The 144,179-nt window shown below is 40.0% G+C and overlaps 3 protein-coding genes across 3 annotated transcripts; 2 read left to right on the forward strand and 1 right to left on the reverse strand.

Moving 5' to 3' along the window:
• The first annotated feature begins 18,123 nt into the window (after window positions 1–18,123).
• celsr3 (cadherin, EGF LAG seven-pass G-type receptor 3) lies at window positions 18,124–107,126 on the forward strand. Its single transcript, XM_062999080.1, has 36 exons — window positions 18,124–21,342; window positions 33,613–33,950; window positions 35,969–36,257; window positions 49,141–49,363; window positions 52,345–52,460; window positions 55,061–55,149; window positions 55,315–55,472; window positions 56,358–56,521; window positions 56,649–56,774; window positions 60,242–60,411; window positions 62,854–63,039; window positions 63,734–63,844; window positions 64,588–64,756; window positions 71,323–71,464; window positions 71,580–71,700; window positions 76,296–76,479; window positions 80,001–80,102; window positions 81,633–81,727; window positions 81,849–82,058; window positions 83,498–83,681; window positions 86,762–86,911; window positions 87,043–87,202; window positions 87,313–87,480; window positions 89,181–89,307; window positions 89,439–89,645; window positions 92,586–92,760; window positions 96,220–96,332; window positions 97,498–97,577; window positions 97,845–97,971; window positions 98,102–98,221; window positions 101,095–101,192; window positions 102,622–102,713; window positions 102,838–103,011; window positions 103,332–103,526; window positions 104,036–104,870; window positions 106,682–107,126. Exons 1-36 carry the CDS (start codon window positions 18,207–18,209, stop codon window positions 106,707–106,709), a joined length of 9,162 nt encoding a protein of 3,053 aa, XP_062855150.1. The 5' UTR covers window positions 18,124–18,206; the 3' UTR covers window positions 106,710–107,126.
• An 8,708-nt stretch (window positions 107,127–115,834) lies between these two features.
• Window positions 115,835–119,404, reverse strand: LOC134318252 (fibrinogen silencer-binding protein). The gene is made up of 4 exons (XM_062999083.1): window positions 119,075–119,404; window positions 118,785–118,890; window positions 117,660–117,709; window positions 115,835–116,561 (listed from the first exon to the last, which is right to left on the reverse strand). The coding sequence occupies exons 1-4, from the start codon at window positions 119,387–119,389 to the stop codon at window positions 116,001–116,003; spliced, it is 1,032 nt and encodes a 343-aa protein (XP_062855153.1). The 5' UTR covers window positions 119,390–119,404; the 3' UTR covers window positions 115,835–116,000.
• A 2,621-nt stretch (window positions 119,405–122,025) lies between these two features.
• On the forward strand, window positions 122,026–132,684 carry wdr6 (WD repeat domain 6). The gene is made up of 7 exons (XM_062999081.1): window positions 122,026–122,077; window positions 123,292–123,402; window positions 124,595–127,250; window positions 129,680–129,757; window positions 129,885–130,001; window positions 130,088–130,179; window positions 132,069–132,684. Exons 2-7 carry the CDS (start codon window positions 123,306–123,308, stop codon window positions 132,614–132,616), a joined length of 3,588 nt encoding a protein of 1,195 aa, XP_062855151.1. The 5' UTR covers window positions 122,026–122,077; window positions 123,292–123,305; the 3' UTR covers window positions 132,617–132,684.
• Window positions 132,685–144,179: the final 11,495 nt, after the last annotated feature.

Below are 144,179 nucleotides of genomic sequence, written 5' to 3' on the forward strand. Positions count from 1 at the left end.
ATCACTTTGTGCCAAGCTTTAGAAGATAATTGACAGTCAGTTCGAAAAGAACATTTCTCAATGCGTGATTGCAAATAATTTAGTCTTTCACCATCTACTGTCCATGATATTGTGAAAAGATTCAGGGAATCCTAAGAGATCTCAGTCAGTGTAGGGCAAAGTCGGAAATCACTCTTGTATGTGTGTGACCTTTGATATATATAGCCACATGTGCTCAGGAGGACTTCAGAAAACCATTGTCAACTAACACAGTCTGACGCTGCATCAGGAAATGCAACCTGAAACAAAGAGAAATCCATACATCAATTATACACATAAATGTCTCTTGAGTTCTCTTGGCCTGAGATCCAAAAGACAGTGGATGTGGTCAGATGCGTCCACGGTTCAGCAAAAATGGACATCAATTTCTCTGTGCCAAAGATAAAAACATCATCTAGACTGAAAGGTGTGAAAGGTGCAAATACTAACATTTGTCATGCTATTCTGGTGCATCAGTGTCCATGGCATGGGTGACTTGCATATGTGTGAAGGTACCATTGACACAGAGATGTATATTGGGATTTAATTGAGATATATGCTGTTATTAAGGCGACGTCTTTTACCAAGAAGTCCATGATTATTTCAGCAGGATGATGCTAGGCACCATAGACACAGAATGTGTGCGCCTGACTGGCCTGCCTGCAGTCCAAATCTGTCTCCTACTCAAAATGTATGGTGCAGCATGTAGAGGAGACTCAGACGATGGTAACCACAGACTGTTGAGCAGCTGAAGTGAATGAACAAAAATTCCATTTGCAAAACTGCAACAATTAGTGTCCTCAGTTTCCAAACCATTAAAAGTCTCATTAATAGGACAGGTAATAGAACACAGGGCTAGACACGCCTCTGTTCCAAATGTTTTGAGTGTTTTGCAGGAATCAAATTTAAAATGTGTTCATATTTAGAAAATACAATAAGTTTATCAGTGAAAACAAATCTTTTCTTTCTGCTCATTAAAAAAAAAATTCAAGAGAATTAACAAACCACAGATTCTTCTTTTTAATGCACAACATCCCAACTTTTCTAGGTTTGTGGGTTTGTATAACTGTATGAAGACAAAGATGTGGGAGTGAGATAAATATTTTAGTCATCAAAAGAACAAAGAGCTTTTGTTGTCATGTACCCTTTAGGAATGGCATTTGAAATGCCACCAGATTTACAATACATTCAGTTTCTGTTGCTCAGGGGTCAGTGATTGACATTGAAGCGTGTGTAGTATAATGCACATGAGAGCAGCGATGGTAGTTTTTTTTTAATTTTATTTAATATCAAGATAAAAATAAAAATCATATTTCCACTGCACTTGCCTTAAATCTAGGTGGTCAGCCAAAACTTTTGTGTTAGATGTTTACTTAATAAGTTTCTCACTAGATCTGAAGACTATTAAAGCTAAAAGTGTCTAAATTCTCTATTAATATATGGCCATGTTAGTAACTTACACTAGATGGCCGAAAGTATGTTTACATGCAAGTTCATGCATTTTAGTCTCACCCATTGCTAGCAGTTCCATAAAACAAATAATATTAAATAAATTATAGGTGTTAATATGTGAGTGTACACTGATCAGGGCAAGAAGGTCCTGGGTTTGATCCCCAGGTGGGGCGGTCTGGGTCCTTTCTGTGTGGAGTTTGCATGTTCTCCCCGTGTCTGCGTGGGTTTCCCCCAGGTGCTCCGGTTTCCTCCCACAGTCCAAAGACATGCAAGTGAGGTGAATTGGAGATACAAAATTGTCCATGACTGTGTTCCATATAACCTTGAGAAGTGATGAACCTTGTGTAACAAGTAACTACCGTGTGTCTGTCATGAATGTAACCAAAGAGTGTAAAACATGACGTTAAAATCGAAATAAACAAACACTGATGAGGCATAACATTATGACCACTTTCCTAATATTGTGTTGGTCCCACTTTTGCTGCCAAAACAGCCCTGCAACTGTGATGCACTGTGTATTCTGACACCTTTCTATCAAAACCAACATTAACTTCTTCAGTAATTTGAGCTACAGTAGCTCATCTGTTGGATCGGACCACACGGGCCAGCCTTCGCTCCCCACGTGCATCAATGACCCATGACCCTGTCGCTGGTTTACCACTGTTCCTTCCTTGGATCACTTTTGATAGATACTGACCACTGCAGACTGGGAACACCCCACAAGAGCTGCAGTTTTGGAGATGCTCTGACCCAATCGTCTAGCCATAACAATTTGACCCTTGTCAGACTCAAATCCTAATGCTTGCCCATTTTTCCTGCTTCTAACACATCAACTTTAAGGATAAAATGTTCACTTGCTGCCTAATATATCCCTCCCACTAACAGGTGGCATGATGAAGAGATAATCAGTGTTATTTACTTTACCTGTCAATGGTCATAATGTTATGCCTGCTCAGTGTATGTTGCTTTGTGCTAAATTCATACCTTGTCTGTTTCCAGGTAGACTTTGAACCCACCACAACCCTGATCAGAATGAAAATGTTTACCGAAGATCAATAAATAAGTGAATTATTATTGTAAATTGGCTGCCCCTTTAATTTAATTTATGTTATGCTGTGTTGTATTTTACACATAATAGCTCTTAAAATCAATGCAAAATTCACATTTTAAAAATTATTCAACCTTATTACTATGATGTCTGCTTTCAATTGATATGTTCCTCACAATAACTTTACAAGTCTGCTTAGATACAACCAGTTACTCTCCAGATCTCACACCAGGCAAACTGGCCTTCACATGACTTTTAATTACACCAGAATTGCAACTACTAGTGTTTCTTCAGGATTCCCCTACTAATTGTGTATGTTGGCGCTAAGAATTCACCGTGGTTGGAAGGTGCTTCCAAAAGTGCTATGGGATTAATTTGTGAAAAAACACAGGTCAGGTAATGAATACAAAAAGATTCCAGAGGCTTTATTCATCCCTCTGAGTATCATTCAGAGCATTATTAACAAAATATTGTTGGCCTGTTATTCCAAAGAGCATGACCAAGACAGGAGGATATTGATCAGGGAAGGTATCAATAGGCCAACTTGAGTTGCCACATTGAGTCTTGTTTGCATTTTGCAAAAAGGGTTTTTGAAACAGATGAGACCAAGAACGTTTTGGACAAAACTTCAGTTGCTATTTTTAACAAAAACAAACCACCCATAATACACCATACGTACTGTAAAATATAGTGGTGGCAACATTTTGGTAGGTGTGTTTAATTTAATTGGAACTGGGCAATTGGTTAGTAGTAGGGGGAAATAGATCCCAAGTACATCCAACATTCAGCATGCAGTTCTCTTCTAAACGGGTAAGGATAGAAAGGTGAATGTTTTTAATATTCAGTCCTGTCCCAAGTCCAGAACCTTAACTAATGAGCTACCACTGCCTACAAATCCAAACAGACCTATATACGGCTATAATTAAAGCAAAAGCTTGCTCTCTGATCAAATCAGGGGGCTGATCACATTCTTTACCATTATTCTGCCTTGCTCTCAGGTGGCGCAGCGGTAAAACACGTTAGCACACCAGAGTTGACATTTCGAACTTGTCGGTTCAAAACTCGGCTCTGCCATCCGGCAGTGATTGGCTGTTGTTCATACAGAGTGGGAGCCAGACCAGGGTTCCTCATAACTGATGCAATTACGACCTCTGCTGGCTGATTGATGGTGCCTGCACAGAGTTGAGGAATAATGGGATCAGGGTGTGGCTCGCAAAAGCTGATCCTCGTATGAAATCGCCTCATGCAGGTGAAAAGATGCAGTCGGCTACTGCACACGTGTCGGAGGGGGCGTGTCTCAGTCTCGCTTTTCTCAATCAGGCCGGGGATTGGCATCAGTAAAGAGGAAGCATAATGCAATTGGGTAATTGGATACGCAAAATTTCAGTAGAAAAAGGGAGAAAATGCATAGAATTTTAATTAATTTGCCCATGTGGCTGTAAGACAAAAATGTTTCTATTTCAAAGGTGTTTGTACAAATGGTCATAGCTTTCTGAAGCTTGAAATTGTCCTTCACATAATGCTATGATTGAAAGAGTAAATGGATTGTAAACTGTGAGCGTGGGTGTGCATTTGTGGAGGTTGGTGATTCTAAGTAGTGGCTTACAAATGTATTCAAATCAGTGTCTCATTCAACAGCTGTCACTTTCTCACATTGTCACTTTGTCCCTATCTACTCTTTAGGTTCATTATTTTCTTTTACTTCATTTACTAATCTTGGCAATAATACCTAAAGAAAATGTACCAACAAAATGATATACTGCAAGGTATGTTCTTTGTGTGTCAGCAATGTTTTGAAGGTACGCCAATTTCCATCTTCCACAAAAACTATTTAAAGTGAATGTGTGCGTTCCCGATGCAGGTGAAAAGATGCAGTTAAGGTGAATCTTGGATGCACTGCTGTCTGACGCCAATTGTTTCCACCGTGACTAACCAGAATAAAGCGTAGGGTGAAAATAAAATGAATGATCCCTTAACTGAATCCAGTCGTGATGGTATTAGATTCTGCTTAATAGCTGATGATGATATCGTACTGGTGCATTACACTGACTGTGGCTGCCTCAGCATGTGTGATTGTCATTTGTTCCCATCTCAGTGGGTGAGACAGATGTGTTATTATAATAATGTATGATGCATTAAAATGCACTTAAGGCTAATCAAGTATGTGGGTGTGTATATATGCATATTCATGCATGCATACATTGCCCTTTATTATTAAAAAAGTTAAAGAAACGGTACTCTTGTATGTTAATTGATCTCCATGCACTGCTTTTGAAGCCTGTAAATGATAACAGAAAAAAGAAATATTTTGTCAATATATAACAAAGATTTAAGCCTACATATGTTATACTTAGAGCTAGATATACAAATATAGAAAGTGTACAAGGTGCACTTTCACTGTGTCTGACATTATTGTTCAATTTATTACCAGATACAGTGGTACCTTGAAACTCAACGTCAATTGGTTCTGGGAGTGGCGTTGAGTTTAAAAGGCGTTGACTTTCAAGGTATTTTTCCCCATATGGATGTATGGGACACCTGTTAATGTGTTCCATGGTCCTGTGGAACTGCATATATTTTAGGCTAATGTAAAATAATGGGGTTGTTTTGGACACTTATACACTGAAAATAACACAAATATACTATAAACAAACTGAAATACAATTGCAAAGCAGTTAAAAATCAATAACAAATACAATAAAACCTGCAGTTTCACATGTCGAGTTTAAGGGTACAAATGTCTCCATGAAGTGCATCGAGTTTCAAAGTGTACGTCGAGTTACAAGGTACTACTGTAATTTGTTTCTGGTACCTGCCTAGTAATTGCGCTTTGATGAATTCATGCTTCATCTTAAGTCCGCAATGTTTTTTTCCAGCTTTATGGTTGTCCATTGTACACCTGGTTTTGGCATGTAAAGGATTTTAGGTGCAAATCTGTAGCAAATTGAATGAAAAATATAATTATCAGCACTTCCAATATCTCACTTATTTGCATAAACATGATGAAAATCTGCAAATTATGCAAATTATGCAGACGTCTGACCATCAGCTTGTTGAAATTTCATTACAATACCATGGAACTTGATTTAGAGCCACCGCCCCGTTTTGCTGCTATAATTGCCTCTTTTGAGATGGCTTTGCACAAAATTTTGGATTGTGTATATGGGAACTTGTGCCAACTCAATCAAAAGAGATCTGCCACTGATGTTGGACATCACATTCGAGGTCAGGCACTGATGTTGGACGTTGAGGTTGGGTCAGGCGCTGATGTTGGACATTGAGGTTAGGTCAGGCGCTGATGTTGGACATTGAGGTTGGGTCAGGCACTGATGTTGGACATTGAGGTTGGGTCAGGCGCTGATGTTGGACATTGAGGTTAGGTCAGGCGCTGATGTTGGACATTGAGGTTGGGTCAGGCACTGATGTTGGACGTTGAGCTTGGGTCAGGCACTGATGTTGGACATTGAGGTTGGGTCAGGCACTGATGATGGACATTGGGGTTGGGTCAGGCACTGATATTGGACATTGAGGTTGGGTCAGGCACTGATGTTGGACGTTGAGGTTGGGTCAGGCACTGATGTTGGACATTGGGGTTAGGTCAGGCACTGATGTTGGACATTTTCGTTAGGTCTGGCACTGATGTTGGACATTGAGGTTAGGTCTAGCACTGATGTTGGACATCTCTTTGTGTTTCCCAAACTGCAAGCAATTGGTGTGGCTGAAACACTTAAACTTAATCAATAAGAGGAATGTCCACATACTTTTGGCCATGTAATGTAAGCCTTTTTTTATATAAATTCCACCCCAAAATACTGTAAGCAATGCTGCATTTCACTTAGATTGGTGCTGAAAGTGTTTGTATTAGGATCTGGATCTGTAACTGGAATGAATGGTCTGGAACTAGTTGGAATGAGTTCAGTACATAAATCTGTCAGACAGATAAAACAAATGTTGTGTATCTGGTGGGAACAGAAACCACATATGTGGTGCTATTCTGTGTGTATGATTGTAATTGTGTTAGTTAGAACCCAAGGCTTGATGTGTTAATATAATGAGAGATTTAGTTTGAGCTGAAGGAGAAAGAACAAGGCTTGATATTTTTATCTGCATCATGAATTCATTTCTTTCCTATTCAGTAAATGTCATCTTATCCTGGTGCTTTTCCTTTCTTTCTTTCCCCCTCTCCATGTCTCTCATCTTTTCTTTTTCTTTGATTTGGGTCACTGGCTGACTAAGAGACAACAGAGTTGTCCTATAAACAGCCTCCCCCTTCTATACTGAAACACACACAGAGTACAACACACAACTTCCAAACTAACACACACACATACACACAAAAATACAACACACTGTTCCCACTCGTACACACACTCTGGTTTACCTATTAGAGCGGCCTAATGAAGTTCACTCACTTTCCTTTCCTCTCTAGTGATTTTGTGGGGTAGATAAAAGCATCTGGCCTAGATAAAAGACATACTGTATTTAAACATTATGGCCAAGGGATTTATATCAACAGCTGACCATGTACTTTTGGACATTCTAACTTAAATGCAAAAATTGCAATAAGTAGGATGGGTGTCCACAAATCTTTGGCCACACTGTGGATTTACACACTTCTTTTAAACAAAGCATGTAATCAAGCATCTGTGAAACTGTAAATTAAAACAGTAAAATTATCAAAATTATGTCCAACTACTTACACCGATCAGCCATAACATTAAAACCATCTCCTGGTTTCTACACTTACTGTACATTTTATCAGCTCCACTTACCATATAGAAGCTCCACAATATAGAAGCGCCTTGTAGTTCTACAATTACTGACTGTAGTCCATTTATTTCTTTACATACCTTTTTAGCCTGCTTTCACCCTGTTCTTTAATGGTCAGGACCACCACAGAGCAGGTATTATTTAGGTGGTGGATTATTCTCAGCACTGCAGTGACAATGACATGGTGGTGGTGTGTTTTCTCTGTGCTTAATTTTTGAAAGTTCGAGTGCTTAGTTAAGCACCAGCACTGATCCTCATTGTTCATTTTACTGTTCATCATATGTGCATGTTTAGCACTTTTCTTGACCTTAGTGCTGTGTTTTCGCACCCCCTGGAAAACAAACCTCGCTGTTTCGGACAATTGAGTTTTAAAGACCAGCGCAACCCCCATTTTAGTCTGTTAAATCGAGGTTCCGCAATCGAGGTACGACATTTGTTAGATTGTACCATTAGGATTAACCAACAGAAGTGCTTAAAATAAACCTTGCATATTCATCTCAAACTGCATACTACTGGATTAAATACAATAACAACATGCTGCACTGCTAATGATTTTGTCTTTTTCAGACAGAATATGTTTTTAGTTTTTAGTCCAGTCTGGAACCACATTTATATTTATGACAGCCAAGTTAACAGGCTTGTTAACTGATAGCAAACTAGCTCACATTTGTCACTGTTGTATATGTGTAGGGTTTGAGTTCATAGTGTTGATCTAGCTAACTATTGTAGCGCAAAGCTAGCCAGCTACCTAACTGGTAATAAACGTGATTGTGTGGGTTAAACTCAAAGTCTTAATTTTCTTCTTTGAATATACAGTTTTGCCATTCATTAAAAGTAGCCAGTAATGTCCAAATGCTATATAATAGCTGTGTTTTTTTTGTAGGCAACTAATCTGCCTGTTAGCAATGAGACCCAGCTAGTCAAAAGTGGAATTTTACTATTACCTTCCTGATTAAGATATTGTATAGTAGCCATAAGTGGGATTTCAGTATTTTCATCAACTTAGTTGACATGTCAAAACGAACCACAAAATTTACTTCATGTATAGATAATGTTAGCACATAGCTAACAATCCAGCTTGCTAGCAGCCAGTAAAGTACTCTGCAATTTTTTAGGCGCCTCAGCACAAGTATTGCTTACAATCAGGTCTCAAGTTGTGCATCTAATTTACTGATTAATTTCTACATTCTTCATAATTACGTGCACATGAATAAGACAGGAAAAGCTGTTTCTTTAGCAAACTGCTCAACATATGTGTAATTATTATCCATATCCAGCTCAGTGAGTGCAGCAGCTGTGTGTTATTATAATGTTTTTGATGGGTCAGAAATGCACTGGAGGCATGATGTATGCGGGTGGGTTGATATACATTTATACATGCACTATATGGCCAAAAGCATGTGGACATGTAACCATGAGGTTGTTGGACATCATATCCCAACACCACAAGCATAAGTATAGTGTTGGTCCCCTGATTTATTCTGGACATGCTTTAGGTAAAAGCATCTGTGAGGTCAGGCATTGAAGCTGAACAAAAAAAGGTTTGACCTGCAAATGAGAATCTGATTTCATCACAGGGTGTTTAATTTCATTGAGGTCAGGGCTTTATGCAAACCACCAAAGTTCCTTTACAGCAAATTCAATAAACCATGTCTTTATTTACCTCGCTTCATGCTCAGGGGCACAGTCAAACTGGAGCAGGAAAGGTCGCCACAATGCCTTAATGTGAATTGTCTGTAAATATATTTACATTTTTAAGCAAGGAGTGTGGCTATTTAATATCAGTTCCTGACCTCACAAGTGCTTTCTTGACTGAAAAAGAGCATACAGACACACTCCAAAATATAATTTCCTGAGTCTTTTCAGAAGAGTGGAGCTTGGTACAGTTGCAAAAAACCTTAAAGTAATGCTCACAGTTTTGCAACAGGATGTTCAAAAACTTAGTCAGATGCCCACATACTTTTGGCCTTATAGTGTATTTGTGGTGTTTTGAGTGAATGAGTGACAGTAGAAATGTGTGTGAGTGTGTGTGCTCCTCACTAACAGTCAGTCAGCAGTCACACTGAGCGAGCTTCATGTCAAAATGCAATAAGCACCAGATAACGAGCCCACAGACCTCGTAATCTTATAATCCCCAAAAATTACTAATGAATAATCAGGGCGTGCACACACACACACACACAGAGAGACACACAGACTTATTAACATTTTTATTTAGTGTTCTGATTTAGTGAATTCTGCATTCAGTGTTATGTATTGTATTGTTGATTACATTTATTAGTTGTAGTTTGGAATTTGGAAGTGGAATTTCTGCCCATTCTTGCTTGCAGGCAGGCAGGCCAGTCAAGCACATGTGTTTTCAGTCTATGCAGCCAATCTGAAGTTTGTACCAAGCCAATGTGGCTATATTTATCACAGTAGCATGACATTTTTTCATGCAATGCTGTCTGTGGGCTTAAAGGTCACCCACAATCAACAGATCTCTCTAGATTCCCTAAATCTTTTCACAATATTATGAACAGTAGATGGTGAAAGACTTTTTTTTTTCTTTTTTTTTTCTATTTTATTTATGAATTTTCTCCCATTTTCTCCCAATTTAGCATAGTCAATTTGTCTTCCACTGCTGGGGGATCCCCGATTGCAGTCAAGGTGGGTATATTGCTGCTCACGCCTCCTCCAACCCGCGCGCAGCCTTTAGCGGAACCCTTTTTCACCCAATCAGGCCAATCAGGGTCCTTACACAGCATTTGAGGACCCCACCCACATAGTCCGGTCATCCCGCCCTAGCAGAACCGTGTCTGCTCCAGGCACTGCCAATATGCCCGCTAGATGGCGGCCAGCTGACCAGTGGAAACACAGAGTTTTGAACTGAGCGCTGTTCTTTTTGAACTGAGATTGGCGATTCTGTTCTCAAGTCTGGTACAAAGTAATGACTGCTTATAAAGACTTCATCACAGACTTCATGATTTCCTCACCTATTATTAAACATGTGGAATGAAACCTGCTCTGATTTATTCCTGCAGTCCAATAATGTGTAAGTTATGTGAACTGGAGGTACAAAATTGTCCGTGATGTGTTTGACGGTAAACTTGAATTGATGAATCATGCATAACTTGTAACTACCTGTCCTGTCATTAATGTAACCAAAGTGTAAAACATGATGTTAAAATCCTGAAAAATAAATATCACACATTCACCAATTTGCATACACCTAAGGGGCAATTAAGAGTATCCAATGCACGTTCTGGCATATGTTTAACCACCTCGGTTTACTTCCAAAAGATGCTTCAAACTGAAGTCTAATAGATCATTGCTTCTTTTTTAACCTTCGGTACCTATACAGTATGATTCGGTAAGTGCATGTGTGCTTAAGTGAAAGTAGGATGTCACCCAACGGAATATAAACGCCCTTGCTTGCCTCTTTCATAAAGGCCATAGTCATAGTCACATGGGCATCCCTACAGTTGTTATGTTAAAAAAAATAAAGTTATTGTGTTGATAGCACAGCTCAGTTAGCTCAGTCATGGGGAAGTAATTCTTAGAAAATCATTTTTCTTCTGCATGTGCAGCTCTGCTTAATTACATCCTGAGTGATACCAGTGCCTAAATGATGCAAGGCGCAGCGGCCGGCTGCTTCCGTATGTTTTTTCCTACTGGGTGATGGAGGGATGGCCTGGGGACATAGCACTGTCTGTGTGGAGTAAAACAAGAGGAGGAAGTGATACTGTCTGAGTGCTCTGGGAAAGTGTTAGTACCAGGACTCTGACCTTAGGGGACTTAAATGACATTGTACTTGACCCCCCCCCCCCCCCCCCCCCCGTTCTTGAGTGTCCCTCCTCTTCTGGAGAAAATGTAGAATTTGGAGGAAACCCACAAAGACATGGGAAGATTTCACCAGAGGCAGAGATTGAACCCAGATCCCAAGGACCCATGTTGTTGTGCAGCACTTACTCTTCCAGCTACGACACTGTGTTGTCAAGACTCATCTTATTATATAGAAATATTATGATGACTGTTAATGCTTACAGCAAGAAATTGACCTAGTTAGTGCCTTCTTCAGAAAAGGATTTGTAACAGAGGGCACTCTATTGGCAGTGGACACAATAATTTATCAATCGCGTCCAACTTTCCACAGAGCACGTATAAATATGTATTATCCAATACCAGTGACAGCAGATACGCTCCAGTACACGGCCACCTGCCGCCCCTTTTTCTGGGCAGGGCTCGAGGGTGTGGGGGAGTATGAGGGGAAGGGCGTTGAAGGGTGGTGTCACTTATAAGGCTGAGCTGGCTGTACTTCACCACAGGGAGCCAAAAACACATCATTATTATGTGCAACAGAGGCGGGAGGTGCAACACAAAAAAGACCTGTGAGCCTCCCACTCCGTTTGCCACACCACCCCCCTCCACCTGCACACACACACACACACACACACACGCACAAACACAAATGAACATCATAGGGAACGGCTGCTTCTTTCACGTTCCCATGGTAACCTGAGCTCTGGAGTAGCAGTGGCCTTGTAGATGACGTGTGCGTCTGATACGTTGGTTGGCTGTTCCGGGGTTACCACACAGCCCATTAGGCTGGCTTACCCTCACCCCTCCTTTCTCAGCCCTTTGCTTCCAGCCACCTTTTACCAGCTATTTGCCATCACTATTGGAATAGCATTTTAACCAATGTAATCAACATGTGATGGAAGCTTGAGATATCTAGTACACTCTATTCAATTATGGTGTATAAAGGGCATTGAAAATTACATCTGATGGTTGAAATTAGCATTACTAATGTATTATTTATTTACTCATTTCACTATCTGGTACTATACTGGTCAGGGTCTCAGGTGGTTCAGGGATCTCTGAAAACACCCTGTCAGTACATTGCATGGCAGCACACCTTCATAAATTATCTTGCATTGTTTGTGATGCTGTAATAATTGGTGCCTTTGTAACTGCCCAAGTAAGTTTAATGCATTGTTCACACTACACGATTTTTGCACTGATTTTCACTCGCCAACAGGTCACCGCTAGATGTGCCAGCTCTGAGGCAAATCTTGGGACTCGAAAATAGGCTCTAGATCGCTATATGTGAACTGTTCAATGACTTGATCCGAGCGGCTCGCTGATCGATCATAGACTCGAGAAAAATATCTAGCATGCTAAATATCTAGACCTGTTGCCAACTCAAAATCATGTAGTGTGAAAGGTGTTGTGATCAGGTTATGACTGGCAGTCAGTGTGGCGTCAATGAGACTACATCCAATGAGAACGCAAGAAACGGGGTGAAGGAAAACCCGGGGGAGGAGTTATAAATGTGTGGAGCAGGGGCATAATATAGTAGATATAACATACAGTATGTCTCTGCAAAACAGACAATCCCTGCTGGCCGCATAGCTCAATCCACTCCTTCAACCAGATTTTTTTTTCTTTTATACTGCTTTTAAGTACACAAACAACTTTTTTTGCTCAATTTTTGCTAATGTGCATTTTTGGACATGGTATAATTATACCCTGTTTTAATTCTCGTGTGTTTTCATGATAAAACGTTGTTTGGGAGACCAGACAGACAGATTCCTCATAGTGATAAATCGTGTAGTGTGTGACCCCCTATCGCCGATCAGTCGTGTAGTGCAAAAACCACAATGACTTAAAAGACTCCAGATTACATAAGATCAAGTTATGTAGTGTGAACTGTACAGCGATCTGAACAACTCATAAGCCGTGTAGTGTGAACTTAGCATAAAGCAGTGTCTTTGAACAGAGAAATCACCAGATCAGAAATCAGCTGCTGTGCAAAGTGAACTGAAAGTCTTGTTAAACACTATGCACTTGGGCCCTTTTCCACCACTGCCAATATCTGTGGTACCCCAAAACAGAAAGATATAATGTATTCATGTATTATTTATTTTCATCTTCATCATCCTGATCAGGGTCACATTGGGGCCAACTCCACCTGGAAATGCACCTTGGACAGGGTGCTATTTAACTGCAGGTTGTCCACACTCGCTGGGCAGCACAGTGACATGGTGGGTAGCACTGTAGCCTTACAGAACAGCCATAGTGCACTCTTTTTTTTGGCAACAGTTGCTTGAATTTAAAACTATTATTATTTTGTCACTGTTTGTTTTGTCATGTTTATCTGCATGTTTGAGATTTCAGTGGAAAAGCTTAGCCCATAGCTTTTAGAGACATTGGAGACATAATGGACCTTCCTAAGGGGAAATTTTTGTTACTGCTTGATTTTGTACACACCACTTCGTATGAGTATAGTACTTCAACCTTCATATACAATAGCATTTGGCTAAGATGAATTTAAACAAAAACACCAGTCATTATTTGGGTCTTTGCTATCTGTATCTAACAGTCTAAACAGTGAGTTTCTTGCTGGTTTTATTTTCTTGTATCATGGTGATATCAGAGATTGCATGGTGAATTTATTTATACAATGATGTTATTGCTGCAAATTTAAAGTCCAATTAATAACAATTTCCTTTCTAACTGGCTCACTGCAGACAGTACAGATACACAGTAACATAATATAAGCTTAGGAGATTCTCCATAGCATCCAGCTGTTTATGAGTAAAAGAGTGTTTAATAAATAAATAAATAAATTACTAAACTGTACACATCAATAGTCAATGTTTTATTCATTTTTATACTACCAGGGATAGCTAATATTAACTGTAAGTGTTAAAAATTAAGACCTAAACCCATGTAGTGACAAATGGAAAAAGGTTGGCTGCCTAATGTTATCTGGCTACTTAATTCAGCCCGGTGTAGACATCCTGGACCTTTGTACATAAACATGAGGAATTGTATGGAGAAATGTAAATGTAAGTGATTACACTCTACATGTTGAATGGTAGGTGGATTAAGGCTGGACTTTTTGGTGGAGCCAAGTAGATCAGCTTTGTCAGTCCATAGAACAGACAAGCACATTTATAGGATTTTCTCTTCTTCTCACTTAATATGATTTGCTCTGCCGTGACTGTATGATATAATTCTCTCAAGGCAACAAGAGAGTAGTCTACACACACACACACACACACAGTCAAACGATAGCTAGCCACAATGCTTTGTTGCTTAATGGGAATTTTTACTTAGACATGACTGTAGATACACTAAGACACCATGCTCAGTCAGTTCAGCTCAGCTCAGACGAGACAGCATGAGAACCGTGGGCTCGGGGTCAGCTTATCTGGGCCGTGTGTGTATGTGTGTGTAGGTGTGTGTGTGCTGTATAATTGAGCAGTGCATGGATCTGTTCCAGCTGTATCAGTGCAGCCAGACTGTGCCGAGCACAGATTGTTTTTATAGCAGGGAGATTTCTTTTTTATTGACTTTCTTAGCAGGATTGTAATTTATTACTCAAAATCATTTTCATATAACGTAAGGTAAATAAAAAAACAAACAAACAAAAAACAATGAACAACTTCTGAATAAACAGTAGCATCTGGCCTTTTTAAGACACTAAAAAAATTGTGTGTGTGTAAATGTGTGATTTAACAGACAATGAATGAATATTTGGTGTTCATTTATTCATTAAATGCTCCTCTGTTTTTACTTTGCCTGGTCAGGATTGTGCTTTCTATATTGATGTAAAGTATTTTGATATAGTATTTAAAAAATTGGAATAAGGAATGTATGCTGTATGGGATTATTATTTGTGTTTATTTTTAGGGGTAACACAGTAGTGTAGGTAGTGCTGTTGCTCTACAGCTCCAGGGTACCAAGTTTGATCTTCTTTGATTAATTGTGTTATAATAATCATAATAGTAATTATTATTAGTAGTAGTAGTGGCAATAGTAGTAGTTGTGGTGGTGGTGGTATTAATTGTGGGACACTTTATAAAATAAGGCCATTTGTATACAAATGTAATACTACTAAGGCTAGTAATCAGAACGTTGCGGGTTTAAGCTTGACCAATACTTTTGGGCCTTTAACTCTCACATGCTTGGAATTACTCAGCCATTGTTGTAAATAAAATCATCTGCTAAATGATGATTGGAATTTTATTTAATGTGTGTCTATATGCTAGTTGATATTATTATAGGCTAAAAGAAGTGGAGTGCACTAGCAGCACAGTATGTGTGAGAGTCTTAATGAAAAAAATTAATTATCCCCAATGTGTAATGTGTCCAAGGGATGACGTCACATGTGAACGGCTGATTGTGTCCTAGAAACAGGCACAAAGACATCATCTCCAGACCCTAATGTACATCATACAGAATGCAAATGCAGCCAAATGCAATTGATATTTTATGTCAATATTAATGCAATCTGAATCCACAGCAGCCCTGATCATGACAAAGCAGTTCCTGGAGATAAATATATATACAAATAAATGCTATTTTCTGTTGCTTTTTGGACCTTGGTTTTTTTCCAGTTATGCTTTAAATGTAAATGGTGGCACAATGGCACAGCAGCAGGGATTTAGTGGGCTTTGTTTGAGCCTCACCTTCGGTCTCTCTCTGTAATATGCTTGGTATGTTCTCCCCATGTCTGTGTGGGCTCTTCAAAAATATGCAAAAGGTACATTGGCAGCTTTTTATTACCCCTAGATGTGAGTGAGCGAGTAAATGGATAGGTGTGTTGTGGCCTGCTATGGGTCATCCCTGTTTAGAGTGTATTTCTGGACCCACTGCAATCCTGATCATGATAAAGAAGTCATTATGTGAATGTTATTCAGTTCTTCAAGATAAATATATGAATAAATGTTAGGTTGCTTTTGGGACCTTGGTATTTGTCCAGTTATGCTTTAGATTTAAATGGTGGCACAGCAGCAAGTGTGGATGTCACACAGCATCAGGGTTTTGGTAGGCTTTGTTTGAACCTCACCTCTGGTCTCTCTCTGTAATATACTTGGTATGTTCTCCCCATGTCTGTGTGGGTTTTCTCTCACTCTCCAAAATATGCAGAATGTTCATTGGCTGCTATTTATTACCCCTAGGTGTGAGTAAACAAGTAAATAGATGGGTGTGTTGTGGATAGACTGTATTTCTGGACCCACTGCAATCCTGATCATGATGAAGTAATTAAAGGTGAATGTTATTCTGTTCTGTAACGTGTGTGCTGCACAGCACAAGGGTCCTGGGTTCGAGTATTGTCTCCAGTTACTGTATGTGAGTGAGTGAGTGAGTGAGTGGAGTGAGTGGAGTGAGTGAGTGAGTGAGAGAGAGAGAGAGATGAGTATGAGCGAGTAAAGAGGGTGAGAGAGGGAGGACTGGAGGACTGATAGTAGCACCGGCTTCTGTGTGTGTGAGCCATGTTGGATGCGCGTGAGGAGGGCAAATGCTGCGCCCGCACCGCTGCTAGCGCGAGCTGCACCGATCACCGCGAGTAGATGCGAGCTTCCCGGCGGCGACGAGCGAGCAGACCGGGGAGCACGGCGAGAGGAGTCGGGCGGTGCCGGAGGAGCCAGAGAGGGAGACGGAGAAGGAGCGGGAGACATAGACACAGAGAAGGGAGAGAGGGAGGAAGGGGAAGAGAAAGGATCTGGCCACACTAATGGCTGCACTGCTGCTGGGCTTCAGCTCGCCGTCGTCATTCCAGCTGCACGTCCTGCTGCACGTCCTGCTCTGCTCTTTGTTCGCTGTCGTCCCGGGGAGGACAGCCGAGCCGCGCCGATATCACCCGGCCCCCGGAGACTCACCGGGATCCGAGGTTCTGTCTCAGATCCGACCTGGATGGGCATCAGCGTGGCTCGGATCTGGACTTTTCATCTCGAGATCCTGGACAGCAGGAACCCCAGCGGGTCTGGGTAATAATGCATCATCTTCTACATCACTACTTGCATCAGCACCAGAACAGCGGACTGTATTTCACCAGCGGCTACACTGTGTGCACAAGGGCGTTGTTTCATCCTTTCACTTGGCTGGTAAAAAGAGATCAGTGCAAAGGACTAGCTTTCCACTCCAGATCTGTGCTGAATACAGTCAGGTACCTGTACGATGCCGGTACAGAGGACAGAATGAAACACGAACCGGGTCCAAACGCAGCCGGTGGCTCTCAGAAACGGAATTTACCTTTACTAAGACGTGGACACGATCGCTATCAAAACGCTGTTTCTATTCTAATGAGAATGAAAGGGTTTTGGACACCAATAAACAGGACAAAAGAGAAACGGACAGCTCCTCAGTCCTCAGTGTTATCGATCCAAACACAGAGGGCTGTGGATCTTTTCATGGAGCTGTTGGGAATATCGGTAGGTCCTGCACAAACAGCTGTCAGGAGTCGCACCAGGTCAGTATAGCCCATAGAAGATGCTCATATCTAGTCTGCCACAGGTATAGATCCTATTTGATGCGCACTGATTACAGGACCAAACATCACAACTCTACAGCATGTACTTTATTATGCAAAAACACCACACGTTCAACCGATTTGATTGCAAAGATCCAACAGAAGCAGGAAAAATATGATCCGCTGAACTGCTCATGTAGTGTTGGTGCAAACACTTTACTCACTGACAGAGAGTTTACTGAAACCCCTTCCAGCTTGGATGAGAAAGACACTAATGATTCACCAACTTTCAAACTCTTTTCCTCAGGGTTCAGAAACATCACTGACTCATACCCTAACCGTACGGATGCTGTTAGTCATATTATGCCTCACTGTTTGGTTGAACTGAACTTCACCCTGCCATCTCATGACTTACAGGCTAACAATTGGAAAGACACCTCTTTGAACGTTTACCCACAGGGAATGTCCACACCTCCTGCACCTGGAACTGATAATCAATTAAACTTCTCCTGGACTTTGATTCTGTCTAATTCAAATAACAACAACAACAACTGGAATTACTATGAAAATACAGTCAACAATGAAGAAACTATAAATCAAACACCAACTAATTTAACTAAGGACAGTGATGTGTCAACAGTGCCATGTGCAAGTGAGCACCCTGATTCTGTCCCCATGGACGAGCAAAATTCAGCTTGTGGCAGTAATGGAGCTCAAATACAATTAAAACCCAGTAAAGAATTGGCATCGCAGGCTGAGTCTGTCAGTCAGAGCCAGGAGCAGGTGGGGGTCTCAGAGGGAGAGGTGGTGGCAGAGGTGAGGGAGGAGGAGGAAAGCAGGGGGAAGGGTAGTAGCCATGTGGAAATAGAAGAGTGGGTGATTGAAGATAACACAATGGCAGAGGTGAATGAAGGAGCCACACATTTACTAAGAGAGGTAGAACCAGGACAAGAAAATGAATACAATGATGGGTACTTTAAAGATCAGATAGATGTCCCTTATGCTGTACGTTCTCGCCGAGCAGCTAACAGACACCCTCATTTCCCCCAGTACAACTATCAGGTACAGGTAGCAGAGAATCAACCTCCTGGCACCTCAGTTATATTAATGCTGGCAGAAGATCCAGATCCTGGTGAGGCTGGCAGACGTAGCTATAGCATGTCCCCTTTGATGAACAGCAGATCTATGGACTATTTCCTTATCGATCCTATAACTGGACTTATCACCACCACACACGTGCTAGATAGAGAACACATGGATCTCCATTACTTCAGAGTTACAGCAACAGATCACGGCTCACCACGTCTGTCCGGAACAACAATGGTGTCAATTACAGTTTCCGACCGGAATGATCACTCTCCAATTTTTGAGCAAACTGAATATCGGGAAACAATCCGAGAGAACGTCGAGGAAGGGTATCCAATACTGCAGCTGCGTGCTACCGATCTTGACTCCCAAGCTAATGCTAACATTCGATACCGGTTCATCGGGGAAATTGCTGCCAATGCTCGTTCCGCGTTTGAAATTGATCCCCGATCAGGACTTATCTCTACACGAGGTATAGTTGACAGAGAGGTAAATGAACGCTATACGCTGCAAGTAGAGGCGACTGATCAAGGTCGCGAGCCAGGTCCACGGTCTGCTACAGTTAATGTATACATAACGGTTCTAGATGAAAACGACAACGTTCCACAGTTCAGCCAGAAACGTTATGTGGTGGCGGTCCGAGAAGACGTGCGGCCACATTCTGAAATCCTGCGAGTCAGCGCTTCTGATGAGGATAAAGACGTAAATGCAGCTGTCCACTACAACATCATTAGTGGGAACAGCAGGGGACAGTTTGCTATTGATAGCGTGACGGGGGAAATACAAGTTGTGGCACCACTGGACTTTGAGACAGAACGAGAGTATACGTTACGACTCCGTGCTCAGGATAACGGTCGTCCACCTTTGTCAAATAACACTGGAATAGTGAGTGTCCAAGTCACTGACGTTAACGACAATCCACCGATTTTTGTATCCACCCCATTTCAAGCCACAGTGCTGGAAAGTGCCCCTGTTGGCCACTCTGTCTTGCACATACAAGCCATCGACACTGATAATGGTGATAACGCCCGTCTTGAGTACAGGCTAACAGGAACTGGCTCAGACACACCTTTTGTCATTAATGCTGCAACTGGATGGGTCACAGTAAGTTCAGGACTGGACAGGGAAACAGTGGAACACTATTTTTTTGGTGTCGAGGCCAGGGATTATGGTGTGCCACCTCTGTCTGCGACAGCTAGTGTTACAATAACAGTGATGGATGTCAATGATAATCGTCCAGAGTTCCTGCAGAAGGAGTACTATGTCAGACTGAATGAGGACGCTGCAGTCGGCACGAGCGTCGTTACTGTAACAGCGGTTGACCGGGATATCAACAGTGCCGTAACCTATCAGATCACAGGTGGAAACACACGCAACCGTTTTGCTATTAGCACAGCTGGAGGGGCTGGACTTCTTTCCCTGGCACTGCCACTTGACTACAAACAGGAGCGGCGCTACGTCCTAACAATAACTGCTTCTGATAGAACTCTGCACGATACCTGTCAGGTACACGTGAACATCACAGATGCCAATACACACCGACCAGTGTTCCAGAGCGCTCACTATTCTGTGAGCGTAAATGAGGACAAACCTCCTGGTAGCACCGTCGTGGTGATAAGTGCCACTGATGACGATGTAGGTGAGAATGCTCGCATCACATACTTCCTGGAGGACAACATTCCACAGTTTCGAATCGATCCTGCAACCGGCGCTATTACCCTCCAGGCTGAGCTGGATTACGAGGACCAAATGACGTACACCCTTGCCATCACAGCCCGCGACAACGGGATTCCACAGAAATCAGACACAACCTATGTTGAAGTCAACGTGAACGATGTCAATGACAATGCACCACAATTCCTCAGCCAACACTACCAGGGTGGGGTCAGTGAAGATGCCCCACCTTTCACAAGCGTCCTACAGATCTCTGCAACTGATCGGGATGCTCATGCTAACAGCCGTGTCCAATATACTTTCCAAAATGGTGAAGACGGCGATGGTGACTTTACCATCGAACCCACTTCTGGAATAGTCCGCACTGTACGCCGATTGGACCGTGAAAGTGTTCCATTCTATGAACTGACTGCATATGCAGTGGATCGTGGAGTTCCACCACAGCGCACACCTGTACGCATCCAGGTCAGTGTCATGGACGTTAACGATAATGCTCCTGTGTTTCCCGCCGATGACTTTGCAGTTCGGGTTAAAGAGAATAGTGCAGTCGGGTCTGTCGTAGCACAGATCACTGCAACGGATCCAGACGAAGGTCCAAATGCCCAGATCATGTACCAGATTGTAGAAGGTAACATTCCAGAGATCTTTCAAATGGACATCTTTTCAGGAGAGCTAACATCTCTGATTGATCTGGATTATGAGACCAAAAACGAGTACATCATTGTGGTCCAAGCCACCTCAGCACCTCTGGTGAGCCGAGCCACGGTGCGAGTCTGCCTCGTCGACCAAAACGACAACAGCCCAGAATTAAAAAACTTTCAGATCATATTCAATAACTTTGTGTCAAATCGTTCCAACACCTTTCCAAATGGAGTTATTGGTCGTGTTCCGGCTCATGATCCTGACGTCACAGATCGCCTTCACTACACCATTGATCATGGCAACGAGCTCCACCTGCTGCTACTCAACCACACAAGTGGAGAAATCCGACTTAGCGGCGAACTGGACAACAACCGCCCACTGGTCGCCCACATGCTCATCACAGTCACTGGTAAGTCACTGAGCGGGAAAGGGGGGGCTGGTGATATGTCTTGAAATAGATGACAGATGAAGAAAAATGACAAGGCTAGTGAGGTTGTAAAGAGTCAAATCAGGTCAGGTTTGGCTATCACTTTGCTGTTGTGCAATAACTTGTAGCTGTACTTTAATGGACTTTGATTTAAACTTTACCCCAATGACTCCTTGGTAGCATTTAAATGGGAAGGAACAAAGAAATGACCAGAAGAAAAGAATCTAGAGAAATCTGACTCTTGATTGACATCGGATTTCCAGCTTTTTCAGATCGTTGTGAATTGAATTAGGCTCTAATGGTGGCTTCTAGTGTTAGCAGGCAACAATAGACAGTAATGGTGCATAAGTGCTAGGAACAGAAGCTGTGAGAAGATGACATTGGACTCACCATAACTCAATTAACAGGGGATCTAATGGTTATGATCTCATCCTGGCTATATATGTACTCCATCATGAAATTATAATGGGAAGGTCTGATGTATTTAAATTTTTTGAACTAGTGTTTGAATAATGGAATATATATATATATATATATATATATATATATATATATATATATATATATATATATATATACGTATATATAGTGGTTTATATTTATTCTGTGATATTTTGGGAAATGTTGGAATCTTACTGGCTAATTCAGTTCATGGTGTTTTTAAGGCAACTGAACAGTGAAAAAAATGATTTTCTGATTTTTGAAACATCAATTTTCTGTAGCTCCTTATTAGACCAGCACAACATTACAGAATTTTGGAGCACTCTGGGACATTTTTACTTAAAAAGCCCTCTTCGTGTCATGCCACAGCATCTTAATTGAATTGTTCACAGTTGGGATGAGGTTTTGGTGTTGGTGTGCAGTGTTGAACATTTCTGCTTTTGTCTCAGCTATCCACAGAACATTGTTAAAGAAACTCTGTAAACATCCTTTGCAAATTTCAGACTTGTCCCTGTTTTATGGAGAGCATTGGTTTTCTTATTACTTCAATTTTAGAATTTTTTGTGTATAGTGTTTTTGAGGTGGACACATTGATGGAAAAATCAGAAAGTTAAATATTTCAGCATGTGTTTTACTATTACCATTAGGTTCCTTTATGTCCTTTAAAGTTGTGCGCTTTGTTTAATCTTTGCATGTATTGGTATCAATATAGCTTTTTCCCCACTGTGCATGATGAACAACAAGGTATTTAGAAATGCTTTCAATGCCTTCAAGCTTTGTACATAATTAAAGTTTTACTTTGAAGCTGCTCAAATTTTTTTTTATTTGGTTTACATGAACAGATCTTGAGAAAATTGACTTTGTAAAAGACTCATAAATGCGCTCAGGTGGTGCAGCAGTAAAACACGCTAGCACACCAGAGCTGAGATTTCGAACGTGACGTTTCGAATCTCAGCTCTGCCATCCGGATGGGCTGGGCGCCTACATGAACAACGATTGGCTGTTGTTCATACAGGGTGGGAAGCCGGACCAGGGACTCCTCATAACTGATGCAATTACGGCCTCTACTGACTGATTGATGGTGCCTGCACAGTGTCGAGGAATATTGCGTTGATCAGGGTGTGGCTCCCTGTACACAAAGCTGATCCATATATGAACTCACCATGTGCAGGCGAAAAGATGCTGTCGGTACTGCACACGTGTCGGAGGGGGCATGTGTCAGTTGCGGCGCTCCTCAGTCAGCAGTGGAGGGTAGTATCAGTATAGGGGAAGCGTAATGAATTTAGGGTGATTGGATACGACTAGATTAGGGAGAAAAATTGGGGGGGGAAATTGCAAAAAAAAAAAAAAAAAAGTCTCATAAAAAGGCACACAAGGTCTATTTTCAATTTAAAAAAGCCTTTTTTACCATTACTTTTTAAAAATTTACATTGACATTTTCAGCATTTAGCAGACGCCTTTATCCAAAGCGACTTACAGTACAGTTACAGTATACAATCTGAGCAATTGACGGTTAAGGGCCTTGCTCAAGGCCTTGCATGGCAGTGGTGAGGCTTGAACCAGCAACCTTTTGATTACTAGTCCAGTACCCTAACCACTAGGCTACGGCTTATTACTACATAACATTAAAACAAAACTTTTAGATATAGTTCTAGCTTGGTCTAGAAAGAATACTCAGTTTGGTTAATAATGACATGGAAACTGCAGTTGTTTGGTTGTTATTATTTCAGGCAGAATGTGTTTGTTAAGGATAAAGGTCAGAACGGGATCTGGGTGTGATCCTCGCCTTGTCAGTGTCTGTGAGAATTTAACATGTCTGCTCACTCTTTTTCTCTCACTTTTGTACACATATTTTTCTTATGTTTCCTTGTTAGCATTTAATAATGGCATTCATTAAGTCTTAGAATTATATCTCGACAGGGATTGCCACATACAATCCCAAATCAGAGAAAGTTGGAACAGTATGGAAATCGCAAAAACCTTAAGTGTGACAAAATGGGACAAAGTAACACCTGAAACACTAAATCGCTTGGTATCCTTGGTGCCAAAATGTCTTGTAAGTGTTGTGAGAAGGAATGTCAACATTACAAAGTGATAAATGCTTTTCCATCTCAACTTTTTTGGAATGTGTTGCAGGCCTGAAAAGCAGGAATGAATGTTTATTAACAAATGAAATGAAGTGTAGCAGACAAACATTACATATCTTGAGTTCATACTGTCTGCAATGTAATAAAAGCTAAACTAAATGTAAGAAACACTGCATTATTTTTTAACTGATTTTCTGTACTGTCCCAACTTTTTTGATTTGGGGTTGTTAAATGCATTTGTGCTGAGATGCATTTTGACTGCATAACATCCAAATAATAAAACATTTGTCACATTTGGCAAACCAAACCCTTTACTGTCACATTACTCATAAGCTATAAATTCTGAGCCTGGCGCTTTTAAGGAAATTAAAAACACAATGCAAAGTCACCACTCATGATTTGGCACCCTTTGCGTACAGCAGTAATAAAATTGTACAACACAATGAGCTGGATGTCAGATGTTATGAGCTGATTTGCATTTTGGCTTGGCGTGTGGTTAAGATTAGCGTGCTTGATGTGTAGGAGACATATATATATAATGTGTGTAGTTTGTGTATGTCTAAAACATCTGGAAATCGGTTAGGAATGATTTTGCCCTGTTACACTAAACATTTCTTGAATTTGTAGTATAAGGATTACATCCAGCAAGAGATTAACCACAGGCAAATGCAGCTATGACTTCATCCTCGTGTGCCTTGTGTCTGCATTGTAACATGATTTATTTTTAACCACATACACTGATATATACTGTTGTTTGTGGCAGATGTATTCTGCTTGAAGTTACAGTACCTGTGGTCATAGACCAGATTTCTTAAAACATAATGTCTGGACAGGGGTTTGGTTGTTGAAAACATCTTGGAAAGATGCATATACTTAAAAGCATATCATTTGGCTAAAATGTGTCCCAAGCCACCATTTGAATTTGGTCTACATGGGTTTATTTAGTCTACCTTCAGTTTAATATTATAATTTAATCAGGGTATAATCCTTGTACATAATGCACAAAACGACCAGGTGTAGACCATCAAGGTGCTCAAGTGGTACAGTGGTAAATTGCTCTAGCTCTAGCCCTGGAATCCAGGGTTTGAATCCACAGCAGTTCTATTGGCCACAACAGATTGGCACTTTGTCCTGATGTGTGTTACTGCATTGTGCCTAGTCATTCAGGGGTAAACTAGACTCGCCACAACATTGACCAAAACATAAAATTATGTTGTCTGCAATAAAATAAATGTGAACGTAAGTAACACTGCATTATTTTTTAATTGGTTTTCCATAATGTCCCAACTTTTTCTGATTTGGGGCTGTAAATGCAGTTTGACTAAATGGTATCCAAATAACAAACATTTACCACAAACAAAACTCTTTACTGAGTTTAATTTCATAATTTAATCAGGATATAATCCTTGTACATGATGCACAAAATGACTAGGTGTAGACCATCAAGGTGCTCAAGTGGTACAGCCCTGGATCCAGGGTTTGAATCACCAGCAGTTACATCGGCCATGACAGATTGGCATGCTGTCCTGAAGTGTGTAACTGCATTGTGCCCAGTGATTCAGGGTAAACTGGACTCGCCACAAGCTTGACCAGAATAAATCAGTGGTAAAACTCAGGGTGTAATTACTGCCAGTGCCCAAGGGCAATTACACTGCAGCACACAGCATATGGAAGCCATAGAAATAAGACCACTAGCATTTTCACTGGGCTCCTTATGTGGGTACTTCACTATGCTATGTGGGCAAATTTATACAAATGATTTGAAATTGTATTCGTTTAAAATGGGTTATCAGGATCCCTAATGCTTTAGCACCCCTTCTGTCTTTGTAGGTAACTTGATTTTTTTTTTTTAATTCATGACAGTGATTTTTATAAAGGGGATTCTACTTGCATCACTGGTAAGCGATATAACACAAAATGTCAAAATAAAGTGATCAGTTTCACCAGGGATCTATCTGATAAGTGTTAATGCATGTATTTCAGATTCTAAAAAATGCATAGGCGACCAGGTATAAATTTAATCAGAAGGCTGTAAAGCTTCATTGGTTTTTATGGCCTGCAGGATTAATTTATCTGTTTATGGGGTTGAAACACTTTAAACCACCTCAATTAACCCTTGCCAGATATTCTTTATTTTTCTTCTCATTTTTTCTTACCTCGTCTATTTAAATCTTATATTCACCCCCCTTTCCTCCGCTTTGGTACACTTATCTCTCTCTTTGTGTCTCGGCTGCTGGCCCTCTCACTTCCTGTAGACGAAAGATGGATTTGGGTGTAATATTGTTCAGGAGCTGAGCTATCACTCTTCAAAGATGTGTGTGTGTGTGTGTGTGTGTGTGTGTGCGTGCACGCAAAAACTGCTATTACTGTTATTAAAAGAGTCAATCAATGTGTATTAATATGCTTGTACAGATACTGTCCTTTGTGAATTCTGGCATGTATGAGAGAACAATGAGTAAGAGGTTTGGATACCAGAAGGAAAATAAATGACGCTGTTATAAGCATTTATAATTCAATTTATTTAAAACACAATACGTTACATTAATATTTTCATTATAATAAATTATTTTAAAATATCTGAACACATTTATTCATTTAGTTTCTGTTTTACCACCGTTTTATCCATTCAGGGTAGCAGTAGGAACAAACACACACACACACACATACACATGCACACACACACACAAACACACACACACTTTTTGTAGCTCTATTTAACCTGACTGCATGTCTTTGGACTGCGGGAGGAAGCCCACGCAGACACAGGGAGAACATGCAAACTCCACACAAAAATGACTCAGACCTCTCCATCTGGGAACCAAACCCAGGACCTTTTTGCAAATTTTGAGGCAATGTCAACAAAGCAAGTTTAAAAACAAAACAGCACATTAAAACGACATAGTTATGCTGGTTGGGCGGCACAGTGGCTCGGTGGGTAGCGCTGTCGCCTCACAGCAAGGAAGGGGGGTGGTCCGGGTCCTTTCTGTGCGGAGTTTGCATGTTCTCCCTGTGTCTGCATGGGTTTCCTCTGGGAGCACCGGTTTCCTCCCACAGTCCAAAAAACATGCAGTCAGGTTCATTGGAGACACTGAATTGCCTTGTAGGTGAATGGGTGTGTGTATGAGTGTATGTGTGTCTGCCCTGCAATGGACTGGTGCCCTGTCCAGGGTGTTACTGTGTGCCTTGCGCCCATTGAAAAGCTGGGCTAAGCTCCAGCACCCCCCCGCGACCCTAATTGGATAAGTGGTTAAGAAAGTGAGTGAGTGAGTTATGCTGGTTTGTTTATATTATATATGTATGTATTATATTGTACTGTATATTATATAATATATTATGTACAATACTGCTCACAAAACAAACATGTCTGACTTCCTTAATAAATAACTAACATCGCTACTGTAGTTCACAGTGCGATCACTACTGCCAGGAGAAAGTTTGAAGTCTTTTTAAAACAACTAATCTCCAGGCGCCCCGGTGGCGCAGTGGGATATTCCGCTTGCACACCAGCACCGAGTTTCTGAACTCCTCAGTTCGAAACTTGGTGTTGCCACCGGTCGGCTGGGCGCCACCTAGCAGCATAATTGGCAGTGCCTGCAGCAGATACTGATTGGCCACCGTATCTGCAGGATGGGGGCCGGACCATGTGTGGGTGAGTGGGACTTCATACGCTGTGTAAGGACCCTGATTGGCGGAAGAGACGCCTGTGCAGAATGCAGGGGCGAGAAGAGGAGGGCTGTACACGTGTGGGAAGAGGCGTGTGCTCTCCTCGGATGTAATCAGCAATGGAAGACAAAATTGAGTGCGCTAAATCGGGCGGAAAATGGGGAGAAAATGCATTTAATAAAAAAACCAAACAACTAATCTCCTTATCCATTCAAAATGAGCAAACCTAGCTGCCTAGCCAATTAATCCTCATTTCTGCCACTCTGCCTGTGATCTTACTGTTTCATTCATTAATAACAATTAAACATACCGTGTTTCCCCGAAAATAAGACATCCCCTGAAAATAAGACCTAGTAGAGGTTTTGCTGAATTGCTAAATATAAGGCCTCCCCCGAAAGTAAGACCTAGCAAAGTGTACGCCACTCAGCACCGTGTACTTGTGTGTGTTTGTGTGTACAGTAAATGTAGTTTAATAAAGGCTTACTTCTAGTTGAATGATCCGACATGTTTCTCTCTCTCTGTTCTACTTTACTGAGAGTAAAATAAGAGCTCAGATCTCAGGGGGAAATCTGACATTACAAATAAACAGTGCATAGTAATCAGCTGTCATCAGAATCCAGAGACTGTGTGTGTGTCTGTGAGTGTGTGTTAATGCAAGATTGGCGTCTGTATCTGGTTTAAAAGTGAATTACTATAATTGTACATGTGGGTGTTTATGTGTGCATATGTATGGGAGAACATAAAGCAGTTAGCTAATTACATCTAGCTGTGAAGGCAAGCCCACACATCACTTCATTTGTGAGTGTAAAGATTATATATAAGGGACCTCTATATTGTTTTTTTTTTTTCCCGAATATATTTTAATTCTATACCAGATTGCATGACTTCATTGGTTTAAGGAGGACAATCTACTATTCAACAGCAGTGTATACGGCATATTTCACAATGGGATATAATTTTTAATACTTATACATGCTGCAGTTCCTTCCATCAAGTTTTTACCTTTTGTTAGCAAACTTAACTTTTCTAGACAGGTGGCTCAAATGGCGCAGAGGTCTACATTACACTAGCCAGATTTGAACCTCAGTGGTGCTTTCGACCAGCCGGGCATCTACACAGACATGATTGGTAATGCCTAGGGGATGCGCCCAAGTGGTGCAGCGGAATACTCTCAGTTCGAAACTTGGTGTTGCCTCCGCTGACTCGGCTGGGTGCCATCTAGCGGGCATAATTGGCAGTGCCTGCAGCAGATACTAATTGGCCACCGTATCTGCAAGGTGGGGGCCAGACTATGTGTGGGTGGGTGGGACTTCATACACTGTGTAAGGGCCCTAATTGGCGGAAGAGACGCCTGTGCAGAAAGCAGGGGCGAGAAGAGGAGGGCTGTGCACGTGTCGGAAGAGGCATGTACAGCGACGTGCTCTCCTCGGATGCAATCTGGTATCTCTGGTAGCAGCGGAAGACAAAATTGAGTGTGCTAAATCGGGAGGAAAATGGGGAGAAAAATGCAGAAAAAAAGGTAATGCCTAGGGGGAAGGGTGGTGGCCAAAGCCCTGCAATAGATTGCCGTCCTGTCCAGGTTGTTACTGCCTTGCGCCAGATTTGTTGTGACCCTGACCAAGATAAAGCAGTTAATAAAAATGAAATCTCAGTGAAATGTTAATGAAACTTTATTTCGTCTGACCCCTGTTGACCCACACACAATTGCATCATGGCACCTTGTGGCTGGTAACTTTTTAAAAAAGAGGGCACTTGAAAGTTAAATATTTGCTCAGTCCATTCACAATTGTGTGAGGAGCTTGAAAGTACAGTTGCATGTCTACTGCTGTGTGGAATTTATCCAAGGTTGCCAAAGTTTTTCTAAGTGGAGCTCTTTGGTCCTGCTTAGTATAAATTCAGAAAAATATAGGTTAATTTTTGTTGGAAATAGTGATGGCGGGAGTAGTAGTAATTGGTCGTGTCTGAGAGCCTGAGAGAGAGCTTATAGTCCGGATTTAGCGCCATCTATTTACCACCTTTTTACATTCAACGAAGCTTGAATGTAATTCTTAATTTGTTGGCTTGCTCTTGCTCACTGAATTGAGCTCACTACATATGGTACATAAGGTCTACCTTAGTTTAGCTTTTCTGACTGTGTGTGTGTGCCACTGTGTTTTTAGGTTATATATATTCTCTTGTCAGATTTGTTTTATTGTTTTCCCTTATATTGGGACTGTGTAGAATGTATGTTTTAATGTGTGTGTGTTCTTCACACCCTGACCCAACACTTCAGATGTTTTTCTGTTTCAGCATGGTAAACATTCTAGCAACCTCCAGAAATAGAACAAACATAATACAATCCCTCACATATAAATGTACAATCTCCCAGCGGAAGAACAGAGTCTTAAATAAACTAGAGCAAAGGAGTGAGCTGGGAAGTAAAAGATTAAAAATGTCCTAGATGGAACAGGCAAGGAGAGAGAGAATGTAATATTGAAGTAAGGAAAGTAGTAAGAAAAATAAAGGAAATAGATGTTTGTTTGTTTATTAGGATTTTAGCGTCATGTTTTACACTTTTTGGCTACATTCATGACAGGAATGGTAGTTACTGGTTACACACAAGGTTCATCAGTTCACACAAGGTTATATCGAACACAGTCGTGGACAATTTAGTGTTTCCGAATCACCTCACTTGCATGTCTTTGGACTGTGGGAGGAAACCGGAGCACCCGGAGGATGCAAACTCCACACAGAAAGGACCCGGACCGCCCCACCTGGGGATCGAACCCAGGACCTTCTTGCTGTGCTACCCACTTAGCCACCATGCCACCCAAGGAAATAGAAAAAGAACTAGAAGGTGGACTCATGACAAATGTTTAGAGATGCCATTATGTACAATTAAGTATGTAGAATAAAGCCAGACTCCCATTTAGATTTGATTATTGTTAACATGTGCATTAATGTAGTAAACAGATTACATTTGTAAAAAACATAATAAAAAAATGCTTTCATTGTCATATACACCGACTAGGCATAACATTGTGACCACTGACAGGTGAAGTGAATAACACTGATTATCTCTTCATCACGGCACCTGTTAGTGGGTGGGATATATTAGGCAGCAGGTGAACATTTATTTTCTAAGTTGATGTGTTAGAAGCAGGAAAAATGCGAGTTTGACAAGGGCCAAATTGTGATAGCTAGACGGCTCAGTCACAGCATCTCCAAAACTGCAGCTCTTGTGGGGTGTTCCCGGTCTGCAGTGGTCAGTATCTATCAAAAGTGGTCCGAGGAAGGAACAGTGGTAAACCAGTGACAGGGTCATGGGTGGCCAAGGCTCACTGATGTATGTGGGAAGCGAAGGCTGGCCTGTGTGGTCCGATCCAACAGACGAGCTACTGTAGCTCAAATCGCTGAAGAAGTTAATGCTGGTTCTGATAGAAAGGTGTCAGAATACACAGTGCATCACAGTTGCAGGGCTGTTTTGGCAGCAATAGGGGGATCAACACAATAGTAGGAAGGTGGGCATAATGTTATGCCTGATCGGTGTATACTGTACACATTGTAATGTGTGATGTACAAAGCACAAGCCTGGATGTAGAATAAACTGTCAAATAGGAAACATGTCAGTATGGTCAGCTGTCATCCTACAATCACAAATCACAGGTCTGTCATAAATAAAAAGCAGCAGAAACACCATTCAGTCAAGCAAGCATTACCGGTATATTGTAATGAGGTTAGAAGCTGGTGTGCAGGAAAGAAACCTCTGCTACTGCTTTTAGTTTGTCCATGTAAACAGCAAGCTTTAAGGTGTGGATATTGGAGAAGGGCTTTTTGTTTTGCTTTGAAAAGCAGTCTCAAACCTTAGTTTAAAGTGGACTAGGTCCATTATACCAACCACTTGAATCTTGGATCTGGGACTACTAAACATTCTTAGTAGTGCTATCTGCTGGTTTGGGTGTCTACATACAGAAATAATTGGTTATTTCTGAGGGGGAAGATGGCCAAGACTTGAGATGGATTGCCATCCTGTCTGTTGTGTTACTGCATTGCGCCCGGTGATTCCAGAAAAGCCGAACTCACCGAACCACTGACCATGACCAGGATGAATCAGTAGAAACCATGAAATGGAATTAAATATATTTTTAATTTTTATTATCACATTATTAATTATTTCTTAACAAATGTTTGTGTATGCCCATAAAAAACATACATAAATGCATAAAATATTGTATTTAAACCTAAAGTTGACATGTGCATTAATAAGCAAAAAGAGGTTAAAAGCTTGTCCCCTCAGTAACTGCATATACACTACAGATGTGTCAAATAGAGATGATGTGGGAGTACCCATTTAATCACCATGTCTAATACATATATGCTTTTATAGGATTAGTAGAATTAAACGTTGAAATTAGACATGCTACTGTTTTTATACAAAGCACAAATGAAGCCAGAAAAAAATATTTTCCTTTGCCAAGATCGGAAGTGGTTGTTTAAAATCTTTTGTGGGTAAAAGACAGCACAAGAGCTGTATAATCTTGAAAGACCTTTTTAATAAGTGTTTGTTTGAGATCAATACTTGACCGTTAGATGTGCATGTGTGAAAGCAAGAGGTCAATAGGGAGTCAGCTTCCATAATCTAGTAATAAAACCTGCTGCCACTTCTACCCTCCCCCATCACTCCAAGAGTCTCCATCCCTGTTTTTCTTCCTATTCTGCTTCCTATTTTCTTTACCCTCTGTGTTCTATTTTTCAATCTATTTTCCCTCTTGGTTTTATTATACCTTTTATTTTCCTGCCCTTGTCTGTCATATATTTATCTCTTAATTGCATAATTCTATTAAAACTAAAAGTAATTATAGTCTAGAAATGTATCAGCTTGTGACAAAAAATTAAATACACATTTATTTTTTATTTTTTTGCAAATCCTATCTGACATTTTGCTTGCATGTGGCAGTCTGGGTTAAAATGTTATTATCTCAAAGACATTACTGATGTGTAAAGCTGTGTGGTATGAAAAAAATAAAGAGTAGAGATTACATGTTATTTTAAACCTCTCTTATCATGTTGGTGTGTATTAATTGAGGATTGTTTATTAGGATTTCAGGAGTATATAGCTGCAGCTTTGCAAACCGACTGATATACTGTAAAGCCTCAGGCTGGGTGAAAGCTCCTATTCAGCCAGGGTAATGTGTGACATTACTGTGCAATTCAAACCTAATATATAACTTACAGTTAGCCAGTGCTAAGTGTTTGGTGAGCACTAGCTGATTAAGATGGTTAATCATCTATAATACCAGCTTGTTGTTATTTTGATAGTTTTGCTGGTCTGCATTTATGGTTTAGATAACCAACCAGAATTACCAGTTTTACCTATGTGGTCACCCAGAATAAGACCAGCATGAACGATTCTAAAAGAGAGTTTAAAACCAGGTTGGACCTGTGACCATCATAAGCTTGTCTTAGCTGAATTTAACAGGTTACATAACTTGCTACAAGGTGCCTAGCATGCTTGTAGCAGTTAATTAGCTACAATTGGGTGTTTAGTTAGCTTGGTCACAGAGCTTTTATTAGCTAAGCAACTAACATTAACTGTTAGCAAACTTAGCTCGCATTATTTATACTTAACAATTACTTCTAGCTGAGGTTTGGTAAATTAGCTAAAATTTGCTGCATAACATTTAACAAAAGCTTAAGTAAATTAATCAAAATACCAACTTGTAGTTAACCTAATACTAACTGCATATGTTTTAAATAATTATTAAAACCCTACTCCTAATGAAATAAATATAATTTTATAGCATTTTAACAAAAGTTAGCATTAATCAAAAAAAAAAAAATCACTTTAAATGAATCATGTCCATTGTTGCCCCACCTAAAGACTGTAAACTCAGGGTCTACGAGAGTCTATCAGTTAATAAAATTGGTTTTATTTAAGTATTGTTACTATAATTGTTAACATATTACTTGATCATATTTTTCAGTAGAGAGGAAGCAGTCGTGACTTTTTTAACGAACTAGCTTATAAACATTAATAATGAGCACTAATTGAGAATTTCTTTCCTTCTTTTTTTGTCCTCAGATGGAATACACAGCGTCAGTGCACAGTGTGAGTTGAGAGTCCTGATCATCACAGAGGACATGCTCAGCAGCAGTGTGACCGTCCGACTTCAAAACATGTCCCAGGAGCAGTTCCTGTCACCACTGCTGACTCACTTCCTGGAGGGCGTGTCGTCGTTGCTGTCCGTGGCTTCTGCAGATGTGTTTGTTTTCAATGTGCAGCCAGATGCTGAGGCGGAGCGCGTGCTGAATGTTAGCTTTTCAGCAGCGCTGCTGGGTGGACAGTTCTTTCCTTCAGAAGCGCTGGAGGAGCAGCTTTACCTCAACAGACCCAGACTCAATATGCTAACACAAATGCAGGTAACTCATGCTCACACTGCATTACGGTACCTGTGGCCAGGGCTGGCTTGTTTACAAAGGTTTATGAGCAACCATCTCATAACCATCTGGTAAAGTCTGTTGATGCATGCTCAATAATCCAGGTACACAAATCCACAAAGTTGAATCAGTTCATCTGGACTTCAGTCTGGACTGAAGAAGTCATTCGGATTGAGTGACGAAACGTATCTCTACAACAAACTTGTGTCCAGATGAACTGATTCAACTTTGTGCATCTGGTAAAGGTTCCCCTGTGTAGAGCTTTTTATCTTTGTTAACCCCCAAATATTTCCCCAAACTATACATGCATTTGGGAAAAATATGAATTAATTTAGGCATTTTCAGTCTGGCACAAGGAATTTATTGTCAATGAGACGCTCCAAGCAAAATCACTTTGGTTTTACTAAAATTACTGTTATGAATGGTGAATGAATTTTGAAAAATTGGGAAATATATCTCAAAATCTTTATTGTTCGCCAAGTACCAGATGTACAAGTAATTTTTCTTGGTGCAGGTGTCAACATATATACATCTAATTAAATAACAGAAAAAGGAACAGGATATATAAACATAGAATAAACAATACAGCAGAGAAATTCTTTGTACATCTGGTACTTGGCAAATAATGAAGATTCTGAGATATATAATTTAAGCAATAAGGAGTCTCTGCAGAACATTACTAGGCATTTTGACCACAAAAAATGCTGAAGCTACTGTGGAAGTGGGTTGTTCACGGTTGTCCAATAAGCATTGTCTTGTTTTTTTGTGGCTATTTTGTTCTAAGAATAAAGGGGTTGCAGGTAATGTTAGGGTAAGTTTTGATTATAGGGTTAAGCCTATAATCAAGTCTTGGGTTTTCAAATGTTGAACCCTACTATATTCACAGTGTTTAAATGTTCACTTTCATTCTACAGAGTGAAATGCAGGTATTTAAATAATCTGTAAGACTTCCTGATCTGACCATAAACTGTTTAATTAAACAGATATCATGCTCTGTAGTCAGTCTGGTAGCTTCATAAAGTCATATCTGTTTACTCTTTGAGTTTTTCATGGTTCATGGTTGGTACGTTAGCTAGCTTGCTCGCTAAACATTTAATATACAAAACATCTCATGCAATACATAAAACTAGTTTTTGTGATCTCGCATTGATTAAGAAAAAGTTGAGCTGCATGTTTGAAAGGTGGTAAAACCAAAGTAAAATGAGAAAATTAAGGAAATCTTTCTGTTTAACTGGCCGCTTTTCCTGAGGTAATTTTACTTAATACATGCCTCTTAATGGGACAGTGCATAGTACTTAATATGGGAGCTATACTACAGGAAGACCCAACCTTTAATTAATCAAAATTAACCTTTAATTAAATATCAAGCAGTCTCTTGAGTTTAATAAAAAGCCATACACTTTGACTCATCTTATTCTCCTGAACGAAAAATCATATTGTATGATGTAAATAAACTGTAAAAGGCAAAATCACATAAACATGGAGTATTAGTCAGCACTATATGGTTTCTTCTCACCTCACAAAATCATGCCAAAGTTGGAATGGCTGCTCAAATTGGCTCTAGGTAATGGTACATAAATGAATAGGTAAGTGATGCCCTGCAATGAACTGGTGTCTTGCCAGGGTGCATTTCTACCTTGTGCCCAGTGTTTCTGAGAGGTGCCAGATTCACCACATCCACTTGAATACTGAATATACAATTAGTTTCAAGCAAATACTGGCCAATATGCTAGCTAACCACTGCCAAGATCTGAGTCTTGAGTTAAGGTCTAAGCAGTGCCAACTACCTGGATGATCACTCGGCAGACTCTCTTAGGAATGGAAGGCTGGATGGAAAAAGCATGTGCTAGCCTTTGGATCTTTATTGGCCAGCAGGGTGTAGTTCAGCTGGCAGGATTTGACAGAATGCACAGAATAATTGAGTTCATTCATGTTGGAATAAGGGGAAAATGGAAATAAATAAAAAAAGTAAAAAAGGGAATTTTGTGTTGTGTTTGCAGGTGCTGCCATTCGACGATAACGTGTGTTTACGGGAGCCATGCCAGAACTACATGAAATGCATCAGTGTGTTACGCTTCAATAGCTCTGCCCCCTTCATCTCATCCCCATCCATGCTGTTCCGGCCCATCCACCCGATCGCAGGCCTGCGCTGCCGCTGTCCTACTGGCTTTACAGGAGATTACTGTGAGATTGAGATTAATATGTGCTACTCAAACCCCTGCCTAAATGGAGGAGTGTGTGCGCGTAGAGAGGGAGGATACACATGCATCTGCAGAGAGAACTATACAGGTAAGTGTGATTTCTGTGTATATGGCGATGTTGTGTATGTGAGTGTTTGTGTTTGTATGTGTGTGTGTAGCGTTTAGGCTAAAGGATTTTTATTTCCTTAGCATTGAGACAGGAGAAAAGCTTTGAAAAGAGAAAGCCCTAGGGCAAGATAAATATGTCTATAGCATAGTCCCTATTGGATTATGTCAATAGGGGCAAATAATCTGATTATGAGCATCAGAGTTTACAAGTGTAATCTGATTACTCAGTGTGATGACCTGTAGTAAAGCTGTTTTACTTTCCACTAAGGTTACTAAATCTAGTACTGTTTACTTAAAAGTTATTTAATAAAAAAGTGGTAGTCTGATTGTTACTCTAGACACGTGTACATTTGATTTTAAATATTTGAATGTCTTAAATATGTGCATGTTAAAAAATGTTTGATTTCACTGGCTAGTGATACTGGAGCTACAACCAGATGGAAATGCTTTGTTTTTATTTAGAAATATGTCTCTTCTCATTTAGCTCTATCAAATAGAGTTATTGATTTATGGGTGTTCATGGTTAACTGTAAGCTTAATCATCTAATACATGCACAGTGTAATGCTGGAAAACTGGCTCTACATAATTCACAGTCATCAATCATCAGTCATCCTTCAGTGGCGGACCTGGATGTAGAGAAACTGTTGATTGATAATGCTTTTTAAAATGAGACTATTGCTCTTGTATAGCTAAAGTTTTACTTGATCCAGTTATTATTAGTTAAACTTATTTAAATGAACAATAGCACAGTCATGCTGATACACCCTCACATTGTTTTAATTTGGTAATTAGTATTAAATATTCTATGATCTATCCTAGTTTACTTCCAATTTTGTATTTGTGAAACCAGTGCATGCCAGTTTATTTAGCTGTTTTCGCTGCTTTGCTAAGACAGCATTTTAAAAACCAGAGCAGGTCACTATGTGGTGTATCAGTGTAAGAACTTCATATAACTTTCTAAGAATGTGTCCTGGTTCAAGCATTATTTCATTACAAATTAATTATTATTATAAATTCTTTATTGTATAAAGATAATTAAAGTCTGATAAAAAAATCTGATTATTAGTTTACATGTAAATGCACTCACTGTGTGTCAAGAGGAGTTGGTGTTAATCTCTCAAGCATCACCGCAGGGTGCATGATTTATGCGAGTTCAATATCACCCCAAACACATGCCGGTAGGTTGATTGGGATTAGGTTTTCTCCTAGCTTCCAAAGACATGTCAGTAGGTGGACTGGTCCTTTTAAATGGCCCCTAGGTGTTAATGGATGAGCCCTGTCTAAGATGTTTTCCTAACCTGTAGCCTGTGGGTAGACCCAGATCAAGGTGAATTCCTGAAGTTGAAGTATCTGCCTATCTATGTTGTTTTTATTCTTTGTACCTAGTGTTTTTAAGATTGACTTCTGACCCACCAGGTGACAGGTTTCAGTTTAATGATTTGGAGATTGATGATTTGATTAGGGCAACACAAAGATTCAGTGTTAAAGTGGGAGCTTCACAGAAGCATGGGTCCTATACACCCATGTTTGATTTTTGCCCTAAATGACTACGAATTTAAAATCCTTCCTATCCCAATTTACACAACATGGCTATCACTTTGTGCACACCTGACCATAAATTTGTTAAACATCTCATTCCAAAACAATTCTCATCAATACTGAGTGTGTGAAATTATGTCCATTTATATAAAAAAGCATGTGAGGTCAGGCCCTGATGTTAAACAAGAAGGCCTTGTTCTTGGGCATTCTAATTCATTGTATTTTGTTATTGGTGTTAAAATTTTCATAGACAAATAGGGTCAGATGATAAGTGAAAACAAAGGTTACAGTTGACTGGATTGCAGAATTTATTGGCACAATCGTGGGTTCTTACAGTAGTGGAATAGCTGAAGAACAAGAAACAGAACTCTGACCATCCCTTTATACTGCTCTAGTCACATGACATGAGGTGTTGGACTTTGGAATCTCTATTCTGTGCTAACTGTTGTTTCTTATCTGCTTACAACAGATACAACTTTAGACTCCCAGCCACATCTCAAGCACAGTATAACTAAGAATTTAATGCACAAAACTAATATTCAGGCGATATCAAACATAATATCTAATTTTTCCATAACAGAATCCCTGTGTCATTGGCTTTCCTGAAACTTTATAGGATATATTTAATATTATTGATTATTTACATTTGTTGTTAGCAATGTGTGTGTTTAAAACACCTGACCCCAATAATTAGAAGAGGTGTCTACATCATTTAGCTATATAATGTATTATAAATATAGTCAGACATCAGGGGTGCAATTGATTGCTTGTACACAATTCTGTGTTACTGACGACTTTGATGATGACTTGCACTGTACTGGCAGAACATGTGGTGCTTATAAATAAGGGTGATGGAGGGGGTAGTGTGGCATGTGGCACCAGAGTTTAGTGTGTTTTAATGGAGCAGAACAGTGGGTGAACAGACACGCCTCACAATTTCAAGATCATCATATAGTGCACAATGTGCTGGTGTTGCCCTTGGCGAGGTTCCACCATGGCAAATTGCTTATGCTGTCTATGCCAGAGGCCTAATACTGCTACCATATATTAATATTCAAATCATGCTGAATGTTGCCTGATATTCATCTTGTACTCTACTATTTCTCTCTCACATTTTTTCCTCTGCACAGCCACATGTTGAGCTTGGTTTGGAACAGATTTATAATGTCTGTAGTATACTGAAGATCACATTAAATTAAATTTATATGCAAAATCTCTTAGCCAATTGTGATAATAAAATCACAAAATTAAATGTGCACGTTATGTGAAAAATATATACAGTACAGTAAATACAGAATACCAATATCCATATACATACATACAGTACTATAAATTCACCCATTATATGGCACCCATCGAGCAGTGAGGATTAAAGGCCTTGCTAAAGGGCCCACAGAGTGGATGCTTAGCAAAGCCAGGCTGTGTACCCACAACCTTTCAACTGATAGCCCACAACTCTAGTGCAAGTCTTCTCTGTGATTTTTCTTTGTGATCTTGATCATTCACACATTTAGAAAATGTTTTATTTAAACATTCATCAGTGGTAGCTGGGTACCCAAGGCCATGGTATCCCTGGAAAAACCTCAAAAGAAACCTGCAAAATTTCAGGCTGAAATGTTAAAATTAAACATTGAACTACAAATCGAGCTTGTGACCAATAATCTCCTGTTATTTAATAGAAATAACGCAGCATGGCTCACAAATAGTCAATAGGTTATATTAGATGGATTCGAATAAGGAGATATTGGGAGCCCTGGTAGCGCAGCAGTCTAATGCGGTAGCCCACCACTATTAAAATCTCAAGCTCTCAGGTTCAAATCTCAGCATGTCTATCATCCTAATTAGGAGTCAAACAGGCACAATTGACTGTGCATGATGGACCAAGGTTAAATGGTTCCCAATTACTCCTGCTGGCTGATAGAGGTACCTGCACGAGGGATGGGTGATTCATGGATGGCAGTGTGTGACTCTCCGTACATAATACGGCTCTCTGTGAGGAGCAACTGGCGACTTTGCATGAGTCAGAGGGGGTGCACCATAGTCTGCAGCTTTCCTTGGTCAGTGCAGGAGTCTGGAGCCTGCTAAGGAAGTTACAGTTGGAGAACTGGACATGACTAGGTAAGGCAAAAAGGAAGCAAACTTGTGCTTTTATCATTTATGAGGTTTGCATAGCTTGTTAACAGTGACTTAGACAGGTTTTTCAAGATTCAAGATTTCTATTAGTTAGATACACAGTTATATACAGTATACAACCTGCAGTGAATGTAAAATCTGGCTTTTTAGACTGTGTAAGATGAGGTAAATTGGCAAACAAGTGTTAACAAGTATTTAACTTGGGAAAAAATACAATAAAAATAATAAACAGAATAAGAATATAGAATAATAAAGAGCCATGGAGAGGAGCTAAGCTATGTCTGAATATGTACATATGTAAATGAGATTATTTATACATATGCATATCTGAGTAAAAATATAGTATAAAACTATTCTATACAGAATATTACATAATTATATGACTATAGCAACAAATTAACTTCTGTACAGAGGTTTGATGGTTAATTAAAGTTTAAAAAACAAGGTGTCCACTGTGGTTAATGAGTGCAACAGCTCTGGGAAAAAGCTGTTAGCGAGTCTTGTTGTGCTGGTTTTGATGGTCCTGAACCTTCTGCCAGAGGGAAAGGTCTCAAAGAGGAGATGTCCAGGATGAAAGAGGTCGGCTGTAATTTTGCCAGCATGCTTCATCACTCTGCTAATGTAGATGTCCTGAAGCGTTGGCAGACTACATCCAATGATCCTCTCTGCTCGCCTGATTATGCGCCGGAGTTTGGCTCGCTCTTGTGAGGTGAAGAAACCAAACCAGATGGTTACGGATGATGTGAGGATGGACTTGATGACACTGTGTAGAACTGGATCAACAGACTCTTTAGCAGTCTCAGGAAGAACATTCTCTGCAGAGCTTTCTTGGAGATGTAGAGTATGTTTCTGTACCGCTTTAGGTCCCTGGATATGGTGGTACCCAGGAACTTGAGTGACTCCACAGTGGAAACCACAGAGCCGTTGATGTTAAGGGGGGGGGGGGGGGGGGGGGGGGGGTTTGAAGGGCTTGCGCCTGAAGTCCACCACCATCTCTACAGTCTTTCTCGTGTTGAGCAGCAGGTGGTTGCGGCTAACCCGGGAGACCAACTTCTTGACTGGTGTCATCAGCAAACTTAAGGATCTTTACAGCTGGTTCCTTAGAGACACAGTCATTGGTGTAGAGACTGAAGTGAAGGGATAAGAGCACACAGCCTTGTGGTAAAAACTGATTTGCTATAGTGGGTTATAGTGGACTTGGTTATCTGTGTTTAGATTTTGTTTTTTACCTCCCAAAACATACAGAAGGTGGATTTGCTCCTCTAAAATACCTCTAGGTATTAGTAAGTGAGTAAAAAGCTAAGTATGTGGTGCCCGAAATTTAACTGGGGCCCTTTTAATGGTGTATTTTCTGCCCTGTGTCTAGTGTCTTCAGGTGGGCATCAGACCCACAACAACACTAATCAGAATAAAACAATTAGTAAAACTGAATACATACCTTAACATGTATTGAATGGGACGTTAGAGTAGTGGGCCTCCAGGACCTGGGTTCAAACCTCTTCAGGCCACGTTCTGTCAGGGTTTTGGCATGTTGTCCCTAAACCCCACTTCAAAAAACAGGCAGAGGCTGCACTGGTGACTCAAAATTCCGCCTAGTAATGAGCAAAGTAATAAGTGAGTTTGTGGTGCTCTGTGGCAGATAGTGCGATAGCGAGACAGAAACGATACGCTGAGGACAGCAGAGCCGTTGAGGGAGAGGCAATGAGTGTGGACTGAAAATAGAAAGTGGAGAAGGAAGGAGTGAGGTAAAGGCAGATGGGGTTCCCCCGAGGGTCGTAACAAGTGTGAGCGAACACGTGGGAGGCTGCCTGTGCCCGTTAGGGGAGCAGAAGCTTTGATGAATTAAACATCACTTGAGGAACAAAGAAAGAATAAATTACAAAATACACACTCTATTACAACAAAGTATACATGAAAGAGAGAGAGAGTGCGAGAGAGAGGGTATAAAAGGGGGATAAAGAAAGATTTGATTAAAAAAGATTTCTAAGAAAGACAAGAACTAATTTGCTGCCAAAATTGACTAAGCTCTGTGTAAGTGTTGGGGTACGGTTCTACTTTAAAGGTTCAAATACAGTCTATCAATGCGCAAAAACCAGTTATTATCAAGATAAAAAATGCAGGTATGTACATATGTGGGCGTTTATTTATTTATCATTTATTTTCACTAACTGCATTGTCCTGGTTGGGCTACCACATGACAATACACCTTGGCCGTGGCTCCAATTCATCTGAGTAAGACGCCCACTCTCTCATTCACTCATTTACTTACTCATTCACTCATTTGAGCATATAGGGGCAGTTTAAAACAGCCACGTTGACCGATTTTGCAGTGCAGTGCCCACTTTACCAGCTACACAATCTTGCCTTTGATTTCAATATTTATTATTACATACATTTTGACACCGTTTTAATGTGTAGGTGAATTCAGTTAATTCATTTTAACGAACATTTCTGCATCTTTTTTCAAAATCTGTTAGTGTGAGGTTGTGTGAGGTTGTGTGTGGTTATGTGGCGTGAGTTTCTGACAACGAGGCTTGGATTTACAGTAGCTTCTTCAAATAAAACCTCTTTACAATAGGTTTTTGATTGATTGCCGTTTCCTTCAGAGACCACATGCCAGCCCAAAGCACTTCTATATTCTGTGTGTATTTTAGTACATGCCAATGTCTGTGTGTGTGTCTGTGTATGTGTGTGTGCGCTCTGTGTGGAAGGAGAGGTGTGTGTCTCTAAGTGCTTTGTGAGCAGTAGCCGTCAGAGTAAAACGTTTTATCGTAATTGCTTTGTGAAGCTGTCAGGGACTCTGTCTTTGTCTTTCTCTCTGTATGTCTGTCTTGTCTTTTTCTGTTTCAGAATCCCTTTATTCTTCTGTCTGAATCTGTTATCTCGATATATCTGAGAGCTTTCTCAGATTCTGTGTGCGTTTGTGGGTTATAAGTGTTCATCTGCTACCCTGCTTCCTCTACTAGACATTAGTCAGGAAGGGCTTTCCTACTGTACTGACTGTATGGGACCTGCAAAGTCATTTTTCCTTCATTTTCACTAATGGCCTTGCCATTGTTGTGGGTTGTGGTGGGTCCCGTACTTTCTGCAAACATTAGGGTTCAGGGCAGGAATACATTCATACATATATGGTGACAATTTATGACAATTTACTAATTCACATTTAAAAGTGATTTAGAGTATCTTATTGATCTGCATGTTTTGGGAGGTGGCAGAATAGTAAACTGTGCCAAGGATCAACCCACATTTTGCTGTGTGGCACCCACACCACCAGCTACACCATAATGCTAAGTGACCTGGTTAGTGTAGCTGGTAATAAAGGTAGATAGAGGCTTATTATTTGTGCTATAGACAGTGATATTCAGTTCATGTTTGTGGCTCCATGTAAGATCTTGCATTACATTGTCAATCTAGCAATTTTACTAATTTTACTACATCCACAAATCTAAATTTCATAATTTTTGGGACAGTATGTGAAATGCAGTTAAAACAGAAAGCAATAAATTGTTTATTTACTCTAACCTGGATGTATACATAAACCTTACACACACTTTAAATGTCAAACATTTAACTTAACTCTATTTTTCTTGTAAATACACACATATTGTTGATTTTATGCCTCTGACATGTTCGACGAACATTAACATGTTGAGTATGAGCATCCAGAAAAGCCCTAATCCTTAATGGGCACAAAAGGTTTAAATTTACATTTTCGGCATTTAGCAGACTCTTTTTTCCAAAGCGCCCTACAGTACTGTGACAGTATATTGTCTCTGCAATGAAAGGTAAAGGGCCTTGCTCAGGGTCCAACAGTGGCAACCTGGCAATGGTAGGGCTTGAACCAGCGACCTTAACCGCTAGGCTACAACAGCCCTTGTAAGATTTACAACTTAACCAAACATTGCATTAACAAAAAATGCATATTAAGAAAGTATTTTAATATCAACAGATTCAGGGAATGAGATCCCCCCGAAGATATTAACAAAAAACTTCCATAGGAATTTAATCTTTTCACACTCTACAGTTCATAATATCATCAACATATTCAGGGAATGGGATTCACCCAAACTATTATAATAGTCAAAGGAACTTGAGTTCAACAGCGACACCTACTGATTGATTAAAATGCCCCCATGAGCGGCAAAGAAACTTTATATGTTTTGAGGGTGTCATGTGCTAGCCAGTGGCCCTGCTCAATTAACAAGGGTGTCATACAAGCATCAAGAGTTGCCAGATTGCATAGGGGGCACTGGGTATACACTAATTGTCATGGTGATCCTTGGAAAGCATCTGACCATCTGGACAAACTTTCCTTCAGCAGAAGATGAGAGTTTTAATCCTAACCTTGGCAGGGAATCACTGTTCCGTGTACTTTTTATTGGGATTTTAAAAAAAATGCAAGCAAATAGCTGTATAGTATCTAGTATTTAATCCACTTGTACCTCATGTAAAGCACTGCAAGCAGACGCTACTACTCACCAGATGCATTTAATTCTGCTCATGATTAGGATCTGTAGTTACTTAGCTTGCCTGATTCTATTCTGTGGCCTCACTCGTAAGCATCTGTGCTGCTTCAGTTTGCCTAATTATTTTATTTGATTATTTGGGGAGGTTCCTGTGGCTGCGGTTTCCTGTATCCACACACATGCACAGGCTCATGGTTCCGTAATAATTTTTTGTTCCATCAATTCGGCGTGTGTGTTTTTTATTCTGTTGCATTAAAATCTGTTGCCAGGGCACATTTACAGGCTGGTGTGGTGATGAGTTGAAGGAAAAAGAGCTGATTTATTTCTGTATGCCTCATGGGATTGTGTGTATGTGTGTGCGCTCTGAAACCGTGTAGATTTGCTGTGGGCTGCATTTAAGAGGTGTTACCTTGTTTGTGTGTGGTACATCCATTTTTTTTTTTTTACTGTCTGTGTCCTGAAGCTGTATGTATGGTTTTTTAGTCTGCTTTTATTGGTATCTTTGTGTGTGTGTGCGTGGGTGGATGTGTGTGGGTGTGTGTGTGTGCTGTACAGGACCACAGGACCAGCTGGCAGGAGGCGCACAGCCCCACTGAGTGGATTGTGTGTGCGTTTTGGGGGGTCATTGTGAATGTGTAGGGGGGAGGGGATGGAGATGTTCATGGTCCTTTCAAGATCAGATCTTATCTCGTTTTACTGTAGGCAGCTGAAACGATTGTGAGTATTTCTGTGTATGTGTGTGTGTTTGCGTCTCCTCTGATTTGATAGCTGTTGCTAGAGGTTTATTAAGCACATCTTGGAACAGTTCGGTGCCAATGCTCAACGCTCAGCCAGATTTTGGCACTGGGTCGCAGTGCCTCAGGATACAAATCTGTATGTCTATCAATGCTAAATTCCCTTTTTTGCATAAATAGCGATCACAGACAGAAATCTGGAGGCAGATCAACAGGCCGAAGGAAATCACAGAGGAACAGAATTTTAATAGACAGGTAGATAGAAAGATGGACAGACAGACAGAGATAGAGACAGGCAGGCAGGGATAAATATAGATCAGAATACAAAGACAGATGGAGCACTGAAGCAGAGATACTCAGGTAAATAGCCAAATATCTGGAAATACAGTAAACATAGAGGCAGATACTGGATACAGACAATCTTTATCCATAATTTGATTGACCTATTGGGTATCAATTAAGCAGTCCATAATCTTTTTTTTATATTAGATTTTTTAATGCATTTTCTCCCCTTTTTCTCCCGACTTTTAGCTTATCCAATTACCCAATTGCATTATGCTTCCTCTCTACTGATGCCGATCCCCGCCCTGATTGAGGAAAGCGAGACTGACACACGCCCCCTCCGACACGTGTGCAGTAGCCGACTGCATCTTTTCACCTGCACGAGGCGAGTTCATATGCGGATCAGCTTTGTGTACAGAGAGACACACCCTGATCAACGCATCATCCCTCAACTCTGTGCAGGCACCATCAATCAACCAGCAGAGTTTGTGAATGCATCAGTTATGAGGTCCCTATCTGGCTCACACCCTGTATGTACAACAGCCAATCTTTGTTTATGTAGGTGCCCAGCCCAGCCGGATGGCAGAGCTGAGTTTCGATCCTTTGAGTTCGAAATGTGTGCTACTGTGTTTTACCGCTGCGCCACCTGAGCTCCCAAAAACCCTAATCTTTAATGAGCACAAAAGGTTTTATGCATTAGCAAAAATTACATATTAAAAAAGGACTTTAATCTTTTCACCCTCTACAGTTCATAATATCATCAACAGATTCAGGGAATCAGAACCCCTGACGATATCAACAACAAACTTGCTTAATGAGTGATTTCAAGGAATTGACTCTTTTAATATTACCCAAGTAGATATTAACAACAGACTTCATTAATAAGTGATTGCAAGGAATATTTTCTTTTTACACTCTACAGTTCATAATATCATCAACAGATTCAGGGAATGGAAATCACCCAAACTATTATAAAATAGTCGAAGAAACTTTGGTGGCACAGCACCCTGATACGCTAACCCACCTTTACAGAGTCTTTGAGTCTTAGCATTACAACTGTTCTAGTCGGATGCTTAACAGACAAAATTTGCAATGTCGCCGCAACAGCAACACCTACTGTTTAATTAAGGTGCCGTCATGAGCGGTGACTAGTGACTTCACATGTTTTGAAAGTGTTGTGTGCTAGCCATAGGCCCTGCTCAGCTAACAATGGTGTCTAACATATATTGTTATAGTATTGGCCCTGCTTTGTTGCCACTATACTCTTCTGTGAAGTCTTTCCACTAGATTTTGGAAGACTCAGAAACCCATTTCTTACCCTTACACACAGAAACCAAAACACCATAACCAGCACAAAAGTAGTGTTTTTATTCTGGACTGGAACACCAGCTGAAGTGTTAAATTCAGGACTTGCTTTGCAGCACAGGTGGCATCCAAGAAACGCCAATTCCACTGCCAATGTTGTCTAAGGGGACTGTATGGCGGCAATGAGTAGCCACATACTTTTGGTCATGTAGACTATGTTCAGCCATGCTTTAGTGTGTTCATGGTTATACATGTATTTATGCTGATCAGTCAGACTGTGTACAGCGTTTGAATGTTTATTAAGTCTGCACGGTCTCTCAGCTCATTAATTATTTATTTTTTATTGATTTGATTCTTTTCCTGTTGTCTTCCCAGCTTATTAGGAATAGGTTCAGATACGCACTGTATCTGTTTATTTGAGCATCTGTGCACGTATTTTCACTACCAATAATGTTTATTTAATTGGTTATTAAAACAGACATTTCAGAACATTACATTTATTTATCTGGTCTAACACTTGAGACATAACAAAATAATGGTTATGGTGCTTATTCAAGGTTTTAACAGTAGCTTTCTTGCCATTCCAGAGTTTGATTTGAGCAGAATACAATATATACAATGACAACAAGGAAATGAAACAAATGGAAAATGGAATATTCATTATTCATTCTCACTACACACTTTATAGTGGTTGGCTGGAAGGCAGCCCATCCATTGCAAGGCATCTCACACTTACTGAAACAAACAAGCAATTTAGGGAAAACGATTCACATTCTGCATTTTCAGGGGTGGAAGGTGGGATTAGACCAGAGTTCCTGAAGCAAACCCATAATGACAATAGAACCTGCAAATCTCATCAGATACATTGACAGAGGGCAAGGATTAAACCCAGGTCCTCAGGCCCGATATTGATGTGCAGCTTTTACTGCACCAGCTGTGTCACCTTGTGGTCCATAGATTTTCATATCAGTTAAAATTTATTTCATGCCGCTTAGGTGGCGCAGCGGTAAAAACACACGCTAGCACACCAGAGCTCTGCCTGCCGGCTGGGCTGAGCGGCCACATGAACAACGATCTCTCTCTCATAACTGATGCAATTACAACCTCTGCTGGCTGGTTGATGGCGCTTGCACAGAGGTGGGGAAAGAGTGCGGATCAGGGTGTGTCTCTCCGTACACAGAGCTGATTCACAGCTGATCTCGTCTAGTGTAGGTGACAAAATGAATACGGCTGCTGCCCACGTGTCGGAGGGGGCGTGGGTTAGCTTTGTTCTCCTCAAATCAGAGCGGGGGTCGGCATTAGTGGAGAGGAAGCATGATGCAGTTGGGCAATTGGACGCACTAAAAGTCAGGAGAAAAAGGGGAGAAAATGCATAAACAAATATATATATATATATATATATATTAGGATTTTTACGTCATATTTTACACACTTTGGTTACATTCATGACAGGACATGTACTGGTTACACAAGATTCATCAGTTCACAAGTTTAATGTTAAACACATTAATCGTATCTTAAATTTACCTCACTTGCATGTTTTGGACTGAGGGAGGAAACCGGAGCATCTGGAGGAAACCCACACAGACACAGGGAGAACATACAAACTCCACACAGAAAGGGCCTGGACCACTCAACCTGGGGATTGAACTCAGGACCTTCTTGCTGTGAGGCGACAGTGCTACCCACTGAGCCACCATGTCGCCCATTTATGCATTTTGTATTATATATCTAAATGTTTCAAAATAAAATACATTTTAACTGATATGAAAAACTAAGGACCACAAGGTGACACAGCTGGTATGTAATATATATTATTCTGCTGACATTTACTTTACAGAGTTCTAATTTAGAGGGGGGGCACTGATCAAACCTCTGCCAATGCCTGAACCTTAGTGTGTTCTCTGAGTAGCTCTAAGAAAATGCTAAATAAATAAATAATCATTCCGAAAAAGCACTGTTTTTTTATTTAACAGTGAAGATTGGATTCTTTTCTGTATTTTTTTATTATTTATTTTGTGTATTTCTGACAATTTACCATATTAATCAATGTCTTAGAAAATTGGTCCTCTGTGTCTCTATATCTATACCCTTAGTGCAACTGGAACACATGAAAGATGGCTTAACAGTTCCTTATTTATACAGGAACATAACCCAGTTGCATTTAATTTTTCTTTCATATTTTCAGTGTGAGTTTAAGCTTAATAACCACAAAGGCATTTTCACCCACCTTTAAAAAGGATGCCGTTATTTCCAGATCTTAAATGTGCTGAGAGATGCATAATATACTAAAGCTGGCCAAGACACCCCCATGAGGTATCCCGGTATTGACTGAAATGTACACTTTTTTCTGCAAGTGTGTAAATGTGCTGATGCTATGCCAATTTCATTCTCTTCTTGCAGGTGAACGATGTGAGTTTGACCGGCGTGTTGGCCGCTGTGTCGCGGGTGTGTGTCGGAATGGCGGGACGTGCCATGAGGTCTCGGGCGGAGGCTTCCGCTGTGAGTGCCCAGCAGGTGGTTATGAGAAACCCTACTGCTCCATTAGCACCCGCTCCTTCCCACCCAAATCCTTCATTATGTTCAGAGGGTTACGCCAGAGATTTCATCTGTCCGTCACTCTCTCGTAAGTACTCACATCCATTTATCGATTACTCACTTAAACCACAACATGCTTAACACAACACTTTACCACATTTGCCATTATGCATCTCATAAGGCTTTTAAAGTTTGTGAATGTAAACGAATTCAACCAAGCATATTAATGTTTTTTCTTTTCATTTAATTTTAATGTTTTATCATCACCAAGTTTTCTTGGAATTACTGTTCACAGTAAATATAATATACTGGCCATGTTAATATTATTATTATAATATTTTTTTTCTTTTTCATTTTGGTGTTTTACACCACAGCTTTTTTATGGCTTTCCTGGAATCACTGGGTGCTCTGCAGTAACACACCCAGTACAGGATTGCCTACGAAATCCAATCCATCACAGGGCCTCGACTGCCACCTCCTTTCCCCAGACATAGCCGATCATGTCTGCAGTAGACACCGGAAGCTTGGATCCCAGTTTGTAGTGTGTAAAATGTATTTGGCCCTCAATTACTAAGGTCTTAAATAAACAGTGCCAGCAACAACAGCAGATTAACTCATTGAGCATAGTAGAAAGGGTGTTTGTAATGACCCAGCCTGCCATGCCCAAACCGTGCATGTGTAGTTTGTAATTAAATGTTATTTTTACATCATGGGAAACTATTTTTTAAGTGTGCCTGAGCTGCAGCTCAATGCTGAGTCAAGGTCCTGTGTTTGATTCCCAGGTAAAGCGGTCAGGGTCCTTTATGTGTGGAATTTGCATGTTATTCCCATGTCTGTTTCAGTTTCCTTCCACAGTACAAAGACATGTAAATTTGGTAAACTGGAGATACAAAATTGCCTGTGATAGTGTTTGACATTAAACCTGAACTAATGAAACATGTGCAACCTGTAACTACCTGCCCTATCAATAATATCTTTTTCGGACTTATTTGGTGCACGCTAGTGGCTTTTTTTCCCCTTGAGTTTACTTATGGGTGCCATGGCAGCTTACGGAGTTTGTTAAGCCGCTACCTGTTTTCTGAGTTCCCCTCTTTTCTCTCTTTAGAAAGCTTTTGGGTTTCACTTAAACTCTCTTTTGTTTTCTCTTGAGTCTGTCTACTTAGGTCTTTTTTTAAGTTTCTTTATTTTTCTTATCTATCTACCGGATGTGCACTTCCCACACCTCTAGCCAAATCACAGCATGCACTGTTAATAAGGTGCTGCTTATTTGTTAATTTCTTTAGTCTCTTGTTTTCTTGATTCTCTAGGTTTCTGTTTATAGTTTTACCTAGTTACAATTTATTTTCTCTTGACCAGTGCCCCCCAACCACCGGGCATTTATTACTAGGCAGCACAGAAAGAAAAAATAATTATTTTTTCTGTTTTATTGACAGTCACACTCTAAAAGATAACTGGATTCTCTTTTAATAACATCCATCTGTTCCTCTTGACGCATTCGACACGTACCTATTTCAGTCACGTGATACAAAAAAATTAAGCCCACAAGCTAGCTAAAATAAGCAAAAAACATGTCTTTGAAGTGTCTCGTTGCAGCGAAAAAAGCTGAGGGTTCCCACTGGTTTTCCATCATTGTTGAGTAGTATTGTTATGCACTTTGTATTTTTTATTATGCTCGGCATATAACTTTAGTTTAAATCCTCTCGTCCCCACCAGTCTTTGAAATAATATCTTATATGAAACTGGTCCATGGTGCAAAAAAGGTTAGGACCACTGTTTTAGACAATCTTTTTTTTATCCATTATTGTTGATGCAAAGCTGCGGTTAGAGCCAGATATGTAATTATTAAGCTATTCACATTTATGTAAAAATATATTGGTTAACAGTTAATATGAAATGATTCTAAAAGCTGATCCAATGTTTATATAGAAAGCATTTTAGCAATACAAAAGTGTGAAAGTGTGAATACAGAAGTGTGAAAAAAACATAAAATACAGAAAATATTTGCATGAGCATTTTGACATGCTATTATTAAATATATTTATTTTATTTTCATGTTTATTCTGTTCAGAGTAGCAGTGGGTCTGGTTTCCCTGAACACACTGTGTGCAAAGCATACTTACATTCCAGACTGGGTGCTAACTCTATGCTGGGCTTCTGATATCTGTCAATCTTAGAAAAAAACAAAACATCTCAGTGTAGGCACCCCGTCAGATAATAGTACCTGCTTAGATTCGAACCCTGATCCCACCATTCATCTAAGCACCCTATTATTACATATACTGACAGTTTAAAATGTTAATTTGCTTTAGAATGGATTCCTTCTAGACACAGTTACTGCAGCAAACTGTACAATCAGATTTTAATGTTATTAAGTTTTTAACATTTTCATACACGTTTTATTTTGAATCAGGATCAGTGTCTTCTATCCATGAGTCACAAAACGAAATACTGGGCTAAAAGAGATAACCTTTGATATAAATCCTGCCAGCATTCTGTCTCTATCTGTATCTCTCTCTTTTTCCTTTCTCATCTTCTTTTTGTTTCCAGTTCTATGCTCTCCATCTCTTTCATCCTGTTCCTTACTGTGTTCTTTCATCATCTCACCGTGTTCATACCTCTCCTCCTGTGAGTGCTATATCCCAGCTGTCTTTTTTTGATTGGTTTGGTTGCCATAGTGCCAAGGGCATAAAATGGATGTTGGCTTTTAATCCTCATATTGGCTGAAACATTGATATTTTATTTAGCAAATGCCAACAATAACTACACGAGAACGGCACTCACTCACTCACATCTCCCTTGGTAGACCAGAACATTTTTTCACTGCTTTTCATCTCAAGCTTTTTCCTTCTGTATAACCTTTTTTTTCTGTGTTACCTTCAATCAGTTACACATGAGCACACATGTTCACGTAGTCAAGCGGCTTTCTTTAGTCAAAACACTTTCTTGTGCGGGTTCCTTAAAGGCATGACCACAATAACTAACAACATCGGTACATCCCTTACATAGATTTTACATGAAATGTGCTATTGTATATGAAATATTGTTATTGATTGATTGTGGGGTTTACAGGTTTGCTACTCTGGAGAGCAGTGGGCTGCTGTTTTATAATGGTCGATTTAATGAGAAGCATGATTTTCTGGCTCTGGAGATACTGGATGGACAAGTGGTGCTGAAATACTCCACAGGTGTGTAAATGTGTGAAATGTGTATGTGCTTTTATGGACATATTTTATTATTTGTAGTATTATTTGATCTGACTCTAGACTTCTGTTGGCCATGTACAATATTTTCTGTTGGTCTGAATCTTAGCTAACCACCTAGCTACCATTAACTATTTTATCTTGTACTATAAGAGGAAACCTTTGGGCATTTATGTACTGTATTTACAACTCCAGATCAGAGAAAGTTGGGACAGCATGGAAAATGCAAATAATAATAAAACACAGAGTTTCTTACATTTACTTTGACTTTTACTTCATTGCAGACAGGATGAACCTGAGATATTTCATATTTTGTCTGGTCAACTTTATTTAATTTATTAATAAACATCCATTCCTGCATTTCAGGCCTGCAACACATTCCAAAAAAAGTTGGGACAGTAGAGCATTTACCACTTTGTAAAGTTGCCATTCCTTTTCACCACACTTAAAAGATGTTTTGGCACAGAGGATACCAAGTGATTTAGTGTTTCAGGTCTTCATTCAATGTCCCATTCTTCCTGCAAACACGTCTTAAGATGTGCAACAGTACGGGTCGTCGTTGTCGCATTTTTCATTTCAAAATTCTCTACACATTGTCTATTGGGGACAGGTCAGGACTGCAGGCAGGCCAGTCCAGTACCCGTACCCTCTTCTTCCGCAGCCATGCCTTTGTAATGTGTGCAGCATGTGGTTTTGCATTGCCTTGTTGAAAAATATATGGACGTCCATGGAAAAGATGATGTCTTGAAGGCAGCACAGCCCCATATCATGACAGACCCTGTCTTTTGGACTTGTTGCTGATAACAGTCTAGATGGTCCTTTTCATCTTTGGTGCAATCAAATAAAAGTCAAAGTAAATGTAAGGAAAACTGCATTTTTATTTGCATTTTCCATTCTGTCCCAACTTTTTCTGATTTGGGGTTGTATATTTTAACCAATTACATAGATCGAACATATCACAGTGTTACATAAATCAGCAGAGGTCTTTATATTACAGTTTTAAATAACAGAAAACATATAGGTTGTTTTATGGCATTCTTCAAAAACAAAAGCCAAAACGAATGATGAATTTTTTATGTTTTTTCGACTAGTTGTGACTTTCTTTTAGCTGGTCTTCCATCAGACCTCTGCAACTGATTAAAATGCAGATACACATTTGGTTTTTCATCACCCCACTTCTTAAGCTCACTCATTCAGTTTAAAACAATTAGGCTTGTCTACAAAGCCAAAAATTAGAGCACTTTAGCAAACCCTGTTCTGTGCTATATACCCTTTTAAGCCAGAAGCCTGGCTTGTCTTGATCCACCCATCAGAATTTAAGAACAACAGCACGAAGGCTCTTTCCTGTACTACACCCAGGTAGTATAGTGAATTGCCTCTGAACAAAAAAAAAATCCTCTGTTTTAGATATACACTGATGAGGCAAAACATTATGACCACCTTCCTAATATTGTGTTGGTCCCCCTTTGTGCCCCATACACAACACACTGCAATGCACTGTGTATTCTGACACCTTTCTATCAGAACCAGCATTAACTTGAGCTACAGAAATTTAAGCTACAGTAGCTCGTCTGTTGGATGGGCTATGTTTAGGCCCACATGGGCCAGCCTTCGCCGCCCATGACCCTGTTGCCAGTTTGCCACTTATTCTTCCTTGGACCACTTTTGATAGATACTGACCACTGCAGACCGGGAACACCCCACAAGAGCTGCAGTTTTGGAGATGCTTTTTCCTGCTTCTAACACATCAGCTTTGAGGATAAAATGTTCACTTGCTGCCTAATATATCCCACCCACTAACAGGTGCCGTGATGAAGAGATAATAGTGTTATTCACTTTACCTGTCAGTGGTCATAATGTTATACCTGTTTGGTGTATGTCTTTATTCTAGCAGGGTTCCAGTAGATTCATGGTCAGATTGTTGTCTACATGTACTACAGTAAATTAACTGAGAAAGCACTTACTTTCCCAATGTTAAATGTTAATGTTAAACATGTGATGCTGTAAAGCCTTTGGCCAAGCATCAACACTGACCCTTAAAAACAAATTGGCTCAAAAGAAGTGTCTATTTGCATAAATGAAGTACAGCCTTCGTGCCTGTTTTTGTGAAGTGCCTGTACTGAGGATTATGTACGGAAGTGCAGGCAGATTGAATTCTCAGCAGCAATCTGGAGTGCTGGCTTTATCTGATTAGACTTAAGTGGTGCAATAAAAGTATTGGTGCATGGATTTACTGGAAATCAGTGCTTTTGGTCTTCTCTCTTGTCTACCTGGAATTCTGCTGTTTTGGGCACATGAACTCTAGACGATATCTAGCACTGCTTGGTATTATTATTAGCATCCAGCCCTGGACATTCAGTACAGACCTTTAGCTTGAAGCATCATGCATTTTGTGTCTATTTTCAGATTTTTAGTTTTGTTGCAAAAATGTGTGTTATATATGAATCCAGTGTACAAACCTAATCATTCAGTCTGGGCTCAGTTTAGATGTAAAAGTTAAATTACTCTTTTTTTATACATATACATTTTTAAAATGGTAATTAAAAATGGGTTATCGATATCATTTCTTATTATTCTTTGCCCAGGTGAGACATCCACACAGGTGAGCCCGTACCTGCCGGGAGGAGTGAATGATGGAAACTGGCATACTGTCCATATCCATTACTATAACAAGGTATGTGTGTGAAGGTGTGCATGTTTTATTCCTTTTTCATGTATAATAGTGCCGGAGATGGGACTTGATGAGAGATCTACTAAATACTTTGAAGATCTGGCTTGTGCTTATTAATCCATGCTTATTTATTTAATACATAAATGTCTCTGTGTATGTGTGTTGCAGCCTAAACGAACCGTTAATGGTGGGGTGCAGGGTCCGTCAGATGAGAAAGTAGCGGTGGTGAGCGTGGATGACTGTGACACTGCCATCTCACTGAGGTTTGGTGTTCAGCTGGGAAACTACAGTTGTGCAGCCCAGGGTAAACAGAGCAGCAGTAAGAAGTGAGTACATAAATACATATATACATACATACATTATTATACACACATAGCATGGCAGTAAAAGCGTACCATATCTATGCTTTTGTGTCTGTTGGGTACCCACACAGGCTGGTAGCACTACTGAAACACAAACTCCTAGCAGTAGTGGGCTAATGTATTACCTGGGTCGCGACCCTTGGGTGGGTTGCAAGCCAAAAAAAGGGTTGCAGAGAAAAATATTAATAATTTAATAATTTGAATTTTAACAGGCACATTAACTTGTACACAAACATCCCTTGTGGAGGCTTTACATTACTCTTGTAAATCGCAGTATGACCAGATTGCCGTCATTTTTATTAACTAAGTATATTTTGTTTTGTGTTTTGTTCTGATGCATTGTTTGTGTTGTCTGGGTCACTGTTTAGTGTGGCGTGCACATTTAGTCAGGTTTTTACTATAGTCACCACTAAAAAGAGCTGTTTAGAAGAAATGCTTTGGGTAGCACTGCAGAATTTTTGTAGCATCAGTTTGGAAAAATGTCAGCATACTTTTTTTTGTGCACAGCAACTTGCCAAAACAAGTTGTAGAAGATAGAACTGTTTAAATTTTCTTTGGCTTGTTCATGCACAAGGCAGCAGCACACATGACAACCTTATTGTAAAAAAGTAAACAAAAGAAAGTAAAAAGTAGAAACAATTACAATCAATAAATAAATTTTATGGAACTATTTTCCAAGAATAATAGGTAAAACCAAAGCGTGTTAAAGTGTAGTGTTAATTATACTGTAAACAATAAAAATAAAATGTCACAACACCCCCAATACAAATGAATATTTAATGTCATATGTTTAAATGTACCCGTAATAACTATCTTCTCTTTCACTCTTTTCCATGACTCTTTTTCTAGATCATTGGACCTGACTGGGCCATTGTTTCTTGGTGGTGTGCCAAATGTTCCAGACAATTTTCCATTTGGAACAAGAGAATTTATTGGCTGTATGAAAGACCTACACATTGACAACAGACTCGTGGACATGGCAGTATTTGTGGCTAACAATGGCACCTTGCCGGGTGCGTATGCGAAATGATCATTTTTACTGATGTTAAACTTTATGTTAAATGTGATAGTAATTATGTTATTGATGTCTGTTGGTGGTTTAGTAGTTTATGATGAGATTTATTCATCTGGTTGTTACAGGCTGCAGTGCCAAGTTGCCGTTCTGTAAGTCAAACCCGTGTAAGAATGGAGGCACATGCAGGGTGAGCTGGGAGACGTTCTCCTGTGACTGTCCACTAGGGTTTGGAGGCAAGGACTGTAGCCACGGTAGGAAATAAACCACACACATCATTTTCTGTTCCACTGAATTCTGTCTTTCAGTCATTGTGTTTCAATAAAAAGAAACTGTACAGGTTTGCAGCACATTTGGAATATATTAATGTGCTTCCAAGATAAAAATTGCTCCATTCCAACGGTAGAACACAAAGTCTGTAGCAACCTGTAAAAATAATATTAAACATATCACTGAGTTACAGTGTATCACAAAAGTGAGTACACCCCTCACATTTCTGCAAATATTTCATTATATCTTTTCATGGGAAAACACTATAGACATGAAACTTGGATATAACTTAGAGTAGTCAGTGTACAACTTGTATAGCAGTGTAGATTTACTGTCTTCTGAAAATAACTCAACACACAGCCATTAATGTCTAAATGGCTGGCAACATAAGTGAGTACACCCCACAGTGAACATGTCCAAATTGTGCCCAAAGTGTCAATATTTTGTGTGACCACCATTATTATCCAGCACTGCCTTAACCCTCCTGGGCATGGAATTCACCAGAGCTGCACAGGTTGCTACTGGAATCCTCTTCCACTCCTCCATGATGACATCACGGAGCTGGTGGATGTTAGACACCTTGAACTCCTCCACCTTCCACTTGAGGATGCGCCACAGGTGCTCAATTGGGTTTAGTCCATCACCTTTACCTTCAGCTTCCTCAGCAAGGCAGTTGTCATCTTGGAGGTTGTGTTTGGGGTCGTTATCCTGTTGGAAAACTGCCATGAGGCCCAGTTTTCGAAGGGAGGGGATCATGCTCTGTTTCAGAATGTCACAGTACATGTTGGAATTCATGTTTCCCTCAATGAACTGCAGCTCCCCAGTGCCAGCAACACTCATGCAGCCCAAGACCATGATGCTACCACCACCATGCTTGACTGTAGGCAAGATACAGTTGTCTTGGTACTTCTCACCAGGGCGCCGCCACACATGCTGGACACCATCTGAGCCAAACAAGTTTATCTTGGTCTCGTCAGACCAAACAGCAAACTGTTTGCGGGCTTTCTTGTGCGTCAGCTTCCTTCTGGGATGACGACCATGCAGACCGAGTTGATGCAGTGTGCGGCGTATGGTCTGAGCACTGACAGGCTGACCTCCCACGTCTTCAACCTCTGCAGCAATGCTGGCAGCACTCATGTGTCTATTTTTTAAAGCCAACCTCTGGATATGATGCCGAACACGTGGACTCAACTTCTTTGGTCGACCCTGGCGAAGCCTGTTCCGAGTGGAACCTGTCCTGGAAAACCGCTGTATGACCTTGGCCACCATGCTGTAGCTCAGTTTCAGGGTGTTAGCAATCTTCTTATAGCCCAGGTCATCTTTGTGGAGAGCAACAATTCTATTTCTCACATCCTCAGAGAGTTCTTTGCCATGAGGTGCCATGTTGAATATCCAGTGGCCAGTATGAGAGAATTGTACCCAAAACACCAAATTTAACCTGGGACCTTGACACATGACACCAGGGAGGGACAACGACACATTTGGGCACAATTTGGACATGTTCACTGTGGGGTGTACTCACTTATGTTGCCAGCTATTTAGACATTAATGGCTGTGTGTTGAGTTATTTTCAGAAGACAGTAAATCTACACTGCTATACAAGCTGTACACTGACTACTCTAAGTTATATCCAAGTTTCATGTCTATAGTGTTGTCCCATGAAAAGATATAATGAAATATTTGCAGAAATGTGAGGGGTGTACTCACTTTTGTGATACACTGTATATGTCAAGCACATATTTAAAACGACTTATTAACAGAGATGTACTGTAGCTGGCTACTCAGAACTCTTCATAAGAGCAGTATTTAATATAAAACCATTAGCAGAGTCTGACCTTTTGGGGCATGCGGCAAAATACTCTAATGCTATTGTTAGCAAATGAAATTGTACACATATCTTCCTGTAATTATTTTATTATAATCAATATTTAATCATTAATTTTTAATTTAATTTTAATTAAAGAAAAGTGCCATTTCACAGCAATCATTAAATAACTCATTAAATGAATTATAGAATATGTTAGGCTAAAATACACAGCACAACCAACCTTATTAGTTGAATGAGACCGTAGCTAAATGTTCTAGGTTTACAAAGACGAAAATTTCCAACCAAGTTTCGACCCCCCCCCCCCCCCCCCCCCCTTCCCCGACACCTGGGACAAAATTGGTTGGGAGTTACCTGAATAAGTGTTTTAGCTGCTTTAGACTTCGACATCTTGGACAACCGATTGCTAATGTAACCGAGCGTCTTTAGAGTTTGCTGAGTTTCTAAAGAAAAAAATAAACTGTACTTAGACAAACTGTTACTGGCTTGTTCTTTTGAGGCGCAGACTACAGAGAGACCATATGTGTAAAGAAGCACACTTTTCCATTGCTTATAGAATCGCCAAAAGGACAAAATACACTCAATATGTAAACACATACATCAAACATTGTCAGCACACTACACAACAGAAAAATCTGTTACACCTACTTATGATTGCTGAACGCCTCATATTGCACCACATATTTCATAAGCTATGTGAAGTTTCACATCAAATTTCATATTACACAGAAAATGGCTCATTTCACGGTCAGTTATGTGATTTTTAGGGCTGTGAATTAGGTAGGGCCTTAATTATAATATTTAACCCAAACTATAGTTATCATCAACTCTTTAAAATGCTGCTACTGCATTTTAGTCGAACAAACTGCAGCTTCACCATTACTGTTAGAGCAGTTCCTCTTTTGAACACTTTACTACATTATCCTATTGTGGTCACTAAGGGTTCTGCCATATGGCTTGGGTAAAATGTATTATAAACCAAAAGACATAATGGCCAGTAAGACTTTTTAAAGAAGCTGTTGTTAAAGGAAGAAAACTTTTTTTTATAAATGTGGTATTGAAACATTCAGTGCTATTGCTAAATCCTGAATCCTTACTAAATATCACTTGCCAATCTACTTGACCTCTAATGACTGAGTCTGTGTATAGTAGACTACCCCAGGACTATAAAGGTCATTAGCAGGACAATATTTGAAAAGTCTTGGTTTTAAACAGGTAAATGTAATGTCTTGGTTATGATTATATTGATTGTTACTGTATCTGAAGGCAGCTGCTGTAAATTGAAATGTAGCTACTTCATCTCCTCAGTCGTTTCTCATACCGTCTGTCTTTGTCTCTTTTTATACTTGATTTATTCAATTAGAATAATCACAATGTCTGAAGTTGTTGGGATTTTGTGCATATGGTATTAAATATTCAAGAGATCACTTGGTGAAACGCTGCATGGGGCAAGACATCTTGCCTTCTGTTAGCAAAATAAACACAGCGGGCTGAAAGACGAAGACAGTTAGCTGGTTTGGATCACTGGCAGTAAAAGATTACAGATTATAGCTTTGATTTAGGGTGATATATGATCAATGCTTTAGTAGTGCTAGTTGCTGATTATATGACCTGACCTCTTTGCAGTGATGCCCCACCCTTACCGTTTCCTGGGTAACAGTGTGCTGTGGTGGGATCTAAAGAATGATGTCACTATCAGTGCACCCTGGTACATGGGTTTAGTGTTTCGCACGAGGGCCAAAGACGGGGTGCTTCTCCAGGCTCAGGCAGAACAGTATACACATCTAATCTTTCAGGTGGGTGTAGCTTTACTGTGTTCTTGTGTGTGTGTGTGTGTGTGTGTGTGTGTGTTTGTTTGTTTCTTTAACTGATATGACATACAGACAAAAAGATTCTGAATAGATTCTTACAGAAAAAAAACCCCTCTGCACCAAAATTGGTATCTTAAAGCCTGAATGAAATTTGCTGCTGAGAACATTAATCTGAAAAAGTCGGAACAGGGGCTTCTCTTTCTTGCATAGCAGTCCGTGGTGTTATAAAGCTTGCTGGACTGTGGGCACATTAATGACATTGAAGGTAATAAAGAGAGCAAAATATAGAAAAAGTATTTAATAAAAATACAAACTTCATTTCCGAAAACAGATTTTATAAAATTATAAAAGAATTTATTATTAATTAATTTCCTTGAAACTTTATTACATTTTGTAAATAGAAACACATTTAGAATTTAATGTCTTCAACACACTCCAAAAAGTTTACACAGGGGCAAAATAACAGTAAAAGCTTTGTAAGCAATTATGGGTCAAGTCCCAACACTTTGTGCCAAACCTCAGGAGAAAATTGCCAATCAGTTTAAAAAGAACATTTTTAAATGCAAGATTACAAATAATTTAGTGTTTCACCATCTACCATTCATAATATTGTGAACAGATTTAGGAAATCTGAAGAGATCTCAGTCTGTATAGGGCTAATCTGTCAGCTGTCAGATGGCTTTAAATGAGAAACTGTAATGCTACTGTGGTAAATGTAGCCTGATGTGTTTGGAAGTACTTCAGAAAACCATAGTCACTTAACACAGCCCTCAACCTCAAACTCTGATACACAAAGTAAAAGCCGTACATCAATTTTAAAGTAAAAGTGCCTCAAGATTTTTCTGGGCTTGAGCTCATCTCAGATGAAATGAAAGAAAATGGAAATGTGTGCTCTGGTCAGATAAGTCTACATTTTTGTACTTTCTATAAGAACCAGCATTAACTTCTTCAGCAATTTGTCTGTTGAATCGGACCACTCGTGCCAGCCTTTGCTCCCCACGTGCATCAACGAGCCTTGGTCTCCCATGACCTGGTTTACCACTGTTGGACTTTTTTTGATAGATACTGACCATTGCAGACCGGGAACACCCCACAAGAACTGCAGTTTTGGAGATCGTCTAGCCAGTCGTCTAGCCATCACAATTTGGCCCTTGTCAAACTCACTCAAATCTTTACACTTGCCCATTTTTCCTGCTTCTAACACATCAACCTTGAGGATAAAATGTTCACTTGCTGCTTTATATATCCCACCCACTAACAGGTGCCGTGATGAAGAGATAATCAGTGTTATTCACTTCACCTGTCAGTGGTCATAATGTTATACCTAGTCGGTGTATGGTGCAGCATGAAGAGGAGAATCAGACGGTGGCAACCATGGGCTGTTGAGCAGCTCAAGTCTCGTATTAAACAAAAATAGAGAAACATTGTACTTGCAAAACTGCAACAATTAGTGTCCTCCGTTCCCAAACCATTAAAAAAGTCTTATTAATAGGAAAGATGATGAAACACAGGGGCAAACACCCCTCTGTGTTTCTATTTACAAAATACAATGAGGTTGATCAGTAAAAACATTGGAAATTTGGAGTTAAATGAAGATTTAGGAGAATTCTAGAGAAACCACAGATTCTATGTTTTATTTATAAAAAATTATAGAAAACGTGTAAAACCATCCGCAAGTACAACCAAAAATGAATTAAATACGAATTATAAACAAACAGGCAAACACCAGTCATATAAAATAATAATAATAATAATAATAATAAAAATAATAATAAAGGGTGGCATCAGGCCACATATATGCACAGAGATCTGGGTATAATTCCAGCTGCTACTTGCTTTACGTGTTTCCTTTTATCTTCTCATGGGCTTCCATTAAGTATTGATTAAGAAGGATGGATATAACTGAGATAAGATGAAATACATTTTTTATAGGGGATGAAATTGATTTCTTCTGAGGAGAAAGTGTTGTATAACTGAAAGCCAGCAAAGATTGTGAAGCTGAGATACCCTGTTCAAGTATTAGTGAGATGCTAACCAACTTTATTTTAAACAATTTAGAGTATCTGGGGAGACTAAAGAGGATTTTCAGTAATCCAAGTAGATAGAAACTGACATAAATGAGAATTTCAGCAGCAGAGTAGAACAAACTATGTGATTTAAAATCATCAAGAGGCTGGAAGACTATAGAGCTGGAACAGGGTTGCACAAGAGAATGTGGAAGAAATTGGGGATTGCAGTATTGCTTTAGATCAATAAAGAAATTTTTGAATCTGTGAGTGAGAACTTGTTTACTCTACAGTTTTAATATAAGTCAGAGTTAAATCACATTTAGAACCCCTTTATTAAATTTGTGTGTGGTGGGTTATGAGCTGAACTGATCTCCAGTACAGTGTGTTATATTAATCTAGAGGCTGTTTGTAATTGTAGCTCACAGCGGGGCACCTGGTGTTCTCCGTGGCACGGAGGTCAGCACAACCTGTGCGTTTACGGCTTGACCAGGTTCAGGTGTGTGACGGACGCTGGCACGACCTGCAGCTGGAGCTTCGAGACATACGCAGTGGACGAGAGACCCGCTATGTGGCTACTGTCAGACTTGATTTTGGATTGTACCAGGTACACAAGCAGAATTACACACAATTACACACAAAGATTCAATTTTTCTCCAAATTTAGTAATTGACCATTTCCAATCCACAAAGATTCTCCTGCAATACAACATTTTCATGGCACCACATTTTTCTTCTTTCTTTCTTTTCTTTTTTAAATGCAGTGCATGCAGTGTCACCGGGCACACTAACTATTTGGAATTGAACACTAACTGCCCCTTTTTTATGAACAAAAATCCATGGCCCCATAAATCTTGTTGGCTTGTGTCATATTGATTGCTTAGAGGACTGAGAAAGGTCATTTTCCCTTCTCAGAGAGCAGGGCCAAGTATTCCATCTTGAATTCTCTGGTAAAGATAGCTATTATATTGCGAAAGATCAAACTTGTAGTCTCCTGTGAAAGAAGGGAAGCTTTTCTGTTATATCTCAACCCCCTCTATGCCATAACTAGTTTTTCGATATAATATAAAGAAATAATTATTGCATGTTGTCTTTGTTGATGGATTTTCTCCACCTTGACCATGCAAATTAAGTGCACTATATACTGTATATATATATTTATTTTTAATTCGGGCACATTGTAGTGTCCAGGTAGAACTTTTATGTGTACCTTTATGCAGATAAAATTGCAAATCTCTTGCTTTTTGTGAACCTTACTCTCCCTCTAATCCCCTTTCTCTCTTTGACTCACTTCTCTAATAGGGCACGGTGATGGTGGGCAATGAAATTCATGGGCTAAAGGTGAAGCACCTGCATGTGGGAGGAGTTTTAGGATCTGGAGAGGTGCAGAGTGGAATACGCGGCTGTATACAGGTGCGCTACAATATTGATGCTTCCTCAGCTTCCTAATCAACAGTTAAAAATGTCTCATTGTGAGTGTGGACTAGCCTTTAAAAAACACGGGGGCTGCACGGTGGCTCAGACAGGAGGTCACAACAAGAAGGTCGTGGGGTTTGCATGTTCTCCTAGTGTCTGCGTGGGTTTTCTCCGGGAGCTCTGGTTTCCTCCCACAGTCCAAAGACGTGCAGTCAGGTGAATTGGAGATACTAAATTGTCCATGACTGTGTTTGACATTAAACTTGTGAACTGATAAACCTTATGTAATAAGTAACTACCGTTTCTGTCATGAATGTAACTAAATTGTGTAAAAAAGGTTAAAATCCTAATAAATAAATAAAAAACGTGCTCCCACTTTTGTCTCAATGATGAAGAAGAAGATAGAAAGTATAGAAAAGATAATTATTTTAGCATTATATTCATTATTCAGTGCCACGTTTAAGTGTGAGCAGTGCAACCATTGGCCGTATCTGAAGGTAAGCGAAGGCTAGGTAAGGTATCACCTCATTGCTACTTTAACGCTCTTGTTGAGGCACTGGCATTAGTGGCAGAGGAATACTTGGGGTAAAGTGTGTTCTACTGTGCATGTTATAACTTGTAATTTTTACAATGGATGTCATGTATGAGTTGGAGGTTGTCAGTGCAATACAAATGCTATGATTATAGTTATTACTGATTAAACAGTCTATGACAGGTCTAATTTAAATGTGTCTTTGAAGGGAGTACGTTTAGGAGTTCGTCCGGATTCCCCTGCCTTGCCTCGCCCCTCGAAAACTCTCAAAGCAGAGCCTGGCTGTAATGTCGGCAACACTTGCAGCTCCTCCTCCTGCCCCACCCACAGTCACTGCACTGATGATTGGGAACGCCCCTCCTGCATCTGCGAACCAGGTAAAATGAAGGTTTCTGTATGTCTGTTGATAACATCCCTCACAGATGCACATCGTGTTCCAGTTTGATGTTGATACATTTTGTGACTAGAACTTGTAGTGTGCACTCCTCTGTGATTTCCACACTCACCAGTTACTGAGACTCAGTTCCCACAACCACTAAGCAAGCTTGTTAATTACAAACATGCTAAATTATTGCATACACACTGTAAAACAGTCCTCGTACTTTTAGATTTTGGTGTTGAATTATTTTGTATAATGTATAATTAGAGGCACTCAGGTGGTACAGCGGTAAAATGCACTAGCCCACTTCTGCTGGAATCTAGGTTTCAAATCCCCAACGGTGCTATCAGCCAGCTGGGTGTCTACATATGGACATGATTGACTATATCTGCAGGTGGGGGGCAGGGGATGAGGAGGGCTGGCTGAGGCATTCTATCTGTTCTGAGATACCTCTCTAAATGCTTTGAACACCTGGATTCAGGCAGGAAATTACACAAGCCCAGTGCCGCTGCTGCTCATGCTTCAAATCCCTGTTGGGCATCTACATACAGACATGATTAGCTCAGTGATTCATGTTGGGGAGCCACGACCCATCATTGCTTGTAATGACTGATCCTTTGGTGGATCCTCCTTTTATGCCCAATCATGATTCCCGTACCTGTTACCAATTCACTTGCTTATAATGGAACACTGTAATAGTCTATAAACTTTTCACTTTTGTTTTGCCTCTGTCCCAGAATACTTGGAGCATTCTGGAGTTTCAGGCATCAGATTCTAGACGTGTTTCTATTAACAAAATACAGTGAAGTTGATCAGAACGGTTGTCAGTTAAATAAATATTCAAGAGAATTAACAAATCAAAGATTCTTCTTTTAACTTCATTTTACACAAAGTCTTAACTAATTATCAGGATTTGCCCAGGGGTTAAGATTGTTTTTTTATCTCCCAAAACCAGCTCATTTGAATACTTCTTTTATAATACTACTTTATTTCTTTTATTTGTTAAAGTGTCTTTGTTGTTTAAAGGTTTCTTATCTCACAGGACAGCTGCCAGACTGAGAGAGTGAGGGTTTTCACATGCCTACTCCAGAACATTTAGAGCTGACCAACAACAGCTAATGACTTATTGATTGTAGGAAATAACTGTTCTGTGGTGTCTGGCATGCTGTCCATCGTAGGACATAAATTGGCATGCTGTCCATCGTAGGACATAAATGCACTCACTAATTTACTCTCTCACTTGTTAACTCACATCTAGAGACATTTAGAGTGGCCAGTCTGCTTTGTTGCTTGTTTTTCGGGAGAATACAGTGATAATGTGCCTCAACCGAATGACAGTGAACTGAGATAAAGAATGTAGATCCACAGTAACTTGGTCATGTACCACCATGCCTCCTGTTAGGTAAAATATCAAGACGTCCATAAACTTTCTCCTTTGACCTCTGTGTTACAAAAGAGGTGTTCATTTCAGCAATAGCTAACCACAACACATGTTTTAACAGGTTTTGTACCTCCTCCAAATGTTAACAACCCCAACACCCCTAACAATTAACTAAGTTCTGGGCTATGCTCGTAAATAATTCTCTTTGTGCTCTACCATTAAAATTTCACTAAGCTTAGTTATTGGCTCACATTCTAATGTACACATCAGCTATTTAAGCTCAATTCTTACTACAATAAATCTGAAGCTTACTCTGACTGTCTTTGTTTAATGAGTTCTTCCCAGTGCGCACTCAGACTCAGCAAATGACACTGAAGTGGAAGATCTGAGCACCAATATTTATTTAAGATTTCTTGATATTCTAACACCTATTTATTTCTGTACAGTCAGGGATTAATGCAAAACTATCAAACTTTGTAGAGCGGGCACCTCTCTTTGTTGTGCTAATGAACTGAAGAGAGAATGGCAAATGCGGAAGCACCGCAAGGTAAAGGATGAGGATGCTGAGATCCTGTTAGTCAGAACAAACACTTGCAAACACAAGAGTCCTACATCCTCGAGGTCTTACATCTTATAATTTGATGAAAGAACACACACTTGAGTACACACACTTTATCATCGTGGTTATAAAATTGCATCAGTACTAAGTGTTATTAATAGTTCACTGCTGAAAGAGACATCAAGGACTACAATCATTAACTGTAAATAATTCTCTCTCATCTCTGTACACTAAATATGCCTGCTGGTAATCAAGTTTTCCATCCTGCCTCATCATTGTCACATACAGTGCAGACTAAAGCCGTAGCCATGAATTGAATAAATTATCAACAACTGCTTGGAATACTGACAGTTACTAACATTACACAATGCTAGTGAGTGGAATATGTGTATTTATAATTTTGTGGGTTGAGCATATTTGAATATTGCTGGGAGCATTACTGTGCCCTGGGACAGTGGTAGCCTATTGGGTAGAGCTTTGCTTTTTTGTCGGGGGGGGCAACTATAAATACGAAAAACTATGAATACTGGCAGTTACTAACATTACATAAAGCTAGTGAGTGAAACATGTATCATTTTTACATCAGTATATTCAACGGCGAGTGGGGTTGTCTGAGCATAACTGAACAATGCTGGTATATTGGTTGCTGCACAACAAAATTTGGGTTTGGTCCTCAATATTGGTCCCTGTCTGTGAGAAGTTTTAAATGTCTCCCACATGTCTGTATGGGATTTCTCCAGTTACTCCAGTATACTCAGCTTTACAAAAAACGAAGGTGAACTGGATGTCCTAAATTGCCCCTGGGTGTGAATGGGGAAAGTTAGTGGAGCGAATAAGTGGAGTGAAGGGAAAGCAACACAGTGTGTTTCTGCTTTGTGCTACATCCTCGAGGTCTTACACCTTATAAGTTGATCAAAGAACACACACTTGATCATCATGGTTATAAAATTGCATCAGTACTAAGTGTTATTAATTGTTCACTGCTGAAAGAGACATCAAGGACTACAGGCATTAACTGTAAATAATTCTCTCTCATCTCTGTATACTAAACATGCCTGCTGGTAATCAAGTTTTCCATCCTGCCTCATCATTGTCACATACAGTGCAGACTAAAGCCGTAGCCATGAATTGAATATTGGAGGGGGGTTAATGTTCCTTTGGGTTCTTGCCATTCTAGAACTTGCCTTTTTTTTGGGAAGGGGGGGGGGGGGGGGTCGAACAACTGTGAATACTGGCAACTATGAATACTGGCAGTTACTAACATTACATAAAGCTAGTGAGTGAAATTGCTGGGATATTGGTTGCAGACCAACATGGGTCTGTGGGATTTGGGTTTGGTCCTGAATATTGGTCCCTGTCTGTGAGAAGTTTTAAATGTCTCCCACGTGTCTGTGTGGGATTTCTCCAGATACTCCAGTATCCTCTGCTTTACAAAAATGAAGGTCAACTGGATGTCCTAAATTGCCCCTGGGAATGAATGGAGTAAGTTAGTGGAGCGAGTAAGTGGAGTGAAGGGAATGCAACACAGTGTGTTTCCGCCTTGTGCCCAGTGCTTCCAAGTGGTAACTGGAAATACAGCTGTATATACCTTATATCGAAAGCTACACTATCTGTCCAAAGGTATGTGGACACCTGATCATAAGCTTGTTAGACATCCTATTCCTAATCTACGTGCATTAATATGGAGTTACTTCCCCTTCCTTTGAAGCAATAACGGCCTGCTTTTTTGTAAGAAGGTTTCTCCACAGGATCTTGAAGTATCTGTGGGAATTTGTAGCCATTCATTTAAAACTTGTTTGTGCATCAGGCATTCATGTTGGACATGAAGGCCTGGCTCAAAATCAGTGTTCCAATTCACCACAAAGGTGCTTAATATAAAAAGATGTCTAATGTGAAAAGATTTAGTGGCTCTTGATTTTCAGGAGAGAATACATGAGAGTATAAATGAGAAGGTTAGAGAGAGGGGGAGGGAGAGGGATGAGGAGAAAGCAAGATCAAATAGAGAAGTGCTAGGTGATTAGGGACGAGGGATTTATTGTACATAAGTCTATAGACAGAAAGTCTTTCGGTTCAATAGGATTAAATAGTGTGACTGTGAAGTCAAGGTTAGCATCATGTTGCATCAACTCATAATTCTGTAATATTTTCTCTCTCTCTCTCTCTCTCTCTCTCTCTCTCTCTCTCTCTCTCTCTCTCTCTCTCTCTGTTTTTCTCTCACATTTAATACCTCTTTGCTATATGTTTTTTCATATATAAAAGGATACAGTTGCTACTTCATATGCCATTTAGACACAAAGTCTGTCAGTTATCAATTTCCAGCTTTTCCCCCACCATATACAAACCCTATTTTCAGAAAAGTTGGGACATTTTGTACAAGGCAGTAAAAAAAGGAATTCGTGATTTGGTAATTCTCTTGAATCTTTATTTCACTGACAAAGGCAGAAAGATTCCCAATGTTTTCTCTGAGCAACTTTATTGCAGTTTGTAAATATAAAATATTTAAAATGTTATTCCTGCGACACACTCCAAAAAAGTTTTTGAGGTTTTTGGTGAGGGAATCATGATTCACCACTGTGCTCAAATCAATCTGTTCAAATAATTACAGTTTTACAAAACAAATGTACAACACAACAAAATGAATTATGCACAACAAAATGTAATATACACAAATATTAGTAGCACAAATATAATATTTGCTATCTTAAGCTGTTTTTAAAGCAGAAAAACATTAGTTTGTAAGCATGAACAAGAGCATGGACTAGACAAGAGCATGCCAAACCAAACCAAATTAACATGAGCAAAGAACCAAACCATGAATATGGCCTTGGCTTGCCACTGAAAACAAACACTCCAAACATGTGCTCCTGGAGAGAGGGACGTGGCACATAAACAAACAAACTCCAGGAGCATAGAGGCTTGATTCGTGACAGTTAAATAATACTTATTAATTAATTATTAATTACTAATTAATTAATCTTATTAATTAATGGTCGGCTAGTGATAATCAGTTTCAATAATCAATAATTTTATGATTCTGACAAAGTCTGCATCCCAAAATGACAGCATTCTGCAACATATGTTAAAAGATTAAGAAATTTTCACTCCTTATTTAGTTTTATGCAAACATTTTAACATATTTAGTAAACTTGAGAACAAAGACAATATAACAATAAATACAAAATAATTCAACAGCTCTGTGATATAAAACAGTTTAACTACTTGCAAGCTACTTCATTAAAATGTTTAATGCTACCACCTCACTTCTGGAAAGTGACTAAAAGCATTAATACTTGTACTTGTATCTGATTACTGACTTCCAGAGGTTTTACATTATCTTATTACTTATTACTTAAGTGAGACCCATTGATCAAATCAGATTTAGAATTAGATTTCATGTGAAATGATTATTCTATACATGTGCAGGAAATGCACTTATGATCACCTGTTATACTGTAGAGCTCAATGAAACAGGTCTGATCTGTTGCTGCCTGGAAAAAGTTAATAAATCACCATCTCGTAATGTCCTGGACCATTTAGCAAACAACTTATAACTGCTGCCTATTTTTTTAGATAGATTTAAAAGCTTCAGTGCTGAAGGAGAAAGTGTTCTTTACAAGATTTAGAAGCATAAAACCTTTAGCTTAAGGCTGTACATTTTTAAAATTGATCGTGCTGAATTTTTTATTATATCTACATAATTTAACAGGAAGATTATCTTGGCCAGCTGGTGCTAACACTGATTGTCTGATGTACCCAATGAATTACTTTTTGCTGGGTTTTATGTATTTTACCACTAATAGGAGTGGTCAGAAAACCAAGATCTACAGAAATCTAAGTGACATCTAGAAAATCTATCTTTCTTTGTAATAATTACTACAAGTTGTAGAAAAGTTGTTAGTTTTATCAAATGTAGATTTGATAAGCAAAATAAGTTAGTAATTCATCATTCATGTTTACAACCTGTCTGCAAATCTAAAGGCTAACCTACACAAGACATGACAATTATGCCACCATTAAAACAAGCATCAAAATGTTAGTAACTTTTAATCAAACTTTTAGTTATCAAGCTTAAATAAAACTATGTGTTACATTGTAATTACTTTGGGGCTTTACTATTTAGATATTAGAAATAAAAAAAAAGCAAATTTTTAATTTATATGTTGAGGGCACCCAAGTGAGGATAATCCACTTTCCACACCAGCACTGGGATTCTAAACTCCCTGAGTTAGAATTTCAGCTCTGCTACCGGTTGGCTGGGCACCCCCTAGCAAGCACAAAATTAGCCTCTAGTCTGGGTGGGAAAAGACCAGAATAAAAAAGGGGATGGGGACACTGGTTAGTATCCCGAGGTGCCTGTACAGAAGTGGAGGAACTCGGAGATCAGTATGTGACTTTCAATGTGTGAGACTGGCCTTACGCACAAATCCACTGAAGTATGGTGCTTAAAGCAGAGAATAACATGTAAGGTCAAAAATGCGACTTTTAAAATGCACTGAAATCACACAATTTGTTTCTCTGGGAACCTGTGAATCTGGGTTGTATTGTATAATACGCATTTTATAAAACCTTGTCGATCACTGTGGGTAACAATATATTTTGATTATAATTAATGTGTATTTTACAGGTTTCTATGGTAAAAGCTGTACTGATGCCTGCAAGCTGAACCCGTGTGAAAATGAAGCTAAGTGCCACCGAAAACCCAACTACTCCCACGGGTATGTTTGTGACTGCGGAGACAACCACTATGGCCAGTACTGCCAGCACAGGTATAAACACACACACACACACACACACACACACACACACACACACTAAATAGTTTGCTACACTACCAGAATATAATGTATTAAACTATTATCACTTTATTGGTGTGTATTGCAGGAGTGAGCAGCAGTGTCCGCGGGGTTGGTGGGGTAATCCTACCTGTGGGCCGTGTCACTGCGATATCAGCAAAGGCTTTGACCCAGACTGTAACAAAACCAACGGGCAATGTCTCTGCAAGGTGCCAGCTCACACACACAAACACTCACTGAGCACAACGTTAGGTAGATCTACCTGCTATGTACATTTATTGATTAGTTAATGAGCTACTCCTACCATGCAGATGAACTTTCTGAGCATACAATCACTGACTGTAGCCCAGCTGTTGTTCTGTACACTTTGTCACTCCCTGTACTCCATTTATCAAAAGAAAGTGATCCTAATGAGAACTCCACTGACCAGTAATATTCTCAGCACTGCAATGGCATTGTAGTGTGTGTTGTACTGGCATGAGTGTATTAGGTGCAGCAGTGTTGTTGGGACTCAATTTCTTTTTGTTGCATTTTCCCCTTATTTCCCAATCTAGTAGTTTCCAATTCTTTAATTCAATTTCTTGGCCACTTGCACTTCCCCCACAGTGGAAAGTGGCGGAGTCTCACAGAGAGCTGTACCACATCTGGAGAGAGAGGTTGCAGATGTACAGCAGCAATAAAACCTCAGCCACAATCAATTGATATCACCACCTAGCACAATCAATAGCACCACCTGGGATTCTAACTGAGAGCTCGAGAACTCAGCAGTGGTGGCTATTAGACTACTGCGCTATATGAGCAGCCCACTAGCTGTTTTTTTACCCCAGCTAGCAATAAATTCTTACAGAGAGCCATACCACCGTAAGAGAGCCATGATGTATCCAATGTGAAAACTCCACTAGTTGTGCCGGTGCCTCGGCAAATAGCAGAGGTTGCTATTGCAGCAGCGATAAGAAGAAACCCTATTCAACTTTACCTTCTTCAGACACAGCCAGCTGTATCAGGCCGGTGTCACTGATGACATTCACACTCAAGCACACTGTCTTCAGTGTTAGTTTAGCATATTGACCTGCTGCACTACTTGAGCACCTGCACATTTCATTTTTATCTCGTTTCCTCCTCATCATGTAATTCCATTATCCAATGGAATCAGCTTCTACACGCAGAAATCTGAAATGAATGCAATTATGTGCTCACACATGCACACCCTTCTAATTCATTCATCTCTAATCATAACCCATCCTCTAATCCAGCAGTCTGACGCTAATCTGTAAATCCCAGCATTGATACCCATTCTGACTCATTATCATCATGGCACGGTGGGGTTTGTTCTGGGAGAATTATACATAGCTGACATATGAAGCCTCCTGAAGATCATTCAACACAGGACACAGGGCTTGGGTTTAGTCTGTCTCGCTTTCTTTTTGCACATAGACACACTCAGACACTGACTCACAGAGCCCCTGATCTTTAATCTCTAATCTGTATCCCTGTGATGCCACCAGAGGTCTGATCTTTTGAAATCTGCCAGTCCTGATGGAAATCCTTATTTTCTTTTTGCCTTTGAAGTTTTTTTCTGAGCTTCAAATGACTGGACCGTTATATAAGTTAACAGAAATACAAAAGCATGAATTTTACATTACACCAAATGGGCTGTCAGTGACTGTATTTGATTAGTGTTAATATCTATAGTGTTAATATAACATATCTTTATTTAAGGCACTAAGCTGTTGATCAGAGGGTTCCTGATTCAGTCTCCACCATGTCCAAGTTACCACAGTTGGGTCGCTTTAGATAAATGTCTTTTAAATGCTAAATGTAAATATTAGATGTAATACACCTAAAACACAAATGTTTTCCCCACCTATATTTTGACATGTTTATTTCAACAAAATCTGCTTACTCACAAATTTTTCTCACAAGTACACACTTTTGGCTAAACTGAAATTCGACATCAATTGGTTCTGAAAGTGGTGTTGAATTTAAAAGGCATTGAGTTTCAAGGTATTTTTTCCCATAAGGATGTATGGGAAACCTGTTAATGTGTTCCATTGTCCCATGGAACTGCATATATTTTAGGCTAATGCAAAATAATGGGGTTGTTTTTGGCACTTATACACTGAAAATAACACAAATATAATATAAAACACTGAAATACAATTGAAAACAAGTAAAATCAATATTAAAATACAACAAAACCTGCACTTTACCTTTACTTCTTTTTTGTTTCCTTATGCTTCTTATTAGTGGAGATGCTTGAACTTGGAATACCATATTTCGTTCAGTAAAGGCACATTCACGTGAGAAGCGGCAAAACCGTTTTTGCGCTGACTGTGCCATTATTTCCTATGGAGTGTGCCGCACAAAGCTTAACGTGACTTATTATACTAAAACGAGTGAGGAATTTTATTAGTGGAGAAAATTATGTGCAGTAATAATTAGGAGAGGTTTAGTGTTTCTGTGTTTTAATACATTGTCACATCAAGCCTTTTTTTTAATGATAAGCGTTTTAGACTCTTAGAAAAGCTGATTCTCACAATTTCTCAGAACCCTTAGCTATAACAAGTCTAGAAATGAAACAGGAGGAAAATACAGCTAAACACAAATGCAGATTCGTCTCATATTCGCACTTTGATGACGTTCTACTGCACCGCTCAAGCCAAATGCTAATCATAGCGGCAGTCGCACACACGTCGAGTTTAAGGAAAACGTCAAAAACGTCGAGTTTAAGGGGTCGCACTTTGATGACGTTCTACTGCACCGCTCAAGCCAAATGCTAATCATAGCGGCAGTCGCACACACGTCGAGTTTAAGGAAAACGTCAAAAACGTCGAGTTTAAGGGGTACCAAATTTTTTTAACAAGGGCGTCAAGTTTCAAAGATTTTGAGTTTAGGGGATGTCGAATTACAAGGTACCACTGTAATCACTTAACTAGCACGCAACCAGAGTTCTGTATTACTAATTATTCTTTACCACACATTTAATGAATCCAGGACTTCCCTGCATCTGTGATTTAGTCTACTTTTTATTTTTTAGCACTGTATCAGATAGACATATGACATGTACATTTATTCGATATTTTAAGCTACACCTACCACACAGATGAATTTTGTGGGTATACAATTACTAACTTTATCCTATCTGTTGCTGTGTGCAATCCATTTATCAATCTAAAGAGACCTCCATATGTTCCACTGACCAGATGTTTTTAGTTGTTGGACCACTCTCTGCACTGCAATGAGAGTGTTGTTCTGGCTTTAGTGTAGCATGTGCAACAGTATTGTTGGGATTTTTAAATACCACACTGTCAATGCTGGTAGGAGAATAGTGCTCTGCTCAAAAATATAATGCCAACAGCATCCTGTGATCAGTGGGTATCCACTGATCAAACACACATTGTTCATGAAAAAGAAATAAGGCCTAGTATATAATGCTACACCTACAACAAGTGCTAACAGGATGTGTTCTTTTCAAACAGTATTTCAAAATGCTACCAACACTGCTGCATCTGATATATCATACCAGAACAAGACTCACAACCATGTAATTACCATGTTAGTGTCATTTCAGTGCTGAAAATGGCTCACCATCCAATCATTGTGTGGTCAGTGGTGGACTGATAAATAGTCTACAGGGGGTGACAAAGTGTATAAAGCACCAGTGGGCTACAGTCATTAATTGTACACCCACAAAGTTTATCTGCACGGTAGGTGTGGCCTATAGAATAATGAATACATGTACGTACTAGATATGTGTACCTAATAATTTGCTTAATTAGTGTATAATAAACTGTTAGTTAATTAAGTGTGGTCCAATTGCATGAAGGTCTGTTATGCACAGAATTCTGCATTACTTGGCAACAAATCTCATCGTCTTGCTGACCTTATCAGTATCAGGAGAGTCTCTTTTGTTAGGCACCTTCACACCTTACACATACACACACACACACACACACACACTCACACACAGTAATTGGCTGCATCGTCAGCCTGTAAGGCATATGGTAATTGATTCACAAGTGCAAAGCCTTAATTAAGGAAGATTAGTTACGCTGTACAACGTTACACACCCTAAAGTAATAGAAGAGACTAAATTCAGAGAGACTGACTGAAAACACTGGGCTTGTCCCAAGTTCATTTATTACTCCGTTGTAATTATTGTAGATATAATCTGTGATGTATGGATTTAGGCTATTTTTTAACGCTTGTGCAGTTTAATTTCTCCGTCTGTGTATTGGAGGTTGGGCGTTTTGCATACATTAGACAATTTGGGTCCATATATTAAAATATATTATTTAAATCAAACCATTTACTTAAGCTTAATTCGGAAACCAAGCTTACTTAGGGATTATCTCATCACATTGCCATGGAAACACACGGTGGTCTCTTCTCATACATGCTGATTTTATTCTCAATATTTTAGTCTCAATATTAGCTACAGTTAGGTCCAAAATTATTTTCAGTCACGTTAGATTATTAAAAGACAGTTGCTTTGCCAGTAAAATGACAATTTTACTCCTCAAAAAGAAACGCTCCTGGTCCTTTGTGTTAGCACACCACTGCTGGGAGGGGGGGGGGGGGGGGGCCCTGTCCAGTGTTTTCCTGCCTTGCGCCCAGTGTTTTCCAGTGGTTGATAAAGTAAAATAATAAAATAATAAAAATAACACATTTTTAGGGTGCCGATAATATAAAAAAAATATATACAATTTCTACAATGTAGTACATTAATTTAATTGCTTACAAAGACAGACAGAAATTATTATCAACTTTATTATTATTCATTTATTTATTTATTTATTGCCAGGAATTCCATTATCGTCGGCGTGGAAGTGACGTTTGCCTGCCTTGTGACTGTTACCCAGTGGGTTCCCTTACTCGCTCATGTGACCCAGAGAGCGGCCAGTGCCAGTGCCGACCAGGCGTGATTGGTCGTCAGTGCAACATGTGTGACAACCCATTCGCTGAGGTCACACAGACTGGCTGCGAAGGTGAGACAAGCAGAAACACACACACACACACTTAAACACACAGCTTTTAAACAATCCAGCATTCATTCATCCATGCAATAGAATCAGAAGTGTTAAATTAGCTCCAATAAAGCATGTATCACACACACACACACACACACACACACACACACACACACACACCAGGCTGAGTGAACCCATATACAGTACAGAAGTTAATTTAACACTCATGATTTCACTCTGTGTGTGTGTTCAGCCATGACAGTATTTACCAATCTTTCTAGCTTGTTTTCTTCATTCCTTTTATTTTCATAAACCTTCTACTGTAGTAGTTTCAAGTCTTAGCTAGATAGCTAGTGAATTTGCTAGCGAATGGCACAAAAATGCAACTAAATAAATAAAGAACATAAAGAATATTAACATATGACATGTACATTATTTAAACAATTATCCCTTTTACCTATTTTCCAATGTCTACATGCTTTAAACATGAAACTATTTATTAAAATGTGTACATTGGTAAATTAATGGAACATTATTTTTAGAACCTGACCAGCTTTTAAAACAAAATTACTTATTACTCTAAAACAAGTTGCAATAAAGTACATTATTCAAAAAATATGTTGTATTTAAACATGCACATGCATAGAGAAAGCAGGGTAACACCTAGTTATTAAGAGAGCAACTGATTGGTGCCTTGTCCAGGATTTTCCTGCCTTGCACCCAGTGTTCTGTGACAAAGATGTTCACAAGTCACAAAATACGAGTCCGAGTCGAGTCACGAGTCACTATAATATACACAAAACATATATTGGAAATGTAGCATAGAAATAAACAAATAATATGTAAGTTCAGATTAAAAAACCTTACCTTAGCTCATGTTGTTCCAGATGCTATTAAACCATTTGGAATATAATATAATTTGTTATTTTGTAAATGTGCTTATAATTAAAAACCTCCAAACTTCTCAGAACTTGTTAGAAAGCCAATCAAGCATTTCATTGACTCATCATCTGTGTGACGCTGCAAACTAAATACATACAAATAACAGCATTTCTTGCTTAAAAATTTAAGTGAGATTGCAATCCAAAGGTAATGAAATCCAAAGGTAACAAAAATGTTCAAACTGTGTAGGGAGTGGGGAGCGACGCTTCATCACTATGCCGGAAGCTGGCTGGAACATTTACCCATTGCGTGCGTTGCGGGTTAAGACGGCCGGAGCGTTATTAGAGAGCAGAAAATGGCATGATCAGAATGATGTCGTATCATACATATACAGTGTATCACAAAAGTGAGTACACCCCTCACATTTCTGCTAATATTTCATTATATCTTTTCATGGGACAACACTATAGACATGAAACTTGGATATAACTTAGAGTAGTCAGTGTACAGCTTGTATAGCAGTGTAGATTTACTGTCTACTGAAAATAACTCAACACACAGCCATTAATGTCTAAATAGCTGGCAACATAAGTGAGTACACCCCACAGTGAACATGTCCAAATTGTGCCCAAATGTGTCGTTGTCCCTCCCTGGTGTCATGTGTCAAGGTCCCAGGTGTAAATGGGGAGCAGGGCTGTTAAATTTGGTGTTTTGGGTACAATTCTCTCATACTGGCCACTGGATATTCAACATGGCACCTCATGGCAAAGAACTCTCTGAGGATGTGAGAAATAGAATTGTTGCTCTCCACAAAGATGGCCTGGGCTATAAGAAGATTGCTAACACCCTGAAACTGAGCTACAGCATGGTGGCCAAGGTCATACAGCGGTTTTCCAGGACAGGTTCCACTCGGAACAGGCTTCGCCAGGGTCGACCAAAGAAGTTGAGTCCACGTGTTCGGCGTCATATCCAGAGGTTGGCTTTAAAAAATAGACACATGAGTGCTGCCAGCATTGCTGCAGAAATTGAAGACGTGGGAGGTCAGCCTGTCAGTGCTCAGACCATACGCCGCACACTGCATCAACTCGGTCTGCATGGTCGTCATCCCAGAAGGAAGCTGACGCACAAGAAAGCCAGCAAACAGTTTGCTGAAGACAAGCAGTCCAAGAACATGGATTACTGGAATGCCCTGTGGTTTGACGAGACCAAGATAAACTTGTTTGGCTCAGATGGTGTCCAGCATGTGTGGCGGCGCCCTGGTGAGAAGTACCAAGACAACTGTATCTTGCCTACAGTCAAGCATGGTGGTGGTAGCATCATGGTCTTGGGCTGCATGAGTGTTGCTGGCACTGGGGAGCTGCAGTTCATTGAGGGAAACATGAATTCCAACATGTACTGTGACATTCTGAAACAGAGCATGATCCCCTCCCTTCAAAAACTGGGCCTCATGGCAGTTTTCCAACAGGATAACGACCCCAAACACAACCTCCAAGATGACAACTGCCTTGCTGAGGAAGCTGAAGGTAAAGGTGATGGACTAAACCCAATTGAGCACCTGTGGCGCATCCTCAAGTGGAAGGTGGAGGAGTTCAAGGTGTCTAACATCCACCAGCTCTGTGATGTCATCATGGAGGAGTGGAAGAGGATTCCAGTAGCAACCTGTGCAGCTCTGGTGAATTCCATGCCCAGGAGGGTTAAGGCAGTGCTGGAAAATAATGGTGGTCACACAAAATATTGACACTTTGTGCACAATTTGGACATGTTCACTGTGGGGTGTACTCACTTATGTTGCCAGCTATTTAGACATTAATGGCTGTGTGTTGAGTTATTTTCAGAAGACAGTAAATCTACACTGCTATACAAGCTGTACACTGACTACTCTAAGTTATATCCAAGTTTTATTTCTATAGTGTTGTCCCATGAAAAGATATAATGAAATATTAGCAGAAATGTGAGGGGTGTACTCACTTTTGTGATACACTGTATATAATTGTCACACATAACTAATGTTGCTGACTTCTGTTGTCCAAAAGTCATTTTTTGCGAGTCACGAGTCGAGTCCGAGTCATTTGTAACGAGTCCGAGTCGAAGTTCGCTGTGTGATAGAACCAGACCCACCATGACCCTGACCAGAACAAAATGCCATAACAGAGTAGAAAATGTAGTTTTGTTCAGTAAGCAAAATTAACTTACTTTCTTCACACAACATTACTTTCTTCTACAGTTGTAGCCTAGCGGTTAAGGTACTTGACCAGTAATCAAAAGGTCACTGGTTCAAACCCCACCACTGCCAGGTTGCCACTGTTAGGCCCTTAACCCTCAATTGCTTAAACAATATACTGGCATGGTACTGTAAGTCACTTTAGATAAAAGCGTCTGCGAAATGCTGAAAATATAAATGTAAATAATATTTAAAAAAACTAAATCAAATGAACATATAGCACATTTTTAGGGTATACATATTGTAAACAGTACACATTTAAAATGTAACATCATCTTAAGCTGCTACCCAAAATTAGGACGTGTGTGACTTCAACTCTGTTTATAATTTCTATGAAGCCTCCTATAAAGCCATGGACGTTCACATATTGTAAAATACAGCTTTAATTACACAGGCTTTTGAACATCACTTTGCATGCTCTTTTTTTGTTCTTTAGTGATATACGATGGCTGTCCAAAAACCATCACAATGGGCATCTGGTGGCCCAGGACCAAGTTTAACATGCCCGCAGTGGTGCTCTGTCCCAAAGGATCAGTGGGTGAGTGTTTGTGACCAAGTTCAGTTGAAATCAAAAGTGCACATATACCTGTAGAAGACATGTAGCCTATAATGATTCTTTGTTTATGACTGAATGATTTAAACACATATTTTTGCCCCTCCTAATTCCATGTTAATGATTATGATTAGGTATAGCTGATAACTACTTTGTTTCTATATAAATAGAGCAAGTATGACTGCACACATGAACTTTATGTGTTCTTAATTAAGGCACAGAAGCACTTATTCATTAAAAATTGATTAAATGGGCAAATTAAACACCCCATACACACACACAGGTCAACCTCTCCCTGGTAAACGAGTGTTTTATGACCTGCATTTACTTTGGGGAACAAAGTGAAGTGCTTATATTTTATGATACTGTACACAATGGACAATGGCAATGGCTGTTTCTAATAGGCTTGGAGTAATACCAATGATAATGGCTCAAACATATTATGTGTAAGTGGGGCAGCACGGTGACTCAGTGGGTAGAACTGTCGCCTCACAGCAAAAGGGTTCTGGGTTTGATCCCCGGATGGGGCGGTCCGGGTCCATTCTGTGTGGAGTTTGCATGTTCTCGATGTGTCTTCGGAGCCGGTTTCCTCTCACATTCCAAAAACATGCAAGTGAGGTAAATTGGAGATACTAAATTGTCCATGACTGTTTGTCATTAAACGTGTAAACTGATGAATCTTGTGTAACGAGTAACTACCATTTCTGTCATGAACGTAAACAAAAAGTGTAAAATAAAAAGTGTTAAAAATTCTAATAAATGAATAAATAAATGTTATGTGAAAGTAAACTGTAGGGTGGGACAGATAAAGTCAAGTTAAATATTGGGTGTGTGGGCCGCTCAGGTCTCGCAGCGTTAAAAACACACGCTGGAACCAGAGCTGGGATCTCGAATACATCGTATCGAGTCTCAGCTCTGCCTGCCGGCTGGGCTGAGCTTCCACTTGAACAATGATTGGCCTGTTGTTCAGATAGGGGTGGGATATTAAAAGCCGGATAGGTACTCTCTCATAACTAATGCAATTACGACCTCTGCTGGCTGATTGATGGCGCCTGCACAGAGATGGGAAAAGAGTGCTGTCAGGGTGTGTCTCTCCGTACACAGTGCTGATCCACATTGCACTCATCAAAGTGTAGGTGAAAAAAATGCATATGGCTAATGCCCACTTGTCATAGCATTATGAGTAATGTCCTGGCATTTGGAAATTCGTTGCTTCAGACTTGTCCACAACCAGACACCAATACACCTTGATTTTATGTCCACCATCACCCAAAGCAGTGGTTTGCCATATGTTTTATGTTTTTACCTGTACAAATTTTTATAATTAATTCCTTGTTAACACTAAGAAGAAAGAAGAAAGTTCCAGTGAAAAAAGTACAGACCTGCAAAATTTTGACTGCAAAATTAGACATTTAATTTGCCAGTGAACAAAACAAAAGGCTGTAAGAGCCTACAGGAATGGCTAATTATCATGAATGAATTACTGTAATTACGACAGGGATTTGTATGTTGTAGGAGCTGCTATTCGACACTGTGATACAGACAGAGGCTGGCTGGAGCCTGATCTCTATAATTGCACCTCTCCTGCTTTTGTTGAGCTAAACACAGCGGTAAGACAGCAAACACTCTGACACGCAACACACTTGCAATAGTTCCTTATGAACAGCTGCTTTGTGCATATTTATACAAAATCAATAATCCCTATCTCTCACTGTGTGTGTTTGTGACCAGCTGGAGTCTGTGGAGAGAAATGAAACAGTACTGAACACCATCACTGAAAAGAAGCTGGCCCATCAGCTGCGTGACGTCACTGAGGCAACACCCCGTCTCTATGGCAACGACCTCCAGATAGCCGAGAGACTGCTTTCTCGCCTCCTGACCTTCGAGAGCCTACAAACAGGTTTCAGTCTGACAGCCACGCAGGATGCTCACTTCACCGAGGTAACATACACACTCCACATACACTGCTCACACATAAACACACACACAAACCACATCTATCTGCTAAGTGTGTTGACTGTAATGATCCCCTTTTTTACTGGCTGGAAATACCAGAAGTGTAATGCTTATTCATAATTCATATATTCTTAATAAACTCACAATTACTGTGTACTAATCCAGATTATCCATACATAGAGAACATACAATGAATTTGGAAAGTATGCATTTTGTCACCTACACTAGACGAGATCAGCTGCGGATCAGCTCTGTGTACGGAGAGACACACCCTGATCCGCACTCTTTTCCCCGTCTCTGTGCAGGCGCCATCAGTCAGCCAGCAGAGGTTGTAGTTGCATCAGTTATGAGAGAGTCCCTTTCCGGCTCAATACCACATCCCTTTTGTTGTTCATGTGGCCACTCAGCCCAGTCGGCAGGCAGAGCTAAGACTCGATACGATGTATTCGAGATCCCAGCTCTGGTGTGCTAGCGTGTGTTTTTACCGCTGCGCCACCTGAGCAGCTTGAATTGTATTTTTTACACAACAATCTACACGTAATCTCACATAAGAACAAAGTGACCATTTTTTGTTTTTAAAGTTTTTTTGAAAATTTATTGAAAATTAAATAGAAAATAAGGAGAGAGTTGAAGGATAGATGAATACCGTCAAACGCAGGAACATACTTTTAAAAATAAACAAATAAATCTTCAGATCGTATGCAAACATTTCACTTTTCAACATAACAATGACCCAAAGCATACAGCCAAAACCACACTTGAATGGCTTCAGGGCAGTTCTCTGGATGTGGCCCAGCCAATGCCCAGACTTAAACCCAATTGAACATCTTTGAAGAGACCTGTAGATGGCAGTTTACAGAAACTCACCGTTCCATTCTGACAGAGGATCTGCCATGAAGCATGGTAAAAACTGCCCAAATCCAGGTGTGCGAAACTTAAAGAAATGTATCCTAGAAGACTTGCAGATGTAATTTCTGCCAAATGAGGCTTTACAAAGAATTGAATAAAGTGTCTGAATCCTAAGAATAATAAGAGATTTCAGGTTTTTACTTTTAAGTGTAGCTTTAAAAGTACAAATAGCAGTTTTATCCATTTAAAATCAAAAGGCATGGTGTTCTACCCTTTTTCACCGTTCTACCTCCTAAAAAATGTAGTAGGTGGATGGTCTGCTCTAAATTTCCTCTGTCCCTGTCAGGATGAGGCTGACTGGTTTGTGTGATTTTTAGTGAAATAATAGCTTTGAAACAAGATCTTTGGTGCGTATTAGCTAAACATAAACAGCTAATAAATTTCTTACTTGGGATGCTATGTGGTTTACTATTAGGTCATTTGGGACACATCCTGCCATGACCTTTTTCTCTAAAGCCTGTTTATTTATTCCCTATTTCTCTCATTTTATCACTAATGTAATTGTTTGTGTTCAGAATGTGTTGCGGGCATGCAGCGCCTTACTGAGCCCAGGCTGTGCGGGGTTATGGAGGGCACAGAGCTCAACTCAGGATGGTGCGGCGACGCTGGCTGATCTGATGGAGCAATATTCACGCACCCTCGCTCAGAACACCAAACATACCTACCTCAACCCTGTAGCCCTGGTGGCACCTAATATCGGTCAGTACTACACACACTTCAAAACCTTCACATTTACAGTGTATCACAAAAGTGAGTACACCCCTCACATTTCTGCAAATATTTTATTATATCTTTTCATGGGACAACACTATAGAAATAAAACTTGGATATAACTTAGAGTAGTCAGTGTACAACTTGTATAGCAGTGTAGATTTACTGTCTTCTGAAAATAACTCAACACACAGCCATTAATGTCTAAATAGCTGGCAACATAAGTGAGTACACCCCACAGTGAACATGTCCAAATTGTGCCCAAAGTGTCAATATTTTGTGTGACCACCATTATTATCCAGCACTGCCTTAACCCTCCTGGGCATGGAATTCACCAGAGCTGCACAGGTTGCTACTGGAATCCTCTTCCACTCCTCCATGATGACATCACGGAGCTGGTGGATGTTAGACACCTTGAACTCCTCCACCTTCCACTTGAGGATGCGCCACAGGTGCTCAATTGGGTTTAGTCCATCACCTTTACCTTCAGCTTCCTCAGCAAGGCAGTTGTCATCTTGGAGGTTGTGTTTGGGGTCGTTATCCTGTTGGAAAACTGCCATGAGGCCCAGTTTTCGAAGGGAGGGGATCATGCTCTGTTACATAATGTCACAGTACATGTTGGAATTCATGTTTCCCTCAATGAACTGCAGCTCCCCAGTGCCAGCAACACTCATGCAGCCCAAGACCATGATGCTACCACCACCATGCTTGACTGTAGGCAAGATACAGTTGTCTTGGTACTTCTCACCAGGGCGCCGCCACACATGCTGGACACCATCTGAGCCAAACAAGTTTATCTTGGTCTCGTCAGACCACAGGGCATTCCAGTAATCCATGTTCTTGGACTGCTTGTCTTCAGCAAACTGTTTGCGGGTTTTCTTGTGCGTCAGCTTCCTTCTGGGATGACGACCATGCAGACGGAGTTGATGCAGTGTGCGGCGTATGGTCTGAGCACTGACAGGCTGACCTCCCACGTCTTCAACCTCTGCAGCAATGCTGGCAGCACTCATGTGTCTATTTTTTAAAGCCAACCTCTGGATATGACGCCGAACACGTGGACTCAACTTCTTTGGTCGACCCTGGCGAAGCCTGTTCCGAGTGGAACCTGTCCTGGAAAACCGCTGTATGACCTTGGCCACCATGCTGTAGCTCATTTTCAGGGTGTTAGCCATCTTCTTATAGCCCAGGCCATCTTTGTGGAGAGCAACAATTCTATTTCTCACATCCTCAGAGAGTTCTTTGCCATGAGGTGCCATGTTGAATATCCAGTGGCCAGTATGAGAGAATTGTACCCAAAACACCAAATTTAACAGCCCTGCTCCCCATTTACACCTGGGACCTTGACACATGACACCAGGGAGGGACATGACACATTTGGGCACAATTTGGACATGTTCACTGTGGGGTGTACTCACTTATGTTGCCAGCTATTTAGACATTAATGGCTGTGTGTTGAGTTATTTTCAGAAGAAATTAAATCTACACTGCTATACAAGCTGTACACTGACTACTCTAAGTTATATCCAAGTTTCATGTCTATAGTGTTGTCCCATGAAAAGATATAATGAAATATTTGCAGAAATGTGAGGGGTGTACTCACTTTTGTGATACACTGTACTTCAACCTTAAAAACATCATACCATCTACACACACTTAGGGCGCAGTCACATGAGAAGCATTTTGCGCTTCACTCACCACAAGCCTTGAGGCAAACTGCCGCTTCAGCGCTTGGTGGTGTGGTAAAATATAATCAAAGTGCGAATATGAGACGAATATGCATTCGTGTGGACAAAACATCAAATCCACTCTGTACAATAAATCTATGTTTAGCTGGATTTCCCTCCTGTTTCACTTTTAAACTTGTGTTATAGCTTCGGGTGCTGAGAAATTGTGAGAATCAGCTTTTCCGAGAGAATCTAAAATGCTTATCATTTAAAAAGCTTAATGTGACTTAATGTATTAAATGAACGACATAGAAACACTAAACTTCACTTAATTATTGCTGATCATAAGTTCTCTCCACTAATGAAATTCCTCGCTCGTTTTAGTACAATAAGTCACATTAATCTTTGTTTATGTAAAGCATTGTTCATACTGCCTGAGTCACTTTTACTGCATCATATCAAACAGTTTGTCTCATTGGAGGCACTTTGAAAAGGTCAGCAGTAAACTGGCTTAAAGTTTAATTAGCTGAACTTAGAGCACCGTGGCAAGCGCAAAAATGCAGGAAAGCACAACAGCATGCTAAGCGGCACCGCCACACTCCATAGGAAATAATGGCACATTGCCACTTCTCATGTGAATGTGTCCTTACCTCATCCTCGTAACCCTGATACTATCTTAGAAGAGTTATTACTGCCCAAACTTTATACTCTCCACACACTTACCTAGTCACTGTAGCCTTAATTAAACCTAGCATTGTTAAATATTACACACGCTGTATACTCTCCACACACCCACCTCAATCCTGTAGTTTGAATGGCACCCAGTACTGGTAGGTCCTACAAACACCTCATAGCCTCCATACATACCTACCTAAACCCTGTAGCTTGGCTGGCACCCAATATTGGTAAATCCTACACACACTGTATACCCTCCATGCACCTAAAATCACACAAACTTCTAATACCACTCAAACAAATGTAAACAACAACAACATTATATTTTTACACACATTTTTACATTTGGCCTGTTGCTGAGGTATCAGTCAAACCCATCTTCTCCAAACACACATACACCACCCTAAGGTCCAGCCAAGGAGGTACTTTATCTGTCAAACAGCTCATATTCTCTAAACACACATACACCATGTCCAATCGTGCACTTAATGCTACCTTAACCTTTTAGTCTCAACACCAGCCCACACTCAGCCCTGCATTCCCTCCATTAGCTCCATCAATCCTCTTATCCTCTACACACACATCTACAACAACCCTGCAGCTCTCATGGCACCTAACATCACTCAGTCCTACACATAGCTAATATACACACAACACACATACATTAGCTTCACCCTGCAGCCCTGGTGGGGTGGCACCTACTGACATATGTGTGTATGTGTATTGCAGTGATGACTGTCGACCGTGTAGAGAACCACACACATGTGCGGAAACGTTTCCCTCGCTATCACAGCACAATGTTTAGAGGCCAGATGCTTTGGGATGCACACACACATGTAGTGCTGCCACCTAGTGCACTGGTGCCACAACGCAACTTCTGTAAGTACATACGTTTACTCTTTTGTGCTTTCTTTCACACAGTCATGCAAAAAGTCACAAAAATATTAAAACGTTATAAACATTTTAAAATAAATACCTAATCAAACTTATTTTAACCCCTTTATTTTTAGCCCCGGTGATTCTGCAAGCCAATCAGACACCTGAGGTACCAGCAGCACGGCGATCTGGCCTGCCAAATAATTCACCCTTTACCATTGTAATTCTTTTGATATATCGCAGCCTGGGAGCCTCACTTCCTTCCAAATACCACACCGACCGCCGCGGAGTCAGGTGTGTGTGCCTAAGTGTTTATTACTGCATGTTAGGAAGCCAGTTTTGTTTGTTCCTGGAGCATGTTGATATGTTTGATGTATGATAGTATGGTATGAATTTATCTCCAGGTTGCCACGTCACCCGGTCTTGAATTCGCCAGTGGTGAGTGTATCTGTCTATAATAACCACTCATTCGTGGAGGGTATCCTGGAGTCCCCGGTCCTGCTGGAGTTCCGTCTGCTTGAAACGAGCAACCGCAGCAAGCCACTGTGTGTGCAGTGGAACCACACCAGCCCGTGAGTTAATCAGAGCATGTGTTTATGAATGAAAGTAGGGAAATTTGTGTGTTGAGGCTACATACACACTGCATGTAAAGAGAAACAAGTCCCCATATATGACCCAAGTTTTTTTTAATAATATTGTAAACAGCAGTTTAAGCCAACCCAACACTTATTCTGTTCTGCAGCAGTGCAATCTCAGTGTGAACTACCAGACTGGAACTGTTTTTTTACTCAGTCCAATACATCCTTTGTCATATTAGTGCAACTGATGAAAAACAGAATTTAGATAAAAGTAAGCAAGAGAGTGTTTGCTGCTACAGGCAAGAAGTGCCAGTATCAGCACAATGTCATTAAAAAGCACTGAATATAAAGATCACTTAGGGGAAATATTTTAATTTAATTATGACATTTATTTTGCTTTTATTTACATTAAGGCATTGATGCTGATACTTAGCTCAATTACTTTGACTGCTTGTTTTCCACATAAAAATCTTTCCTTATTAAAACTGTATAAGTACTTAATTGTTCTCAATTCACTTTAAACATTCACTAAGGGGTATAAAATACACTTCCACTCTAGTGCAATAGAGCTTAAATAAAATGAGATTTGCAATTTAGACCCAGACTGAAGCACCTTTACTGAGCATCTGTCGGGAATTACTTACATGCTAAATATTTAAATAGAATTTTGAAACATCAGGTAAAATGAAGTCAGCAAATAATAAGTTTATTTAATTAACGCATTAAGAAAAAAAATTATTAAATGCCATGCATTTATTTAAACCAATTATCAAAAAATAGTACTAATAAAACAATGACATTTGTACTGACCGAACTAATGGGAAAGAATCCAGTGTGTGGAAAGACGAATCCCAAATGAATTCCAAAATTCCTATCCTATCCATTATTTTAGGTTTTACCAGCGCTTTATTCTGTTCAGGGTGATGGTAAGTCTGGGCATTTCCAGTAACACAACCTAGATAGAATGCCAATCCATTGAGGTACCTCGGCCATTCTTGATTTTTTTTGTTTGTGGAAGCTGTTTATTGTTTTCCAAGGCATTAAAATTATGCACAATAATAATAATATAAGTAATAATAATGTGGTGAAATTGCTTGGGTGGTGCTGCAGTTAATTACACTAGCCCGCTGACTCTGGAACCCAGGGTTCAAACCACCCAACAGTGCTTTCAGCCAGTTGGGCAACTACATACTGACATGACTGGTTATATCTAAAAAAATTAAAAGGGGGGGGGCAGGGGCTTGGCATCCTGTCCAGGGTGTGTTACTTCATTGTGCCCACTGATTGCAGAAAAACCAGACCCACTGTGACCCTGTGACCCTGACCAGGATAAAGCAGTTGCAAAACATGACAATTAAATATCAATAAGATTTTAAGGTTATTACTGTATTTGTTTATTCATAAATGCCAGTATGAGCTGCCGTAAAAGTAAAAATAGTTTGCACTTATTATCGGTTTGTCAAACTACAGTTCTGTCCCACTGATTAGACTAGATTAGAGATGTCTGTTTACTTTAAATTACATTAATAAATGTTTTTTTTCTTTAATCAGATTTACTAAGTGCATGTAAAGTAATATAATGTAATGTAAAATAAGTTTATATCTGCAGATGCATTTGTATTGGTCAGTGTATAAAGTAATGTATTAATTAAGTTAATAAAATAATGAATTACGTGTGTGTATTATGTGTGTAGTGTGTCAGCAGGAGGTTGCTGGACAGTAAGGGACTGCAGTGTTGTCTATAGGAACATGTCCCACGTACGTTGCCAGTGCCACCGTCTAGGCACGTTTGGAGTTTTGATGGACAGCTCACATCGAGAGGTAAAGCACAGTTAACACGTTCAATTTGTAGCAGTCAGGAGAACCTTAATGTGTAATATTGCTGAAAACAGTAACAGTGATTTATGTCATTACTCTCTCTCCTCCCCCTCTCTTACTATGTGTGTGAGCAGCAATTAGAAGGTGACCTGGAGACCCTCGCTATAGTAACTTACACATCGCTGTTAGTTTCCATGGTGGCACTGTTGCTAACGGTTACCGTCCTCTCCTGTCTGAGAGAACTGAAGTCCAACACGCGCAGCATTCACTGCAATATGGCCGCCGCCACATTCCTCTCTCAGCTCACTTACCTGCTGGGGATCAATCAGACTGAACAACAGGTGAGTGATGAAGAGAGTGAGTCAGAAATAATGGATTAAAATGTCAATAGAGGTGTTTTTTATTATTTTAACAGCTGGTTCAAAGCAAAAACAAGTCCTGTTTAGATGATTTAGACTCTCTCGGAAAAGCTGATTCTCATTATTTCTCAGCACCCTGAGCTATAACACAAGTTTCAAAGTGAAACAGGAGGAAAATCCGCTAAACACAAATACATGTGGAGGCTTTCAGAGTGAATTCGACGGTTATTCCACACAAATGCAGATTCTTTTCATATTCACACTCGCACACACATCGAATTTAGGGTAAAAGTTGAGTTTAAGGGTACAATTTTCTCGACGAAGGGCATCAGGTTTCAAAGATTTCGAGTTTAGGGGACATGGAATTACAAGATACCACTGTTTACTAACTAATATTTAAGATAAACCAGAGCTAAGAATTCATGATGTTTCACATGAAAGCCATGCAACCCTTGTGTTGTCTGTGAACAAAATCCAGTCAAGGGCTTCAATCCATCCCAGGCCAACAAAAACACATTTCCTCACTCACTCACTCACTCACTCACTCACTCACTCACTCACTCACTCACTCACCTAGGGCCAATGAAAAGTAGCCAATCCATTTTTGTGCACATTTTTAGGAAGGTAGAAGGAAACCTGTACAGACATGGGGAGGATGTGAGAAACTCCTCACAGATAGTAAGACAAGGATCTACTCAGGTCCTCAGGATCCATGTTTCTGTGCGGCGCCCACTTGACCAGCCGCATAACCGTGCCACTCAAATGTGCTGCAGTCAGACGTGAATGTTGAAGTGATAGGGAGCGTGACACGTTCATTCACTAGCTGGTATCACAGCCAGCAGCGTGGATTATATGATCAGTCACAGTGCATTTTACACTGAGATAAATGCTTTTGTCTGGTACGCGCATAAGAAGCCACAAAGCCACACACACACACACACACACACACAAACGCTGTTTTACAGGCAGACACTATTCCCTCGAGTGCAGCCTACTCACACAATATGCTGCATGGGATTAGTTAATAACATTCAGTGTGTGTGAGTGTGTGTGAGTGTGTGTTTTTCCTGTGTCTCTTTTCATTCAGAATTCAGTATTAATTAGGTACAGATTAGACTAAAGCTTTTGATGACATTTTAACTCTAATAAATGAGTCCGCTAGTTGTGTACCCTTAAAAATTTAAGTACAACTACAAAAGCAATTCAGTTCAGTAAAATCATACTGATGGTGTGTAGTGTTAGAGCGGCTGAGCGATCCTGCTGTCGCCTTGATGGATGGCACTCCGCCCGTGCTTAAGCCTAACACATTTCTATATCAAGGGCACACTCCACCCACCAGGGTTAAAGCAATGGTTCAGAAAATACAAGATTTACATAATTTTCCACTCATATAAATATACTTATTCTGGCAAGGTATTTGTGTGTATGATATTTCTTTCTTCAGTTCTTTAGAAGGAAAATGTTGCTTACAATTAAAGGCTTTCTTGCTAACCTAAGTCGTTGCTAAAATATATGTCCACATATTTACATGCTTCAGAACACAACACGGGATATTCCGCTAGCACACCAACGCTGAGATTCTGAACACTCTGGTTCGAATCTCGGCCCTGCTACCAGTCGGCTGGGCGCCATCTAGCAAGCACGATTGGCAGTGCCTGCAGCAGACAAAATCGGCCACCAAGTCTGCTGTGTGGGAAAAGGCTGGATTAATGGGTGGGTTCTTCAGTAATAATTGACTTCAGTCTGTCAGTAATAATTGTCTTCAAACGCTGTGTAAGGACCCTTGTTAGCAGACTGAGGTACCTGTGCAGAAGTGGATAAGCCTCATGTGCAAATCCACCGAAGCACAGGTGAAAAAGAAGGGGTTGAGGACTGCGCACACGTTGGAAGGGGCATGCAGAAGGCAAATATACCCTCCTTGAACCCAATCGGAATCCCCAGCAGCAGAAGAGTAATTGGCTATGCTAAATCAGGAGAAAATGGGAGAAAATGCATAAATAAAATAGAAAACAAAAAATAGTATAGGCTGATACACCAACTATGTGCAAGCTAGATATTCTTTTTGTTGCATGCTAATATAACAAACATACAGTCGCAGCTATTTTAGTACATTATACGCCCAAAAGTATGTGAACAACCCAAAATTATTGAGCTACAATCAGCTATATGAACTTCTTGTCAAACATTAGTGCCTGACCTCTCAATTGTCTTCAAACTAAATGGGCACACAGAGACAATCCAACATTTTGTAGCAAGGACGTATAAGTGCCTTCACACTTCTGAAGGCACGTAATGTCTTGTGGCTGCTCTACAGTGTTCTGTCAAAAAAGAAAAAGTCACTATTCATCATAATATAGAGCTGACATTTTGTGTGTTTGTATTTTTACCTACAAACACTGTGGTTACACTTTATGGACAAAAGTATTTAGACCCCCCTTTCTAATTTTTGAATCCACATGTTTCAGCCACAACAATTGTTAAAAGGTGTAATGTAACTACACCTGTGCACGAAATAAGGTCTATAAAGACATGAAGAAACGCTTGGTTTATAGAAACTCCAGTGGAAGGCACAGAGCCCTGACCTCAGCCCCACAGAACAGCTTTGAAATTAACTAGAACATCAATTGAGGCTTCCTTGACCAACATCAATGCCCAATCATATAAATGCCCTTTTGACTGAATGGACATAGAGTCCCACAGACAAACTTCAAAGTCCTGTGTGAAGCCTTCTCACAAGAGTGGCTGTTGTTGTTGTAGCTAACATAGAAACATCACATAGAGGTTGCTCTATTTTAATATTATTTATTTTGTAAATTGGATGTCCAGTAAGCTAATGGACACGTCCAAATGCTTTTGGCCATATAGTGTATACTCCTGCATTTTGATTGACGTGTTTTTATTTCTGTTTGTGTTTTCTCTCAGTTTTTGTGCACTGTGGTGGCAATCCTGCTGCATTATTTCTTCATGTCAGCATTTGCCTGGCTGTTTGTGGAAGCACTGCACATTTACCGCATGCAGACCGAAGCACGCAACATCAACTACGGAGCCATGAGGTTCTACTACGCCATTGGCTGGGGAGTGCCAGCCATTATTACAGGTAGATATGCACACGTGTAAGAATAACAAACCACCTTACTGGGTAAAGCAAACAGATTCCAGTTGAGATGAACTGTTAATTTGTGTTTAAACACTTAAAAGGGACATTTAGGGGCATTCATTTTAGTAATTTGAACTGGACGTTGTGCAGATTAAGGACTTTGTATGACTTTTGCTATCACATGATATGATCTATTTCAATTTATATTCATAGGAGCTGGTTGGCATTTGCAAGGTTACTTAGGTCACGTCAATGCCAGCTGCCCTTAAGCAAAGCCCTCAACCCCCATAATCCCTGGAGATACTGCACACTGACTTCCTGACCCCAGCGAGTGAAGTCATAAAAATGTTACATTTACACAAAATCAGCTCTGCAGTAAATATAACCAACGTTGGGGATTTACCACGCTGGTGCTAATTTGAGTACACTGCTTTTTTTTAACAGGGCATAGATTGTGTCTTTCAAATGAGTAAAAAATCACAGTAGATTTGCTCAAGAGCTTTGTAGTATCTCATCCTTCCTATAGGAGGACAATCCAAATATGAACCATTTAAGATCTATCATATTTTTTTAGTATTTTATTTACCTATCAGTGATTTATTTTCGGCATTATAAGAATGATCAAATTATACATTTATCAACAAGGACACCCTTTATTCCTTTACTATTTTTTGCACAGCAAACAAAGGTTGAGTAATCAAATCTACATGCATGTGATGATGCCCTTTATGTAATAAAATAATCAAAGTGAAGTTTTCCATATATTAAGAATTCTCTGCTACATTATTCAGAGCTCTAATGGCACAGCGATAAAATATACTAGTCCATTACCGCTGAGATCCGGGGTTTTGAATATCAGCTGTGCTATCGGACGGTCAGCCGTCTACACAGACATAATTGGCTGTGTCTCAGTGAGGAGTGGCTGAATAGCCTAGCTGGGAGGTGCACTTGTCAGTGTGCTTTTAGTGCTGGTCCCAAGCTCAGATCAAAATAAGGAGGGTTGGGTCAGGAAGAACATCTGATGTAAAAAAAAAAAAAAAAAAACTGTGCCAAATCAGGAATGCAGACCAGAATGATCCGCTGTTTCAACCACTAAAGAAAATAAATAAATTAATTAAAATCTGCAATAATAGACATTTGCAATAAAACATAAATCATTCCAGCAGATATATTATTTTACAATTGGGGGGTAAAAACCTATAGAGTCTACAAATAAAAACATTTTAAAAAACAGTTTTTTGGCACCCAGTTGACGCTAGCACACCAGCGCTGAGATTCTGAAAACCCTGGTTCGAAAATCGGTTCTGCTACCGATCGAATGGGCGCCATCTAGCGGGGACAATTGGCAGTGCCTGCAGCAGACAAAACTGGACATCTAATCTGCTGGGTGGGAAAAGGCCAAAGTAAGTGGGTGGGGTCTTTAAATGCTCTGTAAGGACTCTGGTTAGCAGATCGAGGCTCCTGTACAGAAGTGGACGAGCCTCATGTGCGAATCCACCGCAGCATGGGCGAAAAAGGGAGATAATGCATAAATAAATAGAAACAAAAAAAAATTTAAACCAAAAATAAATGAATAAATAAAAGAACAGTTTTCATTTCAGAGACTGGAGTGCTGGATTAATATATTGATTTAACTACACACACAGCCTTTAAATTATTACACATGCAAAGTAGTACTTTTATTATACAGCTGTCATTAGTAAATCAAAATCTGTGTGTGTGTATATATATACAGTGTATCACAAAAGTGAGTACACCCCTCACATTTCTGCAGATATTTAAGTATATCTTTTCATGGGACAACACTGACAAAATGACATTTTGACACAATGAAAAGTAGTCTGTGTGCAGCTTATATAACAGTGTAAATTTATTCTTCCCTCAAAATAACTGAATATACAGCCATTAATGTCTAAACCACCGGCAACAAAAGTGAGTACACCCCTTAGTGACAGTTCCTGAAGTGTCAATATTTTGTGTGGCCACCATTATTTCCCAGAACTGCCTTAACTCTCCTGGGCATGGAGTTTACCAGAACTTTACAGGTTGCCACTGGAATGCTTTTCCACTCCTCCATGACGACATCACGGAGCTGGCGGATATTCGAGACTTTGCGCTCCTCCACCTTCCGCTTGAGGATGCCCCAAAGATGTTCTATTGGGTTTAGGTCTGGAGACATGCTTGGCCAGTCCATCACCTTTACCCTCAGCCTCTTCAATAAAGCAGTGGTTGTCTTAGAGGTGTGTTTGGGGTCATTATCATGCTGGAACACTGCCCTGCGACCCAGTTTCCGGAGGGAGGGGATCATGCTCTGCTTCAGTATTTCACAGTACATATTGGAGTTCATGTGTCCCTCAATGAAATGTAACTCCCCAACACCTGCTGCACTCATGCAGCCCCAGACCATGGCATTCCCACCACCATGCTTGACTGTAGGCATGACACACTTATCTTTGTACTCCTCACCTGATTGCCGCCACACATGCTTGAGATCATCTGAACCAAACAAATTAATCTTGGTCTCATCAGACCATAGGACATGGTTCCAGTAATCCATGTCCTTTGTTGACATGTCTTCAGCAAACTGTTTGCGGGCTTTCTTGTGTAGAGACTTCAGAAGAGGCTTTCTTCTGGGGTGACAGCCATGCAGACCAATTTGATGTAGTGTGCGGCGTATGGTCTGAGCACTGACAGGCTGACCCCCCACCTTTTCAATCTCTGCAGCAATGCTGACAGCACTCCTGCGCCTATCTTTCAAAGACAGCAGTTGGATGTGACGCTGAGCACGTGCACTCAGCTTCTTTGGACGACCAACGCGAGGTCTGTTCTGAGTGGACCCTGCTCTTTTAAAACGCTGGATGACCTTGGCCACTGTGCGGCAGCTCAGTTTCAGGGTGTTGGCAATCTTCTTGTAGCCTTGGCCATCTTCATGTAGCGCAACAATTCATCTTTTAAGATCCTCAGATAGTTCTTTGCCATGAGGTGCCATGTTGGAACTTTCAGTGACCAGTATGAGAGAGTGTGAGAGCTGTACTACTAAATTGAACACACCTGCTCCCTATGCACACCTGAGACCTAGTAACACTAACAAATCACATGACATTTTGGAGGGAAAATGACAAGCAGTGCTCAATTTGGACATTTAGGGGTGTAGTCTCTTAGGGGTGTACTCACTTTTGTTGCCGGTGGTTTAGACATTAATGGCTGTATATTGAGTTATTTTGAGGGAAGAATAAATTTACACTGTTATATAAGCTGCACACAGACTACTTTTCATTGTGTCAAAGTGTCATTTTGTCAGTGTTGTCCCATGAAAAGATATAATTAAATATCTGCAGAAATGTGAGGGGTGCACTCACTTTTGTGATACACTGTATGTGTGTACGCACACACACAGAAGGGATGAATGTTTAAAACTAAAGTGCATTACATTCATTAATATGCGTGCATTTGTTTCAGGACTGGCTGTGGGTTTGGACCCAGAGGGTTATGGGAACCCTGATTTCTGTTGGATCTCTCTTTATGATAAACTCATCTGGAGCTTTGCTGGACCCATCGTCATTGTTATACTGGTATGCTAACCTCTGCAGCTTATAAGGATTTTATTCATCTCACTACACAAGGTCATCAACTTCATCCACATACTGTAACTGCCCTTTGGCCAAGTCTGTTGTAACTCACTGGGATTTCTGTTGTGTAGTGCAGGGGGGAGGGTTACTTGTTTTTCACCTGTGGCTACCATTGATTTTTTTAATGGAATGTGATGAATGGGAAGCATTTTTTTACAGTCATATAACCACAGAAATTTGATGAGGCTGGACAAACAGTGTTTAGATGAATCTTGCAAATTCATTCTCACTTACCGTCAAGTCATGAGAACATTCTTGCTTGGCATAAAATGATATAGCCTGCATATACATTGCATGTTTATGAACAATGTTAAGACAATGTGCAAAAACTCAGGACAACCACTGTAGTCCCAGTCAATCTCCTGACATTAATATTTATTTTATTTTTATTTTAATAGTTTATTTAACAGGGACAATACAAATAAACATTGTTACATAAAATGCACTAGATGTATTGTATAAGAGGCTTCTAGCATAAGCTAATTTGCAGCCCCAGTCCCTGGTTAGGCTTTTATAACAAAAAAGTACAAAATGTAAATACATAAAATAACAACATAGTGATTTGAGCAATTACATTTATGATGAGTCCATCTTTATATCTGTTTATCAACTAATACTAATATCATTAAACAACTAATATAATTAGATAGATAGATAGATAGATAGATAGATAGATAGATAGATAGATAGATAGATAGATAGATAGATAGATAGATAGATAGATAGATAGATACTTTATTTATCCCGAAGGAAATTATTGGCCTCCAGAAGCTGAACAAGAACAAATGTAAAAAAAGAACTACTACAAATGTACGATGTGTATAGTATATACACTATATGATATGCAAATAAATGTAAAAGATGTGCAATTGTGTGTCTGACACTATGGCTTGAAATATAATAATAGCAGCAGTAGTATATACAGTATATTCTTATACACAATACATACAAATACATGTATTATCCATGCACATTATGATAATATTATGACATTATGATAGAATCAGTTAATCCTACTTAAAAGAACGTACCAATCTCCTAAATCTAACATGTCTAATTTTTTTCTTACACCCTTGCTTCTTCCTCCTCCTCCTTGTCTCTTTTTCAGATGAATGGGGGAATATTTATGATAGTGCTGCGCATTACATGTAATCCATCTCAAAAGGAGACAAAAAAACTGCCCGTAATGTAAGTCCATATAAACACACACACACACACACACACACACACAAACACACACACACACACACACACACACATGATCAGTAGACGTTTTTTGCATGAGTGGACATCTTTTTTTACTGCTCTAGTATTCTGTCTACAGAAGTGCTAACGTTATTGAGTCTGACAGCTATCAGCCTTCAGCTAACCTTCTCTCATGCAGCAAATGAGCTCTATCAGAAACGTAAATGATAAGTTCATGTGACTAATTTTCTTTCTTTCTTCATGCCTCAGTGCCACTATCCGCAGTGCCTTTCTCCTGCTGCTCTTGAGTGTGTGTGTCTGGTTCTTTGGGCTAATGGCTGTCAATAACAGCATCCTGGCCTTCCACTACCTCTTCATCATCCTCTGCCTCATACAGGTATGTGTGGTTCATATTAATGCGCTCTTTATTGAATACTTGTGATGGGATGTTAGAATGTAGATCATGTGCTGTGTTTTGAGTGTAAGTATGGGGTGTAAGTATTTATCAGGTTGTGTTGTTGTTTCAGGGGTTGGCTGTGCTTTTGGTCTTCACTTTGCTGAACTCGGAGGTAAAGGAAGCCTGGAAAGCTGCCTGCTCTGGCAAAAAGAGTCCCACTGAAGACCCTTCCAGACCACCTCAAATAACTGTAAGTCTGCATACAGGCAATATTTAACTTAATATGTAGGGTTGTACTAAATTCACAGGGAAATGTACTTAATGTCATGGATTTTTAAAGAAAAGTGCCACATCTCATGGTCATTAAATTACACTCATAAATTGAATGATACAATAAATGGAAGCTACAATAATCAGCACAGCCTACCTTAACAAATACGTAAATACTTGTCTGTGTTTTGACACCCCCCCTTTGACCCCCGCCTAACATATTGCTAATGTAACCAAGCATCTTTAGAATTTGCTGAGTTTAATATCATTTAATAAACTGTACATAGACAAACCATCAGAAGCATAATACTTTGTTCTGGTTGGTTTGTTCTTTTAGAGATGATCATGTGTGTAGAGAAGCACACATTTACATTGATTGTGGAATTCCCAAAGGGACAAAATGCACTCAATATATAAACACATACATCAAACATTGTCAGCACACTACACCACAGAAAAGTCTGTTACACTAGGCTAGAACCATCTCATATTGCGCCTCATATTTCAGAAAAAGGCTTATTTTATGGTCCGTGACGTGATTTTTATGGTCGTGAATTATGTAGCACCTTAATAATATGAAAGTATTTTAAAAAGCTTTCTTTTTCCCTTCTTTTGAATACTGACAATGCTGCTATGTACAGTGTATCACAAAAGTGAGTACACCCCTCACATTTCTGCAGATATTTAAGTATATCTTTTCATGGGACAACACTGACAAAATGACACTTTGACACAATGAAAAGTAGTCTGTGTGCAGCTTATATAACAGTGTAAATTTATTCTTTCCTCAAAATAACTCAATATACAGCCATTAATGTCTAAACCACCGGCAACAAAAGTGAGTACACCCCTTAGTGAAAGTTCCTGAAGTGTCAATATTTTGGGTGGCCACCATTATTTCCCAGAACTGCCTTAACTCTCCTGGGCATGGAGTTTACCAGAGCTTCACAGGTTGCCACTGGAATGCTTTTCCACTCCTCCATGACGACATCACGGAGCTGGCGGATATTCGAGACTTTGCGCTCCTCCACCTTCCGCTTGAGGATGCCCCAAAGATGTTCTATTGGGTTTAGGTCTGGAGACATGCTTGGCCAGTCCATCACCTTTACCCTCAGCCTCTTCAATAAAGCAGTGGTCGTCTTAGAGGTGTGTTTGGGGTCATTATCATGCTGGAACACTGCCCTGCGACCCAGTTTCCGGAGGGAGGGGATCATGCTCTGCTTCAGTATTTCACAGTACATATTGGAGTTCATTTGTCCCTCAATGAAATGTAACTCCCCAACACCTGCTGCACTCATGCAGCCCCAGACCATGGCATTCCCACCACCATGCTTGACTGTAGGCATGACACACTTATCTTTGTACTCCTCACCTGATTGCCGCCACACATGCTTGAGACCATCTGAACCAAACAAATTAATCTTGGTCTCATCAGACCATAGGACATGGTTCCAGTAATCCATGTTATTTGTTGACATGTCTTCAGCAAACTGTTTGCGGGCTTTCTTGTGTAGAGACTTCAGAAGAGGCTTCCTTCTGGGGTGACAGCCATGCAGACCAATTTGATGTAGTGTGCGGCGTATGGTCTGAGCACTGACAGGCTGACCCCCCACCTTTTCAATCTCTGCAGCAATGCTGACAGCACTCCTGCGCCTATCTTTCAAAGACAGCAGTTGGATGTGACGCTGAGCACGTGCACTCAGCTTCTTTGGACGACCAACGCGAGGTCTGTTCTGAGTGGACCCTGCTCTTTTAAAACGCTGGATGATCTTGGCCACTGTGCTGCAGCTCAGTTTCAGGGTGTTGGCAATCTTCTTGTAGCCTTGGCCATCTTCATGTAGCGCAACAATTCGTCTTTTAAGATCCTCTGAGAGTTCTTTGCCATGAGGTGCCATGTTGGAACTTTCAGTGACCAGTATGAGAGAGTGTGAGAGCTGTACTACTAAATTGAACACACCTGCTCCCTATGCACACCTGAGACCTAGTAACACTAACAAATCACATGACATTTTGGAGGGAAAATGACAAGCAGTGCTCAATTTGGACATTTAGGGGTGTAGTCTCTTAGGGGTGTACTCACTTTTGTTGCCGGTGGTTTAGACATTAATGGCTGTATATTGAGTTATTTTGAGGGAAGAATAAATTTACACTGTTATATAAGCTGCACACAGACTACTTTTAATTGTGTCAAAGTGTCATTTTGTCAGTGTTGTCCCATGAAAAGATATACTTAAATATCTGCAGAAATGTGAGGGGTGTACTCACTTTTGTGATACACTGTATAACATACTTTTCATTATGTGAGTGGTGGGGCTTTTTTATAAACTCCAGTCGTTCCGTTTCTTTGACTTTTATTCATATTATGGGTTGTGAAGATAATAAATGCAAGGCACTGGCATGCTACCAACCATTCAGCTATAAAAAATAGACAGACATTATTGTTTATGGGCTTTGATTGGTGTAGCAGTAAATTACACTCACTACCGGTGGGATCCAGGGTTCAAATCCCCAGCAATGCTATTGGCTGGTTGGACTTCTACATTCAGACAGCTATGGATTGGCGTTCTGTCCAGGGTGTGCTATTGCATAGCACCCATTGGATCAGGGGAAACCGGACCCACCGCAACCCTGGCCACGATAAAGCGGTGGTAAAACATCAAAATGAAATGAAAATAATTATTGTTTCCTTTTAAATGTTACTTATGGTAGTAAATCAGACTTTTTGGAGTCAAGTGACTATTCTGGTCTCACAATAAAAAAATGCATACATTTAAGCTCAAGTATAATTAGGACTAAAGGATTTGAATTTAGTTTAAATGTTTGCTCTATTGTTCTCTGCGCGCGTGTGTGTAGGTCCAGAACCCATACAACAGTGCCTCCTTGCTGGAGCAGAGTGGATTACACCGTATCACACTGGGAACATCCACAGTATCATCAGTCAGCAGTGCTCGGTAAGAACTCAAACAAATGTTGAAACTGCTACATCTACCATCACAGACATAGGAACATGTTTTCCCCCAATCTTGTACCATTACAATCCATTTACATAAAAAAAAAAGCGCAATACCAATAACTTTTGTAAGTCAGCTGTTTAGATTCACCTAGGCTGATAACTATTGACTTTATGAGTGTTCTATTTACTAATCAAGTGTAAATAGTGTATTATTTACTATCAAAGAAAAATATCCTTGTCTTATTTTTGCTTTCACAATAACTTTAATTGCTCTTCAGGAACAGTTCTAGATACATTAAGGTTCTAAAGTTTAAAACTCGTGCAGACTCATATCTCTCAAATATGCGAATTTAAATCTGAGTTCTGCTACTGCCAACCAGGACGCACAGACACTATAGACAATCATTGGCTTGTCCGAAAGAATATTGTAGAGAATTCCTCATAACTGCTGCAATTTTAACCTCTGCTGGCTGACTGATGGGGCATACTGGAGATTGATGCTTGACTTTCCATGCGCTACACTGATCACCATATGAACCCACTTCGTGCAGGTGAAAAGAAGCAGTCAGCTACTGCACAAATGTTGGAGGGGGCATGTGTTAGTCATGGATCTCCTCAGTGCATTCAAAAGAAGAGGGTTTTAAACTTATAGGTTACATAATTCTAAAGTTACTGTTAAAGCACACACCCTCTCTGCCACTCTTTAGGTTTAAAGTTTTCATTAAACTGTGGCTCTGTTTTAAGAATGAAGGTCCCAAATTTTTGCTGCATCAGTTCTGTGGTCCCTTCAGAGACATTTAGAACAACACACAGTTCCTAAATTACCATTGCACAGTTTCATGAAGTAGTCAGGACAATATATGTAAGTCATATGTAGTTAAATCCATCAGTCAGATATAAAACACATACACTTCTAAATGTACGTACATCACATAGCCTTTTAAATCAGGTTACCTGTTTTATAACTGAAACTTTATTGTGACATTGATTTTGTAGTGGGCGTTACAGTGGCTTGGTGGGTAGCACTGACACCTCACAGCAAGAAGGGCCTGAATTTGATTCCCAGGTGGAGCAATCCGGGTCCCTTCTGTGTGATGTTTGTATGTTCTCCCTGTGTCTGCACGGGTGCTCTAGTTTCCTCCCTCAGTTTAAAGACATGCAGTCAGGTTAAATGGAGATACAAAATTGCCCCTAGGTGGGAATGTGTGTGTGTGAATATGTGTGAGTTTGCCCTGTAATGGATTGGCCACCTGTCCGAAGTGTTTCCTACCTTTCGCCAAGTGAATCGTACCCACCGTGACCCTGAACAGGATAAAGCAGAGATAAAACAGACAATTAATGAATAAATAAATTTTTGGTTGTTCACTAACTTTTAATTTGATTTCTTTTTGTGCTTATTTTGTTTTCTTTATTGTTTATTAATTGAGTAGGGAAAATCTTCTACGTCAGACAGCTGAGCAGGCATTGGGTCACAAGGGAGCCACTGATCTTGATGTAGCAATGTTCCACCGCAACGGAGGTACACTTGCTCATAATACTCTCAATGCATGTACGTATACCACACACACACATTTTATTTACCCACACTTACTTCAGAAAATACATTCCTAATTCTCTCCTGCTTTTGGTTTTATTCTCTGTAGGTGAGGACTCGGACTCAGACTCTGATCTTTCTCTGGAGGAGGAAAGGAGTCTGTCTATCCCATCGTCTGAAAGTGATGACAACGTGCGTCTCCGGGGACGGATCCAGCGACGCTTCAAACGTACCAATCACAGAGAGCGTTTGCTCACTGAACCCACCCACAACGGCACCAAAGGTACCAGCAGTGTCTCTTCTTATATGTGCTGCTAAACTAAGGTGTAAAAATGTAAGACAAAATAATAAAATACACATAAATACACATAAATACACATATGATTTGGCTCAGGTGGTGTGTCATTTTTAAAGCAGACATTTGAACTTGTGGGCATAATTTTGCATTGTTAATTGCCTAATGATGTTTACAGATTGCTCTAATGTTACCATCGTTTCGTTCAATAAGTGGCTGTAAATCTGATCCAGAACTATAGAGCAGTTATTCTTATGCAGCTACCAGTACATGCTGGCCAATAGAACGGTGTGTTGTTTCCGTGTCAGATCTGGATGGGAATGACCTGCTTTCCTATTGGCCAGCGTTGGAAGGGTGTGAGACCCACTCTCTGCAAAAATGGGGTTCGGAGCGCCGTCTCGAGGCCGATTACAGCAAAGATGCAGCCAATAACAATCAGGCAGACGCTGCACTCACCAGCGGGGACGAGAATGGACCAACCCCCATGCACAGACACCGCAAAGGTGACAAACGTTTAAAATGTAAATAGATGGGACACTAGCTAAGGGGTCATCAAGAGCAGCTTTAGAAGTCTGGAACCTTGCTTAGTTATCTGATATAACATTTACATCTGCCTTTTATTTAAGGTAAAGGTGAACAGGTTTTTTTTTTAATGTGGAAAGGACTGTGCAATGTCAGTGCTTCAAAAATCATATTATATTTTTCTTTAATGCTATGTATTAGAAAAGAGCTAAAAATTTAGCAATAATGTTATTGGGTCTGTATTACAAAGAGGTGGAAACAGAACTCCCTAAAATCATTGTGATGTCATAAACAAAGAAGTCAAAAGGTCTGGAGAAACAGATTGTAATTGGTCAGTTTACTCTTGTTTTTTCTTATAAATTCTATTACTTGACATGCACTGGCATTAAATAGTCTGTTTTACAATTAAAACTGCCTAATATGACCGTTCCCCTTTAACTTAACCCATACAAATGCAAACACACTGACACTCTCTTCTGCCCTCTTTCAGGTATCCTAAAAAACCGTCTGGGCTGCCCCCCAGCTCTGCAAGGTTTGTCCTCAGTGGGCCGGGTTCCTAGCGAGCTCTCCTGGTACCGTACATCCACTCTGGGCCACCGGGGTGTCCCAGCCGCCTCTTATGGTCGTATGTGCTCCGGGACTGGCTCCCTGTCCCAGCCGGCTTCGCGTTACTCCTCCAGAGAGCACTTGGACTCACTTGCAAGGCGTCAGCGCTCTAGAGAAAACCTTGACCTGTTGCCACGTAGACGTGAGTTTGGCTCCAGAGAACACCTAGGCCCCGTCCACAGCATCCACGCCTCTAGAGAAGATCTTGGCGCCGCAATGGCTGCTATTGGGGGGGTAACAGGAATGGAGGGCTCATTGAGAATGCCGCTAAGCAATCTGTTAAGGCAGCACGCATCCAGAGAGCACCTCAGCCGCTCCAGAGACCAGCTGGAGTCCAATGGAGGCGCCGGAACGGCACCACAGCCATGCCGCGAATGGCTTCGAACTCTCCCCCCACGACAACTCTCACATTCTGAATCGCACTCTACATCCTCTCCTCCACCACCAATCACTGAGGAACCCCAAGAAGCTGCAGCTTTACTGCGTGGGCGCCTAGACTCCGCTCCTCAATGTAGATATCCCGTGGCTTCAATGGTCCCTGGTGGCCCACCCAGCCGGCAGCCTTCTACAGAACAGCTGGACATTCTCTCATCTATTCTAGCCTCCTTCAGTTCCACAGTGCTTCCTAACCCTTCCTCCTCCACCACTGGCCCGTCACCCTCACCCCCTCCTCATTCTGCAACCTCGCAAAGCATCTCTGAAGTGTCACCAGATTCAGAGTAAGCTGACTTTTTTTAAACTTGTTTGTTATATTGTGTTCTTGAGACTTTTTAGGACAAAAAAATTGAGGCAGAACTTGTTCTACCTTTAATATGACCAATAATCTGTACAATTCAATTGAATTTTTTATACACATCAGTCCAGGAATAGAAAGCATAACTGATTGTGAATCAATTGCACCTGCTTTGCCACAATTGAAAGTGACAACAGATACACTGAACAACAGCAACAGCAAGACAACCACCAAAAAGGAAATGGTTTTAGTTTTGCAGGTGGTAGCCACAGACTTACTTTCTCCTTATTTTTCGTGACTGATACTTCTCTAGTTTTGCAATTTGCTAGTGTCTTTGTCACTGCTAGTAGCATGAGGCGGTAGCTGCAGAACACCAGAATTAACAGGTCCGCCACTGGCACCCGTTCTCTTCACAAATGAGAGTAGATTCACAGTGAGCATGTGTGACACAGTCTGGAGACGCTGTGGTGAACGTTATGCTGCCTACAACATCATTCATCATGACCAGTTTGGCAATGGGTCAGTGATGGTCTTGGGGGGCATATCCTTGGAGGATCACTCCATGTGATAGTACCGGGATAAAATCCTCAGAGCCATTGTCAGACCCGCCGTCTTATCAGGAGCCCAGACATTGTCAGTGGTGCATACAGGCTTGTGGGGGCCATACACACTACTGATTTACATTATAGGTCGTCATGATGAAATTCATGCAAATTGGAGCCTGTGATTTTTTTTCTTGATGTTTTGTGTGTTTTTGAATCCAGGCCTAAGTGGGTTGTTGATTTTGGATTCCACTGACCATTCTTATATTATTTTGTATTCAACAAATTACACAATTTATAATTTTAGATGTTCCCTTAATTTTGTTTAAGCAGCATATACTGTAGCTTTATTAGAAAAATTGTAATTTTCATTGAGTACATAATTACACTATGTATTTAAAAGTATGTAAATACATGCTCAGGTGGCACAGCAGTAAAACAAAATGCAATTGAGTAATTGGATGCGCTAAAAAGTTGGAACAAAAAGGGGAGAAAATGCATAAACAAAAAATTATAAAAATATGTAAATACCTGACCATGTTGGACATCCCTTTCCAGAACCATGATTATTCATACTTAAAGCCATAACAGCCCCCTCTGTTCTGGATGGTGTTTCACAAGAATTTATCTTGTCTATCTTATCTTGTCTGTGGAAAACCGATGGTTTCAAAAAGGCTTTTGTATGGCACTAAAGGACAAGATGGTCTGGCTCACAATCAACATTTCAATTTAGCCCAATGAAATTAATTAATTCCTTGATGTCATACTTGTCAAACATTGTCAATAGCCCTCGCTTTGTCTATACAAATACATGCACTTTTTTCAAAGGGGTACATTCAAGGTGTGACAGAAAAGTTGCATAAAGCATAGAAAGTATTTTATATAATCTTTTTTACACAATAAATATGGCTATAATTAGGATTAGTGTGCACCGTTTTGACCATATAGTGTATAGTTTTTAAACTGGCTTATTCACTTTAACATATCTTGTACTTTTTGTTTTATGCTTGTGTGTTGTGATAATTAGTTTGTTGTAGTTGTAATAACTTATTGTATGTTTTAATTCTTGTTTTAGTTGATGTAAGGTGACCTTGAGTGTCATGAAAGGCGCCAATAAATAAAATGTATTATTATTATTATTATTATTATATTGGGTACTGAAATAGATATTTTATCTGATGGCGGTTGATTAATTTTGTCCTAGTTTTTTGTCTTTCTATTTAAATCTGTCCTTTTGTCTTTTCTTTATAAATAGACCTCACAGAAGTGATGGACAGTCTTGATGATGTCTCACCAGTCCCATGATGCGTTTCTGCTCATGGGCATAGAGGGACAGCAGAAGGCCAAGTACACTGAGAAGGTTTCAGGTGTTTTCTGACATACTGGAGGACCTGAGAGGACTGACTGAGAGACAGTGTGGTGGAATCTCCGGAGACAAGTTGTTTACAGTCATATTTTATATTAGCCTTTTACGGCTATAAATACAGGGTGAGCACTAGTATTAAACTGCTGGACACTGATGGACCGTTACTGAAAACGCTGAACAGAGAAGAAACAAATAGCTTGTACATAACCTTTTTATACCTTTTTGTATTTTTTTCATTTGCAATGCAGGAATCTGATGTTTTTACAGACGTGTGTCCGGCATATGGGGTTGTTGAGTGCGTGGTGCTTCAGTACAGTGGACTCCTAAACCTATTCTACCCAACATGAACCATTTCCAAATCTATTCCAAACATTTCTCTTACATTTTAGCAACTCTAGTATCCTGGGATCAGAAGGTTGGTTTTGATGAGATAAATGTGTGAAGAAGCATCACTAATGTGTGATAAGGTGGGGAAATCCGGCAGTGGTGGTTGTAAATGTGAACTATTTAAAACTGCAAGGTGTGATTTAATCGACATGATTGTGAATTAAGGAGATGTTCTAAGATTGTGGTTTTAATTGGAAAATGCAGGTAGGGATTTTGAGGGGGTCTTAACATGCTACCCAAACAGACACATAATCCTAAAGCCCCTGCTGTGGCTCAGGGCTGTGTGACGATGTACAGGATGTATTTATTCAACCACTTTTGTTTTTATTTAATATACTTTCCATGCACATATCCACATAAACACACAATGTCTTTTCAATTTGTCTTTAGAAATATGAAACTATGCATTTATAAGAATAAACAAATATATGCTAAAATAGTAGGGAGAATGTATTCAGACATCACAAATTAATAACATTAATACAATATTAATAAGCCATTGATGACAGTTACAGCTTTGAGTAGTCTATAGTAAAAAAAAAAATTTCCCCCTGGTTATGAAGGTCTCCAAGGTCTTATTGACTCACTAATTCAAAATCAATCATTTTAAAATTGGATTTTCACATTACAAGATTGCCTTGGCCATGCAAGCACCTTAACCATTTTTTTTTACCAATCTGAAGTTAATGCTTATTGTTTGCTGCTGTTCCAGCTGATTTCAGGTCACCCTGCAACTCTTTTCCAGTGACTAACTTATTATTAGTCTAAATGCATGTGAAATCTTGTGTGGTGCACCTGTCTGGAGATTACTTGTGGTTTTATGAACTTGTTTAAGGTGTTTGTTATGGCTTTATACCTTTTCTCTATTGAAGTGTTGTTTGAAAATTTGGACCCTTTGAACTTTAGGCAACTCCTCAAGCATCATTGCAACTTGTGTGGATTTTAACCTTGATATAAACAGAAGTTATACTGTGTCTGAATTTTTTTTTACCAAAACAAATTATTTTAAAATGGTTATGCTTATAAATGTATAGTTTTTGTTTATATTTCTAAGAACAAAATTAGGGGATTAGGAAGCATGGCTGAGTAACTGAGATTTAATTTACACAGGACTTCAAACTAGCATGAATGGAGTTGAAAGCAGCAGAAGATCTATAAGGTTACATTTATGAAATTCTACCTTGTTTCTATGAAGATGTGTAGTTACCATGATCGTCAATTATAAATACCTTGTTATAACCTGTGACAGCCGACTAGTACTGCATGTCTGATGCAATATAATTGCCAGTTTTGTGGTCAAGTATAAAAACCAGTGCTTTGAATTGTAATTCAGTCAGAAGAGCAGCTTAAAAACTTGAGGGGGGAAATAAAACATGCCATATTATTAAAGACTTCAGGAGAAATAAACCATGCCATATTATAGGTGGATATTCCCCACCCAAACATACTAATAATGACCAACAGTTAAAACAGGCAGATTTCAAGCTGCATCACCATGTTTACTTTGCTCTGTCTGGTTTTTTGTGTACATTTAGAAACTGGTATCTGGTATTTTACAACTGAATTATCAACAAAACCCAGAACTAAATCTAAATCCACAATTTCACTATCTAACAGTCTATGGCTGCATAAAAAATTCTATACTCCTATTTAGTCGTCAAAAACTAGATGCAAAACTGCAAATTATGTATCTGAAGTAAAGGACTAATCCTGTCTTACATTCAAAAACAAAATCTAGGTTTGAACTGTTTGTATAGTCCATTCAACTACTTAACCTGCAAGGGCTGGATCTGATCTTTAGGAGCTAAACCTGGAAAGGCAATTTTGTTATCCAGCATTCAGGAACCAAATCTACAACTACAGTGTAGTGATCTGCAATCAGTTAAAAATATATAGAACTGCATTGTTGGCATCTGGCATTCTATAACTAAATCTAGAACTGCATTGTTGACATTTGGCATTGACTAACAAAGTCTAGAACCGCAGTGTTGTCATTAAATAAATCTAGAACTGCAGTGTTGATAGTAAATAATTAAATCTTGAATTGCAGTGTTGTCTCTGAATAGAAAATCTAGAACTGCAGTGTTGACATTTGGCATTAACAAAGTCTAGAACTGCAGTGTTGGTGTGGAATAACTAAATCTAGAATACAACTGCAGTGTTGGTATGAGATAACTAAATCTAGAATACAACTGCAGTGTTGGTATGAGATAACACTCTAGAACAGAACTGCAATGTTGGTATGAGATAACTAAATCTAGAACAGAAGTGCAGTGTTTGTATGGAATAACTAAATTTAGAACACAACTGCAGTGTTGGTATGAGAACTAAATCTAGAACAGAAGTGCAGTGTTGGTATTAAATAACTAAATCTAGAACAGATCTGCAGTGTTGATATAGAATAACAAAATCTGAAACTGCAGCACTGGTATGGAATAAGTAAATCTAGTACTGCAGTAATGATATAAAAAAAAATTAAATCTAGACCTGCACTGTTGGTACTAAATAACTAAATCTAGAACTGCAGTGTTGGTACTAAATAACTAAATCTAGAACAGAACTGCAGTGTTGGTAATAAATAACTAAATCTAGAACAGAACTGCAGTGTTGGTATTAAATAACTGAATCTAGAACAGAACTGCAGTGTTGGTATTAAATTACTAAATCTAGAACTGAACTGCAGTGTTGGTATTAAATTACTAAATCTAGAACAGAACTGCAGTGTTGGTACTAAATAACTAAATCTAGAACAGAACTGCAGTGTTGGTATTAAATAACTGAATCTAGAACAGAACTGCAGTGTTGGTATTAAATTACTAAATCTAGAACTGAACTGCAGTGTTGGTATTAAATTACTAAATCTAGAACAGAACTGCAGTGTTGGTACTAAATAACTAAATCTAGAACAGAACTGCAGTGTTGGTATTAAATAACTAAATCTAGAACAGAACTGCAGTGTTGGTACTAAATAACTAAATCTAGAACAGAACTGCAGTGTTGGTACTAAATTACTAAATCTAGAACAGAACTGCAGTGTTGGTACTAAATAACTAAATCTAGAACAGAACTGCAGTGTTGGTATTAAATTACTAAATCTAGAACAGAACTGCAGTGTTGGTACTAAATAACTAAATCTAGAACAGAACTGCAGTGTTGGTACTAAATAACTAAATCTAGAACAGAACTGCAGTGTTGGTACTAAATAACTGAATCTAGAAAAGAACTGCAGTGTTGGTACTAAATAACTAAATCTAGAACAGAACTGCAGTGTTGGTATTAAATTACTAAATTTAGAACAGCACTGGTGACGGCACTTGCTATTAAACTTTTTTCTTTTTTGAATGTCTAAAAAGGCATTAAATGACTTTCAGTAACATTAAATAAAATATTCTTGTGGCAGATAATAAATAGCAGCATCATTCCAGCAGTCCTGAGTCTTAAGGACACAATAAAAAAATTTGTATGTGGTGGGAAATTCCCTAACAGCTGCAGAATTCTGCTCAATCCAAACAGCATTAGTCACAGCATTCCTCTTTACACCATTATATACAGTTCTGCCAAATAATAAAACCTCGTACCCTGTCAGAAAAAGTGCTCCAATCCCACATCACTGCAGTGTTTCTATTTTATTTATGACTATGTAACTATCTTGTACAGACACGAGTTTTTTATTTATTTATTGTTAATATTTATTGAGGTTAATTTGTCACATCATTTTTCCCAGAGTGTTTTTATGATCATGTGAGTGTGAGAGACTTTTGAAAGCTGACTGTATGAGTGGAATTTACTTTGTTATAATGTATAACGTGTAACATTTGGTACATGTATTGTTTGATATGAGCCCCTACCAGTGCATTCTGGGTAAGGAAGATCAAATATCACTGTAAACAAGAAGACAGAGGGGTTATATCTGTTTAATGATGTGTTTATTATGGGATATTGTGATCAGTCCCACAGTTGAGGGTTCCAGCAGGAAAAAAATGTTGATACTTGGTTGCCATGGAAACCTTACAGTGATATGTTGGACATTAAAAAATTATTGCTATATGTTTTGAGTCTAGTATTTTTCTTGACCTGAACAATATCTGAAAGACCCTGTTTACACATTTCAGTATTATATTTGAATAGTGTATCTATTGCAGAAGGTAGTGTTGGTGCTGGACAGCTACAGCAACCCAGGTTTGATTCCATAGTTTTCAGTCTGTTTACTGATAACACTTTTTTTCATCCACTTTTTCCTGGTCAGGGTTGCGATGGGTCCGGTTTCACCAAAGAACACTGCACTGCACGCAAGGCAGGAAAGGCCTGAACAGGGTGACATTACAGGGCCTCAGCCAATCATGTCTGTGTAGATGCCCAGGCGGCCAATAGCACCATTGACATTCAAACCCATAGCTCAAGGATAGGGGGTTGGCCCAACGACCCAAGCACCTATATGGGACAATGTTTGTTGCAGTGCATCTCCAGGAACCTGAAAACTATCCTTGCTTTTACTTACTGCCTGTGTGGAGTTTGGCATGTTTGTGTGTATTTCCACCTCCCAAAATATGTGTGATTGAGTGATGTATATTTTCCAGCATTGTGCCAAGTGTTTTTTGAATATGCCCACATCAGAATGCAGATGTTTATACCCCCAATATGCATGTAATGACATTATACAAGGACCATGTATCCGTCTCTTAGTATTACAGTGGAAAAGCGCCAATCTATAGTGGGGCATTACACACAGGCTCATTTGGTTATACTCACTCACACAAAGGGACAATTAAGAGCAGCCATTCCACCTTTTGCATGTATTTGAGAGCCTGTATAAAAGCCAAAAGTGCATGGAGGAACATGCAAAACATACAGGCTGACCGGAGACAATTCTGGAACTGGGTTGTGTGCCACCATACACCCCAAAAAATCTTATCAGTATACAATTCAGCTATAAATGCATGAAATAAACACGTGTGAACAAGGTCTTTGTGATACCTGTTAAAATGCTTGTTGTTTTTGATTCAGCTAAACAACCCTGAGAATGAGTACAACACAGAAACATTACAACACTAATACAATCCTCCTTCTAAAACACTGAATTAGTGAACAACATGGTCACTGTTTGATCTAGCAGCAAGGTTTCAGAGATAATACCACAATACAAATAAAACACGAGATCAGCATAACATCAGTCATCAGCCCTTCAAAGTTCCACACTGACTAAGCACAACGTACAACATTTAAACAGAAAAAAACCTGAGGAAATCTAAACGGACCTTCCTGAACAAACTACTGTTGAACTCAGAGCTACAGTAAATGGAAGATCTAATGATGTGATCAAGTGATGTACAGTAAGTCTCGTTACAAACGTAAGCTATACCACACTCCACATGGCTAGAGGTTTGTAGACACCCAACACCTGAATGTCATACGACAGGATTGAGTGTCAGTCCATGATTCTCAGGGTGGCACAACAGTCTAATATGCTAGCCTAGCACCCCTGAGACCTGAGTTACAGTCTAGGCTATGTCATCAGCCTGGTCAGGGCTCAACATGCACAATTTGCAGTGTCTGAGGAAGGGAAGGCAGAATGGGGAGCAACCTTCCCATTCACAAATCATAGTGTGAAGAAGCGGTCGGTGGTTTCACATTTCAGAGAAGGCTTAAGGGTGTCTTGCAAGTAGAAAGAGTGACCAGAGTGCACTGGGGAAGCTATTTGTGAGATCAGAAGTATTGTTTCATGAATATTTAAAACCTTTTACAAGACAATTGGCTTTAAATAGTCAGTTAAAAAATATGAAATATTACAATATTAATATTAGAAATTAATGTGGACTTGGTCTTATCTGTGCTGCTATAACAGCCACTGCTCTTTTGAAAATGTTTTTCACTAGATTTTGAAACACTGTGGGGATTCACTTTTATTTAACCACAAGCACTTTAGTGAGGTCTGACTTGCAGCATTCCAGTTTGTCCCAATGGGATTGAGTTCCTCCACACCAATCCCCAAACAAGCAAACTATTTGCTATTAGACCCTGATTTAGAGGGGTAAAGTGCCTGTCTCAAACTGCGGCCACAGCACTGAAAGCCAAAATGAACTAGAATAAAATAAAACACTATGGGTTGGTTTCCCAAACAGGGATTAAGGCTAGTCCAGGACTACATTTAGCTTTAAATGGAGAATCTCCATTCAAAATGCTGTGTAGTCTAGAACTAGGCTTAATCCCTGTCTGTGAAACCAACCCTAAATGAGTGAGCATATGTGGCATAATGCTAAGGGCCACACTGCTGGTAACAGCAGTGCACAAGTTCTAGGGGTTTGAAGCCTCGGCTGGGCTCACAAATACAGAAGCCGCATACCGGTACGTGAACCTAGCCGTTGAGGGGACACATAAGTGCACCCTTAATGCCGGTCCCAGGCTTGGGTAAGCAGGGTAAGTAGGAGGGTTGCATCAAGAATGGAGCCCAGTGTAAAAGCTGTGCCAAATCAAATGTGCAGTTGAATGGCGAGTCCTATATACAGTGTATCACAAAAGTGAGTACACCCCTCACATTTCTGCAAATATTTCATTATATATTTTCATGGGACAACACTATAGACATGAAACTTGGATATAACTTAGAGTAGTCAGTGTACAACTTGTATAGCAGTGTAGATTTACTGTCTTCTGAAAATAACTCAACACACAGCCATTAATGTCTAAATAGCTGGCAACATAAGTGAGTACACCCCACAGTGAACATGTCCAAATTGTGCCCAAATGTGTCGTTGTCCCTCCCTGGTGTCATGTGTCAAGGTCCCAGGTGTAAATGGGGAGCAGGGCTGTTAAATTTGGTGTTTTGGGTACAATTCTCTCATACTGGCCACTGGATATTCAACATGGCACCTCATGGCAAAGAACTCTCTGAGGATGTGAGAAATAGAATTGTTGCTCTCCACTAAGATGGCCTGGGCTATAAGAAGATTGCTAACACCCTGAAACTGAGCTACAGCATGGTGGCCAAGGTCATACAGCGGTTTTCCAGGACAGGTTCCACTCGGAACAGGCTTCGCCAGGGTCGACCAAAGAAGTTGAGTCCACGTGTTCGGCGTCATATCCAGAGGTTGGCTTTAAAAGATAGACACATGAGTGCTGCCAGCATTGCTGCAGAGGTTGAAGACGTGGGAGGTCAGCCTGTCAGTGCTCAGACCATACGCCGCACACTGCATCAACTCTGCACTGCATGGTCGTCATCCCAGAAGGAAGCTGACGCACAAGAAAGCCCGCAAACAGTTTGCTGAAGACAAGCAGTCCAAGAACATGGATTACTGGAATGCCCTGTGGTCTGACGAGACCAAGATAAACTTGTTTGGCTCAGATGGTGTCCAGCATGTGTGGCGGCGCCCTGGTGAGAAGTACCAAGACAACTGTATCTTGCCTACAGTCAAGCATGGTGGTGGTAGCATCATGGTCTTGGGCTGCATGAGTGTTGCTGGCACTGGGGAGCTGCAGTTCATTGAGGGAAACATGAATTCCAACATGTACTGTGACATTCTGAAACAGAGCATGATCCCCTCCCTTCGAAAACTGGGCCTCATGGCAGTTTTCCAACAGGATAACGACCCCAAACACAACCTCCAAGATGACAACTGCCTTGCTGAGGAAGCTGAAGGTAAAGGTGATGGACTAAACCCAATTGAGCACCTGTGGCGCATCCTCAAGTGGAAGGTAGAGGAGTTCAAGGTGTCTAACATCCACCAGCTCCGTGATGTCATCATGGAGGAGTGGAAGAGGATTCCAGTAGCAACCTGTGCAGCTCTGGTGAATTCCATGCCCAGGAGGGTTAAGGCAGTGCTGGATAATAATGGTGGTCACACAAAATATTGACACTTTGGGCACAATTTGGACATGTTCACTGTGGGGTGTACTCACTTATGTTGCCAGCCATTTAGACATTAATGGCTGTGTGTTGAGTTTGTTTTCAGAAGACAGTAAATCTACACTGCTATACAAGTTGTACACTGACTACTCTAAGTTATATCCAAGTTTTATTTCTATAGTGTTGTCCCATGAAAAGATATAATAAAATATTTGCAGAAATGTGAGGGGTGTACTCACTTTTGTGATACACTGTATATGGAGCAGCCGAAAGGAACCATTAATTTACACAATATGGACAACAGTGTGTGGAAATCTGAACATGAGCTTGTGGGACATCTCATTCCAAACCTATGGACAAAAATATGAATATTATGGACCCCCTTGGCAGTTATAACAGCAACTATTCAGGAAATCTTATTACAAGATCCAGAGTGAGACTGTGAGAAATAAGAGCACTAATTTATTTGCAGGGTCCGGCAGTAATGTTAGCCTGGCTCTTAATTAACATTCCAATTCATTCCAAAGGTGTTTAACGGGGTTGAGGTCAAGGCTCTGTGTAGGACATTGTAATTCCTCTTTTTTAGAGGAGGTTTGAAACTAGTGAGCCAGGACATTATATATAAAGAGCTTTAGGCTTTGGTGCTCTCAGTCCCATCTTGTAAGCACGTTTTTTTGCATCCTATGACAATATGACATAAAAAATTACTAAGCTCATTAATATGACCTATTCTACCACCAACGTTTGTCTATAAAGAGTGTATGCTTGATATTATGTGCATGTGAGCCATCAGTGTGGCTGTACGAGCTAAATGAAGTAAGAAGGAGTGTTTACATACTTTTAGCCATGTAGGAAAGACAAGATTACAAAAAAATGTCAACCTTTCATATTCACGTAGAAAAAAAGTCAATAAATCTATCATTAACTTAATACAAAACACAACACAAAACCTGACACAACACATGGAAACTTGGAAACAGCTCATGACTGGCAGTGTTCTTCCTCTTCATCACTGTCACTGCTAGAAATCTGAACCTCCACACCCAGTTTGTGCAGTTTGGCCTGGTAGTAGCGTTTCTTAGCCCGCGCTGCTTTCTCTTTCTGCCTGGCGGCTCGTCGCTTCTCCTCCCACACGCACTGCTGCAGCAGGAGCAGGCTCATGGTCTGCTGATGTTCCATTTCCAGTGCCTCCAGCCTCCGTGCCTCCCAGCTTAACTCCGACCCCCGAGGTTCCTGAAACGCGAACGAGTTCTCCGCTGGTGGCAAGGGGTTGACCTGAGGTGCGGGAGGCCCTCTGCGTGGGGGGTCGCGGTCGACGAATGCAGTCCTTGATCCGGACCCTGAACCTGAGCCGGCCCGTGAGTGGCTGTAACTGAAGAGGGAAGACCGGTGTTGGCTGTTTCTGGGAGTGCTGGAATGTGAGAAGAAAGGATGGGAAGGAGGAGAGGGGGCGAGGCCTGGAGGCGTGTCAGAATTCCGTGGAACCTCAGAAGGCAAGACCAAGCCAACATCAATCGCGACAAGTTCCTTACAGTCGACGTTCTATTAAAGAATGACAGAAACTCTGTGTGATGTCATCCAACTAATATATACAGTTAAAGTCAAAAGAAAACTTTCATTTATAAGTCATGACAGTCAATAATTTTGGATTTCAATAAATGTTTTTGTTTGTTTTTCAAATAAGACAAAATCAAATTGATTTAAATTATACACAGAGCAATCCAGAACATCCAAGATGAACTGGCGTCCTGTCTAGGGTGAGATACTGCATTTTGCCCAGTAATTCAGGAGAAACCGAATCCACGGCAACCCGGACCAGGACAAATGCAAAATAATAACTAAATAAATTTGAAGATGATGTTATGCACAAAAAATACATTAGCAAAAAAGTGTTCAATACTTCCAATGTACATGTTAAGATCTGGGTTTGAATCTCCGCTGTGCTATCGGCCGGTCCGATTTCTACGCAGACAAGATTGGCTATGCCTGGGAAGGGGGGTGGCCCGAGGCCATGCAATGGATTGGCACCCTGTCCAGGGTATCCTTACATGGCACCTACTGGTTCCCAGTGAAACGTGACTCACCACGACCCAAAGACCCCTGGATAGGATAATCCATTTGCATGTTTTGGGATCAAGAGTTAGCAGAACCAGACACTGGGTGAACTTGGGTGGCACAGGGGTCTATTATGCTAACCCACAACTGTAGAGACCCAGGTTTAAATCTATGCAGCGTCTACACACACATGATTGGGTATGTCTGAGGGAGATGCCGGAAGCCCTGCAATGAGTGGTCTAGCGCCCAACGTTTCCTGGTGGAACCAGACCCGCCGTGACCTTGACAAGCCTAGCCCAGATTTCCATTGCAGGGCAGACACACATACACACACCCATTCACCTATAGGGCAATTCAGTGTCTACAATTAACCTGACTGCATGTTTTTGGCCTGTGAGAGGAAACCCACGCATACACAGGGAGAACATGCAAACTCTGCACAAAAAGGACCCGGACCGCCCCGCCTAGGGATCGAACCCAGTAACTTCTTGTTGTGAGGAGACAGTGCTACCCACCGAGCCACTGTGCCGCAGGAGAATACAGTTAATGAAAATGAAAGAAATATATGAATAAATAAAACATTACGTGATTGTGGTCGGTATCCTCCTGTTCATTTCCGTTGGTACTTGCAGTCACTAAAGGGGAAAGAGGAAACACAGGTCTTACATTTCATTCAGAATGTGGATTACAACATCTGTACTCCTACAATGGCATACAGGATCTCCAATAAGCTTAATAATCTGGAAAAACTGGGACTTTAGTTTATTTGTTGTTGGGACCCAATTCAATAGTTCTAAGCTATTGTAAAGTTCAAAGAAATATCAATAATTAAAATGGGCTAACTTCCAAATCACACCCAAAACACTACCTTACTGACTATGTACTACTACTAATCCCAAGCCCGAATAAAAATAGGCTTGCATCAGGAAGGGAATCCAGTGTAAAACTGTGCCACGTCTGGTACGCATGCCCGATCCACTGTGGTGACCCCCAAAAAACAATAGCCGCCAGAAAAAAGACATATATTGGGACACAGAGAGATAATCACTTAAGTTAATGAATTATTGTGTAATTAATGTTCACCTGTTTAAACAATCACCAGATATCATGCAAGTTAAGTGGCACGGTGGCTAAGTGGGTAGCACTGTCGCCTCACAGCAAGAAGGTCCTGGGTTCGATCCCCAGGTGGGGCGGTCCGGGTCCTTTCTGTGTGGAGTTTGCATGTTCTCCCAATGGCCGCGTGGGTTTCCTACGGGTGCTCCGGTTTCCTCCCACAGTACAAAGACGTGCAAGTGAGGTGAAAGTGAGGTGGTCCATGACTCGATATAACCTTGTGAACTGATGAATCTTGTGTAATGAGTAACTACCGTTCCTGTCATGAATGTAACCGAGGTGTAAAACATGACGTTAAAATCCTAATAAACAAACAATGCAATAGCATATCAATATGATCTCTGTGCCATCACCCATGAGAAAGAATGCACATGCACACCAGCGCAGTAAAACTGAGAGAACTGATTGAAACGATAAGCCTTTTTCTGAAACATCTCTTATAGTTGTAAATAGTCTAAAACATGGGCAGGTTTTCAAAACTTTAGCACAGTTAAAAGCCTACTTTTTAAGTTGTTTCCGGAAATATTCCTGTTGAAAATCATGGTCGGCCCTGCAAAACACCACACGTTTTTAGTAGCAAGGTGAGGCGTTATATACCTGCTCCAGGTGAACTATTTGTGACCGAGACACAGCTGATATCTCCATCTATATCCTCTAAGTTGGAGATCAGGTTTGGCACCAAAGCCATCACTTCCCGCTGAACCTGTAAGCCGAAGAGAACACCAGTGTTAAATACATCAGGGGTGTAGGAGGGGTGCTCACATACTTTTGGCCATATAGTGTATGGAAAGGATACATTATCAACATTAAATCAATTAAAAGTGCCTTGTTAACATTACAGGGCATTTAGAGAAAGTTGTATAAAGAATAAAGAATGGGCAAGTAACCTGGGTGAGAGCGGTGAGAGGCATTCCGACTGCTTGCTGTTCTTGGCGTCTCTGCAGTGCAACACGACACTCCACCTTCAGCCTCTTCCACAGTGTCTTCAGAGAGCCCACGCTGCTGGGTGGCCGGTTTGGAAAGGCTTCGTTAAAGGCCTGTGCCAGCTCGGCCCACACGGCATTGCGGTACACAGTGGTGTTGGTGTCTTTGCGGAAGTCCTGCACGGCGTCCACCACAGTGTGGATTCTCTGGAGCAGGTAGAGCTTCTGCTCCAGGGTAAAGTTGGGCATTCGGTATGTCATAGAGGTAAGCATCTTCATTTGAACATGTACAGGTAGGTATGTTTGCTTAAAAATCTGTTCTAAAGTCTGGAACGAGAACTAAATCTATTGGCCAGTCAACACAGTCATGAAGTTGGAAAGACCTTAAACTCATTTAGAGTTTCAGTGTGTTATTTATGGCCCATGGTGTTAAAACGTTTCAGTTCTTACTGCATTCATCACAGAACTTTTTTGAAGTAAAAAATGGTTAAGGCTGATTGCTTGATAATGGTAAGATCCACATGATGAACTCTTTTCTCTGCAGTAGGTAGGGCTTTCTGTATAAAAAGAAGACAATGTAACATTTTATGACATTTTTAAATTACTTGTTTTCATTTTATTTTTAAATTGGGTTTGTAACTAAGACCAGTTACATGTGTAACAGAAACCATTGTGCATATTTATTCTTACTGATACTACCTAATGTTCTGTAAATAAAAAATTATTTAAACAGCCAGACATTCTTGGCCTGACCTCATGAATGCCCTTATGTCTAAATTGGCACAAGTTTCCACAGACACATTTTAAAATCTTGTGTAAAACCTTTCCAAAGAGGCAGAAGAGGCAAGGGGGGGCTCTATATAATTACCAGTGGATTTGGACTATAATGTCAAGCACATTCATGGTCAGGTGTCCACTAACTTTTTTTATTATTATTTATTAGGATTTTAACATCATGTTTTACACTTTGGTTACATTCATGACAGAAACGGTAGTTACTCATTACACAAGATTCATCAGTTCACAAGTTTCAATGTCAAACACAGTCATGGACAATTTTATATCTCCAATTCACCTCACTTGCATGTCTTTGGACTGTGGGAGGAAACCGAAGCACCCGGAGGAAACCCACACAGACACGGGGAGAACATGCAAACTCCACACAGAAAGGACCCGGACCGCCCCACCTGGGGATCGAACCCAGGACCTTCTTGCTGTGAGGCGACAGTGCTACCCACCGAGCCACCATGCCACCCGACCACAAACTTAAGCCAAGTATACGTCCAATTAATAATGATGCATCTGATTTGTTTAAATGATTACTTTCGTACTTTTAAAGTTGTACATGGCCATCAATTTGTGCAATATGCTCATGGGTTGAAAGGTGTAGTTGTCATTGCGATAGAAAAAGTTAAGACCTTAAAATAGGTTTGGTGTGTAAAAAGTTAAGAAAATAAATAAATAAAATTAGAAAAGAGAAGAATATTATAAATGTGTTTCAAAATGCTTACAACTTGATTTTTTTTATGTCGTCTTTGCAGCTTGAGGAAACAATAAAGGACACAAAGTATCAGCATAAAGGTCCAGAACTGCATACTAGCGTACTAAAAAGTATGTAAAAATAGTGCGAACAGTTCTGGTTTGACCTACTATTTAGTACAGTAGTATGCAAGTTAGGCCTGTGCTATGGGATTTAACCGCAGCACAAAACCAACCTTATATTAACCGCTTATGTAGCAAATATTAATACATTGTAATAAAGGCTTGCACTTTGTTACAACCCATTTGTTAATTCAGAGCAGTTTATACAGGTTTAATGTTTATTTTAAATAAACTCTTATATAATCTGGTTCTAGACCTAATCCGTCTGGAGTAAAGACGCTCATGTTTTGGTGTCTGTCCCTACTTGTGAGTGTAATTTAGGGTTAATATTTTAGAATTTTTCCTCAGGCTGTATTCATTTTTAACGCGTTTCATTTTTCCTCAGGCTGTATTCATATGCGCGTTGTGTAGACAGAACGTTAGCTCATTAGCTAAACCAGAGCATCGTATTAAATCAGAAGACGAAGCGGTTCGAGACTAGGATTAAGGCTAACTGTGTTGTTTAATGCGTGCAAAAAACAAAGCACGATCATTTATAATACGACATCCATTAACAAACATCATACACTCACCTGTTAGGATAAATTATTAAATTTCCACAAAAATGTAATTTGTTCTTCCCCGCCCTTTATGTTTGAGCAGTCTGTCCAATATTTAAACAACAAAGCTACGCATTTGACGCATCGTACGTAAAATATGGTGGCGTACACTGATGTTGCGTACATTCGCTGATCTACAAATCATATGTGCAATACTTCACATTCATTTGCTGGACAAAATGCTTTCTAGATCAACGTTTTTGTCCCGTAATGGTCTGCGCGAGGTTTATAAATTGTCCGATGTAGAAATCATGTATGCTGAGGATTTATGTCATTTTCTGGGAACGATGGTTTGAAGATCTGTGTTTCTGTGACCTCCCGTGCTTGCATTGTCCGATCTACAAACCATATATGCTTTGAATTCACAGTCATTTATTGACGTATGCTTTGAAGATGTAACATGTCACGTTGCTTAAAGGATCTTATTTACTTATTTCATATTTTGACATTAACTTTCTACGCCAAATCATTGTGCGAAAGTAGCGTAAATGCTATGATCTACAAATGATCCGAACACACACATTTATCTGTCAGGAGATCAGTTTTCCTACGTTTCAGTTTCTCAGAGGCGGGTCAATCAGTAGCACGCTGGACTGTGGTTGGTCAGTGTCATTATCGTAAAGGCGGAAGGAGACACACATGCAAAGCAACATGCTGTAGTTGACAGAGCAGTGAATAACACGTCCAGTCACTATAATGAAAGTTTTATAAGATCTGTGAGATATATAACATTGTGATGTAAGAACATTTTCATCTAGATCATTCCGTAAGTAAATGAGCTTATTACCTGCTTTCATGTGTGATATACAGTACATTATGTACTGACAGAACAGAATATCACTGAATTGAAATACTAAAACAGAAGTGGAATGTTGTGTCTTATTTCTGTTGGTTTTGCAGTAATGTAAGGGCTTTAATTCATGTTATTATTACTATGTAAACTGTTCTAAATGTTAAACGTGGTCTGCGACTGGTTCTAGACCCAATGGTTGTTTTCCAATGGCATCATTGTGTCTTGAGAGCAAAGGTTTAAAAAACAACTCATCAAAAGCATTTTTGTAATATATTTGTATGGTTTCACGTATGTCAGACCTGATCTGTAGTTAAACAAAGAAAATATTTATATCCTATTTTTTTTGCAAATACACATCCATTATGTCAATGATTCCTGCAATACACTCAGTGAAACGCAGTGAAAACCTTAAAAACATATAAAGAGGTGACAACTATTAATGTTCTAGTCATTTATGAGCAAGAATGGGCTCCTTTTAATTAGTTTAAGAACAAGGATTTATAACAATGCATAAGTTTTTGTGGTTATTTTACCATCCACATTTCATAATATCAATATATTCTGGGGTTTTAACGTGGTCTTTGTGGGTAAAGTACAAGACCAAAACACTAAAGAGTGAAAGTGACAATACTGCATTAAAATCAGAAGTCATTTACTGATGCAAGTCAGATCCAAGACAGTAAGCTTACTTTGCAGTTTCGGAGATTACTTTAGACTTGTGCATGGTGATTTTAATGAAACTCTTGGACATTTGTAATATTTGTATTAATAAAGATTATTGTAATGATTTAGACAGACTTGGCAATGGTTTCATTAAGATAGAACAAGCCACAAATTTTACCTGAAGGCCACTGAGGCTGCAGGTTTGTATTCCAACCAGGTAATAGCTACACCTGATGGAACTAGTCAGTCAACTGAAGTCCAAGAACAACTAATTCATTAAATGTGTGGTCAGATGTAGGTTGTGCCTGGTCAGTAGGTCTGCAGTAGCTCAGCGGTTAAGGTACTAGACCATCCTTAACCTTAACTGCCTGGCCTGTATACAGTTATATAATTGTAAGTTGCTTTGGATAAAAGTGTCTGCTAAACGCTGTATTTGCCCTTTCAAATCATTAGGCCAATTTCTATTATGAACTAAAATCTAATATTACTTAATAACTTAATGTTTATAATGGGTTTATATTTAGAATTTCCAACGGAGATGACAGCATCAAACAGTTTGACAGTGCTGGAGAGCTCTATGCTTGTTGCACCCATCACTGCACTAGAGTTTCTTGGAGATGACTACCTGTTGGCAGGTGAGTGATTGTTTACACATAAATTAACATTTCTTTTTAACTAAGGACAATCATTTTTAAGTGCTAGTTGTGGTTGCATTTTTATTCTATGTTATACACTGATGAGTTGCCCCTAAAATGCAAATGGCAATGCCTATTTGGTAACATTCATGCATTTTATGGTCAGATATACATATATTAAATATTAGGCTTATAGTTGTTACCTGTAGTAGATATCTGTAGTAAAGTGACTTGAACTCATTGATGCCAGATGACCATTTTATACAGAATATATTTTATTGGCTATATGTAATTATGGCATATTTATTTTAAAATATTTGTAAAGTAATATGTTTCAAATTTAGTATTAAACTTTGCAAAAGAAAAGTATTACACAGTTTCTATGGCTGCATTTCAAATTTATTTCTATGGGGTGTATAGTGCACTGTGTAGGTACTATAGTTATGTTAGTACTGTGAGATTTGTTTAATCTCACTTTAGTCTAGCACACCCCAGACCTGGTCAAGCATCCATACAAACGGTTGTGTTTGAGGGAGGGAAGGTTGGAAGGGGTCTCATCTTGCAATTTGTGATTTTAGGGACTGGTCCGTGCATCTGCGCACTTGGGTCATGCTTGGGTCATGTCTGTACACTTGGGTAGCGTGGCTCTCGTTACAAAATACAAGTCTATACTGGAACCCAACACTAACAGGTGATAAGAAGCAGTAGTAGATTGGACACATGTCGGAGGGGGTGTGTGGTGATTGGCTGCCCTTGATCAGATTGGGGATTGGGAATTGGAAATGACTAGATTAAAAGATAAAATTAGATAAAAAGATAAAATAAATAAATGTTGTGTGTTGGTTATTATCATTATCATGATTATTAATATTATTATTATATAATGCCCTGGCTCAAAGCATTTAGACTTTACTAACTAGTCCCTTTACAAGCTTTGAATTGAACTGCTTCTCTTAACACTCAGCTAGATGGCGCTGTGTTGCTAAGGTTATTCATGTTTTACAGAAAACAAATGTTGAACAATCTCTAAAAATACATCCCTGGGGCCAAGGTGACCCCAATTACACCTGAATCTAACTCATATTTGAAGTCAGCTATTTATTTTGATTTAGTTTGAATGTCACTGGCTCACTTTTAAGAGTACTCTCAAGTACATTTGAGAGATTTTTACTAATATACTTGATTTTTTTAGGTGAGGGACCTAACCTATCAGTCTACTGTCTCGGAGCCTCACCCAGACAATATGCTTCACTAAGTGTTCTGCAAAACTACCGCATACATGGAATACGACCCAGTCTTCAAAATAAAAATGAGCATCACGTGACTCTACCTGAAGTGGTGAAGTTGGCTGTTTTTGGTGGGAAAGCTGTGCAACTTGTCAACATCAGACCTAGGAGCCTTGGCTTGGAGGTAGCTGGCGTTCTCATGGAGCTTCAGGATTGGGTACTAGATGTTTCCTGGCTGCAGGGAGAGACCTCCTCATTACTGGGCGTGTGTCTGGCTCATAATGCTTTGCTGTTTCTTGAGCCAGAATCTGGAAATGTGCTTGCCCTTCGCTCATGTGTAGAGGTGTGCCTGTTGTACTCTGCACTTCTGATTGGTCCGAGTTGGGAAACTTCAGTGCTGGTAGGAGGAACCGTGTTCAATCAGCTCATCCTGTGGAGGCCTGGAGGCACCAGAGCAGATGGCCAGTCCCAGGTCGAGAGACGTCTGTTGGGGCACAGTGGTGTTATCTTCAGCGTATGTTACCTTCAGAGCTCTGGTTGGTTGACTTCCGCCTCAGATGATCGCAGCATACGAGTGTGGCATGTTGGCAAGCTTGGTGCAGATGGAGGATGTGGAGAAGAGTCACCCACATGCCTGCGAGTGCTGTACGGACACCAGGCTCGCGTTTTCTGTGTCCGGCTGACATCTGGGTGCGTGTTCAGTGCCGGGGAGGATGGCGCCTGCTTGCTCTGGGAGTGGAAAGGTGAAGGCAAAGTGGGGCGGACTTTGAAAGGACATAGGTCTGGTGGCATCAGGTCGTTGGCTGTGAGTAAGGAGGGTGGATGGGTGGCTACAGGAGGGGCTGATGGAGGCATTCGGCTATGGAGATTGTCTGAAAGGAGCGAACAGGAAAAGGAAAACAAAGAAGGAGATAGACAGACAGATCTGGAATTTAGTGGGCAAGGATGTCCAAAAGTTGTACGCTCAGTGGGGGGACATGGTGATATACTTGTCTGCACCGATGAAGGGGAAGTCTTTTTGTACCACAATGCATCCTGGGATTTAGTTTGGAATGGAGGTTTAGATTTCCAGTCCTACTGTGTGATGGAAGTAGTATGCATGAAATCCCAGGATTCCTGTAAGGTTATTTGGTTGTGTGCTGTAGGCAACCTTACCGGGGGCATCTATGTGTTCCCTGTATGCCAGCCTAGGTTAGGCATATTTCTGCAAGCAGGTGAAGGAAAGGTTCATACTTTACAGTGGGTTCAAGGAAGTCATTTGTGTCTTCTGGCTTCTGGGGCTTATGGAGTAGTCTATAGATGGACTGCAAAGATGATTGAGAATAAATCAGGTCAAGTTTTAAGGTTGGAGAAGCTAAAGCCCTTTGTGCTACCACCTTGCGCCAAGCGATGGCTCACTGCAGCAGTTACTTTTCCTTGTGGAAAGGAATCAGTTTGGGTGTGTGGTGACCGCCGTGGCTCGCTGTTGCTTTACAAAGAAAAGGAAATCGGTGGTGAAGGTCAAGAGGAAAGAAAGAATAAAGAAGGAGCTTGGAAGGATGAAAAGATGGATGGCATGTCTCTGCTCCCACCTGTCAGTGTGCTGTTTGGTGTCCATGGGAAGCAAGGTGTAACGAGTGTGTCTGAGCATCATGGTGTGTGTTACACCTCTGGTCGTGATGGTTGTGTGCGGGTTTTTACAGTAAACGATGACTCTCTGAACATCCGGCGTATCCACCGTGCCAGCAAAGGAATGGAGTGGTTGGATAATGTTATCTTAATTGGTTCTGATATACCAGAGAACCAAAGAAGCAAAGACCAAGACGATGAGGAGGACAAAGAAGAGGACAGGATACCACAGCAAGAACTGGACAATAGACTAGTTGGCCAAGAAGAGACGGAAGAGAAGAGAATGGCAGAGAGAGAAAGTGAAAGTGTTTCTGAGGTCCGTTTTGTAATGGTTGCTTTCCGTTCTGTCCACTTCATTCTGTGGGATCAGTTGAAAAGAGAGACACTTTTCTCTGCAACATGTGGTGGAGGGCACAGGTCCTGGGCTTATATTTTCCCTACTCAAACCCCACTGTCCACTCACACAATGGGACAAGGTACACTCATCTTTATCAAGCAAGGCTCGGTTGTGATGTCTCGTTCCTTGAATTCCACATCCACAGAAGTGACAGGACACACCCTGAAGGAGGGTCTTCATGGTCGAGGCCTGAGCTCCGTTTGCCACCTCGGCAGTATCTCTAAAGGTGAAGCTTCATCTAAACCATGGGAGGTGCTCGTTACCGGTGGTGAGGACACCACAGTGACTGTGCTTGCAGTCGAACCTGAGCATGGTACAGTAAAGGTGCTGGCCATCATAGCTGACCACATCTCAAATGTACGAGCACTGGCTGCGGTCCGAAAAGTAACAAGACAAGAAGGAAGCGCTGACAGGCGGGCACATATACCTTTCTCAACTATGCTGTTTTCTGCCGGTGGGCGGGCCCAGCTACAATGTTATCGGCTACTAATTGACTGGGATGAGCAGGGGAATGGGCCTGTTTGTCAGGTGAGCCAGGTTGCTGGTCACCGTTTGGATGAGCAGTGGGAGAAAAAAAGGAATCGCCACAAGACTGTGAAGATGGACCCAGAGACAAGGTGTGTGCATTTTTGTTAGAAATATAAATGGTTATAATTCTCCATTTAACCAATCATAGGCATAATATCTAGTGCAAGTGATACAATAATAAACAAAGTGTGTTTAAAACATTGTCCATCAAAATACAAAATAGGTTCATCAGTAAGGCTTGTGTTTTGTAATGTTTACAAAATATTGCAACACAACAACACCTGGATGGATGAATGGATGGATGAATTAAATGAAATGCAATGCATTGTATGGGATGGGATAGAATAGACAGTAATGGATAAGATGAAATGGATGGATGGATGAGATGAAATGGATGGATGGATGGATGAGATGAAATGAATGGATGGATGAATGAGATGAAATGGATGGATGGATGGATGAGATGAAATGGATGGATGAGATGAAATGGATGGATGGATGAATGAGATGAAATGGATGGATGGATGAGATGAAATGGATGGATGGATGAATGAGATGAAATGGATGGATGGATGAATGAGATGAAATGGATGGATGGATTAGATGAAATGGATGGATGGATGAATGAGATGAAATGGATGGATGGATGAATGAGATTAAATGGATGGATGGATGAGATTAAATGGATGGATGGATGGATGGATGAAATGGATGGATGAGATGGGATGGATGGATGGATGAGATGGATGAGATGAGATGAGATTGGATGGATGGATAAGATGAGATGGATGGATGGATGAGATGAGATGGATGGATGGATGAGATTAAATGGATGGATGGATGAGATTAGATGGATGGGATGGATGGATGGATGAGATGGATGAGATGGATGGATGGATGGATGAGATGGATGGATGGATGGATGGATGGATGGATGGATGGATGGGATGAAATAGAAGGATGGAATGAGATGAAATGGATGATGGATGGAAGGGATTGGATGGGGTGGTTGGATGGATGGAATGAGATAAAATGGATTGATGGAGGGATGGATAGAGTCTATATTTAGATTATGTTTACCTTTATAGATGTTTAATGTGGTAGTGTGGCAACTTAACTTTTATGGACGTTTGTCTAGTCTTGATTGCACAGTACAGCTTCGTTGTTTGGGTTGCATCCAGCAGACCTGTCTTTGGTGGATCTGTCCACTAGAGATGTCATTGATTAACCAGGTAACTGATTACTGCCAAAAAAGTTATACTTAGATTAATGGTGTTACAAATATTCTTTAAATTCATTTCCAACATCTGATGGTTGATATTTATTAAGAGTGGAGCTACAGAGCTCTACAAAGTGAGAGGGCTGATTTGTTACTCACCCTCACCAGACACGTTCTTTGCACATGCAGATCTGTGTGTAACTATTTTTCAATTGCAAATTACAGACTGCATCTTGCTCCAGTGTAAAAGTACTGTAAAACTTTGCTTATCATCTTATATAACTACACTAATGTTGTCAGGAAGAGTGTTAATATAATGACAGCATCTCTAAAGTTTTAAATGCATGTTTACTTAGCACTTATAATGACCTGATCACTACTGGTTACTATATAAAATCTACATTCTGAATCCTGAAGCTGTTCTCATATTATTCTGCTACATCAGTAAAGCACATACACTTGATAATCACATACAGTTGATTAATGATGATTGTTTATCAGTTTAAAGAAATTGGCACCATTTTTATCCTTACTGGCCACTCTGACACATTTTTTATGAGCATAAATTAACAGTTTTGGTTTTTTTTCTCAACATTTGTTAGAGACATCTGTTCCACATGTAGGTACAGTCTTCATTTGTAGTCAATTGTAAAATTCCTAACCAGGAATTAGGACATGTCATAGAGTTGAATTACATAAACGTATAAAATCAAAATAATAAACCAGGTAATTTAAGTATGAATATTTTCACTAGGTTTTCAGAAAGCTCCAAATAAACCTAAGATTAACCTAAAAGTATTTAATAATGAAAAAGCTGGGATTGATGAAGCCTGATTAAGTTATTTTTTAATTAATTATATATTTTAAGATAGTTAGGGCCCATTTGCACCTACAGACAGGACAAGACATTTACCATAAAACCCAGTAAGCCCATTAAATACACACAGGGGAAATTCGATATTCAGTTTAACAAAAAATGGTTTTAAAATGTAAAAGCAAGGTGATAAAATCATGTTCTAATTACTTTGCACTTTTCGTTGAAGTGACACAATATTATCATGTTTAAAGTGTACACATCCTAATTAATCAGATGTGTTAATTGGATTAGAGTGATAAATAGATGCTGTTTTTTTTTTTTCTTTTTTTTTTTTTTTTTTTCTGTAGTATCTGATTGTAAACATTAGAGGGCGTATTAGCAATACTAGAAGCAAGTGGATCTCACACTCCTATGGTCTTATACTGTACACATGCACTGTTTACATGAGCTGATTGTGTTGACAGCTCTGTATTAATTTGCAGGTACATGTCAATAGCAGTGGTACTGAACACTACAGAGGAGATCATCTTGGCTCTTGCCTGCAGTGATGGAGCAGTGAGGTGTGTGTTTCTGTGTGTAAAATCAATAACACGGCAAGGATGCTTTGCTATTTTGTATCCCGGGGGTTGGCGGATTTGATTGTTGTAGTTGAGGCTGTCACTAACAATAATCTAAACAATCTCTCAGACTTTTCTCAGTACGAGAGGACAGTAGGACAGTCGAGCTGCTCTGGGAGAGTTTTCATCATCAGAGGTGTGTGCTCAGTGCCGCCTCCTGTAGAGTAGCAGACCCACAGGGTAAACGGTAAGTCAATATTAAACATCAACTCTTTGCTACTGCTCTTTTTTTTAACCCTGTATGACTTTTTCTTTCTCACTGCCACCCACCAGTGTGTTGTTGTTTAGTGGCGCTACAGATGGAGCTGTAGCTCTGTGGGATTTGACTACAGCATTGGACAGTAAATCCAAGGACAGCTGGCACGGTGAGTCAGAAGCCTGCTAGAACTGGGTCTGCGTGTATAAAGCACAGTAAAATAGCTGGAAAAGGGTTAGATATATTCCCAGTTTGTTGCATACATTAAATATTAAAGACGTAGCAGGAGCTTAGATCAGCAGTTCTGTGCATATGAACTCAGGGAAGCTGGATTCATGGGTTGGCTTTAGTCATTCAGTTTAAAAGGGAACTGTCCCAAATGGCCAGGTCTCAAAAACTAGCAAAAACTCAAACAGTTTATAAAACAATTTATAAAATAGAGCCGAAGGAAAACCAGTGACATCACAGTGACAATTTTATCTCAAACTATGACTGAAATACTCTGGACAGGATGCCAGTCCATCACAGGGCTTTTGGTTCCTTCCCCTGTCTGTGTTCTTGATTTAGAAATATTTTAGAATATTACCATTTACCCACAGTATCCAAGTAATCAATATTATCCAAGTGTGTGGACTAGAATGCCACTTTTATTCTAATTTTAGGATAAGTTTGGGATCAGTGTCTTGTTGCACAATCTAGTCTTTTTTCTCTCAAGTTGTCTCATTGTTTCTGGAACATTCACTTCCAGCAACTGTTGGTACTTAATTGGATGGGATGGGATGAAATGGATGGATGGATGGATGGATGGATGGATGGACAGATGGATGGATCAATGGGATGAGATGAAATAGATGGGTGAGATGAGATGGATGGATGGATGGTAACTTTAGTTGGTAACTTAAGTCGATTACTTCCCTTATCTACTCAAGCCGTCCTCTGCCACTGACTTCAACACGCCCCAAGATATTTATATGCTACTGTTTTATTCCCCAGATATTTCCTAATAATTAATCTTGCCAAAGGTCATTGTTATTGCTTTCGAAATGGTTCAGTCTTATTTAAGTGCAGTTATGCACACTTTAGACCTTTGAACTTTCGTAGTGCTCTTTTGCTTAATAAAACTCTATTATCTTTTTGTCCGATTCTTAGTCAGCAGCTCATTCAGTATAGATATAAAGGATCTAAAAGTTTATTTAGATCTGCAACTTATCACCGGACATAGACTAAGGTGTAACGTGACACTTATACCTTACAAAGAAGATTAGGAAGGATACCCAAACTTTTCCACATGCCACATTTACTGTTTTGTTCATTTCAGTGAGTTACATTTAGCCAATAAAAAGCTAAATGTGTGTTTAGTTTTGCATACATTAATAAAGTGTGCACAGCATACTTTTCTACACACTACAGAGAAACACATGCCTTGACCAGCCTGCAGAGGCCGCGATTGCAGCAGCAATAGGGAACTCGTTTGATCGTTACCTCCCTCAGGCACAGCCAGTCGTGTCTATGTGGATTTCTCGCTGGTTGATAGCACAGCTCAAGGTCTCAGCAGTATTGGGCTAGTGTTGCATCATCCGAGCGCCCGCTTTTGTTGTAAATTGACCATTACTTTGATATATTTACCTTAATAAAGATGTCAAAGTGCATGTAAATCAGGGACTTGGGTACTGAAATTGCTTTTTGCCATTTTAAACACCTGTTAAGTACCTGACCAGGTAATGAGTTTTTTTTAGCACTTTCTTTTCTCTTGTTGGCACAGCCGTGATTTTGTGTGTTCATGTTAATAATCAGGGCAGCATGGTGGCACAGTGGGTAGTGCTGTCGCCTTACAACAACAAGGGCCTGGGTTTGATACCAGAGTTGGCATGTTCTCCCTGTGGCCATGTGGGTTTTCTCCAGGTGCTTCACTTTCCTCTTACAAGTCCAAAGACATGGAGTCAGGCCAACTGCTGCTACTTAAAAAGAAACTACTAAAAATGTGTGTGTGTCTGTGTGTGTGCGTGCACAGCTTTGGCATTTGATATGAATGCTACTATATGTTTTTCTGTCTCTCAGGTCCATCTGCCCCTTACCTCTCAATTTCCGTCCACCAAAGTGGAGTAAACGCCCTCAACATATTAAATCCTCATGAAGAAGGACAAACGGCTAAAGACACTCTCACTGTGGTCAGTGGTGGAGATGACGGACAGCTGTCAGTACTGAAGATCAGACTACAATTCCAACAAGAGAACGTGTTTCCAGAGCTGCTCTCTCGTTGGTCAGTAGCATTAGCACACTCCGCTCCTTTGACAGCTCTGAGTGCGCTTAGTTCTTCACTTTTGGTGTCCACATCACCAGACCAGCGTGTATGTGTGTGGTCTGTTGGTGACAATGGAATTCAGCACCAGGCGACGACGTTCTCACATACTGCAGACGCAGCAGGACTGTGGGTCTGGCGCACGGAGGGTACTGGGACAGAGGGTGGAGCCTGTGTGGCGGTTTGTGGGCAGGGCTTGCAATTACTGAAGTTAATTGAAAGAGGGACTGGGGAGGGGAAGCAGAGAATTAAGATACAAAAGGAGAGACGGAAAGTGATTTTTGCAGACCGTTTCATCACAGTATGATCTGTAGGAATGTAAACTTTTTACGTACTATTTAAACATTCAGAATAAAAGTATTTTATTGATTTTAATTTCTGGGCTCTTATTTTGTACTTGCAGCTGTGCGTGATAAAAGTGTGTTTTTATTTATTGGCCATGAAGTGTAATGCTGTATGAAACCAAGACCAGCTCTCTGGAAACCTCTGACTGCTTTAGCATTGCGTCTTTGTTCCTTTCCTTTTGCACAAACATGGTGTCAGTTCATTCCTTAAGAGTCCTGGTTTTGGTTAAATGGTGAGGGGTATCGTCCACATCTTCACAAACCCTAGGATAGGAAGAAAATCAGATCCAATTGGAAGCTCAGACAATTGCTATGTTTAAGTGAGACATTATTTGTAATAACATTAGGATTGTTACACCTTGAGTCCACTTTACTCCTACACTAATTAAAAATACTAATAAGATTAGCCATCTAAAAGGTAGCATGACCTTTTTTCATGCCTGAGCCCCAGTCATGTCGAGCTTTTCTATTATCAATTACAATTGGATTTGTGCAGTTAAACAATTATTTTACTGCCAGGGTCTAGTGTGAGTTATAATTTGATGCCTGCAACACACTTAAAAAAGTTGAGATGGGCGAATGTGTACCCATGTCCCATTAATTACACTTTTTAAGAAGCGGCTCAGTGGGTAACACTGTCGCCTCACAGCAAGAAGGTCTAGGTGGAGCGGTCTGGGTCCTTATTGTGTGGAGTTTGCATGTTCTCCCCATGTCTGTGTGTGTTTCCTCCGGGAGCTTCGGTTTCCTCCCACAGTCCATAGACATGCAAGTGAGGTGAATTGGAGATACAGAATTGTCCATGACTGTGTTTGACATTAAATACTTGAACTTATGAATTGTGTGTAACTAGTAACTACCTGTCCTGTCATGAATGTAACCAAAAGTGTCTAAAACATGACGTTAAAATCCTAATAAATAATAAATTACACTTTTTAATTGTTTGGGAACTGGGGATACTACACTGGGGTTGCAGTTTTGCAAGTGGCATTTTTGCCTTTTATTGTTTTATACAAGACTTCATCTGCTTTTAATCTGTGGTCGCTGTCGTCTAATTCACCTCTTTATTATGCACCATAAATTTTTAATAGGAGCATGTGCACTCTGTGTCTACAAAGCTATGCTGTTGTAGTGTGTGCAGAATGAGGCCTGGCATCATCTTGCTGAAATAATTGAATACCATTGCCTTAATGGCAGAATGTGTCTCTCTGAAATCCCAACATGCACCTCAGTGTTAATGGTACCTTCACACATATGTAAGTCACCTATTCTGTGGGCACTGATGCACCTCTATATAATGACAGGTGTTGACTTTTGCACCTATTGCTGATAGCAGTCGAGATTTTGACATATGTTTTCTCCTGAAATCAAGCTGAAATGTGGACTTATCAGACAACAGCATACATTTCCACTGTCTTTGGGTCTATCTAAGATTAACCTAAGCCCAGAGAACTAATCATTTGTGCATAAAAGTAATGCATGGCTTCAATGCAACAGTGAACTGTTAAGTAACAACTGTTTTTCAAAGTATTCCCAAGCATATTTGGCTACTTAATCACACTGGCAGGGCGGTTTCTCATGTAATCCTATCTGACGGCTCGAAGGTCAGCACCTTCAACAGTGGTTTTTGACCATGTCTTACTCAGAGTAAAATTTCTCTGGATTCGCTAAATGTTTTCCCAATTATGTTTGTTAGATGGTGAAATACATGAATTGTTTGCAGCCTTGCATTATGAAATGTTCTTTTTGAACGTTTGACAGTGGTGAGCCATGACCCATCATTTGCCCATCAACAGAGCTTTTGGAGGATCTTCCTTTATACTTAATTATGAAACCCTTACCTGTTACAAATAGTCCTGTGTATTGTGGAATGTGGGTGGCACGGTGGCTAAGTGGGTAGCACCGCCTCACAGCAAGATGGTCCTGGGTTCGATCCCCAGGTGGAGTGGTCTGGGTCCTTTCTGTGTGGAGTTTGCATGTTCTCCCCGTGCCTGCGTGGGTTTACTCCGGGTGCTCCGGTTTCCTCCTACAGTCCAAAGACATGCAAGTGAGGTGAATTGGAGATACAAAATTGTCCACGACTATGTTCAATACAGCCTTGTGAACTGATGAATCTTGTGTAATGAGTAACTACCATTTCTGTCATGAATGTAACCAAAAGTGTAAAACATGATGTTAACATCCTAATAAACAAACAAACATATTGTGGAATGTTTTAACATGGTTTTAACATGGTGTAACTTAAATATTCTCCTGTCCCAATTTTTTGGCTGTGTTGCAGCCATTAAATTAAAAATTTGTTTATTTACAAAATAAAATTTAGTTGGTCAAGTTGAACTTTTGTCAGTTAAATATGGGTTCAGGATAATTAACTAATCACAGATTCTCATTTTTCATTTAATTTTACAAAATGTCCCAACATTTTTGAAAATGGGGAAACTATGTACAAAAATTATGAGACACCTACTGGTGCCTATCCACTTTAGATACCATAAAATGCAAATAAACTATCCCAATTGTCAACTTCTGTATTGTACCATGAGAGGAAAGAGCACTTACATTTTTAAGGTTAAGTTTTTGTATTTTGTGCAGTGAAATGACCTTCTTAGGTCAAGTGCAGGTTTACCTTAGTGTGTTTGAGTTATCGCTCTATGTCAACATATAGATTGCATGCTTGTGTGAAACAAGGGTTAGTATCAGGGGGCTTGGTTGCATTGGTGAGCATAAATATTTCACAATCTTCTCAGATTTCTTTTTGTTCATGTACTTTCTGGCTGCCAACCACTCAAACAAACACCTGTAGCAGTGGGAGAGGGGAGAGGAGGACAAAGAATTCAGTGCTGTTAGGATGTCTGAGTCACTGGTACTGCTGGTATACTGCAGTAATAAATATGCACTGAGGGAAAGTGCTCATTTAAATGATAAATAGGTATAGACATAGATATGGACATGTGGTAATATCTGAACTATGTAGAATAAAGTAGCAGAAAGAGCAGAGAGATAAAACCTGAGAGGACTGAGCATCTGTAACTACTGCTTAGAAAAAAGTAAAGCAATCCAAAGGTATGTCTAATTTTTTGACCATGGTTTTGAAATGTAACATTTGCATTATGGATGTCGTAATTACAATTTCATTTATAATTACAGCCAATATTTTGTGGATGATCAGTTTGTGTGGAAGTGCGCTTTGGAAAAGCCATGTCTCATTACAACAGATCTTTAAAAGATGACTCCAGTGACAAAGAAAAACGAACATTGCACAGACAAAAGAGAAAAGGGGCCAAAAATATTGGTATAGAGAGTTCTGCCAGCAAGGTAATGAAACTTAAACAACCTGCTCCCAAACATTAAGTTACACACAAAGACACATTTCCATGTGTGTGTGTGTATACACATGTGTAAGTAAATGCATGTGGTTGAGTGCATGTGTGTGTGCATAAAAGACACATGTATGTGCTCTCACTCTATAGGCTGGTGGAAGTTTTCTGACAAGAGAGAGGCTTCCATTTATTGGCTCTACAAGGAAAAAGATGGCAGGTATGTCTTTTAAGGGTATTTCCTCATAGTTGAACATCAGCACGGTTTATTATTTGAAAGTATCTGATAACCTGTTATCTGGTGTCTCAAGTGTAATGTAGCAAGTGTTTGTGTTCATGTCCTGTTAAACAGACATTCAAGCTTGGTAACCGGCAACACTTTTATGCACACACACACCATCATGCCTTATCTATATTTCTGATATGATACATGTAACAGTTCTTGTGTAACTTGTAGTACGGGAGTACAGGGCAAACGTTTGTCTGTACATATGACAATGAAGTCTTGAATTTTTAATCTAAACCTACAAAAGGAATAAGTTAATGGAATCAGTTATGGGGTCCTGTTAGTGCTAATTTTTAAATAATACCAAAATCACACATCCAGGCTGCTCAGGTGGCGCAGCGGTAAAAACACACGGGAGCTGGGATCTCGAATACATTGTATTGAATCCTAGCTCTGCCTGCCGGCTAGGCTGAGCAACCACATGAACAACGATTATCGGCCTGTTGTTCAGATATGGATGGGACTGAGCCGGATGGGGTCTCTCTCTCTCATGACTGGTGCAATTACGACCTCTGCTGGCTGAGATGAGAAAAGAGTGCTCTTAGGGTGTGTCTCTCCATACACAGTGCTGAGCTGCACTGCACTCGTCAAAGTGTAGGTGATAAGATGCATACGGCATGCTGCCCACGTGTCGGAGGGGGCGTGGGTTAGCTTCGTACAGTAAACATCCAACATCCAGTAAAGGACTAGTGGTCAGGAGGAAAAAATAAATGGTTTGCTATAATGTTTGGGGCTCGTCCATAAGTATTTTCTTAAAGGTTCCAGAATCTTCTTTCCTTATACTAAGTATTAGTTCCAATATCAGGCATTCTTAACATGTGTTCTGAAACTTAATGTCCTTTAATTTCCCTCTTTTTATGCATATAAATGTTTTGTGTAGAATGTGTATATGGTGTGGTGTCTATGAAGAAATTATATGAGTTGTTCCACATTCTTATTCATATATATTTTTGCATTTTTCCCCAATTTTTCTCCCAATCTAGTCATATCCAATTACCTAATTGCATTTCGCCTCCTCTCTACTGATGCTGACTTCCACCCCTGACTGAGAAGAACCGTGACTAACACACGCCCCCTCTGACACTTGTGCAGTTGCCGACTGCGTCTTTTCACCTGCACAAGACATGAGTTTATACGAGGCTCAGTTTTTGCTCTCAGAAAGTCACGTACTGATCCCATTATCCCTCGTCTTTGTGCAGGTGCCATCAATCAGCCAGCGGAGGTCACATTTGGATCAGTTATGAGGAATCCCTTTCGGCATCCACCCTACGAATGAGCAAATCATTGTCCGTGTAGGCGCTCAGCCTGCCGATAGCAGAGCTATCTCAGCTAAACTCATAAGTTCGAGATGTAAGCTCTCGTGTGCTAGTGTATTCCACGCTGAGCCAACTGAGCACCCATTCTTACTTATGGTAAATTGGCATGGCCCCTATGGGGAATTGTCTATAATAACACACAATACATATTATTTGCTGCCATCTTTGGTTACTGATGGCTTCACTCTCTGGAAATTTCAGCCAGTAATCTACTTTGTGACTTGCTGTGCTGAAAATACCAATTAGCTACTAACTGCATTAAACAAACAAGCAACTTCTTTTGATTTATCCAACACTCCCACACAAAACAAAACTTTTAAATCTGAATGTATGTCAATAGGGAAATAACATCTGGCATCAGAGCAGACTGGGTACTCCCAACCAGCCAAGTACAGCTTCCCTGATTTTTGCTCTATTCTTTTTTATCTTGCAGAGACTTCTGTCCACTCCACAAGGCGCTCAAATCCCCCTGTCTCTGACATCATGGCACCTTGGGAAGGCTTCTCCAGCTCAGAGTCCTCTTTTACCAGCATTCCCCCTCCCCCTCCTCGACCCCCTCCACCAATGAGATCGCCCGAGTTAACACCTTCACCACCACATAACCCAATCAGAGGAACAAAGCCTGGAAGCGGGCAAAGCAATCGGATGAAGCCCAGACTCTTCTCTCAGAGGGCACCCTCAAGACCCCCACGCTTACCTCCATTACGTCCAGTTACCAATCTCAGCTTTTCACGAAGTTTTACATTCTCATTTTTTGAGCTGCCGTTTCATCAGTCATCGAGAAGTCGAGCAGATCGACTCAGAGATCTTGTTGTGATGCTCAGGCAGAAGCAATACTGAGTGGACAGAACTGTTTAAATGTTTTTATTACTTTTAGGAAAAATGGTTTGCACACTAACATTATCATATTTGTTATAAAAGATAAAAAAAAATATATAGAACAAATATTATATTAAATTTGAATGAGTTCAATGTCAAAATATTTACTAATAATATAACACAAAACTCCAAAATAAATAAATGTATTTATAGATTTTTACTGACTGTTATCCTGGGCAAGCAACATATTGCTACACAGAACCTTAACGTATATTGAGGATCACACTAATAGTCTGCTTAATCTCAATCTGAAATCATAAATATGGTTTAACACAGGTCCAAAAAATCTTCAGAAACTTAAAATTCCATTTTACAAAATGTGTTATCATTATAAATTATATACTAATTAAAGCTCACTCACTCACTCACTTTCTTAACCGCTTATCCAATCAGGGTCGTGGGAGGGGGGGGAGGTGCTGCTGGAGCCTATCCCAGCTTTTTAATGGGTGCAAGGCACACAGTAACACCCTGGACCATTCCATCGCAGGGCAGACACACATACACATTCACCTATAGGGCAATTCAGTGTCTCCAATTAACCTGACTGCATGTTTTTGGACTGTGGGAGGAAACTGGAGCTTCCGGAGGAAACCCACGCAGACATGGGGAGAACATGCAAACTCCACACACAAAGGACCCAGACTGCCCCACCTGGGGATTAAACCCAGGACCTTGCTGAGTTGCTGTGAGGCAACAGTGCTACCCACCGAGCCATTGTGCCGCTCTTATGAATTAAAAAAAAACAAAAAACACTGATGTTAGAACAAGTAAACTCTGTTGGGTGTAGTGATCATTTTATTATCTGATAACTGATAATCTGATACTATGTACATAAACTTTTATTTAAAAGTGTAGAAATAAACTGTTATCAATGAAGTGTTCTTTCACTTTCCTATTTTATCTTCAAAATCTTTAAGTACCCTAAAATCAATGGGTGCCAGGAATAGCGACAAAACAGAGGCCAATAGATATTTTACTGCATATGTCTAAAATGGCCTTGTATTGTGTGTGTGTGTGTGTGTGTGTGTATATATATATATATATAATAATAAATTTTTTTATAAATAAAGTCTTATTATATAAAAAGTCTTATTTTATTTGTATATCTTATACAGCCTGAAATCAAACCCCATTTAACATTTACAACTCTAAAATGATATAATTTAAAGAAATGAGAAACTAGAATAACAGGGTTAAGAAGATGACCAGTCCCAGATTTAATACTTTGTAAAACTACCTTTTGCTGTGATTACAGCCAGAAGTTTGTTTGGATATGACTCTTTCAGATTTGCACACCCAAATTGGAGTTTCTCCACACCAAACTCTACCTCCACATAGGAAAAGTCCTTGCCTAAACTGTTGCCATGAAGCTAAAAGCATATTATTTACCTGTTATCAGTCGGCCTGCTGGAAAACCTGAATCCAATAACTAGAAAAATGGCCCACCTACTTTTGACCATATAGTTATATATTCTTCCTGGGCTGGCACGGTGGCTTAGTGGGTAGCACTGTCGCCTCACAGCAAGAAGGTCCTGGGTTTGATCCCCAGGTGGGGCGGTCCGGGTCCTTTCTGTGCGGAGTTTGTATGTTCTCCCCGTGTCTGCGTGGGTTTTTCTCCTGGTGCTCCGGTTTCCTCCCACAGTCCAAAAACATGCCACCAGGCTAATTGGAAACACTGAATTGTCCTATAGATACCTAGCCGCTAGATGCACACACCAGTGCATTGTAGTGCCGGTCCCAAGCCCGGAAAAAATAGGGATAGGGGTTGTGTCAGGAAGGGCATCCGGCATAAAAATTGTGCCAAATCAATCCGGATCATGATCCGGCAAGAGCCGACCCCGCAACCGAATGGAACAAAGGCCGACGAAGAAGAAGAAGTTATATATCCCAGACTTAAACACTTTGAAACCTGTGGGGGAGCCTAAAATGGCAGTTCACATATGCTTGCCATCCAGTCTAATAGTCTGAGCTAGGTGATCAATATTAGTACAGTGTTGAAAGCTTTGGGATGAATATTCTGAAATATTTAAGCACTTATGTAAGTTTCCTTAGATAAGAGTCTGCTAAATACCATACGGTAGTATCAAAAGTTTATTCACACCTGGCCAAATAGCATATTTTATTTAGATTTTTTACATTAAAAAATCTAAATAAAAAAAAATCTAAATTAAAAAGTAAACACGACTTCACACACATAAAAGTTTTGACAATAAACTGAGCAGAGGTAGATGATTATCTAATACCCCATTAGAAAGAAAACACACCCAAATGACAAAAGTCAAAAGATTAAACAGCTATGGCTATTAACAGAATGACTGGGATACACTTTATACTGCTTCCAGTGATAAGAACTATATGAATGGCTGATTGTGTAATAATTAACAAGACCAAGTTTAATATATGCATGTTTCATAGCTGTGTCTTACCATGTGTAATAATGGTAGGTTTGCATAACTGGATTTAAGGTTATATAGCCCAGGATTGTGGGAATCTGTCAACCTCTCTAAGTTGACAATCACCTGTACCTTGTATTCTTCTGTGCTGTCTAGTTTGAAGGCTCAGTTGCATGTGATCTGTCAATCTCTTTTGATTGACAGTCACCTGTGTCTCATAAGCGTTAAGTTGCTTTAGGTGGAAGGTTTCCTATATATGATGGCTTTTCCCTGTCTTCTTGGCCAGCTCCTTTGTTGGCACACTTGCATTTCTCTAAGGCCATGGTTTTTCGCTAATGAAGGTTGTCAGTATTGTTTTTGTTTTTGGGAATTTGCCCCAGTGTGTTGGGTTCAGTGGCGATTTCTGTAAGACTGCAAGGGAAGCTCAGCTTCCCCTAAAATGTCAAAAATTAAATGGTCAAATATGTACAGTTGTGTTAACATTTCATTGACTACAAATGCGTTAGAACACGTTCATCTCGAAGACGAGTTCGTTCAGAATCAGCTACTATCGATTTTGTTAACTCCCGTAGCATCAATGCATGTGCCCGTAGAAGCTTAGCGTCTATTCACTTCAATGGGACTGCATGGAAAAGTTTTAGGTTTTTAGGGAACCTACAATTGGTGTGGTAGGGTTTCCTTTTGAGTTTTGCCAGAACTGGCAGGTTCAGACAGTTCGGACAGTATTTAGGCCCTTTTTCACTACTTTGGCAGCAATTACAGCTGCATGTTTTTTTTTGTATATGTTTCTACAAGCTTCTGTCAGATTGAATGCAAACTGTGAACTACCATCTTCAGGTCTCAACAGATGTTCAATGGGACTTAAGTCTAAGCTTACTTTGGGACACATTAATTTGAGGACATTCAAATACTTGTCAGATTTCAGTTTTACAGTTAATGTTCATATGTTTTGCTGATTTATTAATCACCAAACATGTCAAAATATTAGGTGATGTTAGATAATAGGTGGAAAACTTATTAGCTGTTTATGTTCTTGACAAGGACAGAAGACATCCCAAACAGTCTATTTATGCTTAAAAATATATTTGTTCTGATTGTCAAAAAGTAAAAGCATAGTTTGTGCCCGACCTGAATCCTATAAATGTCTCTTTTTACCTTTACTGTAGGTACACTTACTAAGGACTACTAAGCATGCTGCTGTGGTAATAAAAAAAGGCCAAGGGAAAATGTTCTGTGTGTATGGATGACCATCACTATGTCTCACTGTAGAATAAGATTCTTTTTGTTTTTACTGAATGGCTTTGGGTGTAAATGAGAGGATGTTTGTTGTGATAAGTACGTCCACACCCGGTGTAAGTGTAATCACATACTTTTAGTAAAATAGATTTTTCGTTATTCAATGTTTTTACAGTGTTCAAAGATATTAATGAAAAAATCAATATGACCTGAACATTATCTATTAAAACAAACATTTTTTTCTCTCTCTTAGGTTTCATCTCTTGTATCCACTTTGCTTATCTAGGCTGTAAGGAAATATGGACATTTTTCTGGAGTGTTCCCAAAAGGTGTGTGTTTGTGTGTGTGTGTGTGTGTGTGTGTGTGTGTGTGTGTGTGTGTGTGTGTGTTTAAGAACAGCTGGTGACTTCTCTGTTCCCTTATCAATGGAGTTAGTATGACTGCACACTTTGATCAAAGCAACTCCAGGGTCCAATATTATCTGTAAATAAAATTATACATTGGAATTGTTAAACATTCACCAAGGTGAAGAAGAAAATCTAAATTGTCACTTTATGCTTCAATAAAAATCAGTCTGGATGGTCATTGCAATCCAAAAACAAACTAAGAACTGATCTGCCATATACACAGTCGAGTCACATTATTATGACCACCAGCTAATATCCAGAGTAACCGCCATGTGCAGCACGAACAGCAGCTAGACCGGCTGGGAGTGACTTAGTAAGGTCCTGGTAGGTTGTCACAGGTACCTGGAGCCATGGTGACTACAGTACATCCCACAGCTGCTGGAAGAAGCCAGGGGCAGGATCCATAGAGCGAACATCGATGATCGAAGTGGTCCCACAGATGCTCAATTCAGTTTTAGTCTGGGGAATTAGGGGGGAAGGGTAGTACTTGGAAGTCTTGGTCATGTCTTTCCAACCAATGTCGGACATTTCTAGCCATGTGACGTGTCGTATTGAAACATGACTTCCTTCATGAGCTACACGCTGCCGGAATTGAAAGTAAGAAATAGTCATAATAATGTGACTCAACTGTGTATTACTAGCTTCTAGAAAACTGGTGTTACTGCCCACAGCCAAATTAGCTTTACATCGCCATAAGCTTAAACACTACCATGCAAAAAAGAAGTCGGTGATTCAGAACTGACACCTTGAAGTTGACTGAGGTTTGTTGTGGATCACATGGATTCAAAAAGCCCTTCGGAGTAGTTTGGATAGTTCTGGAGCATTACTCATAGTAAAGATTGACTTATTTTGCTACTATGGCATAAGTAGAGAGATGTGTATTTGAGAGAGAAAGAGTGTGAGAAAGAGAATGTGCAGCTTTTAATTATCCATTATCATGAATTTCCCCTCTAGAACACAAAAACAACCTGGCCTTTGTTTCAACATGTTTGATTAGATCCTGTTTTGTGCATGTCATGCACCAGTGTGTATGTTTTTTAGTTGGGTGTTAATGTATTAATGCCTAAATTCCAGACTTCAGTTTATTTACCTGTCTCTATAGCTTACATGGGTGTAGAATGACACCACTCAAGTCTGTGTTATACATACAGTATATAGACAGAAAAGTTAATGATCTCTAACTCTAACTCATTCCCATGACATCCAGTGATGTTAACTTGATCAGAAGTTAAAGATGACTTTAAAACTTTGACCTACACAGGTGATATCCAATTTAAAAGTTTGTAGCAACTTACATGTAAAGGTGAAGGTTTAGAATATACTTCATGGCCAAAAGTGTGTTTGTTTTCCGGCTAAATTGTGCATTTGCGTATTGCAGTGACACTTAGTACATATAAACAAGCAAGCAGTCATTTAATCTCCACAGATAAAAAAAATGTCAGTGCCACCTTTTCTTACTTCTGCCCAGCTATGACCTTCACATTTGCTTTGCTGAATTCTAGGATAATGCTACCAGCCTAAACGCACTGTACCAACGAGTTTGTTGCAGGAAGAAGGAATAATGTCTCTTAGTGAAATCATAATGATGGGTATAAATGACATTCTAGATAATTGTGCCTCCAGGGTCTTGGAAAAACCCCAGACACAAATCAAGGTCTATAAAGTAAGTCATGTAGAACAATTATCTGCACAGAG

The sequence above is a fragment of the Trichomycterus rosablanca genome, chromosome 7, assembly GCF_030014385.1.
Source record: "Trichomycterus rosablanca isolate fTriRos1 chromosome 7, fTriRos1.hap1, whole genome shotgun sequence".
Lineage (NCBI taxonomy): Eukaryota > Metazoa > Chordata > Actinopteri > Siluriformes > Trichomycteridae > Trichomycterus > Trichomycterus rosablanca.

What these genes read in the sequence shown, in the direction of transcription:
- celsr3 (XM_062999080.1), top strand. Translation starts at nt 18,207, where the DNA reads ATGGACGAGCAAAATTCAGCTTGTGGCAGTAATGGAGCTCAAATACAA. An exon ending in TAACAATGGCACCTTGCCGG is followed by an intron (nt 56,522 to 56,648) that starts GTGCGTATGCGA and finishes TGGTTGTTACAG; the next exon opens with GCTGCAGTGCCAAGTTGCCG. An exon ending in GGTGCCACAACGCAACTTCT is followed by an intron (nt 86,912 to 87,042) that starts GTAAGTACATAC and finishes CTTTATTTTTAG; the next exon opens with CCCCGGTGATTCTGCAAGCC.
- LOC134318252 (XM_062999083.1), bottom strand. Translation starts at nt 119,389, where the DNA reads ATGAAGATGCTTACCTCTATGACATACCGAATGCCCAACTTTACCCTG. An exon ending in AAATAGTTCACCTGGAGCAG is followed by an intron (nt 117,710 to 118,784) that starts GTATATAACGCC and finishes TTTCCCCTTTAG; the next exon opens with TGACTGCAAGTACCAACGGA. An exon ending in AGGATACCGACCACAATCAC is followed by an intron (nt 116,562 to 117,659) that starts GTAATGTTTTAT and finishes ATTCTTTAATAG; the next exon opens with AACGTCGACTGTAAGGAACT.
- wdr6 (XM_062999081.1), top strand. Translation starts at nt 123,306, where the DNA reads ATGACAGCATCAAACAGTTTGACAGTGCTGGAGAGCTCTATGCTTGTT. An exon ending in AGATGACTACCTGTTGGCAG is followed by an intron (nt 123,403 to 124,594) that starts GTGAGTGATTGT and finishes TGATTTTTTTAG; the next exon opens with GTGAGGGACCTAACCTATCA. An exon ending in TGCAGTGATGGAGCAGTGAG is followed by an intron (nt 129,758 to 129,884) that starts GTGTGTGTTTCT and finishes ACAATCTCTCAG; the next exon opens with ACTTTTCTCAGTACGAGAGG.